This window comes from Cibotium barometz, chromosome 7, assembly GCF_041138505.1.
Source record: "Cibotium barometz isolate CiBa-2024 chromosome 7, ASM4113850v1, whole genome shotgun sequence".
In the NCBI taxonomy this organism is placed as follows: domain Eukaryota; kingdom Viridiplantae; phylum Streptophyta; class Polypodiopsida; order Cyatheales; family Cibotiaceae; genus Cibotium; species Cibotium barometz.
The window spans coordinates 8,251,962-8,391,742 of NC_141052.1; the positions used below are offsets into that span (position 1 = coordinate 8,251,962).

The 139,781-nt window shown below is 42.1% G+C and overlaps 3 protein-coding genes across 9 annotated transcripts in view; 1 reads left to right on the forward strand and 2 right to left on the reverse strand.

Moving 5' to 3' along the window:
• The window catches only part of LOC147636648 (putative pentatricopeptide repeat-containing protein At3g13770, mitochondrial), a 40,899-nt gene extending 18,165 nt beyond the window's left edge, over positions 1-22,734 (reverse strand). Inside the window, exon 1 of one of the 2 annotated variants that reach the window (XM_086800107.1) lies at positions 22,154-22,734. In XM_086800107.1, the coding sequence (XP_086656233.1) occupies positions 22,154-22,171 (18 nt within the window). In that variant the 5' untranslated portion in view covers positions 22,172-22,734. The remainder of the gene's footprint in view (positions 1-22,153) is intronic. The other variant, XM_086800108.1, reaches the window with a different exon arrangement.
• Positions 22,735-61,010: 38,276 nt separating this feature from the next.
• LOC147636650 (uncharacterized) lies at positions 61,011-111,502 on the forward strand. Of its 6 annotated transcripts, none has more exons than XM_086800110.1 (6): positions 61,025-61,370; positions 61,449-61,670; positions 77,413-77,496; positions 78,468-78,597; positions 102,437-102,477; positions 102,616-102,904. In XM_086800110.1, the coding sequence occupies exons 1-6, from the start codon at positions 61,087-61,089 to the stop codon at positions 102,686-102,688; spliced, it is 834 nt and encodes a 277-aa protein (XP_086656236.1). In that variant the 5' UTR covers positions 61,025-61,086; the 3' UTR covers positions 102,689-102,904. The 6 variants fall into 6 exon arrangements, 4 of the variants coding, with proteins under 4 accessions (XP_086656235.1, XP_086656236.1, XP_086656237.1 ...); XR_015266183.1 differs by lacking the exons at positions 102,437-102,477; positions 102,616-102,904 and adding exons at positions 101,064-101,157; positions 107,742-108,099 and having other exon boundaries at positions 61,026-61,370; XR_015266184.1 differs by lacking the exons at positions 102,437-102,477; positions 102,616-102,904 and adding exons at positions 101,067-101,157; positions 107,742-108,099 and having other exon boundaries at positions 61,026-61,370.
• A 14,003-nt stretch (positions 111,503-125,505) lies between these two features.
• On the reverse strand, positions 125,506-126,794 carry LOC147636651 (uncharacterized). Its single transcript, XM_086799823.1, has 2 exons — positions 126,654-126,794; positions 125,506-126,533 (listed from the first exon to the last, which is right to left on the reverse strand). Exon 2 carries the CDS (start codon positions 126,417-126,419, stop codon positions 125,589-125,591), a length of 831 nt encoding a protein of 276 aa, XP_086655949.1. The 5' UTR covers positions 126,420-126,533; positions 126,654-126,794; the 3' UTR covers positions 125,506-125,588.
• Between the last annotated feature and the right edge of the window lie 12,987 nt (positions 126,795-139,781).

Consider the following 139,781-nt stretch of genomic DNA (forward strand, 5'->3'; position numbering starts at 1 on the left):
ATGCCTGGTTGGGGGCAGTATTGATATTCTGATGGTGCAGGAGCACCATTTGAGTGAGAGCAGGATTTGGAGATATGGTTCGGTGATGCCTGGTAGATGGGACACTTTTTGGTCTGCAGGTTTCGGCCCCTTGGGTCGGCAAGGAGGAGTATGTATGGTCATTGCGGATGCATGGCGGCAGGCCATTGTGGATCGCGGGGTCACTGTGCCTGGTAGAGCGCAGTATGTAATTCTGAGGATGCACGATGAGCACATTGGTGTGCTCAATGTCTATGCGCCCAATCATGCTAGTGCCAGAGCAGAGTTTTGGACCCTTGTTACAGATGCATCGCCCGAGGCCGCACATTGGTGTGTTGGGGGAGACTTCAACATGCTTGAGGACCCGGCCGATAGGGTGGGAGGCAGTCATGTTACAGTGCACGGCACAGAGCTTGCAGCTTGGGAGCGATTTTGTATGACACTGCGGATCACTGATGCATAGCAGCATGAGGCTTTCTCCCGTTCTCAAGACAATCTTAGTTTTTCTCGGTCGGATCGCCGGCAGGGAGGGACTAATCTATCACGGATTGATCGCTTCTATGTGGGCGACAGGTTCGGGGAGCGCGGTGGCTCCGTTGGCATTCTCGCTGGCACCTCTTTCTCAGACGATGCGCCAGTTATTTTGACTCTTGAGGAGAGGACACGGGAGACCAGCTTGCAGTTGAGGATCCCAGGGAGGATATTTACAGACCCCAGTCTTTTTGAGGACTTTGAGAGGATATGGCAGGATAGCCAGAGCTCTGACCTAGATGCAGCAGGCCAGTGTGCCCAAGGGCTCATCGAGCTCAGCTCTTTTTTGCACGCTACAGCCTTGACACGGCTGGGAGAGACACAAGAGTGGGAGCGTCGCTTGAGACGTAGCCTTGCTTCGCTCCAGCGCCGTCAGGAGCAGCAGCCTCCATGTGAGTGGGTGGCGTCCCAGCTGAGCCAGGCACGCCAGGAGGTTAGAGAGGCAGAGGAGCAAAGACACGAGTTTTACTATCATCGCCAGGCCTCTCAATGGACTCAGCTTGGTGATAGAGTGACTGGGGGGTTTTTTGAGATCACCGAATCCCACCATCTCGAGCAGGAGTACGCCAGCTCAGGAGGCAGGACGGATCGTTAGCCACTGAGCCCGAGGAGATTAGAGCTATTGCCACTGAGTTCTACAGAGACCTGCTTTCAGTGGAGCCAGCCACGGAGGCACGTGATGCTTGCAGACAGACAGTTGCTTGCAGACAGACTGTGTGGGCCCATGTGCAGAGGAGGGTCACAGATCGTATGCGCACAGCTTTGGGTGAGCCCCTTTCAGAGGATGAGCTTGGTGAGGCTTTGAGGGCCCTCCCGTGTCATAGTTGCCCTGGGGAGCATGGATTGACGCCTGCCTTTTTTATGCGCTATTGGAACCTTTTGGGGCCAGGCCTCCGCAAGGGTTTTCAGCGTGTTTTGGACATTGGGGTGATGCCACAGAGTTTTTCAGAGGGCTTGATCTTTCTTATCCCCAAGGGGGAGGGAGTGTCAGATGATATTCGGCAGTGGAGGCCTATTACGATTCTCAATACTGTCTACAAGGTCCTAGCCAAGGCCTTGAGTTTGAGGATCCAGCCCTTCCTTGGGGATTTGATTCATGCTACCTAGACAGGATTTGTCAAGGAGCGCACTATCCTTGACAACATTTTCACCTTCTGGGAGGCGACGGTCCAAGCTAGATTTCTGGGCGAGGACTTGGTCGTTATGCTTCTCGATTTTGAGGAGGCATATATAGAGTCGACTGGGTTTTTTTGGAGGGCACGATGCTTCGCCTGGGTTTTGAGCCAGACTGGATTCGAGGGGTGGCGGCTCTATATTCCACAGCTTGTAGCCAGGTGTTGATGACAGGAGGACGGGGGCCGAGTTTTGAGCTGACCAGATCAGTCCGTCAGGGATGCCCTCTCGCTCCGTTCCTTTTTCTTTTCTTTGCAGAGGCTATGAGCATGTATCTGACAACAGAGGAGGTTGGTTTGAGAGGACTCCAGCTTCCAGTCCGGGGTGAGGACTTGCTTGATTCTGAGTTTGCTGATGACACGGGATTGTTTTTGCATGGCCGAGAGGCCAATCTACAGAGGGCAGAGCAATCTCTACAGGTTTTTGGTGTGGCTTCGGGAGCATTGATCAATTGGCGCAAGAGAGTGGCTTTTTGGATCAGTAGCGCCCCCACTCCTGCATGGAGCCTAGACCTGGGTTTTAGATGGATTCCTCCTCGCACAGCAGTGCGGTATCTGGGATGCCAGATTGAACGTGATTTGTCACCTGAGCAGTAGATCGCCCCGCTTCTTCTAAGCATTCGGAAGAAGCTTTTATATTGGAGTACAGCTCGGCTTTCCTTGGCTGGGAGGGTGGTGGTGACAAATCAGGTGCTTTTAGCGACTATGTGGTATATCACGTCTTGTTGGATTTTCTCGAGCTCTTGCATCAGCCAGGTACAGAGGCTGATCAGGAACTTTCTTTGGTCTGGGTGGGATGGTCAGCCAGCCCGGGCTAAGGTTGCTTGGGCAGTTAATACTCTTCCGCTGGCCCAGGGGGGCTTGGGCATTATAGATCCAGCTGATTAGAGTAGAAACTTGTTGGGGAAGCTTATTGTTCGGGGGCTGCTTCCAGGTGCTGAGCCTTGGAAAGAGCTTCTTTTTCAGCGGCTGCAGGCTAGAGCTCCCCCAGCAGGGGACACTTGGACACCAGAGATACGGTGGATCTTCACAGAGATGAGGAGGACAAGCCTTAGTAGAGGATGGGAGGACAGATTTGCCTTGAGTATCCTGCGAGCTTGGGAGTTGCTGAGACCAGGGCTTTCTCAGAGACCTCCCACTTGTGAGGAGGAGCGGGCCAGACAGCCGCTCATCTGGAGCCCCGCGGTACGCACAGAGCAGGGTCATATGCTGGGTTACGCAATCCTCTCCAATCATAATGGTAACCCTCTGTGCTCACCCAGAGACTATGACATGTGAGCCGTTCATTGCCAGCAGGAGTTGCTCACTGACAGAAATACAAACTCCTCCCTGCGTCCCTGAGGCAGGGAAAGAGGGAGACCAAAAATTGTGACTCTTGCATGGTAAAATCTTCCCGCAGCGGTGGGTATGCCCCTCGGAAAGGTGGTGCTCCTGGAGGAAAAGAATGTCGATGGGTCCCCCAACTGTAGCTCTATGAAGCTCTCCTCTAAGGACGCCTCGCCTCTGAAAGCACCGAGGCTCCCCTAAACCGTGAATGTTCCATGAGGCTATCTGCATATCAATCTCTTATGGGAGGCGGAACTATTGGAACTGCCCTCCACTCGAAGTGTCTTGGGCGTGGGTTTAGATTGGGAATAATCACAATCAGTCATGGGGCGAAGGCATGCCAAGTGGGCATGGATCTTGCCCTCCATGTGTCGCTACTCTCTCCGAGCGCACGAGAGTAGGCATGAGCGCACGAGAGTAGGCATACTCAGAACTCCATCGATCACAATGGAGGTATTTGGAAGAAGGGGGGGAGGGGTACAACGACTGAAATATGAAGGAACAGAAAGAGTAGCACCTCTGGGTGGAGGCCACCTCCCAGTCCTGGTCTCTCCAAGCTCCATCCTAGCCAATGGCTAGAGGTGGGTGAGCATGTCAGCGATGCGTAGATCGTGAAGATGATGTGAGAGCTCTACTGCCTGCCCCTGGATGGTGGCAGCCACCGACTCTAAATCCCACTCCATCTCTGGGGCTGCACTCAAGGGAAAGGAGAGGATCATCGTGCCACTCTCGGGCGTAGAAGGTCTGGAGTGATGAAACACCACACATATCCGAATAGGAGCTACTGTCTTCTCAAAAATATATGTCCCTTGTGCTGGAATGCATCGGAAGAAACTGTAATCCACACGCAGCTCCAAGGTCCTGGGAAGCTCACCTGGAGACTTTGGCGGGAGAGCCCTCACCGGGAACGTGGCGATGCCGGCTCTGAGAATCGATGAATCAAGCGGTGGAGGGAGCTTCTTGACTATCTCCGCTTCGGGTCGGGTGCTGCCAGAGGGCAACGAGAGTGCTGTAGAGAGGCGGAGGGAGCTAGAAGGCATCGAAAGAAACTGTAATCCACAGGCAGCCCCAAGATCCTGGGGAGCCCACCTGGAGACTCAATCGATGAATCAGGCGGTGGACGGAGCTTCTCGGCTATCTCCACTCCGGGTCGGGTGCTGCTAGAGGGCGAGGGGAGTGCTCTGGAGAGGTGGAGGGAGGGGGGAGAGCGGGCTTAGAGGAAGAGAACGGGGCAGAGGGGATTGCTGCGGGAAGAGTTGGAGGAGAGGATGGAGGAGGAGGAGGAGGAAGGGGGTGGGGGGGTCGGGGGGAGGATGTTGAGGGGGGTGGGCGGGAGCGACCTGAGTGCTCCACTGGTTGAATGATGGGGTCTCCCCAAAGGCAAGGAATGGATACGACATGGGGCACTGTCTCCGGCGAGGCGATACAGATGCAGAGGGATGGAATCCTAGTCGACTATGCGTGGGTGGGGATTCCATCACTCTCCCAATGGCTCCACTGATCACCAGGAGAAGAGGAAGATATTCCTTCTTGAGGCCGGGGAAGGAGACTGTCATGGGAAAGCCTGAAACGCCAGCGAGAGGGTCGGATGCGGGGTCGAAGCCGCACTACCACGGCACAAAGAAGGCCTGAGCCATATGCAATGTAACGGGGCTTAGCTCCATGACAAGATCTGACGCCTATGGAGAGTCTTAACTCAATTTGGTAGTAGCCACGCCCTAGAGGATGAATGTCTGTGATCTTTGCAGGTCCACCAAGGAGGTTGGCCTGAAGAAGATCTCTGAGTTGTCCACGCGTAGGGTCTTGCATACCAGAGTGGAGGCCTCTAGGGATGCAACAATCCTAACGAGAAGCTGCAGGTCTGCTTCAGAAAAAGATGAGCAAGTAATGGTGGCCTCAGTTGGGGATGACGGAGCGGTTGCAATGGAGTCTTCCTCGGGGCGAAGACTAGCAGAGGCTGAGACTTGCCAAAAAAAACTGCCGACTAGCTGAGGGCACTGCTGGAGGAAAACGAAAGAGACGAAATAGCACAGGGAAGCGGAAGGGTGCAGAGCTCAAGTAGGGGGGGGGGGGGGGGCAACTCAACGTACGGCTTTGAAGATTCTTCCGCACATGCATGGCTGGAAACCTTGTTGTTCTACACCCTTTGTTCAGGAATTTCTACCATTCCACTGACTCATGCATATGCTAGGCATAGTTTGGTGTGAGGTTCTTTTATGGATCACTTACTTGGCTTCCAAGGTTCCACAACAAAGTATACATGTCGGCTCGATGCAATCGTCCACTCTCAGTGTGCAACTAACCAAAGAAATAAAGGGAGTCGAGACACTCGCATGCGTGTCTTCTCCATGATCATTGAAGCAACCTCCTCCTTGGATTGTGCCTATTTGTTTGTCAAACAATTTTTTGCACTGTGCTCAATGGAGTCTATAATGGGGAGCATAAATCTTGGGATAATTAACTAGTAATTTAATTTTGCACACTTAAGCATGAAAGATGAAAGTTGAAACCACATAATCCCAAGATCATATACATTGCACTAAGGACCAAAGATAGGTTGACTTCTGTAACTGCTCCCTACATGAGGCCTACAAATCGGAAGACAAAATACACATTTTTAGAGCACTTAACTAATACCAACAATGGACATTATTTTTTTTTCCCATGAAAAGATCCTTTCGTTAGTTATAAAAAGAAAAAAGCCCAATGGGCTACAAACCCTCTCCTGCCCATAAGAAGGCAGAGCAGAGATCCAATCAAGGCAGCTAGGGAGACTCTCCCTAGGTGCAGAAAAGTACAAATAACTGAGAGGCTATATCATACAATAGGAGGGGGGGAAATCCAAACAGGTGGCCTGTAGTGCAAGTGGGGGGTATCCGTGTGTAGAGTATAGAAAGGGCCGCTGCGCCAAGTGGTGTGGAAGGCCTGGCGTCGCAAGATCGCTCGATCCTGGTCGCCCTGGATGCGGTCATACTGGCCTCGCAGGGTGTGAATCAACTCCTGCCAGATAGCCCGAACAGTCTCTGCTGGTGGCTCCAGTCTCCCCTCAAAGGCCCTGAAACAACGGGCTCTCCAGGTGAACCATATGGTGAGGCTGCTGAGGAGCTCCCATCGTAAATCCCTCTCCTGTGTCTAGCCGGCTGTTGAGAAATCCGGTGAAGGAACAAGGCGAGGCTGGCCCCCAATGAATCTGATGGCCTGGCTGGCCTGCTCCATCTCGTATCCCAGAGCTAGCCCTGACGAAGTCGACCAAGCAGCGGCTCCCCACGTATACATTCCCTCTGGAGAGAGGGGGGCCAAATTGCGTAGAATCCTCAGCCAAATCTGCTGCGCGTGTGGACAGTCCCATAGGCAATGTCGCTGTGTCTCCAATGGGTGGCCGCATCGGACGCAGGCCGGCGGAAGGCCATTGTAGACAAGCCAGGTGCCAACTGCAGAGCCCCTGTGGGCAACCAGCCACTGGAAAGCCGAGATCCTGCGTGCCTGTCTGCTAGCCCAGAGCCTGGTCCAAAAATCCTCTAGGAACTCCTGTGAGAGTCCCTGTATAGCCGCCAATGCTCCAATGCAGCTGGAGAGACCGTCCTCCTCGCAGTCAAAATATGCCTCCCCAACCGAACAGTGTACTGGAAAAAGGTGATCTCTGTGGCCTCGGGGGACGCATAAAGCTCATGCCACTTGTACTCGCCAGGGTCCCACTGGAGCCGGGCCAAGGGACGCTTAGCATATGCCCATATGCATATGCTGCATATGGGCATATGGACTCTGATTGGTGCATATGCCCATATGCACCAATCAGAGTCCACATCTGCAGGGTCTGGATCAATATGCCACTTCCGAGAAGCGGTGGCCACTACCCGTATTCTCTGAAAGATGCACTCTGCAACCAAAGGCGACTCTGCCTCCACTCTCTGAAGTCTGCCCTCATCATGCCTCTCATAGTAGAGGCATCTACCATCCTCAGTGCAAGCTCTGACATCAATCAAGATCTCCAACTGTGTAAAGGCTCCCATCCACCGTGGGGCCGTTGGCTCAAAAGGCGTGAACCACTCCTCAGTGAGAGCCTCCTGAATGTCATCCCTCATAATCAGCCCCCCTCTGAAATGACTTAGCCGCCTCTCGGCCTGGATCTCCTCCGGGAGACTGCAAAAGGCCTGCCAATCTCCAAAACTGCGTGCTGGGCCTGTCGCCAATGGTCCCTAGGCTAGACGAGGCCGAGGGGCTTCCTCAATGTTTATGCCCCGAGCTTTGCAACAGGTAAAAACATCTTCTGGAGCACAATCCGTTAGGCCCTTCCTCAGGTTGACTTTTGGTGCATGGGTGGAGACTATAACACGATTGAGGCAGCAGCGGACAGACTTGCAGGAGGCACAGTCACAATCTCAGGCGCAGAGTACTCTACATGGGAGGACTTGATACTGGCACTCAGGGGACAGGATCCTTGGCATCTTCCAGAGTTTGGGCACAGCCCTGGGAGCCTGTGCTTCTCGCGGTCTGATAGGAGGAGCACCAGCCCCAACCTCTCTCGACTTTAACAGGTTTTATGTGGATGAGTGGGCTTGCAGCCGTGGGGGCATGATCGGCATCTTTGCGGGCACTACTTTTTCAGATCACGCTCCAGTTATTCTGTCCTTAGAGGAAACCTAGAGGCCAGACAGGCACGCGAGCTCTAGGATTCTAGAAAACCTTATACAAGATCCCTAGATCTGCAGAGCAGGATAGAGCGGATATAGGCAGGACTGGAATTTATTTTAGGCTCTGCCGCGTGCACCTTGGATGTGGACCTTGGTGAGATCAGCAGCTTTTTGTAGGAGACAGCTCAGAGCAGATAAGAGGGATTTCATGAGCAAGAGAGGAGTCTGAGGAGGGGACTTGCTTCTCTTTAGTGGCTTCAGGAGAGTTCCCCCGATAGCCCTTGGATTGAGGGTCAGCTTGTTGTCGCCCGTACGGAGATCAGATCCATCGAGGAGTGAAGGGTGGAGTACAAGTACCATGCCAGAGCTTCCTTTTGGACAATAGAGTCACGGGGGACTTCTTTGAGATAGCAAGCCCTCACAAAAGGAGAGGGTGTTCACACGTTGCAAGCCAGGATGGAGCTACTGTTTCTGACCCCCCCGCCCCCCCCCCCGCCCGCCAGTGTAAGAGTCATCGCCGCTAATTTTTTCTAATCTCTCCCCACGGGTGCCCCATTATCCCCACAGGTGATAGACGTGCGCGAGAGGGTCTGGAAGCACACGAGAGAGGTGGTTCCCCCCCGCTCCTCGGTCCTTCTTATTGACTCCCTTCACTGCAGAGGAGGCATTGATGGCTCTTCTTAGGGGCAAATGCCTGGGGCAGACGGGCTTCCAGTTCTTTCTTTCTTTTCCACTGGGACCTCATGGAAGGCGGCCTTCCAGCTGCCTTCAATGAGATTATGACCACAGGTCCCATGCTAGAGAGGCTTTCACAAGGTTTAATACACTTGATTCCTAAGGAGGGTGGTGACAAATTGGAGATCCGGCAGTGGAGACCCATCACCCTTCTTGGGACCGCCTACAAGATCTTGGCCAAGGCCATCAGCAGGAGATTTCAACCTTTCCTCCTTGACTTGATCCATGACACACACTGGTTTTGTTCAGCATCGGAGCATTCTAGACAACATCTTCACCTTCTAGGAGGCGACAGCTTCGACCAAGATGCAACAACAGGACCTCATAGTGCTACTCCTAGACTTTGAGAAAGTTTATGATAGGGTTGATTGGAGTTTTCTGGAGGGCACGATGAGCCGGATGGGAATCCCCGTGGAGTGGATCCATGGTGTTTCAAGACTTTACACAGCCTCTCACAGTCAGGTTCTCATTTAGGGAACCCGTGGCGACGGATTCCCCCTTTCTCGCTCGGTCTGGCACGGCTGTCCTCTGGCACCTTACCTTTCCTATTCGTCGCCAAGGCCATGAGCAGTTTTCTCTCAACTCAGGAGACGAGGCTCCAGGGATTACGTCTCCCCGTCTGCACTTGGGAGGAGCTGTTGGACTCCGAATTTGCAGATGACACAGCAACTTACCTATCAGGAGATGTGGGGAATCTCTAGAGATTCGCAAAGGTGATCGAGATCTTTTGTCGCGCATCAAGAGCGCAGATCAATTGGCACAAGTCGTGTGGTTTCTGGGTAGGCTCTGCACCCGCCCTGACTTGGCGCTCGCTTGAGGCTTTCCAATGGATCCCAAGGGGACACTCCAGTTCGCTATCTTGGATGTCAAGTGGGCATCGATATCTCTCCGGAGCAACAGCTCGCCCCTATTCTTCTAAGCATTCGGAAGAAGCTTTTGTACTAGAGTTCTGTGCAGCTCTCCCTAGCTGGTAGAGTGGTGGTGGCGAACCGGGTCCTTCTTGCCACCATGTGGTACAATACTTCTTGTTGGGCCTTCTCCCGAGCATGTATTGGTCAGGTACAGCAATTGATCTGAAACTTCGTGTGGGCCAACAGTGACGGGAAGCGTGCCAAGGCCAAGGTGGCATGGAGAGTGATCATTCAGCCACGACGTAGAGGGGCCTAGGGATCATTGACCCTACTATTCAGAGCCGCGTCCTGTTGGGCAAGCTGATTGTCAAAGGACTCCTTCCCGGTGGTGAGCCTTGGAAGGACTTCCTCTTGGCCCCGATTTCAGCCCGCACCCCAAGTCTTAGGGGCCCTTGGCCACAGAGTACCAAATGGATCTTCACAGAGATGCAGGCCTGCGGACTTAGCCCAACTTTTGAGGACAGATTTGCAGCCAATTTACTCCAAGCTTGTGATCACCTCAAGCCAGCCTTTAGGCAACGAGCTCCGGTAGCCTTAGAAGAGAGTCTTCAGCAACCATTGATCTCAAACCCCCTAATTCGTTTACCTAGTGGGCATATATTGCCCGACCTCATGTATCATGGGACGCATTGAGCATAGGACCTGCCAAGTCTGTTGGAGATTGGTTTTTACAAAGGCAGTTACCCCCGGATGTTCAAGAGAGAGGCTTGGGGTAGAGACAGGCTCAGCATCAACATCGACTCTGCTATTCCTCAGGAGTGGCTATCACGATTCACCTATCCCAGACCCGACCTCCCCACTGTGGCTAGGCGTGTTTACTAGGCATGATATTCTATTGGCAGTCCATGGAGCAGATGAAATGGAGTGATCATAAAGCTGAGATTAGAGACGAACACTATGGATTAATACAAGATTAAGGAATAATCTCATACAATGACCATGATGCCTAAGTGAGTTAGGAGGATGAAAATAGCCTTCCACAAGCCAAGGTATGAAAGCCATGAGGCTCCAAGAGTCAAGATGACCAATATCAAAAGATGTCAAAAAGATATCAAAAGGTACAATAGTAGTCCATGAGCCCCCTTTTATACTTGAGCCCATGACAAAGGTCCTAGACCTAATCTAAAGTTGTTGCTTCATTACAAACAATCCCCTCCTATAATGATTTCATCCTCAAAATCAAAGGATGGTCATGCAAAAATCAAATGTATACAAAAGGCTGTATATATGAAAGCCAAAAAATCATGACCAAGTCACTGACTGTCATGAAAGACCCAAATACCAAAACATGAGGAGTATAACCCCAAGGGTCAAATGGAAAGAATAAGAGCCCCCCGTCGATGATGAAACTAAGCAATCTCCCACCTGGATCAAATGGAAAGTGTGAGAGACCACTATCGATGATGAAAGTAGCCGTTTATCTCCCAAGGTCAAAAGTATAGTGCAAGAAGCCAATGTCGATGACAAGGCTAGGTATGAATCCTCCTGGGTCAAATGATAAATGAAGTATATATTATGAATTCTTGGGTCAAAAGGAAAGCTCAAGCCTGAGGGATAGCTCATAAGCCCATCCTCGTGACTAAAAATATTCGCCAAATGGAAGCAAAACTCCTAACTGGAATGTCAAATGGTCCATGTAGATCAAAACCAAGAGATGTCGCAAAGTGCATCAGAATGGTATGCCATGTAATCAACTACCATACATCCCAAGTGGCATATGATGCACCCAAAGATGAATGTCCTGGCTCCAAAGAAACTAGGGTCGTGTAGACAACCATAGACACAGAAGAAACACATCTCAAAGTCGGCATCGTGCAGGAACTCATGTGAATCAATCCCGTCATCCACTATAGCATAGCTCGAATCATCTTGGGCATGATCCACTGCATCAACGTGTGTATAGGCACGATCCAAAATATTTAACATGCTCTCATGTGTGAAACTCTGTGCATATGTGTGGTTCCCCAAAGCAAAGACATGATCAATAGGATCCCCATAAGCATCATCATCACAGAACACTGACAAAGTATCTACACATGAAAGATAAGTAGTATCCTCCATAAAATCACTATTCCCAAAATCTCTAATATCACTAAGGTCATCCTCATAGGTAGGGTCTATCTCCAAGAAAATGTCCAAATCAAATATAAAGCTCTCTAGATCCATATGCACAATCCTACCTCTCCTATGAGGTCTAACCTAAGAAAAACCATCACTACTCTCATACACTATCTCTAATTGCTCAAATACAAGAACTCTATCCACATGAATGCTGCCAAGAATGCTATGAATACTAAGAGTAGTGGTCATATCAACGATATCTCCATAAATAGAAATCCTAGAAGAATAGTCGCTCTCCTTGCGAACTTGCAAAGGGCCTCTTCTTCCCGCCTACGCCTCTTCACCTCTTCCCTCTTCCTTCCCGCCTATGCCTCTTCGCCTCCCTCCTTTGTCACAACCGCCCGTCTGTCTTGCCCCCCCTGCACTGTGCACCACCCCCATCCCCCCGTCCCCTTCTTCTTCTTCTTCTTCTTCTTTCTTCTTCTTCTTCTCTTTCTTTCCTCATCTTCTTCTCCTCCTCTTCTATTCTTCCTCTTCATCCCCATATCATTCTCAGCTGAATTAATTTCTCCCAATTTGCAAACCCTAATTTCAATTTTTTCCCAATTACAGAATTAGCCCCAATTTTTAGTTGTTTCTCGGAATTGCCCCAATTTTGAGCAACTCCATCCTCTAATTGCATAGATTTTCCCCCAATTTTACAAACCCTAAAATTTTCCCCTTTTTTCCACCCTAATTTTTTCCCCCAAATTTTAGGGTTTCTCACAATGTGGCCAAAATTTCAGAATTTTGCTCAAAATCCCTAATTTTCAGCTTAATTTCACAAATTTCAGGCATCTTCTTTAACTTCCCCAAATTTCAAACTCCTCTCTTTCTCTTCAATTTCTTTCTCGATTTCAGCAATGGGACGGAAGAAACTTCTTGAATGGGAGCAAGTGGACATCACCTTCGATAAGTGGGGATCGGGCGGCTCCAAGAGATGGATATGCAAGCATTGTCACAACGAATATACCGGAAGTGCTCCACGATTGAAAGTCCATCTCTTGAACATTCTGGGGAAAGGTGTTGCCGTATGCAGTGCTGACATCCAAACGACATCATTGTGAGCTTGGGTGGAGGTCCGGAGGCAATTCGGCGAGCAAAAAGAGCTCGCCACAAAACTCAACAAGATGCTGACAAGCAACCCCCTTCCGCTGTAGACTCATCTCCTACCTCACCTGCCGGTCCAACCTCTCAAAGATCTTAGCCCGCCACAAGTAATGTGTCTTAACCCGCTAGCTCGCATCGCATTCCTACCGTCTCTATGGCGAAGGGAAAGCAAGGGGCTTTGCAGAAAAGTTGGTCTAAAGTGCAACATGATAAAGCAAGAAGATCCGTTAGGCAATACTTTTTTGAGTGCAATGTTGCCTTTGATCATGCACGAAAGCCAACTTTCACCAATATGTTGAAAGCAGTAGCAGAGGCAAGTCCAAGCTTCAAGCCTCCATCCTACGAGACATTGCGCACAAAGGAGTTGAGAGAGGAAGTGGCAAACATTGAGAGGGAGTTGGAGCCCTTTACGGCTGCATGGGTGAAGTATGGGTGTACTATACTTTGTGATGGCGACGACCTCTCATAAATATTTTGGTTTCTTGTTGCCTTGGCACCACCTTTTTGACAAGTATAGATAGTTCATCTAAGGCTCACACAACAGACTACATCTATCAACCGCTTAAAGCTGCAATTGTGGACGTGGGGCCTCCAAATGTGGTCTGATTATATGGATGTGACACACATGCAAGGGTTGACTTGCATTTTGTGGCAACCACACTTTTGGCTCTCTCTCTCTCTCATTTCTGTGTGAGCTGCTTCTTCCTACACCTAACCCTAATGTGCAAGTTTCTGTGTGTGTGAGTGTGTGAGTCCAACACCAACAGGTGTACATAAACACTAATCTTTCTTCTCATATCCAATGCAGAGGTGCACAATGGTTGGATGCCTGTTATAGAGCGCTGTACATGTGGAGATGTAAAAGCACAAGGAGACTTGACTGATGAGTTGGATGATTACAAATTAAAAAAGGGTACTTTTTCTTGGCCTCTTGCATTGGATGAGAGTAGAATGCATGAAGGTGAAGTGGTGGGAGTCCCATGGTGCAAGCACACCTAAATTGCAGAAACTTACCATTCGCATACTTTCTCAAGGGAGCACAGCTTCACTATGTGAGAGAAACTAGAGCACCTTCTCTTGCATACCTACCAAAAAAAGAAACAAGTTGAAGCCCTCAAACACTGACAAGTTGGTGCACAAAAACACTAATCTTTCTTCTCATATCCAAACTCAAGGCTAGAGGCTATGAGAAACTTGAGGTGACTTCAAATATGATTAACAACGAGAAAGATGATGATAGACTCATTACCTTGCAAGAGATTTAGGAGAGTAGAGAGGATGATGGTATAGAGAACATGCATGCAAAAGGACCTTCCATTGAAGAGCAACAAGAGACTGTGCTGAGGACACTTCATCTTCCTCCAACGAGAAGGATGAAGAATGATCATTGACAATCTCTGTCTTTTTTAGTGGCCCCACCGACCTCTCTCTTTTTCACTCTTTTATGCTTTCAGCTAATTGTTCAGATGCTCCATTTGTTTCCATCGTAGATGTTTTTTGTTTCTATTATCTATTGCACCAAGCTGTAGCCTAAGATGTTCGCTTGTTTCAAGTTTCAACTTTCAAGTTTCTTGTATTAGTCAAAGTTGTAGATCTCAATTTGTGCAATGCTGCCTCTTTGTTCCTTATTCACTAGTAATCTAATCATAAGTTTCATGATTTTATGCATACATTATAAGGTCACGAAATGCAACTCTTTCCGAGGTTGAAGCATTCTTTAGCAAACTTTGTAAACTCGCATGCGAATGCACAAATGCGATGCATGCAAACAACTATGTAGCAAGCAAGAGAAGTGTTGCAGTGTGCTTGGATTGGTTACAGAAGTGAATAATGGGGAGGCCCCTTTTATAGTGCTGTGAGGAACTGGCCGACTACTCCTAGAGCTCGCCGACAGCCCACGACTTACTAAAATAGGTAAAAACCCATAAAATACAGAAGCCCCATAACACTGAGATGCAAAATTTCTAACAAACACCACTAACATGCTCAAATCAAATGCAAATGTAGTACTACGAATAGCCCATGACCGCGCGTGAACCCCACTAACATGCGAAAATCAAATGCAAATGTAGAGCGTGCGTGAATACCACCCAACAATACTCAATACATGTCCAACCATTGCCTCAATGCGTGCGAACCTACCACACAGCGTGTGAACAAGCCATAAACTCAAATCTGTTCAGCGCTACGTGTGAACAGCCTCTTGCAAATATGTGTGAACCCAAATCTGTCCACTGTGATGGCTGAGAAAGTGTGGAGTGGCCTGGAGAGTGCAGACATAGTGTGGCTGGACAAGGGGTGTGAGAAGAGGATGAGCAAAAGAACCCTAAAGCTTGATGGAAATGGGTGCCAAGCTGTGCTGAAGTGCTCAATCAAGCTGATATCAATGCATTGCTAAGTGCTAGTAGCTGAGCTTACCAAGCAATGAAGCCTTGCTAAAGTTGATGCTAAGGATGAATGGGCATGAAAGAACCAAGATCTGCTTCTCGTGCGTTGGTCTGTACAACTCAATGTGCATTGCAGTCATTAGCAGATCTACGCACTGGAGTCATCGTGCTGAGCTTTAAAAAAAACGTGCTATACAGAGCTTAAAAACATGCTTTAGAGGAAAAACGAATTTGTTGCCTTCACGTTGGTCTATCATGCCTTCTCGCCTACAACTGTCGGCTTGATGATCTGCGCTGAACTGGTTGCACACGCGCCAAGAAGAAAAGAGCCTGCTGAGTGCACTGTGATGCAACTCCTCCGGTTGCACGCACGCCAAGAAGAAAAGAGCCTGCCAAGTGCATGCATTCCTGCTGAAACGCTGATGCAGCTACTTGATGGTTTCTTGAATTTATGAAACATTTTCTTTGCCTTTTGCATGTGGATATTGTGACACATTTGTGTCCTTCCCATAAGCTTCTGACTTTTGGAAACTTTCCGATTTGATTCCGGCTTGCTGCACTTGCAATTGTTGAGGTACAAGTACATTGGTCCTACTAAAACTGTAGTTTCACTGGTTGCAGATATGTTTTTGTAGGCCGTAGTTCTAGTTTGTTGCACAGTGAACTGCTAGTGTTGCTCATGAAACGCTCTTGCCATTGTTTTTTTTTTATGACCACTAGGCCAATTGTTAAGCTCGTAAAACAAGTTTGCAAGGCTTACAAAATGTTCTCCCTTTGAGCCCTAGCATATGCATCACCATACACAACATGCCCAGCTAGGTCTCAAATTTCGTTCTAGCTTGAAAGGTCAACCTTGTAACACATCCAAACTTGTCGTATCTTGCCTTGAAGTTTCGCCTTGGTGATACCAACTGTCAAGGAGGCCAGTGGTGAAGCTTACGAGTTGCTCTCCTTACTACTACACATCAGAACTTCCACAGTAAATCAGCTGCCAAGAAGGCTCAGAACTTGTGAGAGCTCGATGATGGCCTGAGGCTACACTGGGCTGCGATCTGGCCGGCTGACTGGTGTTCAGGGGATACACTGGGCTACAATCTGGCTGGCTGACTGGTGTTGAGACGCTGATTTTTACTAGATGCTCCATGCAATGCTGCACTGATCTACATCAGTTTGATGATGTATGTGTTGGCACAGAAACGCCTGTCTGATGTGAGTCTCAAGGCACCAAGAACCTTTAACTGCTTTGAATCTTGTGGCACAGATGTTATTTCTTGTTCTAGTTTAACTCAATGTAGGGCTTTAACTCCAGCCAAATCAATTCCTCATGTAGACCATCTAGAAGGTATACTAGAAGCTCCAAATGCAAGGGCTAGCTTTAAGTTGATACCACTTACACTGGGCTACGATCTGGCTGGCTGACTGGTGTTGAGACACTGATTTTTACTAGATGCTCCATGCAATGCTGCACTGATCTACATCAGTTTGATGATGTATGTGTTGGCACAGAAACGCCTGTCTGATGTGAGTCTCAAGGCACCAAGAACCTTTTAACTTCTTTGAATCTTGTGGCACAGATGTTATTTCTTGTTCTAGTTTAATTCAATGTAGCGCTTTAACTCCAGCCGAATCAATTCCTCATATAGACCATCTAGAAGGTATACTAGAAGCTCCAAATGCAAGGGCTAGCTTTAAGTTGATACCACTTAACTGATTTATGTCTCCATTTCAAGCCTTAGCAAAGATGCACAGTTCTGCATCCTAGGATAGATTCAGACTTTGTATGTTCTCACACACATCCTAGTTGGCTTGCCTTTGGGCAGTGTCATCCTTGTTGATGATTTTGTAAGGCATAAGATGTAGGTCTATCTGAACTTCCTTTTACTGTTGACTTGTGGACTGTTGTTGCATTTGTCTAAGCTTCCTTTTACTGTTGACTTGTAGATTGTTGTTGCATTTATTGTCCTGGTGGTTTAGTCTAGGTCAAATGGCTTTTACTCTACCCTAATTCCGCTCTAGGATCTAGAGACGGCGTGGGCCCACTTTCTTGTGGATGGTCCATACCTCTTGCCCTAGGTTGTGGTTCTTCTGACTATGTGTTTCCCAGGATAAAATTGCGGAGCCTCGAAACAAGGCTTCTCTGTGAATGTGCGGGAGAGGTAGGAGCTTGCTCTTGGTAAAGGCATAGTGACAGGGGGACGGCGGGACGCCCACGTGGGACATGGGAACGCCATCCCGACTAACGGCATTTGCGTGACGGCAGCGGGATGGCCTAGGGGACGGAACGGACGGGACGTGACCAGGGGACGGGCGTCCCCGCCCAGGGGGACGGGGGGACGTTGTCAGCCGAGGACGGGGGGACGTCTGCAACAACTACAAATTCTGCAACGGCTACAAATTCCTGCCGTTTTTTTTTCAGGTAACGGCTACTAGCCGTTGGCGGCTGGCCGTTTGAGAGTTTGAGAGAGAGAGAGAGAGAGAGAGAGAGCTGCCATATGCTATATAATGGGCTGCAAGCTACTCCTCTTCTACTCACGCCTTCCAACACCTTCCTCTCCACCCTCTCCTACTCCACCACCTTCCTCTCCACCCTCTCCTACTAGACTACTTCAATCTTCCCTCTACTTCTTCTCCTACTCTACCCTCAAAGCTCTCTCCACCCTCTCCTACTAGACTACTACTAAGTTACTAACTATTCATGGCATCCTCTTCTCGTGCGGTCAGTAGGAGTAGAACGGATGGGTGGTCATGGTGGGATGAGGTCAACTTCGAGCCTCCTACTCATGCGGGGGTGCACGTCCATGGACATGCAAGCTTTGCCCATATAAGCGTGTGGGTGGGGCCAATAGGGTGAGGGCCCATTTGTTGCATGAGCCCAGTCATGAGGTGAAATTTTGTGAGCGGATCACACCGGAGATAAGAAAGGAGCTTCTTGCAAAGCTTGCCGCCCATCAAGCTTTGAGTGCAAGCCAAAGGGTGCGTGGAGTGGATCCCAACACTTATGTCACTCCAACCCAAACATCAGGTTCTACATCGGGTGGTGGTGCATCTTCATCTACCCCTCTATCACGTCCTCCTCGTGGCACTACTCGAGGCTTCACACAAGCCACCTTCTCAATGCCGCAACCTAGTCCACCCTCTCTCTCTCTCGTCGGCAAAGTACTCTGGAGGGGAATTGGGATCCCAAAAAGAAGGAGGAGGTTGATGCCGCGGTGGCCCGCTTCTTTTTTCATGACCACATTGCTTTTCGTGTGGCACGGTACGTATTTCACTCACATGATTTCATCATCATGTCTCACGAGTCACGATTCACGGGTCACCATTTTGCCATTCTAATTACTTACCCTCTTTTTTTTTGAAATGATAAATAGGTCCGACTACTTCAAAACGATGGTGAAGAAGATTGGCGAGTACAGTCCTCACTACACACCTCTATCCTCCGAAACCTTGCGGACCACTATGCTTGACAAGGAGAAATGCCTTGTTGAGCAAGCGGCGGCAAACACAAAGAGACAATGGGCTCGCAATGGAGTCTCTTTGATTATAGACGGATGGAGTGACACGCGGAAAAGGTCTATCCATGGCCTTGTGGCATACTCACGGGGGGAGATGTACTTTGTCTCCTCACATGATGCTTCAGGGACGGGAAAGAGTGCGGATGTACTTGGCACTGCTGAGTGGAGTAGTGCTGTCGAGATTATCGGCCCCGAATGTGTGATCGGTTTCGTCACGGATGGTGAGGCGACAAATAGGGCAATGGGAGCTATTCTTGAGAGTATGTATCCTCAAATCACCGTCTCTTTTTGCATGGCACATTGTCTCAATAATCTTTAAAGATATTGGGAAATTGTCATGGATTGAATCGGTGATTGATGATGCATGTGCAATTGTGACCTTCATCAACAATCACACATATCTTCGATCCGAGTTTGGGAAGAGGTCCACAAAGGTCCTTCTCAAGTACTCAGACACTCGCTTTGCATACAACTTTCTCATGTTGCATCGCTTGAAGGATTGTCAGGGTGCCGTGCGGCAACTATTCATCAGTGATGAGGTTTGCTCCTCATCTTTTGCACGTACACAGGTAGGGATTTCATGCAAGAAAAAGGTCGACGATGGTGATTTTTGGGAGGACCTCAAGCGCACTGACGCCATGGTGCATCCCATTGTCCACTTGCTCAGGATTGTTGATGCTATGCAGCCATGCATCGGCAAAGTATATGAAGCCATGCACCAGATGATAGAGAGTCTTGAGAAGCTTGAGCCAGACGTAGATAGATATGAGGAGATCCACTCGCTTTGTGTGGCGAGATGGAGCTCATATTCCTCTCCTTTACATGCAGCTACTTTTATGGTGGACCCAGAATTTTAGGGAAAAGGGCAGGAGGGTGATAAAGAGGTGAGCAACGGTTGGAGACTCATCTTGGATCGCCTCACGCTGGATGCAGAAATCAGGCACAAAATTAGAGACCAGCTCTCTAATTACAGGGCATTTCAAGGCTCATATGGATGTGCAGATGCGTAGCAGGACAGATTCAAGGTTGGTGCAGCATTATGGTGGGAGGACTTCGGATCAGATGGACCAGAGCTACAACAGTTGGCGATCCGGATCTTGAGCCAGTCCGTTAGCTCTTCTTGCCTAGAGCAATTATGGTCCTCCTACAGTCACATTTCATCAAAGAAAAGAAATCGGCTTGGGGTGGAAAGAGCTAATGATCTTGTCTTCATTAGCGCAAACTTGCGCATGCTTGGCAAGAGTGCAAGATGCAATGCCGATACTTTTACACAGTGGGAGATGGAACAAGAGAAGGCAGCTACAACTATTGCACAGGAGGGTGGGACAGATGGTTCTCATCATGAGCCTTCATCGGATGACACAACCCCCATCCACACTTCACGCACTCATGATCATGAGGCTAGCACCTCTCTTATTGGGAGCGCAGAGTATGAGAGTGAGTGACTTATATTTTGTATCACCTAGGCCCCAACATCTTTTGAGTATATCTATTTAATGTTATCAACTTTAAAGTCTTTCTTTTCCGACTTTGCAAGTCTTGACTCTTGACTCTTGCACCTCGTAGCGTAATTTAATTTTAAATGTAATGTGTATCATGATTCATAACTTTTGGAGTTAGAAAGCTTGTTGTTATTGATTGATTAATCTTGATTCTTTACTCCTCTAAAATTAACAATTTTGAGTGCCGTCCCCCACCCCCGTCCCCGTTCCCTACCTTTAGCCGTCCCCGTCCCCGTCCCCGTCCCCGTCCCCGTCTCCCCGCCCCTTGGTAACTATGGGTAAAGGTGGTATGTCCATGCACTGAGGTTCAGGCTCTCGTGTCTTGAGGTCAGGAGTTTCTCGTCCCGTCTAAGGTGGTCTTCACTTTCACTAGTGCTATCAAAGACAAGCGGATGAGGGTTTCACGCACGTGAGTGGCACATAGACCCCCCGCCAGCCAAGGTGGCCAGGGAGAGATTCTGGCAGCTATGGATATGGGAGAGCCAACCTCTCACGCGCCTCCAGTGGAACTCGGGAGAGTGGACTTGCCGTGATCCTGATGATCAGGAGGAGGCCCCCTTTTTTACATACACAGCGCAGCTAGGCCGCAGGATTCAAATGCCAAAGATTGATGGCACCCCAGCAACCGCAATACATTGGTAGTCACAAGGCCTCTCCCAACATTTCCTCTCAGATTTTTGGAACATGCTCTGGGACAATTTTCAGCCTCAAAAGATCAGCCTCTTTCTTTGGCTAATGGCACAAAGGAGCTTGGCAATTGGCACGTGGTTGGCCAGTGGAGGTCGACCAGCAGCTTGCACGAGGTGCGGCCAATCTCAAGAGTCTCAGCGACATTGTCTTTGGGATTGCCCGAAGCCTCAGCAGGTTTGGCAACGGATTCTCTGCATCTTCACGATGGACAGGACCTCGATCCAGATCATTATATGGGGCACTGTTGCTTGGGCCACAGAGACTAAGGTTGCCAAGGCTTATGAGGAGGATGGTGGGGGGCTAGCCCTTAAAAGTCTCTCACCTCCACATTTTGGCAGTACCAATCCCAGGCCCATCTATTGACCACTAGAGACTGGGCTCATGCCAGAGATGGGAGATGCAGTAGCATTGCAGCATTGCAGCCTGGCACATATGGCGAGCCAGATGCAACAAAGCCATCAAGGGTATGCCTGCAAAGTCCATCAGGAGCATTTGGCTTGACATCATCCATACCCTCTACGGCCAGTGGGAAAAGTTGCAGGGTGGCTTTGACCGCATGCAGAAGCGGCGGGAAGCTTTCTTGAGGCTCTGGCGGGTTGGCCCTTTTCTCACCGATAGAGGTGGTGATCCCACTTGGCATTACAGACCACCTATGTGTTTATTTCCCCCCCCCCCTCTTCCCCCTGTATGAGATAGCCTTCTCCTCATAGAGTGGCCAGCGGGAGGGGACGTGCATCTTTCTCCACCTTTTGATTATTTGATCCCTGCCCTATACATGAGGCGAGTTTGTATCTAGCCCTTCGTGGCTGTTTTTCATTAACTAAGGATCTTTTTCCCAGAAAAAAAAAAGAATCTTCAAAGCCATTATACTACAAAATAACATATCCTTCATGTGGACAAAGATGGTAAAACTCACATGCCCATATACAACCTCAACAAAGTCTTTCCTCTTGTCTAAGCACCGAATTATTTTGTCAAACCTCAATGGTAGGCATATGTCATCATGTCTGGTCAATATGACTTATCAGCATCAGCACGTGCATAGCTCTACTAAGACTCATGAAAGGGACGAAATGCCTCAGCATAAAAGCAACAAAAGAGCGAACATCTCATATGTAATGGCTATCTCTTGTTTGCTAGCAACTTGCTTTTTTTTTGGAAGACTGTAAACAGCAGACCCAGCCGTGTTGGAGGCTAGCACAGACTGTTCCTCCACAACTGGTCCTTTTGCTGATGTTAGCAACAGCTGCATCTTCCGCTAGCTGCCTCTCTATGGCGACCTAGGGAAAATAACTTCTATGATCCCTCTGTCATACTTTGCAAATTCTTTGCGGTTTGAAAGAAAAAGTCTAAAGACCTTGCCCTCATATTATGGCTTTGCACCCCTCGGAACATAATCAATTGCAAAGGTTTCTCTCACATATTTCAATGTTGTGTTCAAGCTCGACATTTTCTCTCCAAAAAACTATGTAAAATTTTTAATCATTGCTAAAACACAATCTGAACAACTACGGGATTTCAATCGCACCTTTCTTTCTGGCGCCATCTGTGAAGCCCTGCTGTCTGCTTGTCGGGGGGAGGCTTGTGATACCGATGAGCTACGCTGCAGGTCATCCTATGCTCTCCAAATCTCATGGTCGGCGCCTGGACAGACCTTGAGTTTACTCATTTCGAGTAACCAGCCCACTCACGTGTGTTTCTCCATTTTTATTTTTTATTTTTTCTGCGCCATGCCTATATATATATATAGGCACACTTCCACCTCATTAAATAACGACGTTGGCAGAGAATACCTCACGAAAGGCCTTACGCGATCCACAGCAAGAAATATTAAATTGATCAATTTGAAGTTGGCTTGCATGCTGGACAGGCTAATGTCTGTGCACAACGCTGTTAGCTCCTATAACAATCACACACTCAATCCCGCCAGGAAGGCAGGGATATGTACATATACATCCATACATACTGTGTCTGTGAGCGAAAACTGTGTACCTAAGTATATATGCATATACACATACATACACACACATACATGTACCCAGTAAAGCAAGCCGGACACACACACACACAACATGTGTATATTATCTTTTTTCATGCAATCCATCTCCACCCCTAACGTGGAATAATTAAATAGCCTTTAAATAGGTTAACGGGATGCATGAACATGCAAGGTCCAAAAAGTGATCGTAATGTTACAACAAGTAGCTGATGGTGGACATGATGCTAAATGTACATTAAAGACCTCAACTCCATCCAGCACGACCACCTTGAGAAGGATAGTGTAGTCTCCAATGAAGAGTTAGACCTAATGAGACAACATTCAGAACTGGCAGTGTATATCGAAAGCCTACTCGCCTTGAAGAAGTACATTGAATAGGTTATTGCTAGGGTTCCATGGTTCTTTTATCCAAAAGTTATGCTTCTTCGGTCAAAAACATGATGTATTGGATGATCTTTTTTTCTTTCTTCATATAATATAGTCTCCTTTTTGCAAAAAAAAAAACAAAACAAAACAAAATTCCTCAAGATCCACCCACACTGCATGTCCATATAAGGATGGAGCATAAAAGGCCAAGAAGAGAAGAACCCCATGCCTTGGTGAACTTGATGAACCTCACAATGCAATTCAATACAAACACTCAATGGTTGAGGATCGGGTATAGAATTGATAAGATGATTTTCATGTAACTTAGACTAACAATTGTTATCTTGATCACTCAAAATGCAACCTTACTCTTGCTCTATATATTTGGTGCTAATTCTACCCTGGCATTATGCTTCACTACAGTTTGAAGACATGGTTCATGCAAAACAAGAGCTTATATGTGTTGCTTTCCCCCACTAGAAGCACATCCAATTTCATTAGTGTAGCCTCTTGATTTGCTTCAGTGTGATTTTTTTATCTTTGGCAAATGCCATGGCCCAAATTTTTCCAACGTTTAGCAGAAATTCCCAATATATTCTTCTTGGTTTTATTCCACAAACCTAATTCTTCCCATATTGAATGCACAAACCAGGTTAATTCTTCCCATTTTCCCTATTCCAATGTGTGCACAAGGTCACCCGAAATGTTGGAACTAGATTTCACATGTATGTATTGAATGCACAAACCGGGTTCTTCCCATTTTCCCTATTCCAATGTGTGCACAAGGTCATCCCCAAATGTTGGAACTAGATTTCATGTATGTATGAAACCTTTGGGTTTCAATTATGTTACAAGAGTGAGATTTTTGAAATATTTTATTATTCAATTTTTGTAAAAAAAGAAAAGCTTGTAGAGCAAGCTTGGGCTAAAAATAGCCATGCAATCTATTTTTGATGGAATAAAATACTATAAAAATACTCAAGCGGGGATACTTTTAGCACACGCTTGGGGGGGCAATTGGGACCCAATCTGGTTTTCTTTCTTGTTTATATATTTTTGTGCGCGCGTTTCTCGAGGTCTCGATTTTCTCATTTTAATGGTATCAGAGCTAGTGTATGCTCTGCCAAAAAGTTTTGTGTTTGGGGCACTCAGACGACCCGAGACCACCAAAGGTCCATGTGTTCAAGTACTCAGAGCAGTGTTGACACGACATCCAAGGATCCGCCGTGTGAACAATCAAATATCAACCGCCATGGGCACAAGTCTCGACCAAGGGGGTCGGACACTAGTCAATGACCCTGCAAGGCACATAGTCAGAGATGCGACAAGGCACATAGACGATACCCTCATATCCCCACACCGCTAGCGCGCTTTACCAAGTCGTCAAAATCTATGACGTCATCAACTCTACTAGAGCCGTCGAAGCAAGTCGCGTATGTCTCCACAAGAGACAATAACAAACAATTTCTCCTTTTATACCTCATGCACAAAGTATTAAAAACACTATATGGGATTGACGGCTGACTACATGCATGGTGATGTGAGAAGCACCCAGGGAGAAGAAGAAGAGAAGGAGAAGACGAGAAGAAGAAGAAGAAAAAGAAAGAGTAGAAGAAAAAGGAGAAAAAGAAGAAGAAGAGGAGAAGAAGAAGAAGAAGAAGAAGAAGAAGAAGAAGAGAAGGAGAAGGAGAAGAAGAAGAAGAAAAAGAAAGAGTAGAAGAAGAAGGAGAAAAAGAAAGAAAAGAAGAAGAAGGAGAAGAAGAATAAGAGGAGGAAGAGAAGCAGAAGAAGAGAAGGAGAAGAAGAAGAAAAAGAAAGAGTAGAAGGAGAACAAGAACAAAAACAAGAAGGAGAAGGAGAAAAAGAAAGAAAAGAAGGAGAAGGAGAAGAAGAGGAGGAGAGAGAAGAAGAAGAAGAAGACAAAGAGGAGAGAGAAGGAAAAGAAGAAGAAGAAGAAGAAGAGAGAGAAGAAGGAAAAAGAAGAAGAAGAAGAGGAGAGAGAAGAAAGAGAAGAAGAAAGAAGAAGAAGAAGAAGAAGAGGAAAAGAAGGTGAATAAGGAGAGAGAGAAATTTATTTTAAAGAAAATAAAAGAAAAGCGATTATCATCAACGTTGATTACGTACTTCAACCCCCTCGTTGATAGATACATGGATCATTCTAGTGGTGTCATGGCAAGATCGATTCGAGCGTTATTGTTATACTCTCATCATTTAGACGTTGGATGTAATGACTTTAGATATGCATGGATTTGAGACTTGAGTAATTTTTTTGGATATGCACCTAGCCCAAGGCCAATGATATTCTAGGGTATGTGATTATTTCTTACGCAGTTTATGTCATAATCATGAAGATAATAGTCTTGAATTTGTGCATGAGTGTACGCATGTTGTTACATGTGTGGTGTAAGGATGTGCAAGTTATACCAATGATCTCTACCATGGAGCTTCCAGCAATTTTCATCTCGAATTACACACAATAAGTCTTCATCTTTACCCAATAATTACATTTAGTTATTCGCAAATTGTTTTAAATTCTCTATTTCTCTTAACCTTTTGATTTTTTAGCCAACAATACATCAAGGTAAGACTCCCTTACTTTTGGATTTTATTTTTACGTCATCAAATTTTATTTAATATTTGTTAACACTACTCCGACTCTTAGGTAACATATTCATTTATTTACTTTACAACAAATTTTAGTTTAGACTTTTTACAAATTTCAAAGAGAGTTCTTATGCATCAAAAGTAGAACTTCTCGGAGGAATTAGCCCTTCCATCTTGAACTATACTTTATGAGAATTTTTCCTATGAATTAGTCTTGTGGTATGGGACACGAGATTAATCCCATGTGAGTTATACAATGTCTCTTTTGCACGTCTATGATGAATACTTGGTGATATTTATCTGTGATGGATAACTTATCATAAATTGAGTATTGGTTGTGAGTGAATCCAATCAACTATGACGTGTGTGACGCATGTAAGGAATGTATGAGTTTGATTGTGAGTGAATCCGATCAACTCTTCTGAATTAATTCTTGATGAGGATAACCCAATGTGGTATAACAATTAAGAGTGAATTTTATTCTTTAGAGCGTGACCCTAGTTGGTTGTTGTGAGTGAATCCAACCAGATGTGACACGTGTGAGACGTGTGGTATACTTTGTGAATATGTGACGCGTATGAAAACATTGTGAGTGAATCCAAGGTACGAGTTTTATTGTGAGTGAATCCGATCAACTCTAAGACACGTGTGATGCATGTAAAGATTATGGGAGTTTGATTGTGAGTGAATCCGATCAACTCAAGACATGTGTGATGCATGTAAAGATTATGGGAGTTTGATTGTGAGTGAATCCGATCAACTCAAGACATGTGTGATGCGTATAAAGGTTATGTGAGTTTGATTGTGAGTGAATATGATCAACTCTAAGGCACGTGTGATGCGTGTGAGGACATTGGGTGTGAATCCAATTAATTATTGAGAGTGAATCCAATGTGGGAGTGAATCCACTTAAATATATAATAATATTGTGAGTGAATCCAATGTGAGTACGATTAATGTGTTTGATCACTCGTGTGTGCTGATAGTTACAACCCAAGGACGATTGTCTCCTAAATTGGGAGGATTGTCACGGAAGTGAGATTTTTGAAATATTTTACTATCCAATTTTTTGTAAAAAAAAGAAAAGCTTGTAGAGCAAGCTTGGACTAAAAATAGCCATGTAATCTATTTTTGATGGAATAAAATACTATAAAAATACTCAAGTGGGGATGCTTTTGGCACACGCTTGGGGAGGCAGTTGGGACCTAATCTGGTTTCCTTTCTCGTTTATGTATTTTCTATGCGCGCGCTTCCCAAGGTCTCTGTTTTCTCATTTCAATTTATGTTTTTTTTAATCAAAACTTCACATCGAATCTTGAGGTGCCACATACAAAGTAAGGGCATGGAAAATATGCATCCATGTTGGTTTGCATCAACAAATGAAGCCACTCTTCCTCGACTTCAGCTGATTTTGCACACATATTTAGGTGGACATCTGCAACGTTCCTTCCATGAGGAATCACATATGATTAGCATATAAACAAGGGGAAACAAAGAACCAATCATCTAGCTCTCACTGCCCAACCATAGAGCCCTTTACGCTCCCACCCCTTGCTACCCATCCCATGAGTTGGAGGTTTAGAGGTGCCAAGAGACATGGCTCCATGTATAGTAAGCTTTGGTGTCCTGTACCACATCGACAAACCTCTTAGGTGTTGTTGCTTGGAGTCTGGGACTGGAGTAGCTCTTCCTTGAGTTGGGTCAACAACTTACTCTTATAAGCCACTAATAACTTAGTGCCTGTGTCACGTGCATCATTACACTTGGATGCCATGTGGGCATACTTTATCGACGGGTACAAGAACTTGAGGTTGGACTTTAGGCATATTCATCACTCATGAGCCCTTGTCCAAGGAGGAGTGGCTAGTAGTCATTATCGTGCACGTCCCACACATGTCAGTGTGATGCCGTGTCATGCACACCTGTGATTTTGATGTATTACACCATTTGGTTGACGAGTGTTGGTCATCTTGTCAAAGACATTTGGTAGTGTTTGGTGTTTATACACTATTGCAAAAGGCACTAGCAACATCATGGTTTTAGGGGTCATGGATATAAAGGTTGTATAGGCCTTTGGGTAGCCCTTCTTGAACACCTCATGGGTGGAAAAGGTGCCCAAGCCTTGGGTAAGGGGCCACATGTGAAGGCAACTATCTTTGCACACCGTTTTAAATGTTTTCTAGCCCACAATCAGCCCTAAGCATGCCTTCCCTATAAGCCAAGCTAGCTTCCTACCCCTTTATAAGCATGTACATCAACCCATGGAAGGCATCTCAACACTCTTGCATATGCCTTCCCTATAAGCCAAGCTAGCTTCCTACCCCTTTATAAGCATGTACATCAACCCATGGAAGGCATCTCAACACTCTTGCACACATATATGGTGACACAATTGTCTCCCTACAGTAATGCAAGCTACAAGGGGTCCAAAAGCTTCTCCACTTGTGTCTTAGAGTAAAACGCAAGTACCTGCAAACCACATTATGGAAAACATAGCATAATAGGGTCAGCATCACCAAATGCAAACATCCACAGCTGTATATGAGGAAAACATAGACATCTGGGGGCTATCCACGTGCATCTACAGGTCAGCCAGCACATCCTTTTTGTCCTTATCATCTATAAGTGCTCAAGGTTAGTGTACATCAAGGATTTCATTCCTACCAGTTAGTCCTTTCATTTATATAACAATCCAAGCAAATACACCTATGGGTGGGGGGCCTTCTGAGGGTTATCAGGAACCAATCATGTGTATATTTCTCTCCCTCGACACTCCATCTCTCTCTTTCATAATTTGAGTTTGTGAATGTTCTCTACTAGTCAAGTAAAAGGTTCCACACGTAACATTGATATCAATGCTTTCAGCTTGATAACCTTGCATAGTAGGACAAATATTTTCTTGTGTGGATGGTTTACTTTCTCTCTAGGGCAACTTGTAAGTAGTGATCCCACACACATATAGTGGATGGTTTACTTGTGTTATAATAAAATCCTAAACACTTCCACTATGGACAAGCAAGAAGACATGAAAGATCAAATCTAGTGCATCCGACGGAGTGCCCACTACATGGATTAATACCACTTCATCGATGGTGACTTCTTCACCAAAGCAATGATCACCTAGTAGTGGAGGTGGTGACAAAGGCTTTGGTTGTTTGCCAAGGCAGTCAAACTTGTGGCTGCACTATCCCCACCCCCACCCCACTTCCATCTTCTCGTGCATCCTCACAATCACCATCTTCTTCACAGCCTCCACTTGGTGCAAAACCCTAAATCCCTAGTGCACACCCCATTCCTTTACCACCCACCCAAATTGCTCCTTCACTAACCCAACCTCCATGCTTACTCCTGAGCAATATCTTGCAAATAAGGAGGTGACATGACTGTAATATGGCTGTGTAACAAATCCCTAATTCTTGGGCTTAAGATTAAACCATGTGCATATATAGGGTCATGGATTGGTCACCATTTTAGCATGTGCATGTATAGGGCCATGGATGGGTCACCATTTAACATGTGCACGTACAGGGCCATGGATGGGTCACCATTTAACATGTGCGTGGCATGCCAGGTGTTCAGTTGTTGACATGTGCTATGAATGGATCATGGGGAGCCCATAGATAGGGTAGGATGTATTTCCAGGCATCATTAGTAGATGGGGCTTCTTTCCTTGATGAGCTCAAATTGAAAGCATAAGTGCTTGTGAATTTTATTTTGATTTTTATGTCTAGTTTTGAATGCTTAGACAATGCTTGGTTCAAAAGCCTATGATGTCCAACCGAGCCTTGATGGACAAGTGTGTTTCAACACTTTTTTGCCAACAATGAGACATTTGATGGGTTTTGCAGGTGGTAAGTATTTAGTTTAAAACCTTAATTCATTTTGAATGGTTGTCAGTTCGCACAACACTAAATTTTTAGACGGACAAAATTTTGTCTAGGTAGACACCAAATGTCCACCCTCCCAGGTGGACAAAACTCAAAAGCCCCAAAATTTGGACTTTGGGCATACAAAATCACTTTATGACTTAGGGGACACATGGCACCAGATCAACCCATGTTGGCACCACTTCATGTTCTCTCTCCTCTCTCTAGAAAAAAAAATAAAAATAAAAATAATATATATATATATATATATATATATATATATATATATATATATATATATATATCTTTTTCTTGGCTAATAAAACTGATTTTGAGAGTTTTTTTGCTCAGATCTTATAAAGGTAAAACCTACTTAGAGTGTTGAAAAATCTTAGAGCTATAGCTTGCTCTCCTCTATAGGTTACTATAATCAATTATCTTCATCCTACTCTTAATGGGGAGTGTGACCAACCTCCTACTTTGTTCTTCAAATTGATCATTGTCTTGCTCAAAACTATTCCACATGTCAGTGGTAATTACCAAATAGCTCATGGAGCATGAATTGTGAATCAATATCTTCATCCTACTATTAATGGGAAATGTAACCAACCTCCTACTTTGTTCTTTAAAGTGATCATTGTCTTGCTCAAAAATGTTTCATATGTGAGTTGGTATAATTACCAGATAGCTCATAGAACATGAATTGTGATTTTTATATCTTTTGAGTAGCTAATTAAGCTAAAATACTCATTTCTATTTACGGGTGGCCATTGGCTAAAAGGCCCACAGTTTTTAGTCGGGTAGTCATAGAATAGATGCCCAGATAATTGGATTTAGCACTCGGTGGTCAAATTACCCAATGAATGATGAGTGGTTTCGAAGGCGAAACCAGATGATCAAATCATTTGAACAAACTATGAGCATGTGAATCTTTATAATGAAGCCTTCTTAGACCCAAATCATGCAACTCCTAAAATCTAGGATTGTTGCTATTTTTGGCACTCTGATAGAAATTTTGTTTGCGTCAAAACCTCTAGATTTTTGCAATGATCGGACTTACTAAAGTACCTTTGTCAAATTGTTTATGCATTGGGATATTTTTAGCATAGAAGGATATGGAAGATTCACCTTTTAAATTAAGACATGTTGCATCTAGAATGGGACAAGTGCCTCTACACTTGTCATTTCACCTTACACTTGTGTCAATTTAGCTAACACTTGTCAATTAAAGTGGCCAATTTTTATTTGGAGCTTACCCTTTCCATTCTAGAGCATGGAAGGCTCAAACCTATAAATTGGAGCTTACCCTTTCCATTCTAGAGCATGGAAGGCTCAAAGCTATAAATTGGAGCAATCCCTCTTCATTTTTAAAGCAATTTTCATCAATATGAAGGTTACATACTAGAGAATACACTTGCTGTACATTATCAACAAAACAGTCTATCGTGGCGGCTACCAGATTGCTTCATATTTGGTGAAACCAAGCTGTGGAAAGAGAAGATGGCTTGTTACCTAGATTGTGTAGACATTAGGGTTAGGGTTTCCAAACCCTAAAATTAGAAATTTCATATTTTAGTCCACTTGATTGGATGTACTATGTTGTCTCTTTAGCTATCTTCTATTGTGAAGGTCCAGGCACTTTGCATAGGTAGTTTATCAATTTTGTCACTTTCACGTGTCCTTGCATTACATGGTATTTGAGCTAGATCTTCTTTTTTGCGAGAACTTTCTTGGGGTGATAGAATTTTCGGCTAGTACACAGATTACATTCACCATGTTAGGAGAAGGAGAGAAGAGTATTCATCAACAATCTGAAGGTTCTCAACATTCTTTGACGATGTCTTTTTTAGACTATGAGAAGATTCAAAGGTACAAAGAGCTTGAAGCATATCTTTTTTAGACTATGAGAAGATTCAAAGGTACAAAGAGCTTGAAGCATATCTAAAGATTCAAGCTTTGATGTAGAGAAGATGTCTTTTTTAGACTATGAGAAGATTCAAAGGTACAAAGAGCTTTGACGATGTCTTTTTTAGACTATGAGAAGATTCAAAGGTACAAAGAGCTTTGACGATGTCTTTTTTAGACTATGAGAAGATTCAAATGTACAAAGAGCTTGAAGCATATCTAAAGATTCAAGCTTTGATGTAGAGAAGAGCTAAAGCTAAAGTCTTTCAAGACTTTCTTACTATAAGAAGGCTGCTGTGTGATTGATGGTGTTGCAATAGTGAAAGCCTTTCTCAGCATGAAAGAAGTCTCTACTTCATAAAAGTCAAAGACCGTGAAATTTACTTCACCCACCATCATCAGAGGAGGTAGTCAAGTTGTAACCTCAAAGTACCACCACACCGAAGATGCCTCATCTTGTCTTGAAAATCCTCATAAGGACAAGGAGAGAGCCAAAGAACTAGAAATGTCTATGGTGGCTGATTCACTGAAGACTGTTATGGCGAAAGGAGTAGCAGTTCGTGAAGTAACTTCATAAGTAGATGCCAAGCAAGAGTTCAAGTCAAAAGAAAATAATGTCAAGTTTGATGCTTTTTATTTTTAGAGATTCTCAAAAGGCTATTTCTTTCATTAGGCAATGTGATGCTGCTTTTGATGGTGAAGATTTTTCAAAAAAGTCCAAGATTACGATGAAGAGAAAGAACTGAAGGCATGGAAGGACTATGTTCAATAAGAAGTTTTTACATTCATCCTTTGAAGAGCTGATGTGCAGCAGGAATGTAGTAAATTGAAGAAGAACCAAGGGGAGAACGTTGAAACTTATATCAATAAATTTGTTTGCAACCTCTCTCGAATTCACATCTCTCAATAAAATTCCCTCAAATATGGAGATGACTCGGAAAGTTTATCCATGGCTTACATCTAACACTTCAACGGGTGGTCACCTTGGAAGCAGATCAAGATGCAACCATAGATCCAAAAGGATTGCATATTCCTTAGACAATTGGGAAGTCTTACAAAAAACTGTCCCAAAAGGAGAAGGCCAAGGTGTTTGACCAAAAGAAGTCAGAGCAACAAGAGCAAAAGCTGAAGAATGGTGGTAAACCGCGATTGCCATCCAGAAGGAAGTTGACATATCAAAACCTGGTAGAGTATAAGAAAAAAAGAAAATGCTTCAACTGTGGAGAAAAAGGACATATGGCTAGACAGTGCCCTAGCAAGCCAAAGAAGGAGAATCAGCTGTAAAAATCACCTTAGGTGAATGCTCTCCCTGAAGAACTCTTGCAAAGCTGTACAACCCTCCATTCAATCGGTTTAGCAAGTACACGGTTTGGTACAACAAATATATAGCTCTCCATTTAACCAATATAGCCCTTTTAGCCCTTCAGGTGGTACAACTCAGACGGTACAACTAGTACATGGGCTAGTATAATAGATATAACCCTTAAATCAGCCCTGTACAGCCCTCCATTTAGCCAATACAGCAAGTACATGGGTTGTTACAATGGATACAACCCTCCAATCAACTAGTACAACCCTCCATTTAGTCAGTACAACAAGTACATGGGTTGTTACAGTAGGTATAGCCCTCCATTCAACTGGTACAATCCTCCATTCAGCCGATATACAACCCTCCATTCACCCGGTACATCAAGTATATAGGCTAGTACAACAAATATAGTAGAATTTGAAACAGCGGGTATAGTTCTCCATTCAACTGGTACAATCCTCCATTCAACTGGTACAACCCTCCATTCAGTCGATACAACCCTCCTTTCAGCCGGTACATCAAGTACATGGGCTAGTACAACAAATATAGCCCTTTATTCAGCCAGTACAACTTGGTACAGCCATCAAAGAGGCTGTAGAAATAGAGAAACCTTCTGTTGAGGGGAGTGAAGAAGTGTAGGAACTCTCCATAAAGTGTTTTAGACAAGAATGCAAGAAAGCATCATAGTAGAGACTAATTTAGAGTAAGAGCCTCCTCCAAATGAAGAGAGAGGGCTTCATTTTATATATATTTTGGCCCCCATGAGTGAAAATGGAAAGAGAAGGCTATCATGACAAGTGGAGAGTGGCACAAGACTTGAAGTGACAAGTGTGAGGCCACTTGTCTCACTTTGATCCATTGTCTTGCCACATGTCCCAATTTAAGAGATGGTTTCCCCAATAAACTTCATCGCTAAAAATATCTCAGCTCATAGACATTCTATTAAAGGTGCTTTATCAACTCTTGGTATTTACTCAATTCCAGACTTTATAGCGCGAATGGAATTTCCATCGGAGCCAGGCCAAAATAGTAAGCCTCCTAGATCTTAGGAGTCTAATCCATTGTATTCTAGGATAATCCTCCATTCCCAAAGTTATCCTTTCCAAACATTTATATGTCCTAGAGTCCACCATACTAGGAAATGTCTAGGCTAGTGATATCCATGTGGAGAAACCATGGCTTTCTTCCTAAAACAACCTGCAACTTTTCAAATCCAGGCTCTGATAGCAATGTAAGGTCTCCATAGACCAAACCCAAGGATTATTTGACGTAGAACCAAAACCCTAATGAGGTTTCATAGACTTGACATCATCGTATGCATCGCATGACCATGATGGATTGTGGCTAGCGACTCACCTCCCAATCATAGGTTTAATGTCTCAAACCACCCTCAAGTGTGAGGTTTAATTACTGGCGAGCATGCTTGGTACCAATGGCCCCAACCTAGTTGTCATATGCACGGAAGCTATGTGTCTTCTTTCAGCCCCCCTAAACACCTTTCCAGGAACATGTAAAGACCATATTAGGGAGTTTGGGAAAATCCCATTACTTTGGGAATTTACTTTTCAATATAATTTTTGGTGTATCTTCAGCATACCAAATCCAAAGTTATCAGAGAATGTGGATTTAGAACCTAGAACTTTTCAATGATATGCCAAATGAGCTAGTTTTGATAAAAGCTTAAAAGGGTTCACCATGCCCCCATTTTTTTTGTCTTGCAAAATGGGAATTGTGATTTTCCCAAACTCCCTAATATATGCAAAACGCAAACAAGAGATGGAGAGAAAAGAGAGAGATCATTATATTTTTAGTATATTTATAATGTATTAAAAGGGCACAAGTCTTGGCAAGCCCTAGGCTTCCCTTGAAAAGGTGGTAACACCTATCTATGACCACATCTCCAAAAGAAATGAGATGCCTAACAATGAACTATGTGCCTGCTATTTATAGGCCTTTGAAGACCAAGTGGACTGGCCGACCTACTGTGTAGACACGAGAACAGCCAGTCCCCTACTGTGGCTAGGTCCTTAGACAAGGAAAATCCTTCGTATAGTCTGACACCATGATAAGTCTCTATTCTCCTAGCTAACAGGAACTTGGTTCATTCCACTACCTTCTCTACCAATACTATTTATGCTGAAGCTCCTAAATTCTCCTAGTTGTGGGATTAGCACTCAGGGGGTTCACTATATGTAAACTCTCTATATCATGTGTGTTCAAGGCCTGATTCAAAAACCCCTTATCTATAAATTTTTCATTAATAAAACACACCATTTTTCTATTCAATTTGTAAATACTCCCTTTAAATGGTACCATTCTATATGTAAAAAAATGGCTAGGTTATTGCTATAAAATGACCTTGGGGGCACTTATGAGTTATTGAGGTATCCACACGGTAGACCAGAGGGCTACCAAGGGCGTGCAAGACCTGATGGCCATGGAGCTACAAGGTGGGTGGTTCAACAACAACCAGTGGTATGGGACACTACTAGGTTGGGGCCATCGGTACCAAGTAGGTGGCAATCAGATCTCAAGGTTGAGGGTGATTCTGGAGGACTCTACGGTTGGGTGGTGAGTCGCTAGCTGCCACAATCTATTGCATCGTACGATGCACATGATGTCGGGTCTATGAAACCTCATCAAGGTTTTGGTTCTAGGTCAGATGATTCTTAGGTGCAATCTATGGAGACCTTACAAATCCCTTGATGTAGGCTCCAATACAAGAGTAACATCCTCTCTATGAGGAATCACCTATGGTTAACATCTAAATAAGGGAAAACAAAGAATTTTACATCTAGCTCACTACTTAACTATAGAGCCCTTCAAGCTCACCCCCTTGAATGTTATGTTGAAAAATAGGGTTACAACCCAATGTGTAAACATCATGAGTCTCTAGATTCCATCTGAAACTTGGCAATCAGCTCTCTGATGCCTTAATTTAGTAGCATACTTTAGCAACCTGAACGGTGAGGTATTTGTGCTTTATTTTAAGCCTTTTCTCTGCTTCATTTTAGTAAAATAAATACTTTGTTATGGGAAAATATAAAAAAGCTTTCTTTTGGCATGTTGCTCTACCACATGATCAATAATGGGTTTGGTCAGGTCTTGTCATCCTATCCAGCCCTACTACACTGTTTTGAGTTCCATATTGGTTTTCCCTTTGCTTGTGTCCATGTGTTGTTGTGTTGGGCTCCTTGTACGTTGCAGCATCAGAAAAAATTGTCTTGCAGTGTATTTTTCAAGGCTCATTTTAGAAAAAAAAAGACCAATCAATTTACAGGGGTTTTTAAAGGGTATTTTTATTAAAATTCTTAAAAATAAAGATTAAAGCCTTCAAAATTTATACAAATTTTAATTTATATTATTTGTTTATATTAACATATTAATTAAAAATATATGGGTACTTTCTCCGAGGGTTTTCAACTTATCCTTCTTGATTATCTTGAGGAACAACTGCTCACAAATCCATGCTCTACGACTCTACTCTTTACTCACGACTCATTTACGTCGTACGAGCCTCTATCACACCGCCGCTGGGCCGCTTCAATGTTGAGTAACGAGTTTGGAACTTTGGTAAAGTACGACCATGCCTCTAGAGACTGGCCACTCTGTCAGGGAAGAGTTGCATGCTAAGGTTGCCTCCCTCTACCGAGCCTCTACCGCCTGTAAACTCTGTAGGTCATGGCCCTACTGTCTCTCGGTCAACTACATGGGCTCACCAGTCCTTCAGACTCTGTCGGCAAGGGGTTGGAGCCTTGCATGCTATGGCTGCCTTTGGACTCTATAGGTCATGGCCTTGTTGCCTCTTGGCTGTCGCCTGGGCTCGCCATTCCTTCAAACTCTCATGGGGCCTTGCAGGTTGTAATAAAGCAACAACTTCAGATTAGGTCTAGGACTATGGTCATGGGCTTGAGTATAAAAGGGGGCTCATGGACCACTATTGTATCTTTGATATCTTTTGGACATATTATGATATTTGGTCATCTTGACTCTTAGAGCCTCATGGCTTTCATACCTTGGCTTATGGAAGGTTATTTCCATCCTCTTGGTGGGAGGTTAACTCACTTAGGCATTATGACTGTTGTATGAGATTATCTCCTTAATCTTGTATTACTCCATGGTGATTGTCCTATATCTCAGCTTTATGATCACTCCATTTCAATTGGTATCACTTTGCATTCTTGGGGAGATTCTTGGTTGCTGTGCAATTTTTGGTAAAAGATTCACCAAGAAAGGTGTTGATTATCAAAGATACTGGAGACAAATTGGAAATACTATAGATTTTGCTGGAGTTTTCAACAACAGTCAACAGATTGAAGATCTATTATAGTTTTCTTACAGATTTAAGTGCAAAATTCAAGATCAATGTAGAGTTATTGTTCAGATTACAGTTTTATACAAATTACAGTTCTGTGCAGATTATTATAGAGTCAATATATTATGTAGATTTACATTTTTGTTATAGATTGGAATAAGTTTATGTTACAGAATTGTGAATATTTCAAAGGCAGAATTCATATTGGAGCAAATATTATGTACTCTTTGAAGCTTTGAAGAAGCTTGGTGCAGATTTGCAAAGATTACAAAGGCATTGTGCAAATCAAGTTTTTTGCATGGATTTGGAGTAAACTTTTACTACAAATCAAGTGGAAAGCTTGATCATTTTTTAAATCTTTGCCTAAAAGAGGTGTAAGCATCCACATCTTTACTGCCTATTACAAGGAGTTTGTAATCAAGAAAGTGATTATAATAGTGGATTAGTGTTAACTCTCGAAAGATTAACGATAAACATGATAGTAAAATCAAGCTTGAGTACTACAATAGCATAATACAGGAACCTTTTCATCATTGAGCTTTGGTTAAGCTCTCATTGAAAGAGGACAAACAGTTGGATAGTGGACAGTGATTACAGTAAGGATTAGTGCTATAAATCAATGTGATTAGTCAATAATCTTGGCAAAAGAATAATTGCACAGAGGACAAACAATGAAAAACAATCTACAGCAGTTAACATGGATTTGATGGTTTATTATGCCTTTGGCTTTGAGACAAGAACTTATAGACTCAAAGGTGGAGCCTCTCAAGAATAGATTAAATAGCCATAACAACCACAGCAATGCCATCCATGGCTGCATGATTTTGAGGAAGGAGCTCCCTGATCAAGCCGCCAGCTCTTACGGCCGGTTCTTTTTACTAGCTAGCGTCATCACAGAGCCAACAGCACTTGGCATCATTCTCACTAGCTAGCATCGTCATCTTGTCCATCATAGCTAGACGTAATGCTTGGCGCATCATTCTCACTATAAGCCAGCATCATCATCTTGTCCATCACAGAGCCAACAGCACTTGGCATCATTCTCACTAGCTAGCATCGTCATCTTATCCATCATAGCTAGACGTAGTGCTTGGCATCATCGTCTTATCCATGATCACAGCGCCCAGCAGCGCTTGGCATCACTCTCACTAGCTAAGGCTGAGGATAGCTTGACACGTACCACTACTAGGCATGATATTTCCCTACGATGTTAATAGTGCAGCATACAATTACCGTATCACTTAGATTTTGTTCATCATCAAAGCAGCGCCTCATTTCGGGTTCAGTGTATAAAAGTACTCGTAAATCATCCTAAGCGTTACATAGCACCGGCTTCTCTGGCTTTATGGATGCGAAAGCTGCATCGCTCTGTGGTGGCCGACTTCGCCTGCTGGACACAGCGTACGTTCCAGCAAGCAAGTTTAAAAGGGAGTTTGTATGAAGGAGCCCCAGGAAGCTAAACCGTGCTCACTCTCTACCCATGTTGACTAGCAGCGTCCGTGCTGACTAGCAGCACAACGTGCCATTGTAGCTTCAAAATTCATCGTCGATGGATTCCAGCAAGTAGCTAGCAGTTTGCCATCTCTTGTTATTTCGATGTACTGCAGCTCTTTGTTTCATGTTAGAGGTTATACCGCATAGCAACCAGCTTGTCATCTCATGTTATTTCAGTGCAACGCAACTCTTTATACGTGTTGGAGGTTCTGCTACATAGTAGCCAGCTCCCACCGCCATAAGCTACAGTGCACAAGAGAAACGTGCCAGCACACAAGAGGAACAAGCCAGCTCAACGTAAGCAACCATGCAACAACAAATAGAACCATCGCCGTCTTTTTTAAGACTCAACCAACGCAACATAGGAAAAAAAAAAAAAGAAGCGAGCTTCAGGCGAGCATAGAGCTCTCAGCTCTTGAGCCATACCTTAAAAAAAAAAAAGGGTAAGTTTCAAAAGCAGCTCTCAGCCGCTAAGGTGAGGAGAGCGGAAGCAGGAAAACAAGCAATTTGTCTTCTTTAGGCTGGCTGTAGGTATATTCTGGGCGTGGCACCCCGGTCACCGGATCAATGGCCCCATTTGTAGACATATGTCCATAAGGTGTTATGGACATGTGTTTATGTCACAAGTGTGCGCGCGGTGTAGTGCATAGGAGCTTCGCTTCCCTTGGCAGGGGCCTGGGTTTGAATCACAGCAAACGCACCGACGTGTGATCATGACTTTTTTGCACAACTGTCTATACCATTGTCTGTACAGAGGCGGTCACCGGCTAGGTGACCGCTCATGCTGGGGCCCGCGGGGTGCCACGTACACAGGTACCCCGAAATCTACCTAGAACCCTTTAGGCTTAGGCGAGTAGCTTGTGGAGGTGTAATAGTAGCAAATGATATATTAAGATTGTAAACTTAAGTTTTACCCACTATCCTTCACCCACTTGAGCCATTCACGCTAGTACCTTGTCCATTCACATTACAGGCAGCCACTCCACTTAGTCTTGTGGCCGTCAGACTTGCAAGGGGCAATTTGCATGCATTATGATGTTAGTATGTTTGTTGATTTGTTTGGGCTTGTTTACATGCTCTTGCACATTGTGGACTTGTGTCACACATTTGGGGATTCTTTCATGTAGAGTACACGTTAATTCATGTTGAGTATTAGTTGGGCTTGTTCACACATCGTGGGTCACAGATCCTATACACCTTGTGTTTGAGAGGTATGTTCACATTTGTTGTGCATTGTGTTTTGGTGCGTACACCTTGGGTAGTCTTCACACACAACCATGGGTTGTTCCTATTACTTTCATCCTTTGTTTGATCACATTGGTGCGAATCGACACCGTCATCGTCGCGACACCATTTTAACAGCATGTCTGATTGTGATCGTAGGGGAGCCACTCATGATGGCTCTACAATTGCTATTGTGATTTACCTTCTTGTGTCATGTATTACATATCTTTTGTTGCATTTGCACATGCCTTTGGCATTTTGAGGTTTAGACCTCTACATCTTCACTTGACTTCTTGCTATCATGAGGTAGCATATCGATGTTTGAGCTTCACAGTTTGTTCAATGGGGAGGAGATATATGCTAGATGGTCTAGGTTGTCCACACAAGATGATTTCATCACTTGGCATTGCTTGGCTATATCTTTGGATGGTTTGGTATTATTCACACGGGATGATTCTTCTTTTGGTGACTTGATTTGAGTTTCCCACACTCTGGAGTCATCGTGAGATTATGTTCCTGATGAGGGCATGGACTACATCGACACAGATACTTATGATGATGTGATGATGTTCATGATGCGGCTATAGATAATTATATGGGTGTTGATGATCATGGTGGTGGTGGTCATTATGGGGATACATTTAGTGAGTTATATGGCATGACAGGTTTGGATCTTTGGGGGATGCGTATCGACCATGCTTACACTATCGCCGCTATTGCATTAGTGTTCGCATGGGCCTCGATAGCTTTTATGACTCACCCGCGACATCGACTAGCCATCATCTCATTGATTCTCAGTTACCTAGACCGATTTATTCATTGTATTATGATGGGGATGATGATGTCTGTAATCATAGTGATACACATGCATATGATGCCACTAACACATATGCACATGACGATGATGTATGCGATAGTGATGTGTGTGTCACATTTTGTAGGCATGATGATCTCAAGAGTAGAGATGGTAGCAAGCATACAAGGCATCGACACTTCTATGCCTATCATCTTTCCTACGGATCATGTGGACACTCTAGTTGATTGTGGGACATTCTAGAGGATCGTGTGCATTTGATTAGTGATGTATCCATTTGCACACTTGAGGTTAGTGATACTCTGCATATGAATGACAAAGACACCTATGAGCATAGACCTAAGTTCCTAGTGCTAGATGCATCAAGCTATTCTTCTAAGATTTCTATTTGTGGAGATATCGCTGATACGACCACTACTCCTAGTATTCATAGCATTCCTCACAGCATTCATATGGATAGAGTTCATGTATTTGAGCAGTCAAGGATAGTGCATGAGAGTAGTGATGATTTTTCTATGGTTAGATCTCATAGGAGATGCAGGATTGTGCATATGGATCTAGAGAGCTTTATATTTGATTTAGACATTTTTCTAGATCCAATGATTAGAGAGGTTGACGTATCTTGGGATATACGTTATACATGGATTCCATTGATGGAAATAGACCATGATCTTGATGATGACTTTAGAGATTGTGAGGATGACATAATTAGTGATTTAATGGATGATGTCACTATCATCTCATGTGTGTATACACTATTAGTATTCAATGATGATGATGCTTATGGTGATCCTATTGAAGAATGTTTTTACTTTGAAGGACCACACATATACGGATGGTTTTACACATGAGGGCATGTTGCATATTTTGGATCGTGCCGCCTAAATACACATTGATACAGTGGATTATGCCTCAGATTATTTGAGCTATGCTATAGTGAATGACGACATTGGTTCACATGAGTTCTTGCATGATGCCAACTTTGAGAAGTGTTTCTTTGGCTTCCATGATTATCTACATGACCCTAGTTTCTTTGGAGTCGGGACATTCATTTTCGGGTGCATCATATGCCACTTGGGATGTATGGTAGTTGATTACATGGCATACCATTCAGATGCACTTGTGACAACTCTTGTTCTTGGTCTACATGGACCATTTAACATTCTAGCTAGGAGTTTTGCTTCCATTTGGCGGATACCCTGGATGTCAGTTCCATGTTTTATGAGCTACCCCTCGAACATAAGCTTTCTTTTTGACCCAAGAGCTATTGTCACATTGGATTTGAGAGTCCGTCATGCATAATTCATTTATCCATTTGACCCATGAGGACTCATACCTAGCCTCGTCACATAGGCATTGGCTTCTTGCACATTCCATTTGACCCATGAGGACTCATACCTAGCCTCGTCATCGGCATTGGCTTCTTGCACATTCCATTTGACCCTGGGAGATATTTGGCTACTTTCATTATCAATAGCAATCTCTCACACTTTCCCTTTGATCCAAGTGGGAGATTGCTTAGCTTCATCATCGACAGGAGGCCCTCATCCTTTCCATTTGACCCTAGGGGTCATACTATTCATGTTATGGTTTTTGGGTCTTCCATGACACTAGCTTATGTTATGATTTTTGGCTTCCATACATAGCCTTTTGTATATGTTTGATTTTTGCACGACCACCCTTTGATTTCGAGGACGAAATAATTATAAGAGGGAATGGTTTGTAATGAAGCAACAACTTTAGATTAGGTCTAGGACTATGGTCATGGGTTCAAGTATAAAAGAGGGCTTATGGACCACTATTGTATCTTTGAAATCTTTTGGACATATTATGATATTTGGTCATCTTAACTCTTCGAGCCTCATGGCTTTCATACCTTGGCTTGTGGAAGGCTATTTCTATCTTCTTGATAGGAGGTTAACTCAGTTAGGCATCATGGCTATTGTATGAGATTATCTCCTTAATCTTGTATTAATCCATGGTGGTTGTCCCATATCTCAGCTTCATGATCACTCCATTTTACATGCTAGGGTCACTCCATTTCACATGCTAGGGTCACCTCCCTCTGCTACCTTTAGACTCTGTAGGCTGTGGCCCTACTGCCTCTGGGTTGGTTGCCTAGGGTCACCATTCCTTTAGACTCTTGACTCTCTTCAAACTAGCAATTAACTTGTTACCTTATCTCACTTGCAGGCTCCAACGTGGAAAAACATGGTAGGTGGAACGATAAATCTTGGAGGTTAAATCTTTGCTTTATTCTATGGTTTGAGATTATAGCCTCACAATGTTTGCTTTGCGCTCAAGTTTTTTCCTCACCTTAGAGGTACGTACAACATACACCATCATACATGGAAGTGGGCACATGCAGTACTAAATTTTTTTATTTTTAAGGATATATAAGGAGTATTAGCGAAATAAAAAAATGAATAACTTTTTTTTGCTTTCAAATAATTTTCTTGTATTTGAATTTTGTAGAGTCTTGATCAATGATCATCACTCACTATTGTAATTAATGATGAAGACCCTAGCCATTGGCCCATTACCATCATTATTAATGCTAATGAAATGTTAGTATGCTACATCTTAAAGTTATGTGGGTTATTTGTGAATACAAGTAGAAGAATACCTTTTGTGAAATCTACATTGCTTGGGATGCATGGATTCACATGAAAAGGAAGCTCCAACACGTTTAAGCAAAAGAAAATAGGGAAGTTCTAAACATATTAAAACTATTATTGATGATGAAATAGCTGAATTTGTGAATGATGAGTTTAAAGAAGTAGATAAGGGTTGTTCTTGAGAAGACATTGTGTGTAGGAAAAAGTCACGGCGTGATTGGAATGAAGGGTGGGTGAGGATTTCTGATAGGGCTTATTTTAACAAGTAAGTCTTATCTTTTACAAATTTTGCAAGCAAGATAGAAATTCCAAGAGTGATTTTGGTAAAATGGGTTCCAAAAATATTCAAATAAGTGGCCTTTTTGATCATGCAAGATGTAATACTCATAGGTTTACCTATTCATGTAGTATAAGTAAGGTGAATTTTATAGATGCATTAAAGAATAAAGCTGGTCTTGCTATGTCAAATCTTTTTGTTGCTGCATACCATGTGGCTAAGGACCTTGTTTTCATTAAGTATGCATCAGTTTTGTAGCTGCTCTCATTATGTAGTTGTTCTTCAATTCCAGTAGATATATATCATAATGATAAGTCATGCATCACCTTTGTTTAATATGTTAGTGAGTCCTTGATGAAAGGGCTTCTTCAAATATTAAACACTCACCTTTTCAGGATCATGAATCATGATGGATGAATCCAAAAATATTTAACTTGTTAAATAACATTTAATCATTTATGCACATCATTTTTAGAAAATCATGAACATGTTTCAATGTTTGTTGGATTAGTGATTGATATTCTATTGCATCAATGTTTGCTAAAATCTCTCTAGAAACCTCCATGTTAGAGAGTTTGGAGAAAGAGTTTGGGTGTATAATGCTACATATGAGTAGAATCCATAAAGTGAGATGGTTGAGTAGACATACTAGTGTGGTTCATAAGGATTGTGAGTCTTTTGGGGCTTTGCTCAAGTTTGCAAAAAGAGAGAAAAAGTCTCTTTTTGATATGATTTTAAAGTTTGAATTCATAGATAATATTCACTTTATGGCTGATATTCTAGAGAGGCTTGCAACCTTAAGTAAGGTATTTCAACAAAACCATGTTGATGTAACATTGATTGTTGGCTTTATTGAGGTTAAGATGCAGGTTTTGGAGATGTATTTCGTGTTGGACCATGACGTTGATGTAAATGCTTCATTGATAGACATAGTTACCACATCATCCCATATTATGGATTTCCTTATGGACAGCTTTATGCCTTGCATTAATCTATTTGAGAGGTAGCATGTACATAAGCATCAAAATTTATAGAGAGATAGATGAATCTGACTTGGATAGATCAATTTTGTTTCAAAAGTCTTTTGTTGCCTCAATCAATGAGAATTTGAGGGAAACATTTTTTGATAATCATGTTTTGAGATGTTTTAGAGCTTTAGCTCCTAGTTTTCCCACGAGAAAAGAGTTCAAAAACTATGGAGATTCTAAGATTGGCCGTATAGCATCTTTTTATGGAGAAGATAAGGTGGGAGTGAATGGCTTTTGGAGGCATTGAAAATTTAGAGACCAAACAAGGAAAGAATATCACTACTTCAAGCTACAAGCTACTAATGAGTGGAAGGGGCAGAGTTTGAGAAACACATGGGTTGCGATAGGGAGAAATGACACAATGAAAGAAAAGTATCCCATGCTACTACGATTGGTAGGAATTGCTATGATTCAATCTTGTAGTGCTACATCATGTGAGAGGGGATTTAGTGTTCAGAATCTCATCAAGACTAAGTTGAAAAATTACTTGAGCACAAGAAATGTCGATGCTTTGATGTGCATATCAAATAGAGGGACCAAGTTTGGCCGACTTTGATTTTCAAGAGGTGGTTGACATATGGAAGACGAGAGCAAAGACAAGCCTACACAATTTTGGTGATGCAGGAACATAAAGCCTTGAACTCACATCATGTTATCTCTTCTTAACTTATGTATGTTACTCAAATATTCATAAATGTATTTTTATTGTTTATTTTTTAGGTTTTCAACAACAAATGCAGATAATGCCTAACTCTTGGTGATTTGCAATGCTCTCTCTTTGTTGCACTTTGCTATGTTTGTTTAGGTTTTTTCCCCTTTTGGTATTCTTGGAGATCATGTATGTATCTTCATGGAAGTTTCTTTGAGTTAGTTGTAATTTAGCTTGTTATGTGTTTACTCGAGTAGGATGCAAGAACGTTGCTCTCATAAAGTCAAATTATTGTTTGGCCAATGATGATCATATCTCATGCTCAAGTATCATGAAAGTTGAGCGAGATTGGATAGATTCTCTCTCTCTCTCTCTCTCTCTCTCTCTCTCTCTCTCTCTCTCTCTCTCTCTCTCTCTCTCTCTCTCTCTCCTTTTGTAGTTTCTTTAGCTTCTCAACTTTTATCATTTAGCTTATTTTTAGCTTTCAAACTTTGTCTTTTTGATTTATCTTGCCTTTTCTATACTTTTGGAGTATTCTATACTATTTTTTGAATTGCGGTTTGCCTAGATAATGGTTTGTGGAGTGTCTTGCAATATTATTGTTTCTATATTATTATGTATTCCTTATTCTTTGTATCGATTTCTCTATGACGCTAAATAAAAGAGTCCCCAAACCAATCTGAGGCCAAAAGGTATGACATAACATGTGGTTTTTATTTAGTGCAAGCATATTAGTGGTTGATACAAGTTAAGAAGGCTAGCCTGTTGGGACCATATTCTAAGTTGTTTATGTTTACTTTTAGCTAATGGAATTTGTTTAATCATATAGGTATCACAAGTGAACCATGGTTTGGGATTACTTAATTTAGCATTTTAAGCTATCACTCCTTATATATTGGAGATTGATTAATAATCAATGTTTATTATTTCATGCATGAAATGGCAAATGAGTGTATTTGCAAGTCTTCTATGTTGCCATGACACTCCACAATATTGATGAATACATTCAAAGATTATAAACGATCCATGGGATATTCTCAAAGTACAAGAGGTGCACCAACAAAATAAATAATTGCTCACACATCTACAAGCCACAAGAAAGCATCCAAGAGGTACTCTATTCTTGGGAGGAGGATGTGCTCAAAGAGTCATGTTTGATAAAGTTCTTGTGTATTAATTTAAGTCAATCCCCATACTTGCCTTACATTGTTATTATAAGGGCAGTTAAGTATGAAAAGGTTTAAAGCTTTACATTGTTATTATAAGGGTAGTTAAGTATGAAAAGGTTTAAAGCTTTATAGCAATTCTATTGGCTAGGATGTGTTTGTTAAAGCTTAGGGGGCTAGGGTTTTTCAATAAGTCAATCATTGTAAAAAAGAGTTTTCTAGTTATGAAAGTGTGGGAAACCTCATTCTCAAGGTTGATTTTCTCAAGCCATAGCTAGCCCAATGACTCCCTTGCTTGCTAGTGCCCATATCTCTTGAAGTGGAGGTATTGGGTTAGAATCTACCCTCATGGGCATGTAATTATAGTACCCACTCTTGCCAATTTTTAGAATTGTTAAAATGTTGTTTCAATCCAACTAAATCAAGCCCCTTGTTTGCTCAAGCCTCATCCCAACTTCAATCCTAACTTGTGTTGGTCTAAAGCCCTAAATTAGGTCCCTTTCTTGCTCGAGCTTTAGTCTTGCTTCAGCCCTAATCTTAAGCTGATTTGGACCCCTTAATCCTGTTTCTTGGTTGCGCAAGCTTTAGTCCCATTTCAACCCTAATCTTCAGTTTGAAACCTTAAATTAGGCACCTTCGTGTGTGCTCAAGTTTGCATTGTTTTATTCCAAATCTAAATCTAATTTAAAACCCTAGATTGGTTCCCATGCTTACTTTACATAATCAACATATCTGTTAGACTTTGTGTGAATTAACAATACATGTTGAAGGGATAGCACTTTGTAGGAGTGATTGATTGTAGGCTCTTGACAAATCAGCATGTTTCCTTTGGCATTAATATATTCAACTATCATTGTCCTCAGTCTTTGATGCATTGCTATTACTTAAGCATATCGAAACTCCTTTCTTTTTCAAGCACTTTCTCATCTCAAGACCTCTCTCTCTCTCTCTCTCTCTCTCTCTCTCTCTCTCTCTCTCTCTCTCTCTCTCTTTTCATAATAGAAGATATATTACCAAAAATTACTTTACAAATGGCCACATGGCCACCATGTGCTGTATTAGCTTTCTTTCACTTAATTACTCCAAACCACAGGTGTAGCTCGGAGTACCTCATCCAATATATAGCTGTGTCATTCTCCACCAAATTAGATGACCGGCAAGGAAGAGACTTGCCACACTAGTAGCCTTTTTATACGACTTATGTGACACGTAATACCCACTTTTGCATCAAATATGAAGGCATTCCTAGTTAACCAGATATGCCACAAACCTGTCCACTTAGAAAACTAAATGTTCTAGGTTATCCGGCCCATTCGGAATCTTGCCAAAAATCCAATCTTTAACCTTCATGGGCTTATCTGTCAACAGAATCCATATGCGAGAAAGGAAATCCCACACCTTTTTTGCCACCTGACATGAAATGAAAAGATGCGGGCATGTTTCCAAGCATGTAGTACAAAACACATAATTACCAGAAGCAATCTGCCGCTTTCGCAACTGGTTCCACCATGGTAGACCTCCAACTAGCATGCGCCATAGGAACACCTTCCCTTGATATGGACTCATAGACCACCAGCCCTGTAAGATTACTTCCTTCCACCAGGCCCTACTTTTCTTGATGTTCCATACCCTATTAGCCTTCTCAGTGATCCATCGCTTATCTTTCACCACACCATCATATGGTACACTTGATTTGTTGAACATTGGACAATGTCCTGAGGCTTTCTAAATGCCTAATCTAACCAAGGTTGCTGATCCTCCAATCAGGGAATATCACCAAACAGTGTAAGGCATGTCGTCACCTTCTCCTATAACTGTACATATCCACGTGAAACTTGAAAATATTGATGGATTTTTTGAAAAGACAATAGCAACCTCTATGTGTGGCAACAAAGCATCCATAATTCTCACTAGTCCCAATCAAACCATTTTATTGAACTTTGGCTACTCAACAAGTTTGTCAAGCCACTCCAGAAGTCATGAACTAGCCCAACACCTCACCTGCCATAGAATTCAACTACAACCACTTACCTGAAGGTTTCCATTTAGTGCCAACACCTCCTTCCATGAGATCATCAAATGATAAAGGAGAGGTGAATACACTACTTGAACCTGTTGGGAACCATTCACTATATCCCACCATGTACCATCAATCTTGGTATTATCACGCACAAGTGTGACCTCCTCTATGAGCCTTAGCGATTACCACCCATGGATCTTGAGATACACACATATCTTGCAATAAATGCCATCTCCTAGTGACTGTATGTAATCTGACATCTAATAGGGCTCCCCTCCACTCCTCTTTGGAGTAGTAATGTGTTCCCAAGAAATCCACGTCTACCTTGGCTTATTTCCTGCTCTTTTCCATTGCATAAATCTAATGGGGTGTTGTATATGATGCAAAGTTTTTCCTGTCCATGGCAATAAAGGTATGAAAAAAGATATTATACTAATCATAATGGATTGTGCCACTTTGAGTTGAACATGCATAGGCCCAACCCTGAGATTTCCAATAGGTAAACTCATTATTTATCCTTCTAGAAATCCATGCCATTTATGCGTGTGAATTAACATTAACTCCAATCGGATAACCCAAGTGGCATGTGATGCATCACCTTTGTATGACTTGCCCATTCCATCTCAAACCAAGCAAATCGCTCTTGGTATAGCTTATTAGAGCAGATTTTTGCATATTAATGTATAACCCTGAAGCAAGACCAAAAGTATCCCAAATAGCCATAGCCTTTTAAACATTATTTCTTTAAGCCTTAAGGAACATGAAAGAATCAATGCCTGGCTGACCATCTGCTCTTCGCTTGGAAGAGCAAGCCCTACAACTTCACCGTCCTCCACTAGCTTTTCTAGTCAAGATAAGATTGGATGTGTAACAATTGCAAAAAAGAGAGGGCTAAGTGGGCATCCTTGCATGACCAATCTCGTCAAATGAATGGCCTCAGTCACCACACCATTAATCATAAGCCTAGCTACTGCATGTTGGCTAATAGTATAAATCAAAGAAGACATGTGATGGGCCAAATCCCATAGCCTGCATAAGCTATGAAAGAAAAGACCAACTAACATGATCATAAGACTTTTCAATATCCAGTTGAATCATAACCACCTCTTGCCTCGAAGCCCTTGCAGAATCAATTCCAATTAGTACATTCAGTATATATATGCAAAATATTCTGACCTTTAATAAATCCATATTGCCTTGGATAAATCAGAGTAGAAAGAAATCATTGCAACTTGTTGGCCAAAACCTTTGCAAATATCTTATACATGGCCCCCATCAATGTGATTGGTCCCCATTGATGTAGATTAACTAGGGATGAAACTTTAGGCAATAAATGTACAAGCCTAATCTTCCAACTTGTTGGCATGATACCTATATTCCACACCTCTTGAAAATAGCAGGAAGAGGGACCTTTAACTCATCAACATACTTCATGAAAAGCTCATTGGAGAGCCCATCCCATCCTAGACTTTTTCCTTTAGGCAAATGCTTCAACACATCTTCCACCTCATCCGCATAAGTATCTCTTTCCAATTCATTTGCAAAAATGTTTGACACCTGGTGTGACAAACCAAGTAAAATAAAGACTCTCTAGCTGCAACGACATCATGAGATATGACCTCTTGCGAACACAACAAATGGCGATAGAGTCCATACACACATCTAGAACACAAGTAGGATCCGTAATCAATACTCCTTGCCTATCTTGCATCATGACAATATTCTCACGTGCATGCTTTTGCTGCAAACGAGCAAAGAACCTATGTGACTGACAATTAGAATCCATTAGGGTATCCATTCAAGCCATAAGCTTATATCTCACATATTGATTCTCGTGCAATGCTGCAACCTGATGGGACAACCAATCAATAGCTATCTCAATGTCAGGGCAAGAACTGTCCTCTTGAATCACTTGGTTTAAATCAACTAACAACGATTCTAGGTGCTGCATTACAAATCCCATACTGGCAAGCAAGCATTTAAATATTGAACATACAACACTCCCAAGTTGCATCCCAGTAGAGATTACATGGCTTTGAAATTTTTGTAACACCTGCAACATAAACTGATGAAAAATAGTATGCTCCAAGAAAGTCTGGTGAACCTTAAGAGGAGCCTTTCCCAATAATGGCCTATAAGCATTCACAAAATGGCTATGCATCTCCAATACCAAAGGAAAATGATCTAACAAAATATGATTATATTCCACCTACATGGACAATATCTCTGGCAAAAACAAATCATGCTAGATTCCATCCAAACGAGCTCTTGTACCCACGTACTATTGAGAGGCATATGTAAATCTTCTCTTATGCGGGTGTAGCCATGACCACATATCTTGTTTCAAAACTTCATTGGCACACATTCCATTTGAGCCTCTTCGGCCCATCCATAATAGAGTGAGGTGTAGAAGCATACTCCAACAATTCACATACATGAAAATGGGATAAGTAGCAAAGTCCAACTTTAACAAAAGTCATAAGAGGATTCACTTGTACAAATTTGTGTTTTGTAAGTGCATCCAAGAGTGGTTATTTTTGTTGTCATCGATTACAATTGGGTAGTATATTGCCACCTATGGGTCGGTAGTGCATTACCACTATCATGGGGAGGCAACAAAGATTTGTTATATGCCAAAATTCATATTGGTATTGAACACAAATTGGATGTTGTGTTATTCATGTCAAAGTAGTCTCAAAGTACAGAGACTGATTTTTTTCTCTATCAGTATAAGGTGTGTTGGAGGCATACCTAATCCACATATCATAGCATATTTATATACAGATTCGGTAAGCGATAAATAATTTCTTGTTTATTTTTTAAATAGTAAATCAATTCCCATAATTAAAATGGTTTACGATATCGTTTCACATAGTAGAGGTATCTAGTGAAACCACACTTGTAGAGGTGTGTCTGGATGGTGCTATTAGCTTTTGAATGTGACCATATATAGCCCATAAACATGTCCACAGAGACATGGTTGGCCATAGAGACATAGATATGTATTGCTAAGAAACCAAAGTGGTTGTAAGAGTAGACATGTGGATAGGCATGTATCTACTCGTGGGATGGGAGTGGTACCCTCATTGGTGCATGTTACTCTTAATTTTCTAGTAGTGTGTAGACACTATACATCACATAGATGCTATCTATGTGGAAATCATCTTCATTGCAAGATGTGTAAAGTGTTCTGGAAGAATGCAAGGACTTTTGGGGAGAGGAAAGTGTAGCTTTCCTTAAACTACATGTGTAAGGTCAATGGAACTTTACCACATTATAGAACAATTTGCTAAAGACTTACAACAGTTGCACAAATTGGTTGAATTAAAGTCCATGCGGTTTCTAACCATAAAAGAAAAACATCTTTGATGTCGTAAAACATGCACAGGAATTCCTTGATTGTCAGAGTACATTCATTTTATGAGGTTCTTGAGGATTTCTTAGTAGCAATTTATGTTTTATTAAACATCCTTTATATTTTGCAAGTGGTAACTATGGTTTGGCATTCCAGATGAAACACGAGTGTTACATGTTTCCTTGGTTGTAGTACTTAAGGAAAATATGTGCTGTGTGTCTTGCTTTCCTTGTCATAGTACGGGTATAGATGACCATATGGTCTACACACAGACACTTGTTTACAACTTTCTGAAGCATTTTCATGAATGAAAATGCTTCTTGAAGGGAAAAGTAAAAAGGTCAATATTTGACCAACTAATAAGATGTGAAAACATTTGAGTTTGAAAGGCTCTTTATCAAACATCTCTACAAACTATAGATATAGTGTTGGGTAGAGATAGAAAGTTTAATAGTCATCTTTGAAGAAAAATCTTTAAAGGTTAAATATCGCTCAAATTAAGAGTGAGGTCAACCATTCGTAGCTTGATGGTGGTTAAACTAGAAACCCAACGAGGTTCTAAAGCATATGCTTGTGCATAAATGAATAATCTGGTGAAGAGGAGTACCTCTCACCTTTGAAATCTATTTTTTGCTGTTTATGACTAGATTTTCTCCATTTACATTATTTTATGGACTCTAGTCTTGATCTCCTACTATAGCCATAGAGCTATGCAAGGAAAAGAGTCAACAAGTTGGTAGCGTAGTGTGGTAGCATAATCTACAAATATTTAGTAACGTAATCTACGAATGGTTGGTAGCGTAGTCTACAAACTTGATTTCTTGGAGAGATCTCAAGTACATCTAACTTTTGTGCTATTGGCATGCAAAACCATGGCACATAGTTTTCCTTGAAGTTCTAGTTGAGAGCATGAGGTTTATTATGTATCGATATACACTTGTTAAGTGAAAGAATACACTAGAAAAGGTCTCACATGAGAACAACTATATATGCTTACCAAAAACTTTCCCTAGTTTGTTTTCGCAGCAGACGAAAACTCTTTAGAAGGGGTGGTAATGTCATGTAGCCTAACGGCATGCGTTAGTTGCCCATAGCGGCAACAAAGCTCGAACGGACACGAAGTCCACACACTGGAGTGCGTGTGGGCGAGTGTCTGTGGTTAAGGAGTGACGCGCCCGGGTCGGAGGACCATGGAGCAACTAGGCTAGTGTGGGCAGGCATGCCACTATACAAGCCCTGCATTGTGGACACTTATCCACATTCCTCTATGGTTGGGTGGTGACCAAAGCTTGAAGCCTTCTTTGGCTATGGTGGTTACTACAACCGCGACATAACACATCCAAAGTACTTGTACTATCTTATGTTGATGCGTGCCTCAAGGCCAATAACAACACTCCAAAGCCCTTCGGTAACCAATACACAACACATCGTATAGGACGTTCACAAGGGGTAGTTGGTCTCATCAAGCTTATCCTCAGTAAAGAGCGTCCCAGATTCTTCACTACCATTTCAGCCTGCAAATAATGAATCTCTCATACAAAATACAAAATACAAAATGTTCCAATAATTTGTAAGAAATTTTAATGCCCACCAAATGCAACTTAGATAAATACTAGTAGATCATTGATGACAAAGCGACCTGCACACTGTATGAAAAATGATAGAGTGTACATCATAGAAATAACAAGGAAGCAAAAGTCAATGACAATGATGACGAAGCTATTAACGATGAGCTTAAAAAAACGACAATGAAATGTCTACACACCACATTCATGTTACTTCACTATTGAAAACCTAAAATCAAACAAAGATAATTCTAACTGACACTCTCCCAAGTTGTCTGTCAAAACCTTACATCATACGAACGAGTCCAAAAATATGCCCAAAACAACCCGAAAGATGAGAAAACTTTGTTAACGAGTTTGTTATCATGGTTAACAACACACTATAAGATGTAACTTCTCCACCTAAGATAAATTAATTGGAGATAATCGGAAGAGCATCTCTAGGAGGTGATGATGAGGGGGTGTGAGGGCCGAAAGAACCTACTCTAATATAGCAATTGTTAAAGTTAGGATAGAGGTAGCAACACACACATAGATGTAGCAAGCAAGCAGAGATAGAGAGCAGTATAACACTCCAAGAAGATTAATAAGAATGAGTGAAGTACAAGTGAAGTGATATGATAAGGTCACTTACACACTCACTTCTAAAAGAGTGTCGCTTTGGGAGAAAAGACCTCTTAAGGAGAGAAAAGTACCTCGACCCATTACTAGTCTACATCTACACATCATTGCCATATAAATGGTTACAATAATAATTATAAATTATAAATTAATTTCTAACTTAATAATGGTTACAATAATAATTATTGATTATAAATTAATATCTAACTTAAAGGAAAAGCTTAATGATCTAGCTTAAAAGACTAACTTGATTAATAACAAACTATAGTTCACTTGATTATTTATGACTAACCACATTAAGATACTCATTGCGAAAAAAATTACTTGAAAAGGTAAATAACACCATGTCAAGTTACATGATTTGTTGCAGTCCCTTGCCACCTAAAAAGCCTCATAGGTGTTGAGAAGTTAAGGGTAATAATTGAAGAATGCTTATGGCATCCACAGATAAAGAATATACTTTATACTTATTTTTATATTTATAATTCTTGATCTCCTTGTGGAAAACTATATGCCAAAGTTCTAGGATGTCCTCCCCATTAACCATCCCATGTTTATCTTCGTTGATAATGGATGAAGAGATGATAAGGCTTCATCTCCATTATGCAAATAGATCTTGTATACGTTATCTTGTAGGCTTGATCATTAACATGTCAAGCTTCATCTCTTGGGAATAGGTGCTTTATGTGTGTAATTTTGCCCTCTGCAAGTGTGTGTGTGTGTGTGTGTGTGTGTGAACGATCTCAGGCTAGATATTGTGTGTGTATATAGTAAGTAGTGATGTTAGCACGTGCCATATGTCACTATGGGTTACTGTATTAGTGAGTGTGATTAAGTCAAAAGATAAGGCTCTAAGCCTATAAAAGCCTTATACTTGGTGAAGGATTCACATCATCATTAATCTAATTAACATTGAGTTGTGCAACACTCTAAGCTTCAACATCTCTCTCTCTCTCTCTCTCTCTCTCTCTCTCTCTCTCTCTCTCTCTCCATACTCATGAAGCTTGGAATTGCAAAAAGCTCTTTGCCCTATGTGGCTCCTTTGCATGTTTTTTTTACCTTGCTTATGTTCTTGTACTTGAGCAAACAATGCGATAAGCTAGATGATAAGGTGGTAAAATGCATTTTTATGGGATACAGCTTAGAAATCTTGGAATTGCAGGAAGCTCTTTGTCCTCTATGGCTCCCTTGTGTGTTTTTATTACCTTGATTATGATCTTGTACTTGAGGAACAACGTAATAACCTGGATAATAAGGCAATAACATGCATTTTTGTGGGATACATTTGTGGGATACAACTTAGGAAGCAAAGGATATACACTCTGCGCCACAAAGGTAAATTTTGGTGAGAGTAGAGATGTCTTTGTTGAGAACTTAGTTCAGCCCATGCTTTTATGTAAAAAACAGTAAAATCTAGACAGTCATATGTGCAGCAAATGAATGCTTAATAAGGTGCTGCAAAATCAGTCTATATACTTGCTAAAAATCAACTTGAATTTCAACCCACAGATCATCCTATTGATGAGGCAATTGTGGATGATGCACTAGATGAGAAAAGAGCAGCCATCCAAGAGTATGCCAAAATGGCTAGTGTGTAGACATTGTGAGATAGCAAATTAGCTACTCCTTTGCCTAGCGGGATAAGTATAGGTTCTCATTATATCAAACATGTTTTATTTGAGAAAGCACATGATGTAGGTCATACAGGATGAGTACATCCCAATCCTCAAAATTGACACTTTATCTTATAAAAAGATCATTGGTACGAAGTGGGTTTACAAACTTAAGCATAAAGCTGATGGTAGTGTTGATCACTACTACAAGGTAAGGCTTGTTATAAAAGGTTATGGTTAGGAGAAAGGCATAGATTATGATGAGACCTTTGCCCCCCACGTCGTATAACTGCAATTCTATGTGTTATTACATTGGGAACCATTATTTTTGGTGGGACTAAACACCATTTTGAATATTAATGTAAATAAAACCTCCCTTAACTTGCCTAGCAATGTTACAATGGAGACCAAGTATAAATTTGATTAAAAGGATTAAAACACTCAAATATTGTGTTATGATTCAATAAACAAAATTATTTCTATCAATGCCTACTTTATTGAAAGGGGGTTTATAATTTTCAAATAAGAAAGTTATGCTAACCTTGGTTAACAAGAATCGACACAAAATATTGGAGATGGGAACATCATCTATATTAAAGTAGGGAATACAAATGAAACTCCTTCCAAAAAGGGAGTAGCAAGGCACTACTGCGCTTATCTTAGCTTCACTTGATAATACCTAATCAACTGAAGGGGAGAGACTGTTACATGTCACAAAAAAGAAGGTGAGTTAGTACCTTACCTCATTAGTTAGGAAAGCAAGTGTCATACTAGCTTCCCACTTATTATAGATGTCCCAAATAATTTAACATTCTCATTAAGACCAAGTAGAGTACTACAGATAGTGAAAGCAGTAAATAACTAAAGGGAATCAATATATAAGACCACCAAGTGAATGAATGATTTATCAATAAAACATGGTGATAAATTTAAGGAACCATTCTCTCATTCATGATAGTATCCGTAAATCTTATAAGGAGCAGTTATAGAAAATCCACAAAGACACATCCTCAAAGAAATTCAACAAATGGAACAAAGATGAGATCCAAATCATGAGCTTTTTTAACTTTATACTAATGGAAAGGACTTTGGGTTTATTCATGCATATAATAGGTTTGTCAAGACTTCAAAACATAAATGAATCTTTAAGGAGATTACCAAGCAAGTGGTAATAACTTTTATGAGACCATTACTGAGTGTGTTAAGGTCATCTATAAAGTAATGTTGAGAATTGTCAAGAAAATATTGAAGACTTTTTGCCACTCACAAGTCTTGCATCATAGTTAATCATTAAAATATCTCATTTGATTGATATAGCACATCCTAAGGCAATCAATTGAGATCTTTGAATGTAGCATGATCAAAATACATGCATGTAAGAAAAACACGGTACAACAAGATCATTATAACGTGCCCTAGAGCCTGCAAAGATATATAGAGTTCACTTATAATTATAAATTATTCATCATGAAGGTATGAAAAGATAACTACATATTGTGGATTTAACCATATTATGATTCTATAGTTAGAAATATCATCAATCATTCATACACTATAGTTACATGTTGTACTTATATGATGGTTAAAAATGCTTGTAAATGCTAGTATATGACGGCTGCAAATGCTTGTACATGATGGCTGTAAATGTTTGTACAAGACGACTATAAAGAAGACTATAAAATAGCTAGCAAAGAAATTGCTTTACTTTGTGTGGTAACTTAAGTACAGGTACTAAGGGTGCACAAAAATAACGCACAAAGTGTATGGAAGATAAATGGAAGGTCGTTGTGGAGTCAAGCTTCAATTGATGCTTTCTTATGTGCATAGTTCCATACCATACTCTCTCTGTTGCACTCATACTAGCAAGTTCTCATTCCCACTCTTTAATCCCTACACTTCCTTAAGCTAATTTCACTCCTCACTCTTTATGCTACTCTCTTTGACTGACTAGCTCCACTTATTTCACATTCCTACAAGAAAAAGGCTTAAAGCAAGAGGTTTTATACTACCACTCAAGAAAAGCTATGTTTTATACATTCCATAGACCTTTAATCCCAAGCCATAGATGCAAAACTTTCCTACCCCACAAACAAGAGTAAAAATGAAATATGGAGTACTCTTGAACTCGATGGAACATGCAAATAATCACATCAGAGAGTAATGCGTATGAGCAAAACAAGAGAGGAAGACAAAGATAATCTCTTAATGCAAGCCTAAACACGTAAAAGTCCATTAGAATGTATAGAATTTTAGAATATACAAAAAGGTAAAATAAGCTAAGGTTTACTCACTCATTTCCTTAGCCCATATAACTCACTTATACCTTAGTATATTCACTCATGTCCTTCGCCCATATAACTCATTTATACCTTAGTCTATTCCTAAATTGACCATTGTATTCAAGATCCAATTCCCATGTTTTTTTTTTTTGCATTTTGAGGGTTGAGAGTTGTCTTTAGTTAATGTGACCTTGTAATTACTACAATAACCCCAAAATAAAAAAATGACTTTTATTAATGCTCACAAAAAATTCATCAAATTTTTTGTGATAGTTTATTTTTAAGTCCGCTGCATTTTAAAAAAAGACACAGTTCTTCATTCAGTGAAGGATAATGACAAATTCATCAACTTTTTTGTGATAGTTTATTTTTAAGTCCTCTACATTATAAAAAAAAAGATGCAATTCTTAATTCAATCAAGGATAATGAAGTGATATAAAATTTCTCTCAAAATTAATTTGTTATTTTAGTTTTCTTTTAAACTTACATTGATTAATTTATTGTTTAAAACAACATAAAATGAAAATAAAATAGTAAATATCTTATTTTATTTTAGTTTTCTTTTAAACTTACATTGATTAAATTTATTATTTATAAAAACATAAAATGAAAATAAAATAGTAAATATCTTATTTTAAATTTTTATAATATTTATTTATTTTATCATAAATTTATTCTTTATATTTAATATCATAAAAATATTAAAGATGCTATATAGATAATAGCTATTGATTTGAAATATGGTTAGTATATATAAAGATTTCGAGTTCAATAAAAAATGCATATTGGGTATTGATTTTGAACATAGAACTAGATATTGAGAAAAATCATATTAGATATTGATTTTGAATGTGAAACTAAATATTGAGATGTGTTGAAAACACACAAATCTAGATACTTGATATCCATTTTATAAAACAAACAGAGAGCTTCTAAAATGAGTTAAACCTGTTTGTATTGGAAAATGGATACCAACTTGAAAATTTTGTGTATTTGCAACATGAATTGTGTTAAAAATGGATGAAGAGCTTCCAAAACAAGTAAAAGCTGCCTATTTTTTAAAATAGATATCAAGTTGAAAGACTTATGTATTTTCAACATGATTTATGTTGGAAACACACAAGCCTTTTAACTTGGTATCCATTTTTTTTGAACAAACAATGATATTCTACTTGTTCTTTGGCTTTTTTCTAAAAAGTGCTACTAAAGTGTGAGTTTTCTTGAAATAACTCAAGCTACAATACATAATTTTTAAATATTTTGGCACCAACATATCATTTAGATTGCTCACATATCTTTTGGCACCAACGTAACATTTTGATTGCATGCTATTTTTTGAACTATAATCTAAACGTTATGTTGGTGCCAAAACTTTTAAAAATTTGAGCATGTAGCCGAGGATATTGTATTTAAAAAAAAGCACGAACTTTTATATCCCTTTTTTAAAGAAAATCCAAATTAATATATTGTTTGTTTCAAAAAATGATACCAAGTTGAAATTCTTTTGCGTTTTTAACATAATTCATGTTGAAAACACACAAGCCTTTCAACTTGGTATGAGTTTGTGTTGAAAACACACAAGTATTTCAAGTTGATATCTATATTCTAAAAGCAAGCAGCTTTTCCTTGTTTCGGAAGCTCCCTACCCTGTTTTAGAAAAATGAACACCAAGTATCTAATTTTGTGTGTTTTTTAATACAATTTGGATACTTAGAATCCAAATTGTGTGTTTTCACAATGTAGATACTTGGTACCCATTTTTCAAAATAAGTAAAGAGTTTTACTTGTTTTGGAAGCTTTCTATCCATTTTAGAAAATGGGTACCAAGTATCTAGATTTGTGTTTTTTAAACACAATTTGAAAACAATGTAGATACTTGGTTTTCTTTTTCTAAAACAAGTAGGGAGCTTTTACTTATTGTGGTCTTTTAAAAAAAGGCATATAACTATCTATAATACAATAAAGTAAAAAATGAATTCATGGTATCAAAATATTATTAATAAATGAAATATTATAGTGAACAATTTAGAATAATTTTGAAGTGTTCACAAAACTTGAAAATAGATACACAATAATTTTTGTGAAGTTGAAGACATATTAGAATTCTTGTATACAAAATAGATATTTAAGATATTTATACCAAAAATGATATTGTGTATCTCTTGACTCTAGTCTACCAAAGATTTTTTATTTTTTCAACTTGACCAAACTAGATATCACACATATTGTTTTTAAGAATTTTATAATTCTAAAGTATTTTTAAATTACACAAAATTTTGTGTCTTTATATTCTTGCATATTTCTATGAAAGAGAAGAGGATGATGATCTTACCACACCTAGGACACTAAAACATTAACATATTATCCTCTCAAAAAATTCTTGTAAGATAAAGCATTATCTAAAAGAAACTTGAAAGAAATTTATTTTCTCCAAGCTTTTAAGCTTACCTATTGAGACAGAGTTCATCAATCATAGATCGATGGTATGTACATGTAGCATCTTTTTATAGTATGATGGTATCATTTAACATAGTAATTATGTTATAATTTTTTTTTGACTTTGTAAGAAAAATATGTTTTTTGAATGTTGCTTTCTTAATTTTTGGTGTGTTAAAAGTTTCATAATAGAACCATCAATATATTTTATATGATATCACCAAGCAATAATTAATGGTTCTATAAGAATCTTATTATTAGAGATTTATTTGTGTAATTATAATACAATGTTTATTTTTTTGAATTGATATAATAGATTTTTATGAATGATGATTTAATACAAAATGGTCACATAAATAAATCCATCAAATTAATTTATAATTGAATATTCTTATTGAAGTCTAATTGGTTTGCTGTGTAACATATATAAGGCTTTGTGGTATTAGTTTCTTTATTATAAATTTGTTGTGTGTGTTTTTTCCTTTTGTGATTTGAAAAACTCATGTATAGTAAGATATGTACTACATTTATAAAGGTTTTAGGTGCACTAATAAGGATATACATCAATAAAGGTTTTAATATGTATACACATCAATAAAGGTTTTAAGTACATTAATATGTATATATACTACATTTATAAAGGTTTTAAGTACATCAATAAAGGTAAAGGTTTTAAATACATCAATATGTATATACATCAAAATATAAATGTAAGCATGTAAGTTTTAAGAATATGTGACATTGTGTGTGAGAATATTAAAAAAAAAGAGATTTTGTTGTTGTTGTGTGTGTGTGTGTGTGTGTTCGCGTTTAATATGATGATGTTTGTATGTATGTATGTATGTTGTGTATTAAAAAAATCAGTGTAAACCTAACTAATAACTAAACGGAAGAGTTGGCAGCGTGCGCAGCACAGCAGCAGAGCGCAAAGGTGAGGGATGGGCCTACTGACCGAGTCCGACGATGGCTGCCCGCAGCTGAGCAATCCGGCGGCGTATTGCATCACCGATTACGAGCAGCAGCGCAATGCTCGTCTCTCAGAGAACCACAAACGGATGGAGGCCCTCGGCCTTGTCGACCTCTCGCGCTCTCTGGCCGACTCGCCCCTTCCCAACGCCACCAGCGGCAGCCGAAGCGTGCGCAAGAAGATGAAGGGGCGTGGCGGCTTGGCGGCCATCGTGGCCGTTGATGATGGCCCCCTGCCAAGACGACGTTCCTCCAGGTAGAGCAACACACAAACAACCTCATCGCGAGCATATACCACCCACCGCCTTTGTTATCTAGAGGTTTTCATGTGCAGGCTGTTAGGGACTACTGTACCCTCTTACGGAGAGGTGGCCATCGTGAAAGATTGTGCTGTGGCTAGTGATACCAGGCAACGCCAACCAGAGGTTTACACCGAGGAGCATAAGAAGCTGCTTGGACACTGTGCTCAAGACTGGGAGCTTTTTAAAGACGGCTATGCAGCTGATGGTACTCGGATATATGACTCTGAGAAAGGAAAGACGTGCCATCAATGCAGGTTTTCTTGCCAATCTTTCTATGCGTGCGTGTGTGCCTGTCGCACTGGAGCTTGTAATTTCTCAACCAAAAGTGCTAAGTGTTGGTATTAGTTTTGAGAATGACGAGTTTTGTTCAGTCTTAAGCATGTTCATGGAAAAAGCAGCTCATAAAACAATGCCAAGAGCTTTGTCCAAGTCTGTTAGATCCAAAAAAACTGTCTGCAGAAACTGTTGTAGAATATGGTGGCTTGAATGGCAGCTTTGGCTTCTCAGAAAGGGAGAGAAACTGTGCATTTTATAAATATTCCACTTAATTGCCGGGTGGAGTAAAAATTTATTTCATTTCATGTAAGAGGCCAAAGTCAAGATGTTCTATGATATTCAAGGGATGGATCATTTGTTAACAAAGGTAACCATAGTCCTTTGAGCTGGCCAACAGCACATAAAACAGGCGGACCAGCACCAATATGTACTACATATACGTGCCTAGTAAAATTGTCAGAAGTATCTGCATTTTCTCAGCACTAGTCTCACTATAGAGCTTCTCTACTAATTGTGGGCTGGCCAAGGAGATCAATAGTGTGGGCTGCGCATTGATGCCTTTACTCTTAGCCATCATTTGTACTTAAATTTCAATTTTATTACTTCTTTCTTGTACACAATACATAATAATAGTCTTAGGACTCTTGTGTGTGCTGTGTGTGTTTGATTCCGCTGCTCTCTTACCTATAGCTGCTCTCAAATCCTAACACATAGGCACGAGTCTTCTACGGTTGGTATCAGAGCCTAGGGAATTGCCAATTTTTTTCTTTTCCACCTTTGTGTGTTGGGTGCTTGGTTAGGTTAGAGCCCTAGTTTCGAGGAGCGCATAGGTCGGGGTTGGATTCCTCTGGCGGTTTTGGGGAATGTCTATTCCTTGTCCCACCCACCTTCCTTAGTACAAAGCTCTCGTCATGCCTTCGTGATCATTGTTACTAGTTGTTCACATTGACACAAAGTTGACATCAAAGTTGCCATGAGAGTTGGCATGAGGGACGTTCGCAAGATCACCATACCTATCGTTGTGAGGATTTTTCTAGATAACGTCATGCAAGCAGACATCTTTCTGATTACAATCCAGAAAGGCATTGTGAAGTAGGCATCACCATGATTATAATCTAGAGGTGTCGCTATGGCATATCTTGCATAACTTGCAAGAAATCCACTGTTGATCGCTTCTTGACGACGGCAATACACCAGCTACTCTCTAAACCGCATAGACATCATCATCACCTTCTTGATATTGATGAGGATGACCTCATCGCCTTAAGTTTCTTTGCTTGCACTGCTCTACACTGGCCAACTGTCTTCAAGGAACAGTTGCTACACAACCCATGCTCACAAAAGCAAGATATTACATCCGTAGACAATCGCTACACACGATTGCGCAATAGAAGAATTCTCTTTCTCTCTCTCGGAAAACCAAGGTTATGGTATTCCACACCTCCTCCCCAGCTGGCTGCAGGCCGTACATAGAGCACTTACATGGGTAGCAGGGTTGAGGTGGTGCACTTGTATGTCTATCTCGGAGCTACCGTCACTAGTCCACGCTTCTCTATGAAACAAGCAGCGGAGGATAGACTCAATAGAGGATATGCCTCTCTAGCCCTATTGGAGAGGCAATGTTTTCAGGTGCATTTTTAGGAGCTGAGGACGAAGGGTTGGCTTTTGGACACTCTAGTCACCCAACACTTATTTGTGTAGCTTCCTTTTGGGCACTAGATTTATCCTCGGCAGATTGGCAGTGCATAGAGTGTCCTTAGATCATGATGTTATCACAAATGATACATAGCAAGCCATCTGTTCCCCACCAGATCATTCAGGTAGAGTTTGTTGCAGCTCCTATGTTGATGGAGGCCATGTTCCAGATAGTCACTTATATAAGGGAGATGGATCCACTTCGACTCCTCCGACTCACACTACAGTCATCATAACAGGTAGTGGCCGGAGGAGAGCATTCATCCTAGTATGGCACAATACTCACTTGATTTCAATATAGATGGACCGGCTCCCTCCATTTCAGTATGAACCTAATTCCCCATACGTTAGGCTTACACATGAGGACACATCTATTGGGGCTATACACATGTAACACATGGATCACATTGGTAGGTCCATTGCCTACCAAGATGCAGTACTACAGAGATCGTTTCTTGAGATTCACAAGAGATGGTTTCATACAGAGACCAAGTTATCTTGATCCCTTATGCTATGAGGATAGCCATTGGCCAGCTTTAGGGTATCATCCCATACATTGAGGATAGAGAATGGTAGAGTTGAGCGGATACCCAGAGTAGGACATGTAGACTTTGTCAGACGGGGGTTGAGTTGGAGGAGCACTATGTTTGCCAGTGCCCAGTCTTCTATGATATCAGAGGGAGATTTCACTATCTATTCAGAGAGGGCTTTGGACCCTTATCCCAGATCATGGAGTATCCATGGACGCTTCCTACTGGAGCTTAGCCGACACAGAGAGTCACTACTCAGAGTTCGTCGCCCTCAACAATCCTCCTTTTAGCGTAACATCACCAGTTTTTTCCAACCTAGAGGGCTAGATAGGGAGGCACTTGAGTCCATTACAGTGGAAATGGGAGCCTAACCAGAGTGCCTCCTTGCAGTAGGCCTATGGGAGTCGCACGAGATTGAGCACGGATACTCCAAAGAGCTAGACGCCCTCGTCCTGTTGGACCTCGACCACCCTCATCATCAGCCCGCCGTCGAGCAGCCTCATCCTCACAGCAGACTATCGACACCTCTAGCCTTCTTGTATCACCCATGATGGACATCCTGGATGGGCCTTTGCCCGACATACTGGGTTGATTGATTGTTTTTATTCAGCTCTCCCATATCACATCACTTATTGTACCCTATACCTTGCATAGTAGGATCTAGATTTTTCATCTTGTATAATTTTAGAGTCTAAGATCTTAGCTTGTGGCTTTCATTTTTTTTACTGTTGCTTTTTCTTATGTCATCCATGACAAGATTTCATGGACACTATGTACATATAAACATCATTTTGGTCTCATAGGCCCTTTGGGTCTTTTGAAGACATTAATATAACTTTCGTTCTCTCTCTCTCTCTCTCTCTCTCTCTCTCTCTCTCTCTCTCTCTCTCTCTCTCTCATGATGCAAAAGAAGAAAACACATACATGCAGATGGAGAGGAAGCACACAATTTCCCAAGGCCTTGTGGCCATTTTCTCTATTAATGATGTTTACAACAAAGTTCTTTTAGCGCCTTCCCAGACTTTTGAGACCTCTGTCTTCTCTACTCTTCCCTATGTCCTTATGCAAATTCTTCTTGAGAGTGGCTTTCTCCATGTGCTCTGTAACTATTTAGCCCTCCTAGCTCTATTTCACATGATGGTTTCCATGCCCAGACACCAGACAGATGGAAGAAGACATGGGGACAGGGTCCATAAGGTTTGATTAAGAAAAAGCACCATTCTTGATCAGAAAGTAGAAAAAAGCAAAAAGTCAAACAAGGTTGACCGCGAGCCAAGGACACCATTGGAAAGAGGAGACTAAGCCGGACCAAAAAGCTAAAAGCAGCTCCAGGACCAAAAAGCGAGGCCTTGAAGCTAGAAAAGCAAAACAAGAACTTTTGACTAAAGTGAGTAATATTTTACTATTAAAAAGACGAAAAGCAAAGTTAAAAGGCAAAAGCAAAGCAAAAGCATCACTTTTTGGCAAGAAAAGCAAGGCTTTCCCAAGTATAAAAGAAGTATGAGCCTCTCTTGAGCACTAAGTTGAAGAAGAACCTCTTCATCGCGTTGCCACCTTCATTGAAGCACGGAGATCACCTTCTCCATCATCGTCTACTTGATCATGAACTAAATCATGGAATTTTTCATCGTTGCCCGTTGATTCAAGCGCCATCATCGGCTGCAGTGCCACGCCATCATCTGTTCATACAACTGTACGGATCCATACAGCTGTACGGAACTATACGGACATGTGTAGAGCTGTACGAATTGAAAATTTCAGGAACCTAAAAAATTTCAAAAACCTTAAAATTGCTCCAAAAACTGTTTTTTGGATATTTTTATCACCTGAAAATTATTAAAACAGGTTTTATATCAGTTTTCTTACCAAAAAGAGCTTTTCCATGGTTTTCTTCATTGAAAAGGCTATAGGAGTTGTGGAGATTACTCATGGGATGAGTAAGTGATTCTTGGACTTGGACTTGGACTTGGATTTGGACTTGGACTTGGATTGGAACTAGAACTTGGACTTGGATTCATTCGGTACTAGCCTGGTGAGAGATACTTGTGGGTCATCCCTGAGGTGTGCTCAGCATCAGAGATCTCGTGCCTCGACATCAACATCGAGCTAGATATCCTACATCGGCATATCTGTTTGTTTTGTATTCATTGATTGTATTGATCCTCGCCAGCGTGCCCGTGGATTGTTCTTGAATAAATTCTTGAAAGGGGGCGGGGCCTGCTTCTCGCTTAGTGTGGTGTATTGTCTAAGATCCCTATTCCCTTCTCTCTCTCTTCTCTCTGTCTATATCTTTATCTCTTGGACACGTGGTTGAGTCTATCATTGCACGCCTCGATGGGCTTACAGTGGTATCAGAACAGGATTTCTCTTGAAGAAACTTTCTTGGGGTGATAGAGCCATGTCGAGAGCAGAGTGTTGGGGTAAAGGCACTATGCCCACCCTTATAGTGTGTACAAGCCCATAAGTTATAGTACATAGTACACTTAGTACTTTTAATGTACTAAGTGCACTATGTGTACTAGTGCAATATACATGTGTGATAGGGGAGTCACACACTCATATCATTATGAGTTGACTTATCCCCACAACTCTCTCTCTCTCTCTCTCCCTTGTTTTCTCTGTGTATGTCTCCCACATGAATTAACCTAACCCTAATTCTTCCTTCTCCCAAACAACTGGTATCAGAGCCCAGGCTGCCTCGAACTGCAACTGAGGAAAGTCACTACGCAGAAGAAACTCAACAAAGCGAGGAACAACCCCTGCCGCAATGCCTTCTTGAATTGGAGGACTGCGCTCAATGGACAAGAAGTCAAGGCCATCCAGCCAGTAGCGTGGCCAGATATCGCTGCCTTAGGCTGTCTGTGTAAGCTACAAGGCGCAAACAGTGTGCTGGGCGCAAACAGTGCGCCTAGTGGTCATCGCTACTACCCGTCAATACAACTAGGCGTGTCAGGCGCCACCCGAGCCGTCGACTGCAAGCGTGTAGCGCTGGGCGTAGATGCGCTAGGCGAAAGCAGCACGGCGAAGCCGTAAGGGAAGCAACGCACAAGCGGACACGTAAAAAAGCGCTGGTGGACAACGAGCACGTGTTCACTGGTCGAGAGGTGGGCAAAGAGCAGTGGAGAGCGCCGACCCCAAGGTCCTTCGACGTTTGGCACAAAACCGTGAAGCAGCTCGCAAAAGCTGCTTGAGGAAGAAGGGCGCTCGTCAACAGCACTGACGACCCGGAGCTGAACGCGCAGGGAATTGGTGGATTCATTGAGTTCGACACCTGCATGGGCCACCTCCAGAAACTCCTCTCGGTCGCAATTGGGAGGCAAGTTCCATAGCTTGAGCTTGGTCGCCTTCAGCAATACAACCAGAGCTCCTCAGCTATTGCCTACCTGCACAACAAGCAGCATCATTAGCACGACCCCCCCTTTTTTCTGCAATCAGAAATTACAAGGTATTCTGCTTCAAATTTTTTTTGGGATTTGCAATTGAGCAAGTACAATCATCAATTGAGTAGGTACAGGTGCCGAATTGCTCAATTTTGAGCAAAATTGGCAAAATTGGGTGACATTGGTCACAATCAGGATCAATTTGCAGGAAATTGGATGTCGAAATTTGGGGTTTTTGATGTAATTGTGCAATTAAGCACTCATACATGCTGTATGATGTGAGAAATCGCACATTTGGGCAAAATTGCAGCAAATTGCAGTGCAAATCAAGGGGCTTTTGTGCCGATTTGGTTGATTTGCATGCAGGCAATCGCATTTGATGCTGTGGATAATGTGTTGATGCCTTACAAGCACTCAATGTGCCTGTAAATCAAGGGGGTTTCATGTATTTGATGTATATGTGGCCGGGGGAAGCATCGTGAACACTCTGGATGCCTTCATGTGCGTCAATGTACCATGTATGATCAAAAATTGATCTTAAATCAAGGGGCTTTTCAAGTTCGTATGCTTGTTGAGCTTGGCAAAGCAGCAGGCAAGACATTTATGCCTTGAATCCTCAAAAATCAGCTTGCAGTCAAGGGGCTTTTGCCCAATTTCTGTTCGGGACTGTTGTATGCAGTGTACAGGACTGTAAAAGTCTGATTTTCACTCATTTGGACAGCCAGGAGAGCATTTATTGCTATTGTACCTGCTGGTACAGATTTGGCACAGCTTTGTGCAAGTTTTGGCATGGCTGTACACTGTTTTGAGTGACCAAAAGGTTCAATTTCAGCTGTTGTACTTGCTGGTACAGGTTTGGTAGGTGCTGTCCAAAATATGCAGCAACCAGATTTTGGTGATTTCATCACATAAAGTGGGAGAAAAGTTGCATTTGTGCTTCCGCAGTGGGAGATAAAGCTTGGGAGAACAACTGTGAGCACTTTGTGTGCTTTTGGTGCAATGTTTGCACATTTTGCAGGGAGTCAGGCATTGACAGGTTGCATATTGCTATGGCAACCACAGGTGAGAGCTCTTCATTGCTTCACATCAAGAAGCTTGAAGGCTCGCATAATTATGATATTTGGCAAACCCAGTGCTACAATGTGTTGCTCCAGAAAAAGCAGCACAAGCCTATCAAAGAAAGGGGTGTGATGCCCGCTTCTCTTACTACTGAAGAGTGGGAAGATATGGATGAGCTGGCAAGATCTACTATCATGTTGTCTGTGTCAGACTCATTACTTTTCAGCATTCGTGAAGAGAAGACAGCTTGGGGAATGTGGCAGAGATTGCAGGACTTGTATGCCCAACAAAGTGCCTTAAGCAAAGTGTATTGGTTGAAGAAACTCATAGGTCTTCAGATGAAGGAAGGGGCGTCTATGACAGCCCATCTAAATGAGTTTAATGGTATTGTCAGCCAGGTCATTAATCAAAAGTTGGCAATGGACGATGAGTTCAAAGCCACTTTTTTGTTATGCACTTTGCCAGAGAGTTGGGACACATTCAGGACAGCCACTAGCAATTCGCATGCTATGCTGTCATATGCAGATGTTGAGGGTGCTCTTCTTCAAGAAGAGATGAACAGGAAAAACAACTCTGTTGGAAAGTCCAATGCAATGAATGCACGTGGGAGATCCCAGCAAAGGGGGAAAAGCCAAGAAAGGGGAAGGAGCAAGTCTCGCTCCAAAAAGGATTTGGAATGCCATTATTGTAGCAAGAAGGGACACATTAAAAAGCAATGCTACAAATGGAAAAATGATCAAAAAGAAAAGGGAAAAGGCAAAGACAAAGAGAAAGATGAAGCCAAAGATGTAAAGCCAAAGGGCAAAAGTGGAGTCAAGATTGAAGAAATCAATGTGTCACATGCAGGTGGCAGTGAGGATGAGGTCCTATTTACTTCTTCACTTGATGCCCATTCACTTCTTACAGGTGGTCATGGTATGCACTCATGGATCATTGATTCAGGTGCCTCCTTTCATGTCACAGGTTGCAGAGACTTGTTTGTCAGGTATACTGCTGGCAATGAAGGAGTGGTTTATTTGGGTGATAACCATGCATGCAAGATTCTTGGCAGAGGTGATGTGAGGCTTGTGTTTTCAGATGGCTCACAGCTTATGCTCCATGATGTCAGGCATGTGCGTGAGATCAAAAAGAATCTGCTTTCTACTGGACAGCTTGATGATGCTGATTATGTTACCACATTTGGTCATGGAAAGTGGAAAATTAGTAAGGGCTCACTGGTTGTTGCCAGAGGCTCTAAGGTGGACACTCTTTATTTTATGCATGCAGGTGTTTGTCACCATGCTAATGTAAATGCAACCGAGCTGCCGGAAATCTCTATGTGGCATAGCCGGTTGGGACACATGAGTGTCAAAGGAATGGAGCAATTATCTCGTTTGGGTTACTTGCCTTCTCTAAAGTTTTCAAGTTTTCAGTTTTGTGAGCATTGTATATATGGTAGGCAACTACAGTGCCCCCACAAGAAAGCTCTTGGACAGAAAGATGCTCAGTTAGAGCTTGTGCATACAGATGTATGTGAGATGCCTCAGCTTTCTTTGGGAGGGGCAAAATATTTTGTGTCTTTTATTGATGATGCCACACGTAAGGTGTGGGTTTATCCTCTTCGTTTGAAGAGTGATACATTCTCAGTGTCTCAGAAGTTTGTTGCTCTAGTTGAGAATCAAACTGGCAAAACACTGAAGGCTTTGCGTTCCGACAATGGTGGAGAGTATATGTCCAAACAGTTTCAGGACTTTTGTTATGCTAAAGGCATCAAGAGGGAGCTCTCTACTCCTTATGATCCTCCACAAAACGGGACAGTAGAGAGGATGAACAGGACCATACAGGAGAAGGTCCGTTCTATGTTGTCACATGCTGCGTTACCTCATGGTTTTTGGGCTGAAGCTATTATGACAGCCGTTCACCTTATAAACAGGTCACCTAACACGAGGCTTGGTGGGAAAGTGCCAGAGGAAGTATGGACAGGGAAGCCTCCCTCATACAAGCACTTGAGAGTGTTTGGTTGCGTTGCGTACGTGCACATACGCAGGGAAATGCGCACCAAACTTGATCCTAAGTCTCACAAATGCATATTCCTAGGATATGGTGACAGAGGTGAAATGGGGTATAGACTTTGGGATCCCATGAATAGAAAGATCATACGCAGCAATGATGTCATTTTTGATGAAACATGCATGTATAAGGAGCCTGCAAGGCAACAGGAGCCTGGCAGAGTCATCTTTGATGATGATGGACATCATGGACAACAACCAAGGGCTGTAAATCAGCCATTACAGCAGGAAAACCAGCCCTTAAATGGTGCTGAAAATGGTCCAAATGGACAGCCAGAGATGGCAGAAGATATCCCTATGGATATGCCACAGTTAGAGGAGATACCGGGCATGATTTTTCAGCCTTATGGCATGGAACAGGAGCCACCAATGGGTGATATGCAGGCTGGACAGCAACCTGCAAATGATGGTCATTGGGTACGGAGGTCCACTAGACCCTCCAGAGCCCCTGACAGGTTTGTTCCAGGGGTTGACTACTTGATGCTTACTGACTGTGGGGAGCCCTCATGTTATAAGGAGGCTTTACAGAGGGCAGACAAAGCTCTATGGGAGCGTGCCATGAAGTCAGAGATGGATTCTCTGCACAAAAATGAAACATGGAAGTTGGTGCATTTGCTTGCAGGCAAGAACGTTTTGCCATGCAAGTGGGTTTACAGGCTCAAAGTTGCACGAGATGCAAAGCCAAGATACAAAGCCAGGTTAGTGGCTAAGGGCTTCAAGCAGGAATATGGTGTGGACTTTGATGAGATCTTCTCTCCAGTGGTCAAAATGACCACACTTAGAGCTGTGTTAGCTTTGGTTGCGCATGATGATCTGGACTTGATTCAGATGGATGTGAAGACTGCTTTTCTTCACGGTGATCTCCATGAGGAGATATATATGCAGCAGCCAGAGGGTTATGCAGTGAGTGGAAAGGAGAAGCTTGTATGCAAGTTGAAAAAGAGTCTTTATGGGCTCAAACAGGCACCAAGGGAATGGTATCACAAATTTGATACATTCATGAAATCTCAGAAATTCAGGAGAAGTGACATAGATCACTGCTTGTACACCAAGAAAGCTTTGGATGGCAGTCTATTGATCCTCATCTTGTATGTTGATGATATGTTGATTGCTGGGAAATCTCGTAAAGAGATGGATGCCTTGAAGCAGAGGCTGCATCAAACCTTTGATATGAAGGATTTGGGTGATGCAAATCACATCTTGGGTATGCGGATACTTCGGGACAGAAATCAGCATGTGTTGTATTTGTCTCAGAAGGAATGGACTACTTGAGCCAAGATGCTACCAGTCTCCTTATCACGAATGGTAATCTCATAACGAGAGAAGATCACCTCCGCACCCTGAGCTGCAAGAGCACTCACTGACAAAAGGTTAAATGTCAAATTTGGAATGTACAGAACGTCAGAGAAGTACCTCTTGTTCTCGGACGAGCGGAAGATGGGGATGGTGCCATGTCCATGCATTGGCACGGAAGAAGAATCACCCAAAGTGATCTTACCTGTCTTGGCAGGCTAGCAGTGAAGTCCTCGAACCAATCTCAATGGGGTGTCATGTGAGGAGTAGCACCTCTATCCACAATCCACGACCGCGTGTCATGTGCACAATGTGTATCTACCGTGTGCTACACGCACACAAGACTAGCTTCGAGGCTTGGGAAAGCTTGGAGCTAGGCAGGCTGATTGGCGAGTTGGGCTAGGGATACACTAACAGGCGGGCACCCAAGTATGGACGGGCGGGCGCCCAAGTGTGGACGCCTGGTGACCGGCCAAGAGCCTATAAAAGGGTGGCCAAGGTTAGTCAATAGTTCATAGAGTCTCGCGTGTCTTTGTGAGAGCTCTATGGTGAGGAGCCGTGATCTAGTGCAGACATGCACCTGCTTTCTGCAGCCAAGGCCGGCAGCAATCTCGAGGCCCGCGAGGGTAGCTTCGTGGCGGTATGGGACGTCACGAGGTAGAGATTGGTCGGTATGTCCAACTAGTTAGCTCAGCTCGTGGCTCAGTGGGAACAGCCAAGACTTGTGGGTTTTGCCCATGGCTGTCAAGGTTGGGAGGTGAGTCAGGCCTGCACCCCCTTCACGTTGCTTGGCTTTGTTTTGCAGGTTTCGAGTCTTGTATTAGGAGCGTTCTGCGAGGTGATCCTTTGGGGTTTTGATAGTGGTATCAGAGCAAGCCTCGAGCACGAGCAAGTTGGGAGGTAGAGAAAAAAGAGGTCAAAGAAAAGGTATGAATTCGAGTAGACTGCTGTTTTTTCGTACACATTGCTGTTTTTTCAAATTTCAGCATGTTATTTTTGCATTGTTGGAACCCGTGTATAGGATTTTGGTCTTGTAAAGGGTTGTCTTGTTAAAGAAGATGAAGAGTGGTTGGCAAGGACAGAATCATAGATGTTGGCTGTGTAAACGGCATGAGAAAGAGAGAGAAGAGGCGAAGAGTTGAAGGCTGTGTGAACAGCGTGAGAAAGAGAGAAGAGATTCATGCAGCCGGTTGAGCATGCTTGGCGACTGTGTGGCTGCGCAGCCCTTACGAGGGAAGAAGGCAGCCAAAGATCCCCTTGAACTAGTCGCATGCAGGCGGGCAGGTATGAAGCGCTTCCAATCGGTGATCGCCGTACTGCAGAGAAAAGCGAAAAGCTTTGTGTAGTAGCCGACAGGTGGCGGCGGGCAGAATTACGAGTGTATTTTTTTAGGCTTCTGTTTTTTTTCATGCTTTCATTTTTTTTTGGCTCAAGAAAAGAACCTTACGTTTTAAAGCGTAAGTCGTGAGTAAAAAAGAAAAAAACAAAGTGTGGGTGTTATGTATCTCATCCACATGGTTTTTTTAAAAAAAAAACAAAGCCTAGCATGGTTTTTTAAAAACACAAAAGCAAAGCATTAAAACTCATGCTTTTGGGGAGGCCTATAAAATACGCCTCAAAGGAATCTATTAGAAGTACTCAGGACAGAGACGGATTTTATTCTAATAGACATCGTTCACCGAGAGAGTTCTCTGAAGGAACGATGTTGTATTTGTGAGTCCCGAAAGATTCCGAGACTTTGTGGACAGGTCGATCTCCGAAATTATCTCTTAGATATTACACGACGGATTGGTTCAGTCGCATATGAACTGATTCAGTCGTATTACACGATGGATTGGTTCAGTCGCATATGAACTGGATTTGCCTTCTCATGTGAAAGTTCGTCCCGTATTTCATGTCAGTAGACTTAAGGAAGTACTGGGTGGAACAGATGAGTTAGTTACTCCTCAAGAAATCATAGATGTCGAGAACCGGAAAAGATCCTTGGATTTTGTGAAAGATGATTGCGTAATACACTTCTTACAGAATACAAGATCAAGTGGAAGGATCGTGTTGAGGAGGATGCTACATGGGAGACATTGACTACCCTTCAGAGGGATTACTCTGGGTTTTTAGTGAGCTCAGGAGTGAGCTCTCAGAGGAAGGGGAGTATGTCATGTGCACACTATGTATCTACCACACAAGACTAGCTTCGAGGCTTGGGGAAGCTTGGAGCTAGGGAGGCTGATTGGTGACTTGGGCTAGGGATAGACTGACGGGCAAGCACCCAAGTATGGACGGGTGGGCGTCCAAGTGTGGACGCCCAGTGACCGGCCAAGAGCCTATAAAAGGGTGGCCAAGGTTAGTCAATAGTTCATAGAGTCTCGTGTGTCTTTGTGAGAGCTCTATGGTCAAGATCCTGGATCTCGTGAAGACATGCACCTGCTTTCTGCAACCAAGGCCGGCAGCAGTCTCGAGGCCCGCAAGGGTAGCTTCGTGGCGGTATGGGACGTCACGAGGTAGAGATTGGTCGGTACGTCAAACTAGTTAGCTCAGCTCGTGGCTCGGTGGGGACATCCAAGACTTATGGGTTTTGCCTACGGCTGTCAAGGTTGGGAGGTGAGTCAGGCCTGCACCCCCTTCACATTGCTTGGCTTTGTTTTGCAAGTTGTGAGTCTTGTATGAGGAGCGTTCTATATGAGGTGATTCTTTGGGGTTTTTGACAACGCGACTGAGAAGTCACAAGAGCAAGTACACGACGAGTACCTGCTAATAGAAGGATACCATCATCCTTCTTGGTCTGAGACACCCTTGTAGAGGAAGAGTTCTTTGCTTCTTTATCCCGTTTCTTCTTGTGACATTGGGGTGATTTATGACCCTTCTTGCCACAATAATGACACTCAATGTCCTTGGTTTTAGAAGATCTGTTTTGTCTTTGTCTTTATCCTTGAAGTTCTTGTCAAAACCCCTTTCCCTTTCTTCTGTTGATTCTTCCATCTTTATCTGCTTTCATCTCGAAGATGAAAGATCTCCGAGAGCATGAGCCTCCCTTGAGCACCAAGTTGAAGAAGAACCACTTCATCGCGATTCGCGTGGCCACCTTCATCGAAGCATGGAGATCATTTTCTCCATCATCATCTACTTGATCATGAACCAAATCTTGGATTTTTTCATCGCTGCCTGCTGATTCAGAGTTCCTTCATTGGCTATAGTGCCATGTCATCATCTGGTCGTACGACTGTACAGAACCATACAACTGTACGGACAGGCGTAGAGTTGTACGAACTGAAGATTTCAAAAACCCTAAAACTGCTCCAAAAATTGCTTTTTGGAGATTTTTATTGCCCAAAAACCATTAGAACAGGTTTTAGATCAGTTTTCTTGCGAGAAAAACCTTTTCCATGGTTTTCTTCATCGACAAGGTTGTAGGAGTTGTGGAGATTACTCATGGGATGAGCGAGTAATTCTTGGACTTGGATTTGGACTTGGACTTGGATTGGAACTTGGACTTGGACTTGGATTGGAACTTACTAGCCCGGTGAGAGATACTTGTGGGTCATCCCCGTGGTGTGCTTGGCATCAGAGTTCTCGTGCATCGACATCGACATCGACATCGACATCGACATCGACATCGGCATCGGCATCGACTTGGATATCTACATCGGCATATCTGTTTGTTTTGTTTTCATTGATTGTATTGATCCTCGCCAGCATGCTCGTGGATTGTTCTTGAATAAATTCCTGAAAGGGGGCGGGGCCTGTGAGTGTGGTGTATTGTGCAAGATCCCTATTCCTTTCTCTCTCTCCTCTCTATGTATATCTTTATCTCTTGGACACGTGGTTGAGTCTGTCATTGCACGCCGTGTGTTGTGGGCTTACACGCTCTCCAAGAGACGGCCTTCCTCTCCGTTCTCAGTTATGCCCGTTGGACTTTTCCCCCCTCCCTCCTCCTTTCCCCATTCTCAGGGTATTCTTGTAGTATACATGGATTTACACAAGCCTAACAACTATTGTGGCCCAAAGCCTTAAACTCTTCAAGAATAAAGGCATATTGCAGAAGATACTGTTCTTGCCAATGTAGACTTTGCTTTGGTTGTTGATGAAGCTTGAAGCTGCAGCAGATGCTGTTATTGGCAATGTAGAACTTGATCTGAGGTCTCTTCCTATGCAAAAGCGTAGGCTTGCATACACACAGAGCACTACATGTGTGCTGTCCATATACATACAGCTTCAGTCCACTTGGACTTAGCCATCCATACAGCCTCTTTGAGTCCTTTAACATGGTTAAAAGAGCCTACACTGTTGCAAAAGCAGAAGGCTCATTTTCCAACTCTTCTCTGCAGTCATGCGCGCCTGAGTACCTCTTTGAAGCTGTCCTTACACCTTACATGTACAACTTTCTGTTTGCTACCTTGCAGACAACTTGTTGCACAATTGCTTTCTTTCTAGCAGTCTCACCTGTTTATTTGCAGCATGTACAGCTCTCTTACAGCCTCTGTACAAATCTCTTCCATGCATCGAGAGTAGATACAGGAGTTCATTTTCAGTACTTTTTGTTACCATGTTCAGTCTACTCATGGAACTTTCGTATCACATGTTGGTCTCATAGACCCATTGGGTCTTTTGTAGACGTAAATATATTCTCTCTGTCTCTCTCTCCCCCTTGCGACCCAACTAGGTGTGAATATGGAAGGAATACCACATTCTCTCAAGAATATGCTTTTCTTCCCAAAGTAAGCCTGAACATCGTCAAAAGCAAGTCTTTAAAGGTCAAATATTGATAACCTACAGATAGAACCATGAATAAACCGAAGTCAAAGGCCGCTCAACTTTCAGTGAACTGGTTAATTTTGGTCAAAGCTTCTCAGAAATGGCCAAAACTAGCCAAATCTGGCTCAAATGGTAGATACAGTCAAAATAGCCACATCTAGCCAAAGCAGCTAGAACTATTCTCTATTGCATATAGTTCTTCCGTCTATTAGCTCTGAAGCTTAAGACCATGTCTTCATATAGTTTTTCCCATAAGTAAGTTACTGCTTTTCGTTTTTCTGCCTTTTCCGTTTTATTTTTTGTTTTTATGCTTTTTTAATTTGTTTTCTTTTGCTTGGCTTTTTTAGTTTTTTTTGGGTGTGTCTGCACTGATCAGCATCTAATGAAAGTAGACTCAAAACAACCTTGGGCCCACATACAGAGATCTTCTAGAGCTGTGCAGATTTTGAGAGAGTGGAACCACAGTATTTTCTTCTTCTCCACTCCGACGGGGCTTTTATGGCAGCATAGTGCTCCCAATTGGTTGAGATCTCCCTTTGTATGATTTTATTTTACTTAATAGAAGTCTCTTTTCTGGAAAAAAAACAACCGGTTTGACGAGTTCTTTGATTTGACTTTAATATCTCTAATGGCTTGCCTGTTCTGGTGATAGGCTGCCATGGAGGTGGGAATAGGGCTTGCTAGGAAGGAAGTGATGTCTAAAGTCTATGCGCATGCTGGTGTAGGCATACACATGTGATTGTTGCCTGTGCATAGGTGCATTTATGTGAGCACTGAGCACATGCTGCAATGTGCATGCACGTTTTTTGCACGACCATGTATGCTTTAGAACGTTGCAAGAGCTTGTTGTTTTTTCAGTTTGTTGATCTAAGCTGCAAGTGTTACTTCTTTTCTTAGGGTGAGCTTGGGGGTGCTTTGGCTTTGACTTTGTCTAGATGTATGGCATGTTTGTGGTGGTGTGAACAGACAAAAGACATTAGGATTGCGTACTTGGTGTAATCAATGCAAGTCTCTTCGAGGACAATTCTGTGGTGACTGCCTATTTATGAGGTAGACTCTTGTAGACCATTCTTGCTGTTGCACTTTACGAGCGTTCCAGAGGGAATTGGTTCAATTATTTGCTACTAGCATTCTGTAATACTTTCAAATGTCAATCAAAGATTCATAAAAAAACTCTTATCAAGCATTTTTCTGAATTGCATTTAGTAGGTTATGGTAAATTATCTACAGCCGCGTTGTGATTACAATGGAAATCCTGGGATGTGTTTCATTCTTGAGACTTTACCCTAAGGACTCAGCTGCTATGTTCATGCCATACTGTGGCACCCTTGCATGAAATCATCATGTTCACTGTTCACTTTCAGCCTTTTCTGCGGCCTGTTACAATTAGCCGTGAATCAGCATGTCAATCTTCAAACTTCAAAATTTATTTTTTCAATTTGGTAAACATGTCTACAATATGTTTTTGAGGATCTTAGTTGTGGAAGAAGATGAGGTCTATGTGAACTAGAATGGTACAAATATCCCAATTATGATTGTCAGGCCCTAAAATTGCAAAGCTCTCATGCTTTTCATTCTTTCAATCTTTTTACGTTTGAAAGTTTCATTGCAACTAAGCTTTGCAGAACTTAGAACAAAGACTTCTATAGTCATCCAAAAAAGTACTGCCTGCACCCCCAACCCCAACCCCATCCCTGTCCCCCCTCTTTCTCCCTCCCTCCTACTCTCATTGTACCACTGTAGGGAATTATGAACAAGTCCTTTATTCCTATGCAAGAAAAAAGCAAAAAAACTTTTGGGTTACTCTGTATGTATACATGTATTTGTAGATTTTCACATCGTGTAGTTTGCTTACTCTGTAACCTTTAACCAAATTAAGAAGACTTTTATGGTTTAGACAATACAAAGTGGGATGTTGTCTTCAAAAAAAATGTAAACAGCTAAGGTGGTGACTTGCAATGAATTATGTACCATACTATCAAGAATTTTATGCCAAGATGGTTTTCTGGTTGGTCAAAAAGGTATGGGGAGAATGTTCTCGAGACTAGCAAAAACAAGGATTGGGCTTGTCCTGGTTGCCGTGGAATATGCAACTGCAGTTGTTGCCGAATCAAGAAAGGCTGGGCACCTACAGGCTCAATGTATCGATTGGTAAGGAATGCTGTTTTGCCCTTGCTCTAGCAACATATGCTTGTGGATTCTGACATAAAGATACCCATGTTTGCTTAAAATCCTGTTGTCTCTAGCGATCCATTGACTTTTTTCACCCCTCATGGGGATTTATCATCTTGGAAGAATGCATGGAGATAAATTATTACACACTGTTTAAGTGAACCATAGTTAATAGTTCACTGTAACTTGGAGAAATCCCATCAACTAGTGAAGGTAGTCACAAACGTTTTTGGGGGTATGTGAGTGTTCAGTTTGGGCGGCAGGGGGGTTGGGTAAAGGGCCTCAAAGATGGTTGACGTAGTCTTGCCATGATGAGAAAACTGCCACTTTTCTCAAAACTTTGACAAAGACCTTTACATGGATCCTTTGCTGTGCGGGAGTTACTTTGAATTTGTTCTTCATTGATCTGTGAGGCAATGCATCTTATTTTTGCTAACAGCCCTCAATGTGTTTGTTCAAGAATATCGGGATAATCAGTTAGGTTGCAGTGTCTATTTATCATAGCCCATTTCAAGAAGCTGAACATTCCTCTCGTGTGATCTATACCATGTGAATAGAAATGGGTTATATGGTCCATCTTGTCGTGTCCGGAGCACGTTCTAAAACAGTTGCGGAGTTCCATCACCAAGGCGAAGTGCTGTGCTCTGCCATTTTTGTTGGGATGATGATGTGCTGATCTAGTACAGGTGCTTACTGTATGGTTTGACTCTTGTGATGTTCTGAAGTTGGTTTTTTCTTCATCTCTTACACTTAAGATGGTAGTGTTGTGCACTTATACCCCCGACTGGCTTATATGTGCACCATGTCCTGATTGATAAGCTTCCAAATCACGAGAGGAAAAGGGAGCAATTTTTAGTAGTCTCTAAAGGATGTGTCTGTCATGTTGTGTGCTTCCCATGGTCATCTCCAACCCATGATTGCGTGAAATAGTTTTATTAACTCTGTCCGTTTACATTGTGCCTTGCCATCTTTACATTACCCTGTGGGCTAGCCACCCTATTTTTTCCCCATTTTTCCCCTATTTTCTTGGCATTTTTCCGAGGTCGGGTGCCGATGTCCAAGTCGGCCAGCCCCTTACCTATATATAGGTGGGCTGGTCTCTCCCATTCCATATGTTCATTAGTTGAGTTGTGTGGTTCATGTGGTGACACACTTGCTCCCTTTTGTATCCTTTACTTATGAGACTACTAGGTCTCTTGCTCGGGTTTGTATTCACTGCAGTATGCCTTTTGGATTCATATCTCTTTCTCTCTTGCACTCTCAGTTGAGCACATTCTAAGATCTGCCCTGTTCTGGCAGCCCTTTTCACCCTCAGATCTGCCCTGTTTTGGCAGTCCCTCTGCACCCCTGAACCCTGCTCTACCTCGGCATTTTCAGGTTTGCATTTTTGCGATTTCTGCAGTCCTATTCAGCCCTGCAGATCTGCGTTTACCACTACCTTTTCACCGACCGTACCATCAGCTCTGACATTTTTTACAGTTCACCAACGGTCTATCATCACTGGGTTGCTCTATTAGAGTCTCACACTGAGCTCTTGTACTGGATCACACATTATAGTCATCTCTTCGTTCATTCACGTGCACCACTCGGGACGGCAGCCCTCTCTGCTATTCTCCAGCCCTCAGGTATTGCAGCACCCTCGTCACCAGAGCCTGCACCACTCAAGACGGCAACCCTCTCTGCTCTTCACCACCCCTCAGGTATCGCAGCACCCTTGTCACCAGAGCCTACACCCCTTAGGTACCGCAGCACCCTTGTCACCAGAGCCTGCACCACTACACCTTCTGCTGCCCACTACAAACATCTACCACCTTGGAGTGCCTCCGCATCCACTGACGCGAGCCTTCGACACAAACCACCTCTCGGAGTGCCTTCGCCTCACATTGACGCGAGCCTTTGTCACCAACCGTGCTTCCGCTCCGACCTCATCTTTGCTTCTTCAACGGTCTACTACTCAGTCTCCTCACATTTGAGGGCCTGTTGTACAGGATTACATTCACCATCATACATACACTCTCATCCATTTCATGCTATGTTGATTTGCTCTGATCTCTCGTACATCTGGTCCTTTCACCCTCACACCCTTTGCTTTCGTTCTGTGCAAACTCTATCATTGTATCGTCGCTCTAGGCTTTGTGCGTTTTTTTTCCTCATCTTCAGCCCTGTTTTCAGCCTCTCCCTCTCTCTCTTGCACTCTCAGTTCAGCACATTCTAGTACTCCCTTTGCTTCCGTTCTATGCACACTCTATTAGAATGAGTATGGATGTACACATTTGAACAGTATGTATTGATGAATGGGTTCTCCCAAGGTTGGTATGTCACTATTGTGGATTAGTCCGTGATTAGCTTTGTAATTTTTGTTTTGTTAATAAAAGTTATTTCTTGGCCATTTTTATCCATGGATATGCTTACACTAGTGGACTCAAGTGGTGCGATCTCCCTAGAGTGTTTAGCTCAAGTGGTGGGCTAGTGTTAGCTCTAGTGGTGAGCTAGTGGTTCAAGTAGTACTATTCCCGGAGCCTGGTGGCAAGATAGATCAAGCAGTATGATTCTTGGATCTATGAGGATTCCTTGGTCCTCATGACTAGGTGATTGGTACGACTTGGGTAAGTGGTACGATCCTTGGACCCCATGGTCAAGTAGTATGACTCCCGACAGACTAGTGTTAGACGAGTTCGCGATACAAGCAATGTGAACGGAGATTTCTTACATGAGCACCCGTTTCTCAATGGACACCGTTGGTGAGGTTGCTTATAAACTTGAATTGTCTCCCTGAGTGCAAGTTCATCTCTTTTTTCATGTGAGTAAACTCAAAGAGAAACTGTGGGCGAGAAAAACATTGTGTCACCTCAAGAACTTCTTGATGTTGAGGACTTTTTTTTCTGGGAAAAACATCTTTCTATTAGTTACTGAAAGAACAGCCACGAAGGGCTAGATACAAACTTGCCTTATGTACAGGGCGGGAATCAAGCAATCAAAGGAGGGTAAAGAGACGCTTCTTCTTCGGGCTGGCCACTCTTTGAGGAGAAGGGGGAGAGGGGGGACAACCACAGAGGTGGTCTGTAATGCCAAGTGGGGTCACCACCTCTATCAGTGAGAAAAGGGCCAGGTTGCGAGAGCCTCAAGAAAGCTTCCTGCTGCTTCCGTGCGAGTGGACTTGGCATGACCCCGCTAATCGGGAGGAGACTCTGGATGCCCCCTTCTTTGCATATACAACGCGGCTAGGCCGCAAGATTCAAATGCCAGAGATTGACGGCACCCCGACAGCAGCAACACACTGCCAGTCACAAGGCCTCTCACAATGTTTCCTCTCAGTTGATGTGACACTCCTGAGCGTGAAATCCAATCACCCTCACCCTTTGTCAGGTGCAGCCACTAAAATCCTCTAAGGGGAGCTCAGAACTTTCTAATCTGCCATGGGATCCAATAGAAAAAGTGAGCAGACAAGAATATCATGCATGGTAAACATGCCTAGCCACAAAGGGGGAGTTGGGTCTCGGATAGGAGTAAGCCATGTAGGGATTCAGCTGTTAGGGTTAGGGTTTGGAAGGTACTTCAGCAAGAGGCGTGAGAGACAGAGAGAGGAACACGACTGCTCATGTATTGAGTGTTGATAAAATGAAGTACAATAGCCACATAAAATATGTGCCCTAAAAGTTGTGTTAGAAGTCATCTCCTGTCTATTTGTATACACCAGGGCCTCTGTTGTGGGTGTGCCCGCCCGTATATCATTTTTCCACACTCCCCGTATTTTTTCCCTATTTTTCCCATTTTTTCTTAGTGGCTGGAGGGCTGCCAGGTGATGCCAGTACCACTCTGAGGCTGGCCGACTGCATCTGTAGCAGTCGTGGGCTATCTGAGTGCTGGCCGACTTGTTCTGTGCAGATGTGGGGCACCAGATGCTGGCCGACTGCTGTTTTTCAGCAGTCGTGGACATTTAGTCAGTCGTGGGCCTCTTCCAGAGCTGGCCGACTGCCCTCATGGGCTTGTGTATATTCCCCCCCATCCTCCTCCACTTTCTCATTCAGTTATCTCCGGGATCTTGTGTATAGAGAAGAGTTTACACACATCTCTCAGTGTTTCTTGTGCTGATTATTTTCTGCAGTCTACTTGCTCTTGTCTACCCAAGTTTGGATATCATTTCCGCTGCATATTCTGACATGGTATCAGAGCCCTAGGCTCTAGCAGATCTTGGGCGTTTTTCTGAGCAAGAGGGGGAGCAACAGGTTGCTGATCGGTGGACTGTTTCGGGCTGAACGGGAAGTGAAGGTGCAAGAGGAAGGCGGGCAGAGGGGCTGGACAGCCACTTGCATATTTTCTGATTTTCTGATTTTTCCCACCCACCCACCCTTTCAGGTTACTCTCCGAGATGGCGGATTTACTCGAGATGGCAGAGAAGCACGTGAAGATTCCGACTCTCCCCACGTTCCCAGTGGATCGTCAGTTGGACGGGTCCAATTATGGCATCTGGAAGGTCATGATGGAGTCAGTTCTGGAGTCATATGATCTTGCTGATTTTATTATCAAAGGGGTGCCAAGGCCGGAAGCTGAGGAAGGGGAGGTTTTATCAGCGAGGAAGGACCGAGAGGCACAGGCACAAATGTGGGACCGTGTCAACGCCAGGGTCCGGTCATTTATATTCCTCAATTGCACACCACAGGTGATCAACCATGTGAAGCACATGACGCTGGCACGAGGCATATGGGAGCACTTGGCTTCTTTGTACAACAGGGTATCACCCATGAAGCGGATATCCTTGGAAGTGCAGATGCGGGTTATGAACCCTGCAAAGTCTTCGACGATGCGGGAACACATTAACAAGCTGCAAGCCCTTCAGCAGGAAGTCCTTCAAGCTGGGAAAGAGATATCGTCCGAAGATATGGCCATCACGTTACTTTCCCACTTGCCTGGTCAGTATTCCGCTTTCTATTCCCACTTGCCTGGTGGCAGGCTCAGCACCATTACTTGGGAGGAGCTTGTGCCAATGGTCTTGGACCAGGAGGAACGTTTCACGAACCCTCCTCACGGCGGAGGTTCGGAGGCCTTAACTGGCCAACGGTCGAAAGGCCGTAATACCAACAAAGGAAAAGGGAAGGCTTCATCAGATAAGTCTTCCGAGAAGAAGCCTGATCCAGAACGAGAGAAGCTGAAGGCCGAAAGATCGTGTAATGATTGTGGCGAGAAAGGCCACTACTGGAGGAAGTGCCCTAAGCGGACAGGGAAGAGTGCTGAATCCTCAGCCTCAGCTGCAAAGACTCCGGCATTTGTGCACTTGGAGATGGTGGACTCCGATGATTCATCGTCTTCGAGCGAGGAGGCAGTTGGCTTCACCGCAAAGGATACTCGGGAATGGATTCTCGACAGTGGTGCTTCCAGGCACATGACTCCATCCCGTGACTTCTTCCTGGATCTGAAGCGGCAGTCAGGTCGTATCTTTATTGGTGATAACTCCACTATTCTGATACATAGTGAGGGCCGGATGGAGATCATTCCCGACGGCAAGGGGGGCAAGCATGCTTCCCGTGTTCTTTACGTCCCTGCTCTGGGCTTTCATCTTCTGTCAGTGCATGAGGTATGCAAGACTGGCTTTCGGGTGGAATTTGAGGAGCATTCAGTTGCTCTAAGGGATCGTGAGACAGGCAAAGTTGTTTGGGAAGGCGGTGTGGAGAACGGTATCTACAAACTCTCTGCACTCTCCTCACTGACAGGCTCTCAGGTCGGAGACTTGTGGCACTTTCGTTTTGGCCACTTAAATGTGGATGCTTTGCGGCGCGCCTTCCGGGACCAGATGGTGGTTGACTTGCCAGATGTTGGTAGTAGGCAAGGACGCTGCAGTTCTTGCATACGTGGTAAGCAGCACAGGGAATCCTTTCCGAAGCAAGCTTCCAGGCGGGCTTCGAAACCTTTGGAGTTGATTCACCCTGACTTGTGTGGACCACAGCAGATACCATCCTTGGGAGGATCTCTCTACTTCATGCTGCTTGTTGATGATTGTACCAGATTCACGTGGGTCTACTTTCTTTCACAGAAGGACCAGGCTTTTGCTCGGTTCAAGGATTGGCACGTGATGGTGGAGAAAGAGTCTGGATTTCAGGTCAAGACTCTCAGGGCTGACAAAGGAGGGGAATTCTCCTCGACTGTATTCTTTCGGTTTTGTGCAGATCATGGCATCAAGAGGGAATTGGCCAATACCGGATCGCCTTCGGAGAATGGAGTTGTTGAACGTAAGAACAGGACTGTGGTGGAGATGGCGAGGACCATGCTGGAGCATCGAGATCTTCCTCGTCCCCTCTGGGGTGAGGCTGTGGCGACAGCTGTCCATACCATTAACCGCTCTCCGACGACTTCTGTACCCCATATGACTCCATTTGAGGCATATTTTGGCAGGAAACCCGATGTCTCGCACTTCCGTGTCTTTGGGAGTGACGCGTATGTACATATTCCGAAGAAGCAGAGGGGGAAGCTTGACTCCAAGTCCCGCAAGCTGGTATTTGTGGGGTATAACTCTCTTTCCAAGGGATACAGGTTGTATGATCCAGAGAGGAACGAGATTGTTGTCAGCCGGGATGTGGTCTTTGACGAGCATGTTCCAGCATCCACTGTCGAGGAGCCGCCACTTCTTGGAGATCCAGAATCTGATGATGATTCCCAGTCTATCACTCCAGTTGATCCACCTCAGTCATCACAGGAGGTTGAGTCCGCAGCTGGAGTTGAGCCCCCGCGACCACAGGAGGCTCCACGATCTGTTCGAGTACCTAGGTGGTTGATGGACACCCTTCGGGAGTCAGGTGTCACGGAGCTACCCTCCGAGTGGACCACAGAGGACGGCCCTCGAAGATCACATCGAGTTCGAGATAAAAGCAACACGGCGGAGCTTCTTCAGGTAAACTATGCTCTTATGTCTCGTATCATGCGGGATAAAGAGCCCACTTCCGTAAAGGAAGCCCTTTCACAGGATACTTGGAGGGAAGCCATGCAGGTGGAACTTGACGCCATCGAGAAGAACAACACTTGGGAGTTGGTACCGAGGCCGTCGAAGCGGTCAGTCATTGGTGTCAAATGGGTCTTTAAGACCAAGTACGCGGCTGATGGGTCGGTGGACAAACACAAAGCCAGGCTCGTGGCTAAGGGTTATGCTCAGCGGCCAGGCATCGACTACGAGGATACCTTTGCACCGACAGCGCGGATGACCACGATTCGGACCGTTCTTGCCCTTGCTTCTTCTCAGAGGTGGCCCGTGTACCAGATGGATGTAAAATCGGCGTTCCTTAATGGTGACCTGCAGGAGGAGGTGTACATAGAGCAGCCTCCAGGCTTCATTGTTCCAGGATCGGAAGGGATGGTTTACAGGTTACGTAAGGCCTTGTATGGTCTTAAGCAGGCTCCGCGGGCTTGGAATCAGAAGATTGATTCCTTCTTTATTCGGACTGGATTCCAAAGATCGGTTGCAGATCCGAACCTGTATCTCTTTCGGGAACGCGGCATGGTCACACTCATCATCCTTTATGTGGATGATCTCATTCTCACCGGCGGTCATGTGGAGCACATTGGAGTGACGAAGGCTGCCTTGTCAAAGGAGTTTGAGATGACCGACTTAGGCTTACTCCACTTCTTCTTGGGATTGGAGATCTGGTAGACCCAGAGGGGGTTTTCGTCACTCAGCAGCGGTATGTTCATGAGTTGCTTGAGGCCTTTGGGATGGAGAACTGCAAGCCTATTACTTCGCCGATGGACCCGAACACAAAGTTAACCGTTACAGATCCTTGTGAGCCAGTTGATGCCTCGCAGTACCGGAAGTTGGTTGGTTCATTGATCTGGTTGCTGAACACCAGATTGGACTTGAGCTTCTCCGTGGGGCTGTTGAGCTCTTTTATGCAGACGCCATTGAAGACTCATTGGGACGCAGGATTGCGGATCTTGCGGTATCTGCAGGGTACGAAGGATCTGGGACTCTTTTACACAGGAGGGAATGGAGTCAAGCTCCAAGGTTGGAGTGACTCAGATTGGGGAGGAGATCCAGACACGAGGAGATCTACTTCAGGATACACTTTTACCCTCGGCTCAGGAGCGGTTTCTTGGAGCAGCAAGAAGCAGCCGACTATTGCTCTTTCTTCGACAGAGGCAGAGTATCGGGCTGCTTGTGGTGCTGCTTGTGAGGTTGTATGGCTGCGGAGGCTGCTTGGCGAGATGGGGTTTCCACAGAGGAAGCCCACAGTCATCCAGTGTGATAACCAGAGTTGTATAGCTATTGCTCGGAATCCGGTTTTCCATGCCCGGACCAAGCATATAGAGATACAGTATCACTTTGTTCGTGAGAAGATCTTGGCGGGTGACATCTTGCTACTTTATTGTTCGACAGAGGACAATGCGGCGGACCTCTTCACGAAGTCTCTACCTCAGGCTACGCTCAGGCGGCACTCCAGCTCCCTGGGGTTGGTTTCACAGCCAGGAGCTGAGAGGGGGTGTTAGAAGTCATCTCCTGTCTATTTGTATACACCAGGGCCTCTGTTGTGGGTGTGCCCGCCCGTATATCATTTTTCCACACTCCCCGTATTTTTTCCCTATTTTTCCCATTTTTTCTTAGTGGCTGGAGGGCTGCCAGGTGATGCCAGTACCACTCTGAGGCTGGCCGACTGCATCTGTAGCAGTCGTGGGCTATGTGAGTGCTGGCCGACTTGTTCTGTGCAGATGTGGGGCACCAGATGCTGGCCGACTGCTGTTTTTCAGCAGTCGTGGACATTTAGTCAGTCGTGGGCCTCTTCCAGAGCTGGCCGACTGCCCTCATGGGCTTGTATATATTCCCTCCCATCCTCCTCCACTTTCTCATTCAGTTATCTCCGGGATCTTGTGTATAGAGAAGAGTTTACACACATCTCTCAGTGTTTCTTGTGCTGATTATTTTCTGCAATCTACTTGCTCTTGTCTACCCAAGTTTGGATATCATTTCCGCTGCATATTCTGACAATAGCCACATAAAATATGTGCCCTAAAAGTTGTGTTCACATGGTCCGGCCATAAAGTGTGCCATGTGGACCAAATCACTTATAAACCATTATAAGTGAAACTAAGCTAAAACTGGGGGAAAAAACCTCCACTAACTAAAGTAAAAAGTGCCCCAGTAACCTACTGATGATCACTAGCACTCCCTTGGGTGCATACACAGCATAAAACCCAACAAACCCCCCTGGAGTGATATGTGATCACTGTACATCATCCACCAAAAGGAAACAAATTCAAAGCAGTTCGGAATGCTTCGAATTTCGGACGTGGTAATGCCTTGGTGAAGATGTCTGCCACATTCTGATCTGTAGGACAGTAGATCAGACTGATATCACCTGCCTCGAGTCTCTCCCGAACAAAATGATAGTGAATCTCAATGTGTTTCGTGCGAGCATGAAACACAGGATTCCTGGCCACGGCAATGGCACTCTGACTATCAGTATAGATAGGTGTAGGCTCCTCCACTGAAATATCCATATCAGTCATAAGACGACACAGCCAGACACACTCAACGGTAGTAGTGTAAGCTGCTCTCTACTCTGCCTCACAAGACGAAGTGGCCACTGTGGTCTGTTTCTTGCTTAGCCAAGAAATACATGAAGAGCCAAGAAAGAAACAATTGCCACTAGTGGAATGTCTGGTATCAAAATCACCAGCCCAATCTGAATTGCTATAAGCATATAACTGCATGTCACCCCCCTCAGGATAAAGCAATCCAAGAGACAAGGTACCCTGCAAATACCGAAATACACGCTTCACAGCTTGCCAATGTGACAATCGCGGGCTGTGCATGAATCTGCTCAACTGAGATACGGCATACTGAATATCTGGCCGAGTAGTACACAAGTAAATAAGGCACCCAACAGCCTGAGCATATGTAGTGGCATCAAATAAAATACTGTCATCCTGTAGTGACAGTTTCATCCCAAGCTCCATAGGAGTGCTAATAGGCTTGCAATCCTGAAATTTAAACTTCTCCAGAAGTTTAGCAACATACCAAGATTGCAACAACCCAATGCCTCTGTTATCTTGCACAAACTGTATGCCCAAATAGTAGTGTACAAGCCCCAAATCAGACATGTCAAATGTCTGTCGTAGTATCTCTTTAAAAGCTGCAATTTTGTCATCATTTGATCCCATGAGCAAAAGATCATCTACATAAAGGCTGATGACCAGCAGATCTTTCTCTTCTTTCTTTACATACAAAGTGGCTTCTGATGGACTGTTCACAAAACCTTGAGTGATCAGGAAAGCATCTATCTTTGCATACCAAGCTCGTGGAGCTTGTTTCAAACCATACAAGGCCTTTTTCACCTGCATGCTTTCCCTTCATGACCATGTTCTGCAAAACCTATGGGCTGATGTACATAAACTTTCTCCTCGAGGTCCCCATGTCGGAAAGCAGTCTTGATGTCCAACTGATGAACAACCCAACCACGATGTGCAGCCAATGCAATGACACACCTAAGTGTCGACGTACGGGATGTAGGAGCAAATGTCTCCTCATAATCAATGCCCTTCTTCTGTGCATAGCCCTTTGCAACTAGACGGGCTTTGTACCTGTCAATGGATCCATCTGCATGTCTTTTCAACTTATAGACCCACTTAGTACCAATGGCTTTCTTGCCTTTGGGCAGATCAACCAAATCCCATGTTTGATTCTTTTTAGTAGAATCAAGTTCATCGTGCATGGCTTTGTTCCAATGCACATTGTCTCGTGCATCCACAAATGAATCAGGCTCATCATCATCTTGTAAATTGGCTGCCATAACCAGATTTAAATCCATGATGTGTGCATGCTCATTGGTCCGTGTCTCCCTACGAGTACGACCAACAAGAGGACCCTCTAGATGGCTGTCCTGTAATGTCCTCAAGTACCATCTAGGTATGTGTCTGACCTGTGGAGCCTGTTGCCCCATATGTGGCTCAACTTCTGGCTCAATCTCTTGCTTAATTTCTGCACCACCTTCATGATTGGCTGGCTGTCCTGCACCCTCATGGGTTGGATCACCAACTGGAAACTCCATAGGTAGTAGACCTTCAAACACATCATTTTCAGCCTGATTTGCATCATAACCAGCCATGGATATTTCTGATTTTTCATCAAAAATCACATCCCGACTAGTAAATATCTTCTTGGACAGTGGGTCATATAACCGGTAGCCTTTGCTCTCACGGCTATACCCAACAAAAATACATTTTGTGGCTTTATCATCCAACTTCCTCCTCAACTCTTTGGGTATGTGTGCATATGCAAGACACCCAAAAGTACGAAAGTGTGATACCGAAGGCTTGCGGCCATGCCAAGCCTCAAAAGGAGGTACATTATGTCATGGACTCTATCAGTTGGATGCATTTCAGCCAGTGGATCAATCTGCTTATAATGCATTCACTCTTACTCCAGCTATGGTTGATGCGGAGTTATGGCATGGTCGTATGGGGCATGTAAATTTTGGTAGTCTTATGCTTATGCAACGACATAACATGTTCACAGACCTACCTCTTATGGAGAAGCCTCCAGATCACATATGTGAAGGATGTATTTTGGGAAAAATGCATCGGTTTTCCTTCCCACGTGATCAGGCTCTACGAGCAACTGCAAAGTTGCAGCTTATACACAGTGATCTTTGTGGTCCCATGCAGACGAAGTCATTAGGAGGTTGCTTCTATTTTGCTACATTTATTGATGACTTCTCTCGTATATGCTAGGTCTATCCGTTGACACAGAAATCACAGGTGTATGATGCATTTTTGCCCTTTGTAGCACTTGCTGAAACAGAGTCAGGATGCAAGGTTAAGACTTTGGGATCTTCGTTGAGCTAGGTTTCTATTTTTTTTTAGCATTTGGAATTTTTTCCTCAAGGTGGGGGAAAAAAAAAACTCATTGTACGAAACTGTACGATATCGTACGGTACCGCACGAACCATACGGTATGAATAGGTTCGTACCGGTACGAGAAACAACCCTGATGCTGAGCGTGTCTCTACCGTGGATCCTTGTCAAGTCTCTCTCCTGCACCTCTGGGGGTGACTGTTTGTGTGCGATCTAGTGTCCAAGGGACTTGGTAGGTCCTATGCTCAATGCTCCCCGTGATACATAAGGTTGGGTTCCCAACATGTGGCCACTGGGTAAACAGATCACGGGATTCCAAACCAATAGTTACTGAAGCCGCTCCTCTGAGGCTACCGGAGCTATCTGCCCAAGGGCCGGCCTGAGGTGATCCCAAACCCAAAGTAAATTGGCTGCAAATCTGTCCTCAAAAGCTGGACTAAAACCACGGGCCCACATCTCTTGAAGATCCATCTGGTACTCTATTGCCAAGGGTCCCCTAGACTTGGGGTGCAGGATGAAACCCGGGCCAAGAGGAAGTCCTTCCAAGGCTCACCACCGGGAAAGAGTCCTCGAACAATTAGTTTGCCTCCCACCCTTGCTTCCGGTGGTGTGACTCAGGCACAGATTGATATTTGGCAGTCGAATGATCGACGTGTTTTCTCCTTCTTGATGTTGAACTGTTAGGATGCTGTTCTCTCTCATGTGCGTACAGCAGATGTTGCACATGAAGTTTGGAAGGCTTTTGCAGATCTCTATGAGATTAAGTCTCCGGGTCAGATTTTGGCATTGGAAAAGCAACTTATGAACTTATCAGTTTCTGCGTTTCCATCTTTATCGGCTTTCATCTCGAAGATGAAAGATCTCCGGGACGATTTTGGAGATCTCTATGAGATTAAGTCTCCGGGTCGGATTTTGGCATTGGAAAAGCAACTTATGAACTTATCAGTTTCTGCGTTTTCATCTTTATCTGCTTTCATCTCGAAGATGAAAGATCTCCGGGACGAGCTTGCTGTTTGTGGCAAGGACATCTCCACAGAGGATATGGCTATTCGGCTGCTCTCCAAACTTCCAGAGAGGTTTGATGCATACTTTCAGTCTCTGGTTTCTTCTCCTCGTCTTGTTCCGGTTACTTGGGAGGAAGTTCTCCCCTCCATTATGCAGTTTTACTGGCACCTCCGGTGGTCCTGATGGAGCTTTGGTAGCACGAGATAAAGGGAAGACTCAACCAAAAAAAGGAAAAGGGGGTTCTGACAAGAACTCCAAGGATTCCGATAAGGATAAAGACAACAAATCTTCAAAGAATAAGGACATTGAATGTCATTATTGTGGCAAGAAGGGTCACAAGTCACCCCAATGTCACAAGAAGAAGCGTGATGAAGCAGCAAAGAACTCTTCCTCAACGGCGGTGTCTCAACCCAAGAAGGATGATGGAATTCTTCTCTTAGCAGGGTACTCGGCGTATACTTGCTCTTGTGACTTCTCAGTCACGGTCTTGGATTGTTGATAGCGGTGCTACTGCTCATATGACACCCCATCGAGATTGGTTCGAGGACTTCACTGCCAGATCAGGCGAGATCACTCTGGGTGATTCTTCTTCTGTGCCAGTGCATGGTCATGGCACTATCCCCATCTTTCGTTCTGACGAGGACAAGAGGTACTTCTCTGACGTTCTATATATTCCAGATTTGGCTTTTAACCTTTTGTCAGTAAGTGCTCTTATAGCTCAGGGTGCGGAGGTGATCTTTTCTCGTTATGAGATTACCATTCGTGATAAGGCGACTGGTAGCATCTTGGCTCAGGGAGTCCAAGATAGTGGTCTCTACAAATTGACCGCTTTGCTTTCTTCTGGTGCTTCTTCTGCTCTTTGGCATGCTCGGTTTGGCCATTTGAGCTATCGGCTTCTGTAGCGAGCTTCGAAGGATGTGTTGGTTGATGGATTACTGACCATCAAGGCTCCGTCTTCTTCTTGTTCCTCTTGTTTATAGGGGAAGCAACACCGAGCCGCGATCTACTCTTCTTTGGTGTGACAATCAGAGTTGCATCGCCATCGCCAAGAACCCTGTGTTTCATGCTCGTACGAAACACATTGAGATTCAGTATCACTATGTTCGTGAACGGGTTCTTGCTGGAGATTTGCGTTTGGAGTATTGTCCTTCTGCGGAGAATGCTGCAGATTTGTTCACCAAGCCGGTTTCTCAGGCTTCCTTGGCTCCTCATCTTCGGATTCTCGGAGTTTGTTCAGCATCTGGTGCTGAGAGGGGGTGTTAGCACTTTCATCCCCAGTTTCTGCCCTTTATGGTGCCCATTTGGTCCCCTTTTGTATGGCCCTTGCTTGTGGGCTGGCCACCCTTTTTTACTATTTTTTTTGGGATTTTTCCCAGCCATTCTGGCATTTTTTCAGTCGGCCATGTCCAACAGCTCCAGTCGGCTTGTTTATGAGCTCCAGTCGGCCAGCACTTCCCCACTATAAATAGTGGGTGCTGGCCTCTCATTTTTCATTCAGTCTTGTACATATTTGCTCCCTCACTTATGAGACTAACACTGTCTCTTGCTTGGGACTGTTTTGGTTCAGTATACTCAGCATAGTTTGCTCCATATCTCTCTCTCTCTCTTGCACTCTCTGTTCAGCACATTCTAGTGCCACTCTGCTTCCGCTCTGTGCACTCTTTCACCTTATTCATGTTTGATGATTGCTCTACTGACAACTTCATCTCCACTCATATGGCTGCCGCCTTGGGGATTGAAATAGGTGAAATGGGGCCGGAAATAAATGCATGTTCAGCCTTTATTGAGAAGGATGTGAAGGTCACACCTCTCATTGGAAAGTTGAGAATTCACATCCAAGGCTATCTCAACCGCGAGAACTTTCTCATTGCGCCTTTTAGTGGATGTGATGTGTTACTTGGAAAACCATGGCATGCACGCCTTGAGCCCACCAAAAACTACAAAACCAACAAGATCTCTTTTATGTGCAAAGGTAGAGAGCATTGTATAGATGCCGGTGTGTCGGGTGACACTATACCCATTGTATCTCATGTACAAATCAATAAAGCAATGGAAAAGAGTGTTTGTTTATACTTGGTTTTTGTACGTGATGAAGTGGAACATGCTAATGTACTTATGGATACTCTTACACATGATAGACTGAATTTTTTAAGTGAGTTTAAGGATTGTTTTGGTGACTCTCTCTCGGATGCTATGCCTCCCATTTGACTGGAAGACCACTGTATGGAACTAGTTCTAGGAAGTTCACCGCCAAATAGGCCACCATATCGAGTGAGTGCTTGCCAGCAAGAGGAGATCATGAAATAGGTTGGGGAGCTATTAGAGAAGGGCTTAGTGCGGCCAAGCTCATCGCCATTTTGCTCACCGGTTATCCTTGGGCAAAAGAAGGATGGTTCATTTTGCATGTGTGTGGATTACAGGGCATTAAACAAGGTAACCATCAAAAATCGGTTTTCAATTCCGAGGATAGATGATATCTTGGACAAATTGGATGGATCATCATGTTTTAGTCTTATTGATCTAAAGAGCGGCTATCATCAAGTGCGAGTGATGTCAGAGGATGTACATAAAACAGCTTTTTCTCTTCTTTTGGTCTCTATGAGTACTCGGTTATGCTTTTCGGTCTTACCAATGCTCCAACTACATTTAATCGCATGATGGACGGAATTTTCAGAAATCATGGAGCATTTACGGGTGTCCTCTTTAATCATATTCTTGTGTTTTCCAAGAATGAGGAAGAACACAAGAAGCACTTGAGAGTGGTCTTTGATGAATTAAGGCAACACAAACTTACGATAAATGGCAAAAAGAGTGAATTCTTCCTTTTAGAGATTCACTATTTGGGACATATAGTCTCCAAAGATGGTGTGAGAATGGATCTCGCAAAGATCCAAGCCATCAAAGATTGGCCAGAACTCAAATCCATACATGAAGCACGGAGTTTTCTTGGTTTATGCTCATACTGCAGGAGATTTATCTTCCATTTTGCAATGATTGCTTTGCCATTGCATGAATTGACCAAGAAACGTGCTATGTTCAAATGGACGAAAGCTGAAATTAATGCCTTCAATTCTCTCAAGAATGCCATTATTACTAGGCCAATCTTGATCATACTTGATTTGCATAAGCCATTCATTGTTGAATGTGACGCATGTGGCGATTGTATTGGTGCTGTCCTAAATCAAGAGGGACATGCACTTGCATATGAAAGCAAGAGATTGCGTGATGCCGAGCTTATACTTGATGTTTATGAGAAGGAATTATTGGCCGTTGTTCATGCACTTAGTGTGAAAACACTACTTATTGGGAGCTGAATTTGTGGTCAAAACCGACCATCAAAGTTTGTGATACTTTCTTACGCAAACTAAACTCTCCGAAAAGCAAATGAGGATGGCCAATTTTCTCTCAATGTTTCATTTTCAGATTTTGCATACTCCTGACAAGGAAAATTTTGTGGCCGATGCATTATCAAGAAAGCCATGCGGCAATTGCCTCTCATCAGGACTTGTCTAGTATGCGAGAAATGTATCATTTGGATCCTGATTTTGGTGATATATGGACTGATTTGATGGCTGGTCATGCACATCCGTCATATATGGTTAAAGATGGCTAGCTTACGAAGGATAATTGCCTATGCGTGGTAAAAGACTTAAGGCCAAAAGTTTTGGATGAATGTCATGCACCTCCGTATGCAGGACATTACACAAATGATTGAAAAATATTTCTTTTGGCCGTGCATGAGGAAAGAGATAGAAACTTTTGTTCATGCATGTATCACTTTGCAAAAGGTAAAGTTTGACAGGCAAAAAGCCCCTGGTTTACTTCAGCCTTTACCTATTTCTAACCAGCCATGGGAAAGCATCACAATGGATTTCATTATGGATCTTCGTCGTACACAATATGGTAATGATGCAATTCGGACCATTATGGACAGGTTTAGCAAGCAAGCACATTTCATACCTATCAGGAAGACCATAAAAGCTGAGCATATGGTCAAACTTTTTATATCATAGGTGTTGGGGGAGGTGGCTGGGGGCGGGGCCGGAGAGGGGTGCTGCTGGGAGAGATCTATCGGAGAGGAAGGCTGCTCGGAGAGGCTCGCTGGGGCTCACTGGGCACTGAGAGCCGGGGAGGAATCTCAGCGGGTTAATTAGTGGGGCGGAAGGGGCCGGCTCCGTGAGTAAAGGCGGCCCGTCGCCAACGGGTAGGTGCTGGGATAAATGCTCAAAATGGTTATGTGACAGAATCGAATCTTCATGTATCCTGCCAGCTTGGCGTGCGCGGCGACGACGCTCAGCTCTAATGGTTGGCCGATGGCCTGGGCACGGGCCAACCGTTCGCCACTCTCCAGCAGCTAGGTGATCCGCGGTTGGGACTCGATGCTTCGTTGCTTGAGAACCTGCCTCTCTCTCCCCCTTGGTGAGGATCCAAACGGGGAACCGCGGGTCGGGGGGGGACTACGGGAGGCGGTCTCTTGGACTAACGCCGAGGGCAAGCTTTGGCTAGATGTCCCATCTGCCAGCAAGATGAAGCATTGACCTGGAAGGCTTGAATACTCCATGCGCTGCATGATGGGGTCGGCCCAGAGGCAAGGAATAGATACAACATGAGGCATTGAATCTGGCGAGGCAACACAGATGCGGAGGGATGGAACCCCGGTTGCCCGTGCCAGGGCCAAGGCAGTTGGGGGGGGGGGATTCCATCACTCTACTGATGGCACCACCAATCACTGGGAGAAGAAGGCATTCCTTCCTAAGGCTTGGGAAGTAAACTGTCACTGGGAAGGCCGACACGCCAGCCAAAGGGTCGGATGCAGGGTCGAAGCCGTGCTTCCCCCGTGCAAAGAAGGCCTGTGCCGTACGCAATGCAAGGGGGCTCAACTGTATGACTCGGTTTGACGAAGTTGGTGAGTCGAACTCCAGCTGGTAGTAGCCATGCCCCAGAGGGTGAATATCTGTGATCTTTGCAGGCTCGCTTGTAAAAGATCTCTGAGTTGTCCGCGCGCAGGGCGGCTACCAACAATTTTGCAAACTAGGATGGAGGCCTCTAATGCTACAACAGTTGTGGCGAGGATCTGAAGGTGTCTCGGAAAAAGATAAGCAAGCAACGGCGGCCTCGATGGGGGTTGATGGAGCGGTTGCCATGGAGTCCTCCTTAGGGTTAAGACTAGAAAGAGCCATGACTTGCCGACATGAAAATGCCTCGAAGAACCTGAGAAATCTACCTACGGGAAGAGGGAGAGGAAAGAGAAACGGGGAGCAAACACGGAGGAGGGAAGGTGGGGAACTGGGAAGAGGGGTGAAAGCGGGAGAGGAGAGAAAAGGGGGAGAAGGCCAACAACTGGGAAGAAACGTGGAGGAGGGAGGGGGGGGGGGTGGGGCAGAAGAGCAAGAGTGAAGGCGGGGCAGCATAGAGAAGAGAGAGGGACGGGGGGAAACAAGCAGATAGGGGAGGGGCGGGGGGGCGGGGTGGGCGGGCCAGCGCAGAGGAAGGTGGGGAGGGTGTCGCAGAAGTGAAGGGGGTGAAAGGGAGGTGGGGGGGAGGAGAAGATGGTGGAGGGGGGGCGCAGACCAGCGAGGGGGGGGGGGGAGCGGGCAATGCAGGGGGGCGAAAAGAGGAAAGAGGCAAGGGGGGGGGGGATCAGTGCGAAGGGGGGGTGCAGGACGGAGGCTGGACGGAAAGGAGGATTAGAGAGAGTGCACGACTCTGTTCAGCGTTCCAGTGATACTGGACGTGATGTTGAGGACTTACCCTTTGTTCCACATGAGTTGGAGCTCATTGTTGCTTTCAAGGCGATGAAGCTTAGAAATAAGTTGATTCATGAATATAAGACTAAGTGGCAAGATAGGATGGAGGAGGACTTAACTTGGGAGACAATTGCAAGTTGGCAGCATAGATTCTTGGACTCCATTTCCAAGGACGCAAATTTCCGAGGAGGGGACGTATGTTACATACCTGATGTTAGAATTTTGTGCATCTTATTGTGTGTGGGAACTGGCCCTTTTATTGGGGGATTATGTATTTTTCCACGTTCGTTGTCGTGGGCTGCTGTCAGCCAGCTTCATGGTGCAGTCAGCCAGCTGTTTGCCTCCTTTATAAAGGCCTACTCTCATCACTTGTTATTCATCCAATCCCAAGCACACATTGTAATGCTCATATGCTGGCTATCACCATTGTAAGCCTCTTGCTAATCAATGAAGTGATCTTGTCTACAATCTCTGTCTCTCTCTTTCTTTTGTCTATGCTTCTGCCGGTGCATACTCCAACATGGTATCAGATGTCTAGGTCCCGGATGCCCTTCTCCTCTTGCGTTTTGGAGGTGCTGCATTTTTTTCATTGAAGTGCTGCGTTTTCCTCAAGGAGCTGGTGCATTTTTTTTTCTTGCCTCTACTTCATCAGTGATCTCCCTCTTCTTGTGCCCCTGCCCCTTGCAAGTTTCCCCTAGTGCCAAGGTGCATCCTTGAAGGGGCTGCGTTTTGCTTCTTGGAGCAACTTGCAGTTTGTTGCTGGTGTTTGGTGGCTGTTTTTCTGTTCAGCCAGCAGTGGAGGGTGCTTTCTTCACGTGTGGTGCAGCCCGACAAGCGGCCTTGACAGCCGTGCTTCTTCCCTAGCTTCCCTCTCCTCCGGTTGGGTGTTTCCAGTGAGTTTTGGTGGACTGTTTTGCTTCTGTCTAGCCCTTTTCTCTTTCAGTTCTGAGAGGGGGATAGACAGATCCTCGTGCCTTGCTCTGTTGAAAATTGCTTGAGAGAAGTCTTGGAGTGCTGAGATTTGCATCTTTGTGCGGTGTTCATTGTTGCTGTGGATATGGCTCCCCCCTGCTCGAACAAGGAGGACAAGTTGGATGGAACCAACTATGCTTATTGGAAGCTGAATCTGTGGGTTTGGTTTATTCATAAGGGTTTGTGGGAGATTGTTCAAGGCAGTGAGAAGAAGCATGAGCGTTTTTCAAAACTCAAGGCGTTGGACTAAGGTTCACGATGATGAATTCCTTGCAGAACTACAAGACCAAGAGGAACGTGATTCGAAGGCGCACTCGGTGCTTGTGCAGACCATTCTGAAGGAGGTCTCACTAGCTGTGCAAACTCTTGCCAGTGCACATGTAGTTTGGTCCAGGTTGGAGGATCTCTATGCTCAAGATTCCTCAATGAGGGTAGTTACTCTGCAAGGGCCACTCTCTAGTCTGGTATTTTTTGCTGGTAGTTCAATGCAGTCGTTTTTAATGAAGGCCAAGGTTATCCATGACTAGTTAGGTTATCGGCAATGGGTGCTGCCTTCTCGTGTGCAAAGTTGGCTGCACTTATCCTCACAAACCTTCCTCTGGAGTACAATGCGGTTTCCCAGGCTTTGCGGTGCCAGGTCGCAGAAAGCAAGTTGGATTTACCGCAGCTTCCCTCTCTTGGAAGAAGAGTCCGTCCTCGTTTCACAGGGTAAGGTCAAGATAAAATCTTACTGGTCAGGATTAGGCACTTGCTATACTGCCGAAGAAAGGTCGGAGTCGTTGCTACTTGTGTAGGAAGAAAGGACATCTGTTTAAGAATCGCTTGTCCAAGAAGAAGAAAAAGGGCAAGGGTAAGTCTTCATCCTTGAAGAAGGGCAAAGACAAGACACATGATAGTGATTTAGATGCTTCTAGTGACTCATCCAGGGTTCTTGGAGCACCTTCAGCTCGGGAGGACCAAGATGGTGTTCATACAGATGGTTTCCCTCCGTGTGCTTCTAGCCAGAGGAGGCTTGTGGCTATTAGTAGCTCCATTTTGGTGCATGGGAACGAGTCGGAGTTCCAAGCATGAAAAATTCAACAGGACAAGGTCAGCTTTGCTCCGGAGCTATCAACTAGATGTGTTCTAGGTTCTTTGGGCGTGGTTTGTTAAATAGCTCTTCATTCTATATTCTTGGAGTTCATTGCACATTGGTGTGGGAATTCAGAGCGAAGCAGATTTCTTTGCTGTTTAGGGTGGCATTTTGTTTCAAGGAGTTAGGTTGGCAGATGCCCTTTTCCAGGTCTATCCGGTACTCCGCAATAATGGAGTGTCCATGGTTACATCTTCATTAGCTTATCTTCTTCAGACTTTTGCACACTATGAGCTGTAGAGGGGGTGTTAGAATTTTGTGCATCTTATTGTGTGGGAATTGGCCCTTTTATTAGGGGATTATGTATTTTTCCATGTTTACTAGTCGTGGGCTGTTGTCGGCCAGCTTCATGGTGCAGTCAATCAACTCTTGGCCTCCTTTATAAAGGCCTCTTCTCATCACTTGTTATTCATCCAATCCCAAGCACACATCGTAGTACTCATTTGCTGGCTATCACCATTGTAAGCCTCTTGCTAATCAATAAAGTGATCTTGTCTACAATCTCTCTCTCTCTTTCTCTCTCTCTTTCTCTCTCTCTTTTGTTTATGCTTCTGCTTGTGCATACTCCAACACTTGATGCTTACCATAAGGTTAGCCCACCTAATCTAGGGGCTAGGGGGCTTGGTGTCACAAACGGGTGCGTGGTTATACATAATTTAATACTAAAAATCACAAGATTATCATCCTTGGTCACTGCCATATCCCACATACATAGTTATAACGATTGATTATACAATGTGGAAGTACTGAAAAGAAATGATACTGCACTACGGACCAGAAGATGGGCTGGTCCCCCCCCCCCCCCCCCCCCCCCCCCCCCCCCTCCTTGCCTTAAGGGAGTAAGAATTTTACAAGTACATAAAACGGGTGGCTTGGCCCAGCCGTACACCACCGTTTCTTCCAAAATGATTGAACCTGAAAAGGCCACAAGTAGAGCCCAACTACAAGCTAGCAATATGGTGCCCAACACCCTTCACCAAGATTGCCCAGCAATCCCGATTTCTGCAAATGTAGCTTAACTTCAATGAGATCAACCATCTAGTGGCTGAAAATCAGCCTTAGGAGAATGCCCAACACTTCCCAAGGGTTCTCCCGCATAGAACTTGTAGCAACCGGAGCCAAGATGATTCTTCCACAGCTTCAATCTTTAGAAATAGTTTTGTTCTTCTTCTTCTAGCTTGACTTTCAATTCTAAAAATCAGAATTCAGCCAGCTTCTAAGTGTTTTGGAGAGGTAAAAACACTGGTATGGCTGGAAAAATACCCTACAATAAGTGCATTAGATAGAGCAATAAACAAGGGCCAATAAGTGTCTTGAATGAGGCTAGAAATCTGAATTTATAGAGCCTAGAAGGAGGCGCCTACAAGAAGAGAAGGGATGGATGATATTGCCTCCAAAAAAAAATGTAGAAGAAGAGATTTGTGCAAGTCTTATGGTCACAAAGGATGGCTATTAGCAAAGTAGCAACTTGTGTAGCTAAAAGAGGGGGAAAAGTTTACTTTGCATCCTCGGTAATATGTCGTACGTTCTTTTTTGGGGGGGGGCAACCCATCCAATCCTGTGGTGTCAAGTTCTCAAGTGTGTTTGTGGTTTTAAGTGGATAAATTGAGTGACTTTATTTTAAGTCTTTAATCGCATTAATAGGCATATGTGAAGATTCTAAGTGGTTATAGAATCCAACATCAATTTAAAATAGCCTACACTCAATAAAATGATATTATAGAGCAAAAGAATCGTACTTTACTTGAATGTGCAAGGAGCATGTTGAAAGCAAGTAAGCTTAGTAGAGATTGCTGGGCCAAAGGAGTCCAAACAACAGTGAACTTGCAAAATTAACATGGACATTAGAAGGTATGACTCCTGAAACAACGCATTTCTCACTAAGAGTCTTTGAATGTGTATAATATATTGAATGAAAGAAAAAGAACAATTTTGATGCAGAATCTAAGAGGTGCATATTTATTGGTTACATGTCAAACAAGAAAGCATTCAGTTGTTTGATCCTAATGAAAGAAAGACTATTATCAATTAAAGTGCCCATTTTTTATGAGCAAAAGAGTAATAATTTTACACAGCAAAATCAGGTCAACAACTTGTTATCTTGGTTTAATGATATTGATGAAGTAAATAACGAAGATTATAGATGAGATGAATGGTTCAGACCATGATAAGGATGTGTTATCGATTCAAAATTCAGCACAAAGCATTACTAGAGAGGAGGCAAATGGCCTCGATGTGGAGTCACCTTCAAAGGTGGTGTAGAAGCCCCCGAGATGGTACATTGAAGATAGGAAGATCCGAAACCAATGAATAAGCTTTAAAGGGTGTCTTGAGAGAGAGAAAGACTAAGAGGTATATGAATTTTGCATGGACAGAAAATGTGTTGCAAAATTCCAAGCATAAATCTTATGTAGAAGCTTGTCAAAGTAAGAAGTGGAAAGAAGCCATAGACAAGGAGTATAACTCAATCTTGAAGAATGATCCGCGGAAGCTTGTCTCACTCACAAACCAATTGGATCGACAAGCTAAAGTATAAATCAGATGGTAGTGTTAATAACTCATTCATACCCTCCATGGTCAGTGGAGGAAGCTGCAGGGTAGCTCTGACCGCATGCGGAGGCGGCGGGAAGGCCCTTTTCTAACAGATAGAGGTGGTGATCCCACTTGGCCTTACAAACCACCTTTGTGGTTATTCCCTCTCCCTCCCCCTCCCCTTGTATGAGATAACCTTCTCCTCACTTTTGATTCTTTGATCCCCACCTCTACATGGCGGCGAGTCTATATCTAGCCCTTTGTGGTTGTATATAGCCTTTCAAAGCTAGTTTTTTGTTAGCAAATAGAAGGATCTTTTTCCTGGGAAAAAAAAACACAAGGTAAGATTAGTAGCAAAGGAATATGTCCAGAAGGAAGTTATTCACTATGAAGAAGAGACCTTTTCTTCCATTGTTAAAATAAACACAATTTGAATTATTCTGCAACATATCAAAATTAAGATGATATTCAAATGGATGTGAAGAGTGTATTTCTTAATGGCTTCCTTGAAAAAGAAGCATACATACAACCACAATAGCATTATTTTAAAAACGACTCATGCATAAACAAAATAGGTTTTTACAAAGCTTAACTGCAGGCTGTAGGTGAATCTTGCCAAGCAAGGTGGAATGGTGGCAACAAACACACAAATGAATCAAGAAATTCTTCATGCAGTTGGTGAGAAACCCCAACTTAGGCTTCAAGAATAGAATTAACGAAAATTTTAGACCACCTCATAGACAGCCATCATCTTCATGATCTGCACCACCATGTATCCAAAGGAGGCTTTAAATCCTGGCTAAAACTGCAGAGCACTACCATATTTCCAGAAGAAGGCCCAAGTCTTTGAAAAGAAGATTTGCCAATTTCTGCCAAATATACATCTCCAACGAAATGAAAGCAAAGAGCAATCATGGCATGGCAGCTGATTGTTCTCTGTACATGAGACATCCCGTGCTTCAAATAAGTTGCTTGCCTTGCGTAGGTTTGTTGGACAAAGACTAACACTAACAATGAATAGGGAATGATGCAACCAATGCTTAGAGCTTAGGGGTTGGAGATGACTATGGGAAGCACAAAAATGTCCTTGGCGGAGTACTACAGATGGTTTTCATGACCTCTTCCTCTAGTGCATTAATTTTGGGAGCTTACAATAAAGAATACGTTTGTTGACTACTGGACAGGAAATGTCGCAGACAATGCTTAGAGATTAAGGGTTCAAATCCCCTCTTGCACTACTAGATCCCAATGCAAGCAGAAGATTGAATGACAAGGGATATGTCACACTGCTAATGTGTGGGATTGCCCCTTGCTAGTTGGAGAGATGCTGATCAAATCACTGTAATGTTTGGTTCTTTTACATCAATTTACTTTGCTTAATCCACATCCAATCATATGTATTCCTATCGTCCTTTTAAAGTAGTGTACCTCCTTGCTCATGACTGCTTCACTGTGTATGTCTTTGTTGTGCATTGCGACAAACCCTAACCCTAAAATCCCAACAAGCTATACATATGGTTCTATCTAGAAGTCTCCACGACCCCACTAGCTACGTTCAATCCAAAAAGTAGTGTGCAAAGTTGGGCTTGAGTAGGCATTGTGCACAATCAAGTTCCTCTTGGACTAGCAGTCTTGTACCAAGCCTTACCCTCGTCTCGTCTCAAATTTGCAATAGTCAACTGGTCCAAGGATCCTACTCTTGTATACAACATTTGGTAATTTGTACCATCCAACTTACTATTTTCGAGCAACACCGAAGTATCCAATCTTTCATTGTTGCATGTGCAGAAGCTTTATTGCTTTAATCCACAGCCCTAAAGCTTGATTAAGACAAGATGCTGAATAAACATGATTAAGATAGGATAGAAGAGAGAGAGAGAGTTGGTGTCAGGGTTTTATTTGCATTATAGTACAAAAAGGTGACATGAATGTTTGTAGGCCCTTGGTCTACCCCATAGGGGTCTTCTACATGCTTCTACTAACTTCTAACTTCTTCAAAAGGTGTTGTGATGTATGCAAATGATGACTTTATGCTTATGTATGGACTTTATGCTTATGTATGGGCGGAAGGTGTTGGTCGGTCCACTACCTTGCTGTCAGCCTGCTATGGACAAGGAATATTGGCTAAAAATGCTGTATTAAATGTTGCGATTATTCCATGGCAGATGCTGTCGACTGTTGTATGGGAGCTCTTATGGTTTGCCGATTGGGAGCCCATGCCCTCCAAGATGCTTATGATGTTGTCCTAAACAGGGATTATGCTGAAATATGCTGAGATTATGGCATGGCGCGGGTGTGCATGTGACATCAATGTTGCATGCGTGTAAGCTTTATTGCTTTAATCCATAGCCTCAAGCTTGATTAAGAACAAGATGTTGAATAAACATGATTAAGACAGAGGAGAGAAGAGAGAGAGAGTTGGTGTCAGGGTTTTATTTGTATTATAGTACAAAAAGGTGACATGAATGTGTGTGCATCTTCTAGGCCCTTGGTCTACCCCATAGGGGTGACCTCTGGTCTTCTACATGCTTCTACTAACTTCTAACTTCTTCAAAAGGTGTTGTGATGCATGCAAATGATGACTTTATGCTTATATATGGGTTGAAGGTGCTGGTTGGTCCACTACCTTGTTGTCAGCCTGTTGTGGACAAGGAATTTTGGCTAAAAATGCTATATTAAATGATGCGCTTATTCCAAGATCTGCCCCTGACTAGCTGTAGCTTGGCGACTGCATGCTTGGGTGCCCTATTGGCTGCCGACTACTGTACGGGAGCTCTTATGGCTGCTAACTGGGAGCATATGTCCTCCAAGATGCTTATGATGCTGTCCTAAATAGGGATTATGCTGAAATATGTCGAGATTATGCCATGGCACGGGTGTGCACGCAACATCCCCTCTTGCTAAACTTGATGACGGGGTCATCCTTCCTTCCTCCCTGGGCTTCTGACTTTGACCTGCTACTTTGACTCTAACACTTTGTATGAACACCTTCCACTTCTGATCTCCACTTCCAAGTCTTGCTAAAGACTGAGCATTTGTTTCACCGCTGTCCTTATGCTTGCTATCCCTTTCCCTTAACAGAGTGGTGGATCACTTGCCGGAATTGATCATGCGTGTTGCTAGGCTGGCATGGGTGTGCACGTGACATCCCCTCTTGCTAAACTTGATGATGGGGTCATTCGTCCTTCCTCCCTAGACTTTTGACTTCGACCTTCTACTTTGACTTTGTCTGAACACCTTCCACTCGTGATCTCCACTTCCAAGTCTTGCTGAAGACTGAGCATCTGTTCCACCGTTGTCCCTATGCCTGCTATCCCTTTCCCTTAACGCAGTGGTGGGTCACCTGTTGGAAGTGATTATGCTTGTTGCTAGGCCTTTTGAACTGATCTGAGAGCTAAATGATGTACTAGTTCTGAGTACACTCCCATAGAATGCTGTCCTCTAGCTTCGCTTGTTGTAGTTGCAAACCACTCCATATGCTACGCTGGGTGCATTCTTCTGATGGATCTGTGCACCTGCTTGGGTCTATGCTTAGTGGCTAAGCCTGAATGCTTTGATATCAATGTTGCATGCGCGGAAGGTTTACTAATCCACAGCCCTAATCTTGATTAAGAACAAGATGCTGAATAAACATGATTAAGATAGAGGAAAGAAGAGAGAGAGAGAGTTGGTGTTAGGGTTTTATTTGTATTATAGTACAAAAAGGTGACATGAATGTGTGTACATCTTCTGGTCTACCCCATAGGGGTGACCTTTGGCCTTCTACATGCTTCTACTAACTTATAACTTCTTCAAAAGCTGTTGTGATGTATGCAAATGATGACTTTATGCTTATATATAGGCTGAAGGTGTTGGTCAGTCCACTACCCTGCTGTTGGCTTGCTGAGGGAATATTGGTTAAGAATGCTATATTTAATGCTGCGCTTATTCCAAGATCTGCCTAGCTTGGCGACTGCATGCTTGGGTGCCAACTGCTGTATGGGAGCTTTTATGGCTGCCAACTGCTGTATGGGAGCTTTTATGGCTGCCGACTGGGAGCCCATGCCCTCCAAGATGCTTATGGGTCTAGGAGAGCAAACATGCTCATGCCATGCACATGGGCAGTACCACCACCACCACCACGACCTGTCAACATCAATAGACAAGTGCACTCACACGGTGTTGTAGGCGGTAGTTCTAAGCGTCACCGGTTTTGCAGGAGTAACCATGACAACGTAGGCAGCACATGAAAACAGGTCACGCAACTAGCATATGAGTAATGCATATGAATACATACAACGGAAATTTTCTTAGCGTGTACTTATCCACAAGGCTTTAGTCAAACTAGGGTACGTTGGTGTGTGTTTCTAGTCACATTGGTGGCACACGGCTACCAATCAAACCGGCCTCTTTCCTGGTCACACTAGGTAGAAGAAGTGCTAGTCACACTGGAAATGGTAACCAGTGTGGCCAGAAATTGAGCACAATGGCTAGTCACACTAGCTTCACATCATGCCCAAACATAGATTTTGGATTTAATGATGTACTCATCCTTCTAAGCATGATTAGGGCACAATGGCTAGTCACACTAGCTTCACATCATGCCCAAACATAGATTTTGGATTTAAGCGTGATTAGGGCACCATGTGGTGACAGCTGCTATGTCCTAGACTTGATCTTGAGTGTCATCGCCAAGTGAACTGTGCCAAGAGACTCTTGAGAGTGCATGAACAGATGCGTGCAAGGCCTCAAGCCATCCATGAAGCTTGTGACTTACTCCTTGGACCAGGTGGTTTTGCGAAGCATGGGCCTGAACAAGCACGATCTCATTCTGTTGCTGAGAGAAATTTTCCCACTCTTTCTTCAAACCACGCCAGTAGTCCAGCAGCGTATTGCAATCAAGAACATGCACTGGGAGGACCATTAATAGAATAAGAAGAATGATACCTCCCCTCCCTCTCCTCCTCTCAGCAACCCCCCAACACCATTCCGCCCTCTCAAGATGCAGGAAAAAACATGTTGCTACGGAGGGTAGAGCTTTTGTTTGACTAGGGGTTGACTAAAGAACCTATGTACCAGCCCATGGAGCCATACGTGCCTGTTGCCCTTACTTAGTCCGATGTGGGAATTTTGTTGCCCTTTGTCCGATGTGGGAATTTTCACCATCCTTGGACCTTCTATTTGTGGTTAAAATCCACTTGTGATGCCAATGAGGTGATAGCTCAAGTGGTGACGGTGTTTGCCTAGGACCAAGAGATCTTGGGTTCAAAACCCCCCTTGGTGCTTCCTCAGTGGCATTTCCTACGGGCGGATAATTAAGCACCTATGGGCGGTGAAAAATCAGTAACTACAGGAGGATCTTGGGCCTAAGGCCAATCGGGAAAAAAAATAAAAATCCACTTGTGATGTTCCTGGGAGGTTCCATTCCCGAAATAGATGAGAACAACATCAAATTTGAAGGGGTTTACTCCTGTACTTTGCATGCCAGATTTCACTGATTCAGCCTTGTGCCCACCACCACGAAAGAAGCCTCTGCGAAGAAGCCCATGGACTGAATTTTATGGACCTATACTCTTACATTATTAGTCTAAAGATGCTATCGTTGCCACATTGCTGCTGTGCCTTTTTAAATGATGTTACCATCATTTTACTTTAATTTTAGCCAAGGAACCTTTTTTTCCCTCAATTGGAAAATTCTGTCAGCATTGAAAGTGTTTTAACAGCATCCTAGAAAGAATATTCATGTAGATGCATTGTGGGACAAATCACATTTTTTCAAGTTCTTCCATCAGTCAGCAGGACAATCCTTTTATGATTAGTGTGCACTCAGGTGCTGCTCAAGAAATTAAGTTTTGGATGAGAATGTTTCGCAAAGACTCCTCTGAGTGTGTGCTCTTGTCAATGTTTCTTTTTGTTTCGACTAGGCTTTAAAGCTGAACTTCAAGTCTGTGGCTCACTATCTGGTGATGACAAGAAGAGTGGAGGTGGAAGATGAGAAACTCAAGGCAGCACCCGAGGACGAGGTCACAAAGGATGGGGATAGGCGAACAACTGAAGACCCTGATGAACCCACAGGTGTAAGGAGGTCTCTGACTTATGCTTGAGACTTTCGATGGTGTTCCTTTTTGTAAAAGGAAGGACTAGTTATGTATTCAATTTTTGGCCATCGACTGAAACAAAATATTACAGAGTATCTCCCTCATCCTCATCCTCATCCTCATCCTCTCCTCGTTCCTTTCTTTCTTTTTCATTTCACATTTACTAAGGTCCTTGTGATTCTCTCTCTCTCTCTCTCTCTCTCTCTCCATGGATATGATCTTTAGTTTGCACATGTAACTGTTGCAACACGTTTTGGTTTTATAGACCCTTTGGGTCTTTACTGGACGCATAAATCGTCCCCCCCTCCCCCCCTTTCTCCCTCTCTCCTTTTGGAAAAGGGGAAGACCATTGGCATTGCTTCTCTTACCAATAAAGTGTTGCCTTGAAGTACACACATCCACACAAAGTCCAACGCTAGGATCTTTTGATTTATCTTTTTTTATTTTCTTGTATAGAAATGTACTTGTATGATTGGCTGGATTTCTATGGTAGTGCAATAGAGGGATTTGAATTTTAAAAGTGGTTTTAAATGCTCTTGTGTACATTTTTGCAATGGGCATGGGGCATTATGCGACACTCCTGCCCCACTCCCCCACCCATGCTATGGTTTCAACTTTTGCCAGGACGGGTTTGCTTTATCTTGGAGTGTGCTCAACTTTGGTTGTGGAATAGATTAGTTCTTTTCTTGGTCTTCTCTTGAGTAAAGTGAAACTGTCCTTTGACTGTGATACGTTGGAATCCACTCCAATAGTGGATTCCAACGTATCACAGTTCTTTGGTTGTGGAATAGATTAGTTCTTTTCTTGGTCTTCTCTTGAGTAAAGTGAAACTGTCCTTTGACTGTGATACGTTGGAATCCACTCCAATAGTGGAGACTACTAGAGGTCTAGCATCCATTAGTGCTTGGCATGCCCTTACTAGTTATTGGGCTACTTCTAGCTTGCTTTTTTCCTCAATAGAATTGGGATACTCTGCTAGCTTTTTAGGTAGGTTGTTGGGGTGTATGACTAGTTCTTCTTGGTCTCTAGCGGGTTGAGGAATCAATTCATCCTTAGAAGAGGATGAAGAGATGTTTTATCCTTGCCTAAATCTTGTTAAAATGTCAAGCGGTCCTTCCCTTACTCTTATCTTCTTGGACCGTTGCCTTTTAATTCTAGGGGTGACTAGCATATTTCGAGACTTCATCGTGTCGGTGACTCATACTGGTCTATGTGCCCTTTAAGTATGAGAACAAGCTAAAGCTTATCTAGCTTTGTGAGCGGTACTCTCCTCCTATTTTGCATTCTAGTTACATTACATTGAGAGGAACTGTTTGTATCAACAAGTTAATGCTCGTACTCGGCTTATGCTCTTGGCTTGGACTTATTCAAATGCTCTTAATGGGAAATCGTTATATATGTAGTCAATACCACAACTAGTGTAGAGTGGTACTATTTATGTGGCTACCATAGCCTTCTTGACGGGACACTCTACCACTCGATGAAGGGTGAGAAGGCTTGGCTAGGAGATCAGCGAACAAATCCTCATCATCTCAACACTCTACTCACATTTAATCAATATTTGGATGGGTTTTGGCAAACAACGGACAATGTATTGACTATGCAAGTATCAATGGATGGGGATTATGCAATACAAAGGCCAATGATGGCAATGGATAATGCAATTTGATGGCAATGAGTGCAATTAAGGTGGTAATGGTTACCTATGCATGTCGTATGCATTGTTGATACCTTTTCGGAGACACTTGTCGATTTGAGATGAGTGCAAATATAAAGGATGTTATACCTAAATTTTATAAAGTGCATGAATGAGGCTTTTGTATTGGGTTAGGGATGCTCAATCACATGCCTAAGGTTGTCGAGCAACACTTTTGATGCATCGGAACATTGAAAATGAAAATTGGGTTCCTTTATATGAATTTTAGGGCACTCTGACTATGCTCTACAAAATTTCAAAACCCTAATTCAGTCAAAAAAGGGTAAGGTTGTTGTTGGAAAATCAAGCATGGTTGAGCTCATGGTGGATCAAAGAAAATGAGAGACATGATTAAGTATAGTGATTAAGGCACAAGTTGAGATTAAACTAATAAAAGGATAATGACAATGTTGAACTAAAAACCCACATAAATCTCATGAATTAGAGTGATCCAAGTACATCTTTATATAGCTCTTCATGGAGCCCAATCCATGCTTTGTGCATCCTTGTGCCTTCCATGTGTTAACGCTCACGCTACATGTGTCTCCTTGCGCTTTCCATGTGTTAATAAATATTCACATTGCATGCATCTCCTTGCACTTCCCATGTGCTACCTTTTTTACCTTCTACAAATGACCATATAAATTAACCTTTAATATTGGACCCTTAGTCTATTTCTTTTCTAATGTGCATGCTCCTCCCCTTGCTCTACACATGTATCCTCACACATTGCGAGCTACAATGTTGGCTTTATCTTGACATTTTACACACTGGGAGAGTGGCTTTACATCCAAGGGTTAGGAGCCATGCTCCTCATATCATCTAGAAAAGATGCACGGTGTTGCCTCCATCCTGGGAGGCCTCATCGTTGCAGTGTTCCTTCTTTGTCATTACATTAGCTTCTTTGGCTCTCTTCTTATACAACAATCCTTTTCCATGTGACCAATTTTGCCACAATAATGATAGGTCATCTTTGTCCTTGGTTCTTCTCTAGTTCTCGGCCTCGATCTTCTCGAGAAAAGTGCATTCTCCTCACTTGATGTAGCTTGGGCTATCTTTCCTCAAATCCGCTTCTTTTTTTCTATGAGTGTTGCTTCCACTCCTACAATGGTTGGATCTGGGAGGCTCTTCAAGGTAGCCACCAAGGGGCTATACTCCTAAAGTGTCATGCTTTTTAACAATATCGCTATGGTATTCTCTTCTTTTATATTGGTGCTCCAATGCTAGCCAATTGTTGTGTTATACTCTTTATTTGGTTAAGATATGCTGAATGCAAGTCGATATCTTTAATGTCCAAGCCAAAGAATTGTGTTTTTAAGCTTATTTTTGAATTCTTTTGCTTTTTCCAAAACAATTTCTCTAGCTCATCCCAAGCTCCCTTAGATGTATCTTGTGATGCAATAAATCTATCTCTTAATCCTAATGTAATGGTAGCTAATCCTTTTTTATTCCAGCTTAACCACTTATTCTTTTCATCCCCTTCATTCTATGGACACTTTTCCCTCCCATTTACAATGCCCCATAGTCCATCCTTCATTTAACATAAATTTGATCTTAACTTGCTATGTGTGAAAGGACTCCTCTTTAAACCTCTTAATCACAAAGGAAGTAGTCATTTAGGGTTTTGAGAAGGTCTTAACACTTGAGTATCACTTAAGGTCAGTATCTAATCTCAATACAAAAGTGATTTAAATGGAATGATTGAACTAATGAAAGTAATTTATCATGAAAATCCAACACCAAGCTCTATGTTTTTATGCAGAAAATTGTCAATGTTCAAGTGATCAATTGGTCCTTCAAATTAAGGGGGAAATTGAATGTGATTATATTGACTTGTAGAGCAACTCCCAACTTGTGATTTAAGCTCTCACTTGCCCACAAACACCAAGACATGAATGAATTAAAGGCCTATTTATAGAGAATGTTTTTGAGAGCAGAGAATTCAATTTGCAGCTTGATTAGTTCACTAAATGGTATGAGACTTACTAGGCATACTCTACATATACTCAATTAAATAATAGAATTCTCAGTTATTACTAATTATGAGAGAAATCTTCAAGCATACTCCTTCCTGTGTAATTTTTACCCACCAGTGAGATTTGGAGGTTTGGAAGATGTATATGGTGAGCTTTTTGACGATGATGAGATTCCCTTTGATGTTGCCTTAGTTCCACATAACTCCAATGTGATTTTTGATGATGTTGGGAGAGTTTAGCCTATGAAGGACAAAGCTTAGTCACTATCCATCAGCAAATAAGCTTTAAAGCAAGATGCATGACACTTCTACATGAGGGGTCTTTGTTTAAGTACGCCAAGGAGTATTGGTATCTTTCTTTGTTTATGTCAGACATCAAAGGAGAAATAAAATATAGATAAATTTGTGTGAAAACTAGACAAAGGTTCAATGCAAGTGGTCCAATGCATTATGGAGAGTGATGATGCATTGTTCTAGATGAGAACTTTGTGTTGGTGGGACTTTTCCATAAGCCAATTTTATATTTTATTGGGCAATCTACAAGGAGTTCACTTCAACCCAAATCTTTTATTGGAAGAAGCCACTCTTATGAGAACACTACATAAGTGGAATCAAGATACAGAGAATCAATGTATATGAATTGTTTGTGCCATCTCTTGGTTTACCTCTTAATTTGAGCGGGGATGGAAAGGTTATTATGCACCCAATTTTGGATGTTGGGGGCTTTACAAAGAGAAAAAGAAGATATCCATTCCCTCTCACATTTGACCAGTGCATCATAGATTATGATTACAGGGGGCTTATGAGCACATTAAGGGATTCAAAGTGGATAAAGCACTTGCTATAATTTGTGGACAACAAGATGAGAAGAAACCATACACACATCCATGCAAAAATTTGGATTTCATCTTGAGTTCCGATTACTCCTCTACACTAGTGGATCATTCTTGTGCTGATTTTAGGGAGGATGTCTTGGATTTTGATTATAATATTGGATGCGGGAATTCCTGCAATGATGTGGACGATGGTGACACATTGGATGCATATTTCAAATGCTAAGGATCATTCCTATGTGGTTCTATGTGATAAGGACCATGCCTTGGGTGATTTGCAAGATGTTTATCATGTTGATGGTTTGGCCTTACTTATACCTTGGCATGATTCAGGTTTGGAGATATAACATGTCATTTGGGATTCATGGTTTTTGATCATAAGGTAGGCTATGTTCACACTTATGGTTACTTGATGATAAAGAATGGGTGTATAAGTTTTTCCTTTTGATCCTAGTACTTTTGGCCACTTTATTGATCATTATGGATTCTATTCTAATTCTCATGACTGTGAGACATCGACATTGGATAGTGACCTTCATGGAGTTCCCTTTGATCAAGGCGGCCATTTGGATCATTGAATGGAGCTTCCTTCAGTACATGTGTGTATATGGATCATTGGTTCTTAGGACTTCCATTTGACCCAAGGAATTGTGTGATGATTGAGGATGCATGGCTACACCATCTTTTTGACCTAGGAGGCATCATGTTTTGTAGCTTCGGAGTTGGTCCATGTAGTTTTCCATTTGATCTAGGAGGTTACAAGGATCTTATGATGTTGGTGTTATTTGTGCATCAACACTCGTGGTTCCCAATTTGATCATGATAGTCACTTAGTGTATTATATGGTATTATGAGAATCAATGGGTACCTTTTATAGTCTATGACTCCAGATGTTGTGGGTCAGTTTTGGTTTTTTGTATGACCATCCTTTTGATTTCAAGGACAAAATCATTATAGCAGGAGATGGTTTGTAATGAAGCAACAACTTTACTAGTTAGACCTAGCTAGGCACATGGGATTTAGGACACATTTACATGTGGGATTTAGAGCACATGGGCCTTGGGACTATAAAAGGCATATTTTCTTTGCATATTGTACCCCTTTGATTACCTTCATTATCTTTTCATGACATTGAACATGTTGAATCTCTATGCAAAGCTTTGATGCAAGGTTCCATGGTGATTTGTCTCATATCTCAGCTTTATTACAACCTCACTTCTAGAGCAGGAGGACTCAGAGAACTAGATACAATGGACATCCTCCCCAATAAGAACTGGAACGAGATATATCACAAGAGATGGTAAGGAAATTACTTTGATATATATGTTGAGCACCGTATAGCGATGCAATGTACACCAAAATTTGTAGACGATATCCATGACTAGGAGACGAGGTAGCTTGGGGCCCAAAAAAATAAAAAAGAGAAGACCTATACTTGGGGGGTTCACCTCTAAGAAATTTTATGTATCACGTGCATTCAAGGGGGGGGGGGGGGGGGGGGGGGTATTTAAAAACCCCTTACACTTACATACTTTATAAATAAAATGACCCCCTTTTTTATAAACATACGATTTTTTTCAAAATTGGTTTTAAAAACCTCTCCTGTAAATGTAATTCTATAACTTTTTTTGAATTAATATACCCCTCCTAATGAACTCATGTTCTACACTTACATATTTTTAGGTGAATCCCCTGAGGATCTATACCTCTTCTAGTGAGGAAATAAAGACCATTAGCTTTGATACGTCGACCCCCACGTAGACTTTTTCCATTAAGAGCTCAATATTTTAAAGTTCTAGTCAAGTGAATGCCCACATAGAGAGATGAACCCAGTTCGAAAGAATCTATAAAACTCTTATGCTTCACAAGAAGAGCAAGGAACAAAGCCTTAATAAAAGCTGAAAATGAAGCCAAGTGCATTTTGTAAGAGAATATTCTATAAGAGCGTCAACGCGGAAGATCCTATGTAGGTACATTTTGAGAAGGTAAAGAGGACCCATGATGGCAATCCTAGAACATCTTAATTGACGAAAGTTAAGGAGGTCAACTTAGTGGGACCTGATGAGGATTTAAAATTGATATACATTGGGAAAGACCTATCTTGAGAAGAAGAAAAAGACCTCATTGAACTACTCACAAAGTTCCAAGACTGCTTCACTTGGAAATACATTGACATGAAGGGTGTACCTTCGAAGGTAGTCAAACATATTATTCCCATTGTTAAAGGAGCAAAACCATGAAAGACACATGGCCTATCACAGATGAATTCAAAATACTCTATAATGGTCAAGGACAAAATTGATAAACTCATGGCCTATCACAGATGAATTCAAAATACTCTATAATGGTCAAGGACAAAATTGATAAACTCATCAAAGCTAGAAACTGTTTTTATCTATAAGATAGAGCACATGGAATGGCTATCCCCAAGTCATAGTGCCTAAGAAAAATTAAAAGATCTGATTTTGTGTTAGCCTCAAAAAGGTTAATGCATCCACCATGATAAATGACCATTACCATTCATTGAGCATGTGCTAGAATGAGTAGCGACGGTGGGCAATGAGGCCTATGCTTTCTTGATGGGTTCTCAAGTTATAACCAAGTGGCGATAGACCCAGATGATCAACATAAGATTGCATTTGTCATAGAATTGGGTACTTATACATACCAAGTTATGTCATTTGGCCTATCCAATGGCCCCCACACTTTCCAAAGGCTTATGTGCACATCATACAAGGAATACCTTAGGGATCCTTAAAGTTTTCATTGATGAACTTTGGAGCAATTCTAAATGGAAAGCACATCTTATGAATAAACTTGATTTTAAGCCACTCATGGATCGATTGGATATCATCAAGCAAACCTTGAATTCAAAGTTTGAGTCTATGAACACCAAAATGGGAGCCATTGAAGATCAATTGAGGCAATCTATGAATCAACACCAAAGCTTTATGAAGTTATCCATGTATGTGGAAGGGCTTAATGAGCAAATGAAGATGAAGAAGTTTATTCATGGGTTGGATTCCTACATCAAGGTGCATGTGTCGGCACACAAAGACCCTCCACGATCAAGGAGGCTATGAGGTTATAGCGGAGCTTTATAAGCCTAAGTATAGGAAATCTCAGCCCATCATACCCTCTCAAAAACCATCCAATACTTCTTCAAATGTTGGTAAAAGTTTTCCTTCTGCAACACCACCCACTTTTACCTCGAGATTTTCATCATCATTTGGAGGTGGACAACCCAAGAGTGGAGGTCAAAATGATGCAAAGAAAGGCAATGGGTTTGTCAAGAAGACTTTTTAACCCTTCAAGAAGACACACAGGATGGATAATCCAAAGATTCAAGAGTTGAGGAGCAAGGGTTTATGCTTCAAATGCAAAGAGAATTGGTCACCCGGGCATGTTTGCAAGTCGAAGAAGGTGACGGCTACTATGATTCTTATGGATGAAGAGGATGATTCAAAGAAATCTCATGAGGTGAAGGAATATGAAGATTGATTGAAAAGACACATGATGATACCTTGGAAGATCACTCTTTCATCCAAGAAGAGGGTGAGTTTCCATTTGACCCTAGTAGGGGAGTCATGCAATTTATCTTCTTGATACACCTGGAAAGGTGATTTGGTAGTCTTAGACATGGGTCCCATTGATGTGATTATGGGGTGTGATTGGTTAGCTTCTCTTGGTAATTTCCACATGAACCTTCAACAAAGTGTTATGAGATTTTCACATAATGGACATCAAGTGGTATTGGCTGGAAATGCATCAAAAGGGCTCTCTTTGATCACTCCAAAGTGGCTCAAGAAGGAACTCAAGAATCTTGGCACTATTTATGTGTTACATGTTGTTCAAGAGGGGATAGATAGTATTGGACAACACATAGAGCAAAGGAACAAAGATATGGTGACTCTTCTCAAAGAGTATGAGGATTTTTCAAGTGCCAAAGAGGTTGCCACCCAAGAGGGAGATTGACCATGCTATTATACTTGAACAAAATGCAAAGGTTGTGAACAAGACTCCTTTTACCATTTGTCTAAGGTGGAAAGAGAGAAAGTGGCAGAGCAAGTACAAGAATTGCTTACCATAGGTCTTATACAACCCTCAAAATCTCCATTTGCATCACTTGTTCTATTGGTGAAGAAGAAGGATGGGTCCTTTCGTATATGCATTGATTGCCGTGACTTGAACAAAGTCACTCAAGAATAGATCTCCTTGATGAGCACAAAGATGCAAAGTTCTTCACTAAGATTGATTTAAGATTGGGTTACCATCAAATATGAATGAAGGAGGGTGATGAGCAGAAGATGGCATTTAGGGGATTGTTTCACTTTATGGTTATGCCCTTTGGCCTTACAAATGCCTCGACCACTTTCCAAGCTTTGATGAATAGGATATTGGCTCCCTTTCTATTCAAGTTTGTGCTAGTGTTCTTTGACGATATCTTGATTTATAGCAAGAGCAAGGAAGAGCACTTATCTCATGTGAAACAAGTGTTTGAGATGATGAGAAAGCATAAGCTTTATACAAAGGAGAGAAAATGTGCATTCATGGTCAATGAAGTCGAGTATCTTAGACACTTGGTGGGAGAGAAGGGCATTAGGACTGATCCAAAGAAAGTAGCATGTGCCAAAGAATGGCCAACCCCAATACAACTCATCTGAGATGATTTTTAGGATTACCTCATCCTACATTCCCAAGGTGATTTATGAGATGCATTCTTCACCACTTTCAAGCCATATTGGTGTGCTTAAAACTTTTGACAAAGTGAGTAAGAGCTTCTATTGGAAAGGCATGTGGAGAGATGTCAAGAAGTTTGTGTTGGAATGTGTGTCTTGACAAAAGAATAAGGATAGTCATCAACTTCCAAGTAGATTGCTTTATACTTTGCCTATTCTGAGCAAAGATGTCTCTAGATTTAGATAGAAATCCAACAATCCAAATGGTTAAATTTTAGATAGCAGTGAGTACTACAATTTATCAGTTTACTTTATTTTGATCTAATAGTTCGATTTAGAGTTATAGTCTTTGCAAAAACAAAGTATTTAGTTTATAATAGTTAGATTTTGAGCCATGAAAATGACAACAATTGCCGTTTTAAAAAATTGATAGAAATTTAGATTCTAGAATCCACTTTGTTGACAAAATGGATTTTGGAATCCAAAATTCCATGCAAATTGATGTTTTTATCGCAAACAGCGAAATTTTTGTCTAAAAAAAGAGAAATTTTAGTCTATGATGAACGAAAATTTCACTTTTATTGAATGAAAATTTTAGTTCGTCAGGCAAAAAATTTCCGTTAAAAATTTCTATCGACGTAAAAATTTTCGTTGACGGATTGAAATTTCCATCAATTGGAATTTTCGTTCACAAAAATTTCAATCTGTCGACGAAAATTTGGATTCCATGGATTCTAGAATCCAATTTCTCAGCAACAACAGATATTTTTTCCCGTCGACACACGGACAAAATTTTGTCATCCAATAAAAGTGAATTTTTCATTGATTATGGACCAAAATTTCTCTTTTTTCGGATGAAAATTTCACTATCATGATAGAAACGTCAGTCTACATGGAATTTCGGATTGGAGATAGAATCTAAAATTTCAATGCGATTACTATTATCATTATCATGGCTCAAAATCTAATTGTTATAAACTAAAAATTGTGTTTTTTGCAAAGACTATAACTCTAAATCGAACTGTTAGATTAAAATAAAGTAAACTGATAAATTGTAGTACTCACTACCCTCTAAAATTTGACCGTTTGGATCAATGGTTTTCTATCTGAATCTAGAGAAACAATTTCTTTTAATAAGCCTCTTCTATGGCCATGGACTCCATATACCTATTTATCTTAACATCAAATATATGCTCTAATTCAATGATTGGGATGAAGTTACTTAAATTCTTGTAGAAAAAAAAGTACATTTTTATAATTCTAAGTAAAGAATGTATTATACATTACATAGACATGCATGAATTATTAGTAGTTTTAAAGAATATTAGATCTTATCATTGACCTTATTTTTTCCATTTTGTTATTTGACATGAAAAGTGAATTTTTTTTCACCTTTAAATTAGCAATATGTATATATTTACAAAAGTTATTTTTAAAAGAAGTTTGAAACTATGCTTATTTTGCAAAAGTTATTTTAAAAGAAGTTTGAAACTATGCTTATTTTGTAAAAGTTATAAAATCAGTTCTCTTTAATGTCTCCAAAAATTTGTAAAATTGATCAATATTTAGGACTAGTGAAAAATCAAGATAACTTGTTGCAAATGACAACTCATGACTCGTCTCACTGTTTCAAGAGGTCATGAAGGTAAATGCGGATGATCATAAGTGTAAGATGGAGTTTGAAGAAGGTGACTATGTGCTACTAAAGCTTCCTAAGAGCCGTCATGGCATCTTCAAAGGATCTTCCAATCCAAAATTGGCTCATAGATGCTATAGCCCATACGTGGTAGTCAAGAAAGTGGGTGACTTGGCTTAGAAGCTTGATTTACCTTCTTCTACAAGAATTCATAATGTGTTTCATGTGTCCAACCTTAAGAGGTTTGTGGCACTCTTCCAGGGAAGAGATTAAAGAGCTACCACCCATGGATGAAGAATGGGATATCATATGTAAGTCAGAAAGGATTATGGACAAGAGGACAAAGGAGTTGAGGAATAGGAACATTGAAGAATTCCTTGTTCAATGGAAGCAATTGTCCATGAATGAGGCTACTTGGCAATCTTTGGAGTATGTACAACAACATGGTCTACTTGAGGAAGGAGTTGCTTGACCAAATGGCATGATTTGTAGAGAAAATGGGCAAAACTTGGGATTATATACATGTAATTTCTCGACAGTTTTGGTGATGTCGATTGTTGGGGTCGATACTCTACTCCAACAAGTTTCAATGGTCATCATCACAATGGAAGAATATGGTGCGGGACATGTTTGGCTAAAGTGTATGCATCATTTGTGACCTATTTCATGGAGTTTTCATGAGAAGATTTTTTCAAAGGATTTCATCTATAATAAGGGCGACCATAATAGTCCCACACATATGCATTGGAGATGAAGACTTATGGACTTCCTTACATTTGGAGAGTATATTTGGGGCCTTCACCACTTCCCATTGATTTTGAGGACAAAATATTTAAAAATATTTTGAGGAAAAAATATTTAAAAATATTTTGAGAACAAAATGTTTAAAAATATTTTGAGGCTATCTCATATGATTTTGAGGACAAAATATTTAAAAAGGGATGGTTTGTAATGAAGAATAACCTAAGGTCCAAAATATGTAAATAATGGGCCATGGGCAAGGCTACTATAAATAGGGCCTTGGAGTCATTGTATGGATCTTTACTCATTCATATCTTCTACATCTACATTTACTCTTGGCTCCTTTCTTGGAGATGGCCTTTCATGATCTAGGACTCATGGCAAGCCTAATAGCCATCCTCATGGGTAAGAGGTTAAATCACTTAGGCCTTATGCACATACCTCCTTTGCTACATGTGCATATGGATTTCTTCTATTTTCATCATAATCTCATGTATTTGTCATATGTGTTTGATGCCCATCAAATGGATACTAGATTTGGACTTTATGTGTTGATTTCATGATCTTTGGTCTAGATCCATTTCAATGCCGTCCACTTATCATGTATCCCTAATGGAGAACCACCGGTTGGAGTGGAGGATGAGCTACCAGATGCCCCACTATTCAAACTGCACATTGTTCTAGAATGGGGTGAAGAGGTTATCCATTATTTAGCTAACGATCATCCCCAAGAAAGACCCCCTTAAAAGAGACAAAGCACAAACACTTATTAAAAAGGTAGACCCCCTACCAGTTGATTGTAGGGAAATTATACAAGCTGGCCAAGATAGAATCATGAGGTAATGTCCTCAAGAATTTGAGCATAACAATGTAAGCTCACTCTAGTTTCGCTTGTGGACATTTCTTGGCAATACCACCATAAAGAAAGTTCTATTATTAGCAGACTTGTGGTGGCCTACCTTGTTTGGCTACACAACAACGCATAAATGTCAGTGATTCACTAAGGTTCACAACTGTGACAAAATGCCCCTACACCTTGGAGTGCCACTATAACCATTTAAGGAATAAATGGGGTATTAACTTTATTAGACCAATTAGTCAAGGTACTTAAGCACGGTTTATCATTGTCGCCCACACCATAGACTACTCTAAAATGAGTTTAGGCTCGTGCTACCACAAACGGTGATTATAGAGTAATAAACAAATTTCTTTATGAGAATATAATTACTAGATTTGGGTGTCCACTCAAACAAGTAATAAGCGATAAAGTGACCCATTTCATTAATGATGTAATCAAGTTTCTATTGAGCGAATTTGTAGTAGTATATTGCAAATCCTCACCGTATTATCCCCAAGCCAATGGTGGCCAAGCTAAAAGCACAAAGAAGATTATCTATGCTATCCTGACCAAGGTAGTTAAAGCCTCGTACAATGATTGGTAACAAAAGTTACCCATGCTGCTCTTTGGGCTTACAAAACTGCTTATAAGGTGGCCATCCACCTTTCAACTTGATATATAGAACAAATGCCATCATGCCCATGGAATTCTTAGTACTAATCTTAAGAATTACCATCAAGTAGAGGTTGATAGAAAATATCATGGCTGATCAATTGTTTGAGCTTGAATGCTTTAGAGAAGCCAGACTACATGCAGCCTATGGAATTATCGTCGAAAAGTTGAGGTACAAGAAATGTTCGATGAAAAGCTCAAGGACTGAGAAATCGAAGTCAAGGACATGGTTCTTATGTATAGCACAAAGAACCAAAAGCATAAGCTAAAGTACAAGGAATGGGACCATTTCTAGTGGGCAAAATCACACCTCAAGGATTTGCATGCATCGAAACAATCAATAGGGTGGAGATAAAAGGATTCTTCAATGGTAGAAAACTTAGACACTACTATGGCCCTTTAACTGCGAATTCTTTGAAGGCCATTCACTAAAAGAAAGAGGAAAAAATAAAAGAGGCTATAATGAAACGAGAGGCCCAGCGTGAAGCTAAGGCTAGGCAAGACAAGTGGTGCAACCACCACATCTCCGTTAACATGGCCCGAGTCATTAACCTAGAAGAGGAATATTGAGAGGTAAAGCCCACCAATGGGCATGACCATAGAAACTAGGCTAGACTAAAAGCTAGCACTCGTCGTCAACACATAGGTGCTAGCCATAACCTAATGTCCCATGAGACATGGTGCTAGCCATAACTTGAAGTCCCATGAGACATGGTGCTAGCCATAACTTGAAGTCCCATGAGACATGGTGTGCACTACAACAATCACTATTGACACCCACCAGAAAAGCACGAGTGGAAGTAGTAAACACATTAAAACCACATGCATAGGTTTATTCACTATCATGTTCCACATTGGGAATAACCCCTTGGAAGAAAAGTTCTATATCATGTCTACAGGGACCATGCATGAAGAAGTGCTTCTTAGATGATGTGGATGCATGGGGCACAATCTCAGCACAATCATTGCCAAATTGATTGTTCTAACTCACAAACGACTACCTTGTACGAGTGGAAGTAGTAAACACGTTAAAAACCACATGCACACGTTCGTTCACCACCATGTTCCACATTGGGAACAAACCCTTGGAAAAAAAGTTCTATATCATGTCTATAGGTACCATGCATGAAGAAGTGCTTCTTAGATGAGGATGCATAGGTGTCCTACAAAACCTCAACACCAAAGAACAATTCTCCAATCAAAGAAGTTCTAGAGTTAATGGAGCTATCAAAGGCAACCCATACTCCAACCATGCCACTCAAAAAGAGGCCTATACCGTACTTGGTCGTAGGGGTAAGTAACCAAGTTCCATGAAAAGTCTTGCCCAAGTAGGAATAACCCTCCGACACAACTAGCCTCTTCAAGGACTAACCCAACTAACACCAATACTACTAACATTTCTAACCTTGCAAAATATGAATTACAGGTGCCCAAACCACTTAGTCCCTAGAAATCACTTAGTCCGCAAAACAGCAACACCAATGTTTTCATGATGGGGGTGATAAATGGTGGGTACCACAAGCAACACTTCGGGCACAAATTTACCATGAAGGGTAATAGAAAATCTGAATACCAAAGAGAAAGGCTCAGTACATGCCAATAATAGCCATGCCACCAACATGACCACATTACAAGGGAGCAAAACCTAGCCCAAAATGAAAGCATGGTTCGTCAAAAAGGAGTTGTTGGAAACCCAAGGATGCTATGTAGGTCACACATGACTCTGACTACCTAAGTAACATAGTCAAAACCAACCCATCAAAAAAGAAAACCCTAATGAAGGAGCACACCAAAATATGGTGGGTATCTGACACCCTTCTAAAGGTCCAAGGGTATTATGAAGGGAACAAGAGCATTTGGGTACCTAGAGTCACACTGTCATTACCACCAACCTCTTTAGCCACCATAACAAAAACTACCAAGGCAAGATGCAATAGCAATCTAAGGTGTGACCAATGCTACTAGAACCCCATGCATAACCTTAGCAAAGGGTAAGGAAAAGATTGAAGAATTCCCAGAGCCCCATGACCATCTCCAAACACACCATGAATAGGATATTTCTTCCCCAATTAAAAGATAAAAACCACGAATTCCCCTATCATAGTCGGCATCCCTCTCAAGCCTAGCTAGATAAAAACCACGAATTCCCCTATCATAGTCGGCATCCCTCTCAAGCCTAGCTAGATAGATGGGCCAAAAATACATACCTCACCCTTACTAAATGAAAAGGGTATCCATCAAAAAAACCAATAAAAAATGTCAAAGAAAGCCTCAAGAAAGCAGTAATTAAAGTCAAGGAAAGTAGCTGAGATAGAGAAAAGAAGAAAATAAGGATAGAAGGAAGCAAAGGTGATAGAGACTTGTGAAGGTGAGTCTTCAAGGAAGCTAATACAAACTATGTAAGTGGTTCTCTAATCACTAGCTTTCTCAGGATTGGGGGGCCATGGTGGATGAAAACTTGGATGGTACGACTCATCATCGGGATTTCTAATGATCAAAATACTATTATTTAAGGCACTCACATAAGCATGGCCCCCAACACTACACCTACATATTCACTAAGGGTCTATTTGTATGAAAAATCTCAAAAAAAAGTTGCACATTCCTATTCCTGCATGCACGTTCCTATCTGCACATGCACACTTACATTTGTGCACACACGTTCTTACCTATACATGCACTTTCACATATGCACACACACATTCCTATATGTACATGCACATGCACATATACACGTTTATATGTGCACACCTGTTCCATGCTTCACACGTATGTTCAAGGTTAAGAATGCACGTATGGACGCTATGTGTATGCACATTCCTAAGAATGGTATACGAACATATATACCAACCTATGTGTCCTTTTTATTAAGAAATCTTCCACACCCTCACAGCCCTCTATAGTACTTTGTTCAAAAACCTCATCAAATACAGTGTTGCTTACACCCACTAAGAAGACAAAGGCCACAAAAGTCCACAAACTCTTAGAGTATTAGGTGCCAGCCACCATGGGCATGGAGATGCTTTGAGAAGTTAGAGGGCACATCATCCATAGTAGGCCAAAGGTCATGGAGCACATGGATAGACTCGTACTCTCGACGCGACAAGCTGGCCGCTCTTTCGGCTTGGAGACCGGACCTTAGCACATGCTTCACATTTATTTCTTCTTATGACACACATCTTAGTACTTGCACAAATAGAGATTCCACTGGAGCTGACTCTTGACATTAGACATTGTCTATGAAGCCTGGCACCTGCCTAGAGCCAATGAACCATATTAGAAACTTAGTGACACCGCATAGGCCTTATCAAGAAGGACGCTATGAAGATATGCATAATGCATAAGGGTTATGATATGCTTAGGCTCTTACACATTATACATAAGCCCTTATGCGTAAGATCTAAGAGCTTTATGCATATGTATAATGCATAAGAGTTCTTATGGATTTGCTCTTAGATTTTTTGCATAAGCTAACGTATAAGCTTTTTTGCATAATTCTTAAGAGCTTATACATTATATCTTGTATGCATAATGCTTAAGATCTTATGCAAAATGCTTAAGAGCTTATACATTAATCTCTTATGCATAATGCATAAGAGCTTATTATCTATATGTATTGTGCTTATTATCTATATGTATTGTGAGCATTGTCAAAAAACATGAGGGCTTATAGGAATATAAATAAGTAACAAGAGCAATAGCCTCCTACATGACAAGCAAACTTGTGTTGCAGAAAAGGTGTGCTTGAAAGCCTATAAACATTAAAAATGTATTACTTAAAATAAGAAGAAGAAGATTAAGGAGAAGAGTCTCTTCCTCTTTTCTTCTACTTCTTGTATTTCTTACAAATAAATAAGAAAAAGAGGAAGAATACAACAAGTTTCTTCTTCTTTCTTACAATTAAGTAAGAAAAAGAGGAAAATGCTTATAAGGGCGTTGGATCGTGTTGATCCATTCATGTGTGAGCCGCTCATTCATTTGATGGGTGTTGTAATTGTGTCACACTCTTCTTTAATTTCAAATTCACATAGACAAACTTTGATTATATTAATATGCATATTGTTTAAAACTCATGTGCTTAGAATAGGACATGCATATGTGCATATCATTATTATCCTAATTAGAATAATCCATGGTCAATATGTATGTCCATAAATATCATCCAACGATCCAAAGTTTGCTCTCCTTGTAACTAGCGTCAAGCACATATATTTTTCCCTTCTAATTTGCAATATGTCATTAAAATATACAGATAATTATTGGTAGAGCACTCAAATGATATAACTTGACTAGAATGTACCTTAATATTCAAATATGTTTGAATAAAGATCAAACTTTTGCTCTTCATGGATTTGTAATTCATGGCCATGTTGAGGACTTTGAAAAAAGGGGAGATCCATCCACACTTATACTCTACATGATACACATACAAGCATAATATCAGGTATTTAGCAACGAGAATTTATACTTATATTATTACATGTATGCACTATCTTGTTCCAATCAAGTAAGTCTCAAGGCAAATGTTCGTGCTTTATTCAAAGTTAAAACCAGGGATCGTTCCAGAGGTTGTAAAACGAGGGATCCAACGATAGATCAGGCCTCAGCGATCCAGCCAGGGGCCATTTAATGCAGCGGGTGACGGTGGCGGCCAGTTTATTTCCTCTAGACAGGCAGGTGACATTGGCCAATCGATCTCCTCGAAGCCGGCACATTGGCCGTGGAAGACATGATGATGATGGTGATGGTGGTGGTAGTAGTGGTGGTGGTGATGCGCCAATGCCGCGGCCGTAGCTGTCTGAAGCTGATCATTGCGGTCTCCCTTGTTGTCCAACTCTGATTGCAGATCTTTCTTTTTGGAAGCCATAATTCGGAACAGACCTCGAATTACCGACCATCGTGAGCTGGATTTCTTCTTGATTTGGTCTCCTGTTGTTGTTGAGATGTGGTGACGGGAGCGCGGCAGCTGCAGCTGCGCCTGCACAGGCGTGTGTGCATAGTGGGGCATGGAAATTGATCGTGCATTAACGAGCAGCCGCGCAGAGTAGGTATCCATGGCTTCAACTGGATGATCGGCCGCAACGTGAGTTCTGGGGGCAGTAGACTGCGCCGGCGATGGCTCAATATAGAAGCTTGGAGTATTTACATTAAGGTTGCGATTTAGACGCTGCTCAAGCTCCTGGAGCTCGAAGGCGTCGTAAAGCTTGCTCTGGCAGACGAGTTGATCGGAGAAGCCGGTACCCTCGGCCTTTGCTTCCGCCCTGAACCGAGAGGCTCCGGCAGCCATGTCAGCAGCAGCCGACGATGATCTTTTCTTCGAAGGCTTATTATGAGATCCTACTTGCAGAAGGCTATCACCACCTGGAGCACTCATGCTGATCTCCGGGATATAATTGCTGCTGCTGCTGCTGCTGCTGCTGGGCTTGCCGTGCATGTACCATGCCCATGCAGCTGCTTTGGTGCGCCATGCGCCAGGCAGCTCCGCCACGTCATTACCTGCCGCTGTGCCATGATCGCCGGCAACACTACTGCTAGCAGAGCGCCGATGCTGCATCCACGCAGAGATCAAAGACAAGGCATGGTCGCAATGTTGATCGTATATTAAGCTTCAAGGCTAGAATATATTAACGCTGCTATCCTCTACGATACATCCCTCTCAAACAATTACCTTTTCAAGGATAGAGTTTCACCACAGGCCGAAGAGATTGATCAGGGCAGATCGTCATGGCCGTTGAGGCGGAGGAGGAGTACTCATTCTTAATTAAGCTCATGGAATGGACGGAGAGAGAGAGAGAGAGAGAGAGAGAGAGAGAGAGGGGGGGGGGGGGGGGAGAGAGACAAACTAACGGCGGCAATTTCGGGAACATGCAACTTGCAGCTCATTTGGCCGGCTCCAAGGCATATATATATATATATATCACTTCCTTGCGTGGCGAAGGCTCCATCAAGGCATAATATAATATAATATACGCTTTCTCGCTGTGCATGTCCTCTCCTTGCGTCGTCGTGAAGGCTTTGGGGCGATCCCCTCGACGCTGTTTAGGTATCTTTAAAGATCATGTGAATTCCTTCAACACATGCGCACTTCTACAATCCAAGGTGCCTCGGGATTTACATAATAGAAATAGTGCTTGCTTGCTGAAGGCGGAAGTCAGCTTCAAGACCCATTTTAATCTTCAAATAAAGCCCTCCCCCCGGGCAAAAATTCGGCCTCAAAAGAAGGCTACCCCAGGTAAACTCTTTTATGAGCGTAATGTGAAGGTCAAAAGTAACCTTATAGGCCTTCAATTTTGCAAACTTTGAAGTCCAAGGCACACTTGCAAATTTCAGCGATTTACTTGTTTCTTTTAGGACCAATGCCTACTTCACTCCAAAAACCTAGAAACGACTCAAAACAATGATGGTAGAACATTATTTAATATCAAGTTGCAACTTTGATGTAAAAGAAGATAGAAGACAATACCCACCACTCGATACATGCATCAATGGGTCATGCTCATTGCTCCTAAAAATCATAGGGATTCGTATACTTTACCATAACTAGATGACTAATAAAAAATTTAATGAATTAATGAAAAAGTGTTGTAACTTGTATCTTATCGCAACATATTCAAAAGATGAAGATCACATTCTTATTGATTTTTCTCTTGCAATAAAGTTACCCATGTTATTGGGTACATGCACATAAAAAGAAAAAGTACAGTTAGTGCAAGCCATCAAAATGAAGAAAAACTATCAATTGGGTATGCATTCAATGCGAGGGAAATTTGCACAACCCTACTTTTTCAAGAATTTTATTTTGCTTAACATTTCCATTGTTGAGGACCCCCCTATAGTAGCCTTAATCATCTCTCTTCCTCTCCCTTAATTTTTTCAAGCTATCAAGGCAAGTGGGTGTTTGACCTACTACAATTCAAATTCTCATCATAATTAGGGATGCCCCTTAATGCTTTAATTTACTACATAGCTTCAAATATGCTTGTTATATACTAGTTTAGTAATAAGATATAGAAGTATCTTGTGACACTTTTACCTGATGTTAAGTAGCTATTTTCAAAAAGTTCTCGCAAGTATCTATGATGAATTTTCACATGCTATCTTTTGCAACCTATTCCTCATGGACACTATGTTCACATCATGTTGGTCTCGTAGACCCTTTGGATCTTTTAAAGACGTTAATATAACTTTATTTCTTTCTCTCATAGAGTATCGATAATACATGAGACTCTCGAGGAGAGAAATGCAGGAAGGATAAGGCCCCCTCCATGTGCAAGTGCGGTCCTATAGGTGGGGGCTTCCCCCAAAGCAGATCCATGATGCTTTGCCAAATAAGAGGCATTGACAAGACCGCTCCCCTCCCCCTTCCCCCCGGATATGACACAAGAGCGGCCTAACATGAAAGCATCTATAGAGTGGATAAATGAAGAGGAATCGTATGAAGTGCCAAAGTGCCTACTCCCCCATCATGAATTGGAAATGGACACATAGATGGATGTGGATTTTGTGGAGCTGGCATGTAACAAGTCATCAAATTGGGCAAGGGATGTGCTTCATCTTCATTTACATCTTAGTACAGCCAATGTTGCAATCAATAGCAATAGCTCCCATGTTCTTCTATTTAGCAAGTTTCCTCCATTATCCAACTTATTCACCTGCAAGGAACTTGTTGTATATTAAAGAGAGCATAAGTGTTTAACAACATTGGCTAACATTACTCCACATGTAGTAACTTCTTCAAGCATACTTTTGTACTGCACAATGTGCTTCATGTAAAATGATTATGGAAAATCTCTAAGCTTATGACTTGAGTAATATTGAAAGATAATAAAACACCGAGCTTACAACTTGTGTAACACTAGAGATAGTCAAACACCGATATTATGATTTGTGCAATGCCACTGATGTACATTTAGGTTAGGAAATTAGCCTAGACTAGCTTATTGGGCCCTTGGACATTAGTTGGGCAGGTGGGCATTAAACAATTGAGTATTGTATATAAGACATTTTGACTAATGAGAAAACACATAATCCCATTCTCACAATTGTTCTTCCTCTTGTGATTGAAGTTGCTTGTATGCTTTTCTCTTCTTTTTGTTACATGCATGCTTACAGATTATGTGGGTGAGTGATGGTGTTGATGTATGCTCTCTTCTTCCTTTTCCCTTCTCTTATCTACTCTATTATGCTTTCACTTGTCGTGGGCAGAAGTAGAGGTTGAGCTTTCCATACCTCTTTCTCTCTTTTCTCCCCACCAATAAGTTTCAATGGGATCTCTACTTCAAGCTATGAGCAAAAACGTGGTTGGAAATTGGTGCCCCTTCTTGGTGATTAATGGAGCTCTACTTCATCATTAGTGCAAGCATCAATGGTGAGTTGCTACATCAAATTAATGCAAAGCTTGGTTGATTTCTAGCTTATGAAAAGATTTGAGGGTTTTGCTTATGAACCCTAAATCCTTACCATTAGTTACTTCTTCCTAAATGCTCATGTGTTGATTCCATGCCATTGGAATGCATTGATGCTAGCCACATAACATTCACATGGTGATTTAGGGTTTTTTTCTCATGAAAGCCTCATTTCCATGAAGCATTGATGCTATTTCCATGTCATTGGTGATAGATTACATCATTCCTATATCACATTGATAGCCATTGGAATCATTCATAGCCATTTGGGAGTATTGCTCATCATTTGGATGCATATATGGTCAATGTGATGTGAAATCTTGCCATCCACTTACATGATGGTAGATATTGATGTTTGATGCTATCGAACCATTTTGGGATGCTTATGGCATGCACATGAGTTCGTATGATCATACTTAAAACTTATTTGAAGACTTTTGATGTGGTCATGCTCATGTATGCCATGGTTTTTGGGCATAGTTTGGTTATGTGTTGTTGATGTGATTAGATTGGAGAAGTTACAAATTACATGGGATCATGCTAGGGATATGATGATGAGGCATGAGTATATGCAGTATGTTGTAAAAGTATGAGTCATGCTTGACTTGTAAGTGGCTTCATTCCATCTATTTGAAGCTTTTCACAAATATCACCTCACCTTGTACCTCTCACATTTCTATTCATAGAATCTACAAATGTATGTGAGGTTAGCCCTTAGCATTGGAGATGAGAGGCCAAGGGAAAGCATGTTTTGAACTTTTTGTGCTATGATTGCTTTGGGAAAGTGGTGTGGAGAGGGATTAATTAGGTACTCGGATGTGAAGACTTGGCCTCAACCCTTGGGAAAGCGGTACGGAGAGGGATTAATTAGGTACTCTGTTGTGAAGACTTGGCCTCAACCCTTGCTTGGACATATACTTAGTAAGGGGGTGAGAAGGCTTTGGGAGATCGCAAGCATTAAAGACTCAGAATTGACTTCCATTCATTACATTCAAGCAATGGGCCCTATGAATTCACTCATTGTTGGCAAGGTCAAGAACATTGTTGTTCATAATATTGGTACAAGCCATGAGGATGCATTCCATTGATGTGGTTTGGTATGCAATAGATGATGTAAATTTTGACTATTGATAGAATGTATTGTGTTATGCATTAATAGTTAAGATTTGGCACCAAATGCAAAGAGGAGATACTATCAAATTTTTGTCAAGATCCATACATGGTTGTAATCTAAACCCTAAATTCACGCATGGTTGTAATCTAAACCCTAAGTTCAGTCATAAAAGATTTAGTGGTCAACAAAGGGCAATATATCATTGGGAAGTGGTCACTACAAACTTTCAATAGAGCCAAAGAGTTCATTGATCCAACACCAAAAGAGCAATCAAATTAGGGTTTTATAAAAATTACAAAACCCTAATTCCATCCATACTTGTTCAAGATCTCATCAATGTGAATACAAGGCTTGCAAATACTCATTGAGATCTTGCTTTTGATCTAAAAATCATTTGATTTTGACATCATTTGCTAGGTAAATCCTAGTAGTTAGCATTGACCAAGAAGTCAAAATAAATATACTTAACCTTTGACTAAGGAAAAAGGGTTCAAAGGGTGGTTAGAAATAAGCATTAGCCTTCCAACAAGCCAAATAAATCAAAAGTCAGACCAACATTTTAGGTTTTGGGTCCAAAACTCTATTTTCAGCAATGTCACATAAACCATCACTAAACCCTAAAATAGAGAATTTTAGGGCACATCTAATTTGCTTAATATTTTCTTCATTGGATAGTATGCACTTTGATATTTGCATATAATCAAGAATAAGCTTTGGGCCTTCTACACTCAATTTCCATTTTTAGCTTGACCACCCAAACAAGCCTTGTTGCTTCAAGAGTTGGACATGGAGAATGTGGATCATTTGTACATGATTGAGGAAGAAAATACTAATCCCAGAGGTTTGGAGCTGTACTTCAAATACGGATCAACGAGCATGTCATGTACAAGGAGGTACAATGTATGCCAATGTTACAAATGTACAAACTTCAAAGTCATGGTGGAGAGTCAAATGCAAATGCAATGCCCACTATGACAAGTGATATGTCTCAAATGATGATATTGATGAGAGGAATGATGGAGACCATCATGAGGCCAATGGTGGATGAGATAAAAGGTCTTTATAATCATATGAAGAGTGAGTTGTATCAACATAATAGTCATAAACATGTGTGGCAACCTAGTCATGGAACTACTCCAACACTTGAATTCTTTGTGGCAAAAGTTTCACATGACTTGGGTGGACATCCTAGTAGATCACACAATATTTATGGTTTAAGGAAAGCTAAAGGCATTGTGTTCAATGAGACATGGGTCAAGCTACATTTGGTAATAAGGAGAACAACCCAAACTTACAGTCTTCTCTTGGAGCCATGCATAACTCAATGTAAGCTTCCACACCAAGTGATGCAAAGAGCAAAGGTCATGTATATCAGTCTTCTTGAAATGATGCTTATGTACCCAAAAAAGCTCATAATCATCAAGGTTTTGCTTTAAGATTCCATGGGTATGAAGACCATTATGATAGATTTGAGAATGACAATGCTTATGCAGATTGTGAATTGAAGAGAATTCAAAGGAGTCAAGGACAAAATCGTGCTTACCAAATTCAATGGCGGCAAAGCCACCACTAATGAAGACTTTGAGGAACGGATTAACAAGATGGAGCTTTACTTTGAGAATGCTCGCAGTAGTGAAAGGGCCAAGGTATATTATGCTACACAACAGTTGGAAGGATATGCTCATGTATGGTGGAGGCATCGTCAATCACAAGATTATGAGATTACAATGTGCTAAATGACATAGAGCTAAATGGTGAGTTTCCATTTGATCCCCAGTGGTGTTCTATGTAGGCCTTGTGATTATGATGATGGGGTTTACCCAATACTTTGTGTGCTATGGATGCATGTACACATGATGCTACTCGATGCTCAATATCCTATGAAGCCTATGCTGGATGCAAGGGGAAAAATACCTTGAGGCTCAAGGCTATGGTCAATTGAAGAGTGGCATCCTTGTTGGTGGATATTGGTAGTACACAGTTTTGTGAACCGGCAATCATTGTGCAATCTTAAATTGTACCAGGATGCTTTGTGAAAAATGCATAAAGTTCAAGTGGAAAATGTGGATGCTATGGATTGTACAATGGTTTAAAATGCTGTGGATGTGTCACTCTCAAGTGATTACACTTGTAAAGAAAACTTGCTAGTATTGGACATGGGCCTAATTGACATTGATTTGGGTTATGATTGGTTATCCACTCTTAGGACTTTCTCCATGAATTTGTGGCAAGCTTTCATTAAATTTATGCATGGAGAAAGGAGTGTTACTTTACATGGAGTTTATAGCTAAAGGCTGATTAATGATTAATATCACTAAACTCAAGAGAGGGGCCGGCTCAAAAACATGGTACAAATGTATGCGTTATAGCTTTGCAAAGATAAAGTCCATGTGGAAGAGAGCAAGAACACACATGAAGGGATGACAAAGCTACTAAAGAAGTATAAAGATGTATTCAAATGCCCAAATGCTTGCCACCCGAGCATGACGTGGATCATGGGATACAGCTTGAGCCTAATGCTATGCCTATTAATAAGCCTTCCCATATATTGTTAAAGGTTGAGAAAGATGAGGTGGCAAAGAAAGTCAAAGAATTAATGGAAATGGGTTGGGTATAGGTAAGTCAATCACCATTTACATCACCCATGCTTTTTGGTAAAAAAAACAAGGATGGTACCTTTTACATGTGCATTGATTACCGTGCTTTGAACAAGATCACTATATTAAGAATAGGTATCTAATCCCAAAGATAGATGATATTTTGAATGAGTTGAAGAGAGTGCTAAATTCTTCACCAAGATTGACTTGAGATCAGACTACCAACAAATTAGGATGAAGAGTGGTGATGACTACAAGATGACATTTAGACCAACAGGGGTCTCTATTATTTCATGGGATGTTATTTGGATTATGCAATGTCCCCCCCACTTTTCAAGCCTTGATGAAAAAAATTCCTCAACCATTATTCTTCAAGTTTATACTCGTCTTCTTCGATGATATATTGGTGTATGAAAGAGTGAAGAGAAGCACTTAGTTCATGTGCATAAGGTTCTGGATGCATTGAGAGCCAACCATTTGTATGCCAAAGAGACAAAATCATTGAGAGCCAACCATTTTTATGCCAAAGAGTGAAAATATACATTCATGGTATATGAAGTTGAGTACGTTGGTCACATTGTAGGCAAAGATAACATAAGGGTGGATATCCCAAGAAGGTGGAATGTGTTGAGAAGTGACCTATTCCCACCAACATCACTCAATTAAGAAAATTCTTGGATATGTCATTCTTCTATCAAAGGTTTTTTTAGAAATATGCTAACATAATGGCTCCATTGACGGACAAGTTAAAGAAGTAGGCGTTCTTTTGGGATACTACAAGGGTGAAAGCATGATAAGGGGGTACACTTTCTACCATTTGCATTTGTTACTACCATACTTGAAGATAACCAATATTAGTGGATGTAATTTAGCAATTTATCTAGTGGTTTTTAGATATAACAAATGTGAAACAAGATTAAACAACAATGTTTTAATTATCTAACTCTGCATAAAAGTGTTTCACAACCAGTTGTAAACCATTATCCACCAGGACACAGGTTTTTAGTCCACCTTATCATGCTTTCACCCACAAACCATAAGAGCTTTGAAGAGGTGAAAAAGATGCTTACTTAGGCTCCTATTTTTGTATGCTTAGATTCCTCCAAGCCTTTCACTATAAGAGCTGCATGTGGAAGAGGAATTGGTGCCATGTTGTATTCAGATCATGGGGTGATTGCACTTGAAAGTTGCAAGCTTGATGATAAAGAGATGGAGTTTCATGTTTACAGCCAAGAGATGATTGTAATTTTTCATGCAATCAATAAATAGCAACACTATCTCTCTAGAAACAAGTTCTTCATGAGAAATGATCATAGGGTACTCAAATAGTTCTTATTGTAACCCAATCTCTCATGGGCTGACATTTGGGTTTGTTCTTCAAAAACTATGATGCCATCATAAGGAAGAGCTCTCATTAGAATGGCCAATGAAGGCATGTGAACAAATATGTCTCCAAATGTATGCCATGTCAACTCAACAAGGATCCCACACAAAATCTTAATGGTTTACTTCACCCTTACCTATTCTAGAGATAGTAAGTGGTGGATGCACATTACAATAGATTTCATTACTAGCTTGGAGAGGATGGGATAGCATCTATGTTGTAGCTGATTAGTTGACAAAAGATACCTATTTTTGTGCCAACAAAAGTGAGATAATTGGCATCCATGGTTGCACACTAATTCATGGAATATATGTTTAAGATGCATGGTACGCCACAACAAATAGTGAGTGATTGAGCTGTCACATTTTGGCATACATTGTTTGAGAGTATGGGCACTAAATTGACTCTAAGTACAACCTTCATCACCCGAAAACCGAGGGTCAAAGGCCATGAATAATGGTATGGGCCAAGGCTAAGTGTAGGGCCCAAGGGCTTAAATGAATGTGAACATAAGCCTTGGTATATAAGATATTTGTAATTCTATTAATCATAATTAATGACTAATCATATTTACAAGATTTCAAACTTTGATGGTGTTCTTGGTTTCCCTTATCCTTAGGATGGTGACCTACACCCATGTCTACTCCATGTCATTAGTAGCCCTCTCTCTTCCAAAAGAAGGGTTACCTTCTCCCTCCCCTTCTTATCCCAGGCAAGAACAAGGCAAAGAAAATGGATGTGTTCATGGATCCTTTGGTTGAAGACCTTAAAACATTATGGCATGGTATGAGTTCATGATATTAGTAAGCATGCCACACAAAGATCTATAATTATGAAAGGAATCTTGATGTGGATGATACATGATTATCCAAGATACTATATTGCATGCTTTGGGTTGTTGTAAATGTTTCAATTCATGATAATTATAATTATTTCAATTTATAATTGATAAATCATCTATTGTTATAGATCTTACTACAAGTGGATATTAGGATTGTCTCATTTGACACATGATACTAAATGAGAGACCTCCTCCAAGGATGAAATGGCTCTCTGTCTTCATCGCCTTCTTTATTGGGGAGATTTATTAATCAATCATCTACTAGACCCCATGCATATATTCAAGAAAAGAGTTCCATTCAGCAATATTTGATTAATAAGCATGAGAGAAGAACTACAAGAGGTAGGGAAGATGCCCCATTTATGTCTCCAAACAGGCAACAAGATGGTTCTTCAAAATGCATCCTAATGCATCAAGCAAGTAGAGGGAACTTTCAGTGAAGAAGGAGCATCTTTTTGCACTCTAACCAGCTATATAAGGTAAATGTACTGACATAGGACTCAACTATCTAACTTGAAGTTGCACGATTACATATAAATTACGTATTCAAAACTCCTCTTAGTTCTTGATAAAGTTCTTCTTATTACACACTTGATTTGTTTTTCCTTAATCCAGATCCATGTGGCATGTGGATCCAATTAACATTAATGAAGGGCTACCATGACTAAGGAGATAAGAGAAAATATATGTAAGTTGAGTACTTTAGTAAGATAAAAATACTATCTTTTCACACATGATGAGGAGATAAAAAGAAGTCACATATAATCTATGTGTGCGTGTGCGTGCGTGCATGCGTGCGTGTGTGCGTGTGTGTGTGTAATGTTTTGGATTTATGGCAAGTAGATGGATTTCATCAAATTAGATTAAGAAAGAATCTATCAAGAAGGAAAGAAGTCCATTATTGTAGTAGCAGTGTGACTTTTTGAGACGCATGTTCCCTCACTACACCTTATTGTGCACTTGGTTGATGAGTTAGCCAAAAGGTTCATTCAAGGTGGATGTTCTATTTGGAGAGGTTCATGAACACTCTTAAAGGATTTAGAGAGGTTCATGAAGACTCTTAAAGGATTTGTAAGGTAAAGAGTAGGCTAGAGGGGTGTGGCTAAATGTTGGTTACTACAAAAGTCATTAGTCTACATTTTATATTTTCTTTCACTTTTGGATCCTTCAATGCCTTGAGCATAGAGTAATGAGGATGACACACATTTGGTGGGGAGGAACATGACCCAAGGGAGAGAAAAAAGAGACAAGGTGACAAAGTCAACCTTATCTTCATAATTTGGGAAAAATATAAAAATGGACAAATACATACTAGTATGCAAAAGAAGAAAGAGGTACAACTCATAGATGTTCAGGGAAGGCATAGAAACCAACCATTTCTCTTCTACAGGAGGATATGACAATGGAATGGTTTGCAACATTTCTATTCTACCAAATTCTCTCGCAGATGCAAAGCCATTAGGTGCAAGGACATAACTACAAGGGATTAGATGTAACAAAGTGATTTTAGGATGCACATCCATGTGGGGGCACATGGGGGATTAGGGTACATTTAGGCTTATGGGACTAGGGCATATGTGGGCTTGGGACTATAAAAGGTACATGGCCTATGTACTTTGTATCTTTTGAAACCTTTTTACAACCTTTTGATCATTTTGACATCTATACACATCTTTCTTGGAGCTTATACTTCTATGGCTGATTCATGACAGTCTTTCCATATCTAGGTGTTACTCCCTATGATAAGTGGATCTATGGTGGTACTTCCACGCTTCGCTTTCATGGTAGCTGGCTCATGATCCCTTATGCGTGGGTTATTTTCATGAATATGGCTTAGATACATTTCCAAATCTCAGCTTGGTTATGCCTCTTCCTTACATTGGTATATCAAAGCTTTACTTTGATCTTGATAGCTTTTGGCTTTGATATTTGGTGATTAAGACCTAATCATTTTTTTATTAAGTTTTATAGAGTTTTCCAAGATTGCTTTTACCTTCATTGTGTGTATTAGAAATGAGATAGTTTTAATTATTTTTAAGTATATGCTAATCACTATTATATGCTAATCACTATTTTAGAATCCTATTCTCTCAGTTAAGTGCATAATTTTCTTGATTAGTGATTTCTCTCATCAAATCTTTTCATAAACCCTAGTTTCTTTCAAACATTTACCTAGTTTCTTTAGGTTCTTGGTAGGTTGGGAGATATTGTCTGTTGTTGTGTCCAAATCTTAGTACAAAGTTTATCAAGAAAGTACACAGATTGCAATTCTATTATAGATTTAAGTAGATTTATGTGAAGATTACAATTCTATTACAAATTTGAGCACATTGATGTAAAGATTATAGTTCTATTGCTCTATTGTAGATTTATGCAAATTAATGTGAAGATTGCAATAGTTTTGTTATAAATTTTAAGAAGATTTATGTGCAATTTATAGTTTTATTATAGAATTGTGCATAGTTTAAAATCTTATAATAGTGAGTGATTCTTGATCAAATCTTTCATATCTTGATCATACTTTGCAAGAATTGTGTTTCTTTAATAGAAATTATAAAACTTCAAGAAAATCATTAAATATTAAAAAATTTGATGTAAGATAAGCACAATTGTTATATTCTTGCTTAATTTGATGCAAGAAACAAGATTATTGAATCTTGGTGGAAGGAGTGCAAGATTATTGAAACAATTTGATGCATATTAGGATCACAAGCTACAAATAGAGAATTCATTTCAGATCTAACACCCTAACAACAACATTTTCATCAACCCTATTGGGAGTTTAACACAACCCCCTTTGTGCAAACACCAATGCACAATCTAATGCTCAAGGTCCGTGATTTGCTACAAGTGTCATTATCAATTTAAAGAATAAAATTAAATCAAGCAAGAAATTAAAATAATCTACTTACAATATATACCATTTAGGAAATACAAAGAAACAAGATTGCAATACTAGTAGTAGCAAGTGTTTTAATTCAGTGCTGCATATTAGGATCACAAGCTACAAATAGATAGAGAATTCATTTCAGATCTAACACCCTAACAACAACATTTGCATCCACCCTATTGGGAGTTTAACCCAACCCCTCTTGTGCAAACACCAATGCACAATCTGATGCTCAATGTCCCTGATTTGCTACAAGTGTCATTATCAATTTAAAGAATAAAATTAAATCAAGCAAGAAATTAAAATAATCTACTTACAATATATACCATTCAGGAAATACAAAGAAACAATATTGCAATACTAGTAGTAGCAAGTGTTTTAATTCAGTGCTGCATATTAGGATCACAAGCTACAAATAGATAGAGAATTCATTTCAGATCTAACACCCTAACAACAACATTTGCATCCACCCATGCTCAAGGTCCGTGATTTTCTACAAGTGTCATTATCAATTTAAAGAATAAAATTAAATCAAGCAAGAAATTAAAATAATCTACTTACAATATATACCATTCAGGAAATACAAAGAAACAAGATTGCAATACTAGTAGTAGCAAGTGTTTTAATTCAGTGCTGCATAGAGCATTTCTTGAAGTGGAGCATAACAGGTTGAACTACAAACATGTAGCAACCTTCATCATCAATGGTGGTTCCTCACATAATCTCCCTTTGATCTAGGCAGGGACATGGTTAGCTTTATCTTCGATGACATCTCATCATCCTTTCCATTTGATCGTGAGGGTCATATGACTTTGGCAATTCATGTTTTAGCATATATTTGCCTCGCCATCAACACCTAGTTATGGTTGATTTTTGGATTTTGTATATAGCCTCTTGTATATGTTGTTTGTGCATGACCACTCTCCGATTTCGAGGATGAAGTCATTATAGGCGGGGATGGTTTGTAACAAAGTTATTTTTGGATGCACATGCTCATGGGGCATGGCCTAGGCACATGGGACTTATGGTACATTTAGGCATATGGGACTAGGGCATATGTGGCTTTAGGGCATGGCCTGGGCACATGAGGGCATAAGGTACGTTTTAAGGTACGTTTAGGCATATGTGGGACTAGGGCATATGTGGCCTTGGGACTATAAAAGGTACATGTCCTATGTACTTTATATATTTTTAAATCTTTTTACAACCTTTTGATCATTTTGATATATATACACTTACCTTTCTTAGAGTTGTAGCACTCTTTCCATATCTAGGTGCTACTCCCTATATATGAGGAGTGGATCTATGGTGTTACTTCCACCCTTGTATTTCATGGGAGCTAGCTCATGATCCATCATGTGTGAATTATCACATGGCTTTTCATAGATATGGCTTGGATCCATTCCCGAATCTTGGCTTGGTTATGTCTGTTCCTTACATTGGTATCATCGGAGCTTTGCTGCTTTGATCTTGATAGCTTTTGGATTTAATCTATCTCTTTCTTTATTGGATTTGATTTTGAGGACAAAATCTTTATAGGAGGGGATGGTTTGTAACAAAGTGAT

Coding starts and splice junctions, on each gene's coding strand:
- LOC147636650 (XM_086800109.1), top strand. CDS start 61,087: ATGGGCCTACTGACCGAGTCCGACGATGGCTGCCCGCAGCTGAGCAAT. Junction 61,671..77,412: donor AAGACGTGCCATCAATGCAG/GTTTTCTTGCCA, acceptor TGGTGTGAACAG/ACAAAAGACATTAGGATTGC. Junction 77,497..78,467: donor GGTGACTGCCTATTTATGAG/GTAGACTCTTGT, acceptor TTGGTCAAAAAG/GTATGGGGAGAATGTTCTCG.
- LOC147636651 (XM_086799823.1), bottom strand. CDS start 126,419: ATGCACGGCAAGCCCAGCAGCAGCAGCAGCAGCAGCAGCAATTATATC.